The 126,314-nt window shown below is 29.7% G+C and overlaps 10 protein-coding genes and 2 long non-coding RNA genes across 17 annotated transcripts in view; 8 read left to right on the top strand and 4 right to left on the bottom strand.

Annotated features, from left to right (window-relative positions):
• The window catches only part of LOC111641937 (F-box only protein 28-like), a 46,993-nt gene extending 46,253 nt beyond the window's left edge, over positions 1 to 740 (top strand). The window contains exon 5 of the mRNA XM_023388190.1: positions 654 to 740. Within this exon, the coding sequence (XP_023243958.1) occupies positions 654 to 740 (87 nt within the window). The remainder of the gene's footprint in view (positions 1 to 653) is intronic.
• Positions 741 to 12,835: 12,095 nt separating this feature from the next.
• Positions 12,836 to 15,006, bottom strand: LOC111641952 (beta-galactosidase-1-like protein 2). Of its 2 annotated transcripts, none has more exons than XM_023388206.1 (2): positions 14,942 to 15,006; positions 12,836 to 14,867 (listed from the first exon to the last, which is right to left on the bottom strand). In XM_023388206.1, the coding sequence occupies exon 2, from the start codon at positions 14,825 to 14,827 to the stop codon at positions 12,944 to 12,946; it is 1,884 nt and encodes a 627-aa protein (XP_023243974.1). In that variant the 5' UTR covers positions 14,828 to 14,867; positions 14,942 to 15,006; the 3' UTR covers positions 12,836 to 12,943. The 2 variants fall into 2 exon arrangements, with proteins under 2 accessions (XP_023243974.1, XP_023243973.1); XM_023388205.1 differs by having other exon boundaries at positions 14,953 to 14,995.
• Positions 15,007 to 17,285: 2,279 nt separating this feature from the next.
• LOC111641943 (transcription termination factor 5, mitochondrial-like) lies at positions 17,286 to 39,770 on the bottom strand. Of its 3 annotated transcripts, none has more exons than XM_023388199.1 (4): positions 39,620 to 39,770; positions 22,688 to 23,148; positions 19,010 to 19,355; positions 17,286 to 18,641 (listed from the first exon to the last, which is right to left on the bottom strand). In XM_023388199.1, exons 2-4 carry the CDS (start codon positions 23,113 to 23,115, stop codon positions 17,784 to 17,786), a joined length of 1,632 nt encoding a protein of 543 aa, XP_023243967.1. In that variant the 5' UTR covers positions 23,116 to 23,148; positions 39,620 to 39,770; the 3' UTR covers positions 17,286 to 17,783. The 3 variants fall into 3 exon arrangements, with proteins under 3 accessions (XP_023243967.1, XP_023243965.1, XP_023243966.1); XM_023388197.1 differs by lacking the exon at positions 39,620 to 39,770 and adding an exon at positions 25,601 to 25,709; XM_023388198.1 differs by lacking the exon at positions 39,620 to 39,770 and adding an exon at positions 25,224 to 25,419.
• LOC111641936 (organic cation transporter protein-like) lies at positions 29,349 to 51,855 on the top strand. The gene is made up of 13 exons (XM_023388189.1): positions 29,349 to 29,425; positions 29,538 to 29,608; positions 39,179 to 39,409; positions 39,566 to 39,689; positions 42,099 to 42,465; positions 42,529 to 42,632; positions 45,609 to 45,763; positions 47,325 to 47,493; positions 47,625 to 47,772; positions 48,838 to 48,929; positions 51,095 to 51,309; positions 51,383 to 51,564; positions 51,676 to 51,855. Coding segments are annotated over exons 4-13 (1,614 nt in total). The 5' UTR covers positions 29,349 to 29,425; positions 29,538 to 29,608; positions 39,179 to 39,409; positions 39,566 to 39,687.
• Positions 51,856 to 52,328: 473 nt separating this feature from the next.
• Positions 52,329 to 62,878, top strand: LOC111641942 (organic cation transporter protein-like). Its single transcript, XM_023388196.1, has 9 exons — positions 52,329 to 52,690; positions 52,754 to 52,857; positions 55,834 to 55,988; positions 57,544 to 57,712; positions 57,844 to 57,991; positions 59,057 to 59,148; positions 61,314 to 61,528; positions 61,602 to 61,783; positions 62,180 to 62,878. The coding sequence occupies exons 1-9, from the start codon at positions 52,331 to 52,333 to the stop codon at positions 62,429 to 62,431; spliced, it is 1,677 nt and encodes a 558-aa protein (XP_023243964.1). The 5' UTR covers positions 52,329 to 52,330; the 3' UTR covers positions 62,432 to 62,878.
• Positions 62,879 to 65,662: 2,784 nt separating this feature from the next.
• LOC111641944 lies at positions 65,663 to 68,155 on the top strand. Of its 3 annotated transcripts, XR_002759496.1 has the most exons (5): positions 65,663 to 65,772; positions 66,919 to 67,331; positions 67,434 to 67,483; positions 67,722 to 67,826; positions 67,902 to 68,155. XR_002759496.1 is itself a non-coding variant. In XM_023388200.1 (4 exons), exons 1-4 carry the CDS (start codon positions 65,723 to 65,725, stop codon positions 67,923 to 67,925), a joined length of 537 nt encoding a protein of 178 aa, XP_023243968.1. In that variant the 5' UTR covers positions 65,663 to 65,722; the 3' UTR covers positions 67,926 to 68,155. The 3 variants fall into 3 exon arrangements, 1 of the variants encoding a protein (XP_023243968.1); XM_023388200.1 differs by lacking the exon at positions 67,722 to 67,826; XR_002759497.1 differs by lacking the exons at positions 66,919 to 67,331; positions 67,434 to 67,483 and having other exon boundaries at positions 65,665 to 65,772.
• A 3,342-nt stretch (positions 68,156 to 71,497) lies between these two features.
• LOC111641934 (cytochrome P450 2J6-like) lies at positions 71,498 to 76,456 on the top strand. The gene is made up of 8 exons (XM_023388188.1): positions 71,498 to 71,712; positions 71,787 to 71,845; positions 71,997 to 72,097; positions 72,163 to 72,464; positions 72,556 to 72,671; positions 73,837 to 74,092; positions 74,159 to 74,346; positions 76,362 to 76,456. Exons 1-8 carry the CDS (start codon positions 71,498 to 71,500, stop codon positions 76,454 to 76,456), a joined length of 1,332 nt encoding a protein of 443 aa, XP_023243956.1.
• A 918-nt stretch (positions 76,457 to 77,374) lies between these two features.
• LOC111641933 (cytochrome P450 18a1-like) lies at positions 77,375 to 78,729 on the top strand. The gene is made up of 5 exons (XM_023388187.1): positions 77,375 to 77,621; positions 77,696 to 77,832; positions 77,891 to 78,006; positions 78,072 to 78,224; positions 78,676 to 78,729. Exons 1-5 carry the CDS (start codon positions 77,407 to 77,409, stop codon positions 78,727 to 78,729), a joined length of 675 nt encoding a protein of 224 aa, XP_023243955.1. The 5' UTR covers positions 77,375 to 77,406.
• A 1,958-nt stretch (positions 78,730 to 80,687) lies between these two features.
• On the top strand, positions 80,688 to 91,971 carry LOC111641932. Its single transcript, XM_023388186.1, is given in 16 exon segments — positions 80,688 to 80,759; positions 81,760 to 82,002; positions 82,081 to 82,217; positions 82,287 to 82,387; positions 82,446 to 82,747; positions 82,831 to 82,946; positions 83,039 to 83,294; positions 83,363 to 83,550; positions 83,978 to 84,171; positions 89,375 to 89,601; positions 89,680 to 89,986; positions 90,045 to 90,346; positions 90,430 to 90,545; positions 90,638 to 90,893; positions 90,962 to 91,149; positions 91,577 to 91,971. Coding segments are annotated over 15 exon segments (3,111 nt in total). The 5' UTR covers positions 80,688 to 80,759; positions 81,760 to 81,778; the 3' UTR covers positions 91,774 to 91,971.
• A 3,952-nt stretch (positions 91,972 to 95,923) lies between these two features.
• On the bottom strand, positions 95,924 to 104,133 carry LOC111641947 (zinc finger protein 184-like). Its single transcript, XM_023388201.1, has 2 exons — positions 104,070 to 104,133; positions 95,924 to 97,421 (listed from the first exon to the last, which is right to left on the bottom strand). Exon 2 carries the CDS (start codon positions 97,395 to 97,397, stop codon positions 95,979 to 95,981), a length of 1,419 nt encoding a protein of 472 aa, XP_023243969.1. The 5' UTR covers positions 97,398 to 97,421; positions 104,070 to 104,133; the 3' UTR covers positions 95,924 to 95,978.
• Positions 104,134 to 111,458: 7,325 nt separating this feature from the next.
• LOC111641945 lies at positions 111,459 to 121,758 on the bottom strand. Its single transcript, XR_002759498.1, has 3 exons — positions 120,731 to 121,758; positions 119,132 to 119,217; positions 111,459 to 111,757 (listed from the first exon to the last, which is right to left on the bottom strand). It is a non-coding gene; the product is annotated as an uncharacterized LOC111641945 (long non-coding RNA).
• Positions 120,158 to 126,314, top strand: part of LOC111641946 — a 24,059-nt gene continuing 17,902 nt past the window's right edge. Inside the window, exon 1 of the long non-coding RNA XR_002759499.1 lies at positions 120,158 to 120,532. This is a non-coding gene — a long non-coding RNA (uncharacterized LOC111641946). The remainder of the gene's footprint in view (positions 120,533 to 126,314) is intronic.

The raw sequence follows: 126,314 nt of genomic DNA, 5'->3' as shown, positions 1-126,314 counted from the left end.
AAAAATTAAAATAATTAATTATAAAGTAGAGATTAAAATTAATTTTAAAACATACTTTTATACAAAATATTATCTCTTGTCAATGATTTAATGTATTTAATCGAAATATATGCAGCAATAATCATGTTGCAGACAGAGTGAGAAATAAGTAAACAACAATTCAAATCGGTGTGCATGCTCGCCTGTGCGGCACATAAATTCTCGTGCGCGGCAACAATTTGAGCAGTGCACAGCCGCACAGCTTAGAGGGAACATTGCCTGTAATACAATCAGTTTAAGCTGTTTAAGTTTAAAGATCAATATTAAGCAATTATAATAAAAAAGTATAATATATTATTGTACCTAAACATAAATGTCTGAAACAAGTAATGGATTCCAGCATACATCAAATATAATTTCCACAGGCTACTTATTTATAGCCTTTCAGAAAATTTCTCATACTTGATAACTTTGGTTAAGCCTGGTGATATGATTAGCCAACCTTTGGGCTTTACCAAGCAAGAATCATACCTGCCAGTAACAGGATTAATTAATAATAATTGTTTAATTAATAAATGCAAGTTTTTATAATACTGTAATTTGATTTTTAAGAATTTATTTAAATTTATTGATTTATTACTTACAAATTCTAAACAAAAATATTTGTTTTTCAGCACTTAAAGTGTACAGGATATCACTTGCCAGAATTAGCTTCCATATATGGACTAGCCACGAATGTCATCAAGAAGTATAATTTTTAGATACGTAAGTCAAGATAGAATTTATAAGAGAATAAATATTAAAATCTAGCTTCTATATTCATCTGTATTTAAAAGTTTTGTTGCTCTAATTTATATTTGAAATTCATGTATAAATGTGTAACGTGCTGGATGTTTTACTATGTATATGAGTATTGTACAGATGTACAAGTGATATCATTTTTTAATATTACCTTGTATATATGTATTAAGACATTAGTAAAGTTATTTTTACTAATTTTGAATGTGGTTAAGAAATGACTCCAATCTGAAGGAGTTGTATTACTCTCGTTAGAATTCAATTCAAGTCATTAAAATGTATGGAAATAAAATGATGTGTTCATTTAAATTTTATGTTTATTATCAGTTATTTTTAAGATTTGTTCAAAGTTTTGAAAGGATGCATTCTTTTTCTAAAAAATGTTAGATAGGTTTTTTTCTTTGGTTTGTTTTGTTTTTGATTATGTATTTCTTATTTAAATATAAGAAACTTTTTTGTAGATAATGTATAGAAGAAATGTATTTAACAATCATTATACATATATTTTAATAATGAGAAATTATGTTGTTAAAATTTAAGTTATAAAATTATGCATTTTAAGTTTCTTACCGACTCTAAAAGTATGTCATTTGTGATTATATGTTATACATTTAGTGATAGATAGACTTCATTTTGCTACGTTTTTGAAAATTAATAAAAGTAATATGTATATTATAATAAAAGAATAAAAGCCATTATCTCATTAACTGTAGAAAATGTTTGTGCTTCTTTTTATAAATAAATAAATAATTCAATTTGTCAAACATTTACTATACAGTATATTATAATTAATCTTGTACAGATTTAAATAACAAATATTACATATTGATCTTCTGGTGCCACTAATATAAAAAATTAGGTTATTTAATATTAAGGATTTGCGCTTTCAATTCCAGAATAATTAATCTGTGACAATAGCTTTGAGTCATTCAAAGCTGTTATATGATTTATTCTCGTTTGAGTTACCATGAAATAATTGATTATGACATGCTTCAGTCTTGAAAATGCATATACTGGGTGATCATAATTAAAGTATCTGTTCAACCTGTTGTCTAGAGGAATATTTAGCAGTCCAGAAGCAGCCAAATTTGGTATGGTGATTTTTTCTGTAAAAAAAAAAGTATGAAAAGTTGCTACTCTGGTACCTTTTGCACTGCAGGCGACAAACATTTGTGCAACATATCCATGCTGTACAGAGAACTTAGCAGTGTAGGAAATACTGCTCAATGTGGTCTCCATTCTGAAGATGTAAAACTGGTAATTTAGTATTTTCAATTGATTGATCTTGTATGATGTTTCTATGAGTTACCAAATTGCAACTTGTACTTGATAAAGCAGTTTTTAAGTATTTCCACAAATAAAATTGCCTTTTTTAGTTACTTGCAGCACTAAAAGTGCCATAATGGTATGTTTCAGTACTGATTATGTTATGAAATTGTCTTCATGTCCTGAAATGTTACCATACCAGATTTGGTTGCACTTTGACTACTAAATATCTCTCTAGACAGCCAATGCTGTCTACAGAGATATTTAGTAGTACAAGTACTTCAGTTAGAATCACCTGATATATTAAACTTAAATTTTATTATATATTTATTATTGAAAAAAATTTATTAAAAGTTAAATATTTTTAATTACATTTATTAAATGTATATAAAATATACTAAATAATAAAGTAACTTAGACATTATTATATAAGGTGGTGATGATTAGATAAAGATACTAAGACAATTATGTAGAAGTTAAGACTGTTTACAGTTTGATGTTTATTTCTGTACTTAATAGATTATTAGAGATATTTAATACATATATTATTTATATAATTCTATTAAATAGCAGAAAACAGTATTATTTCATCAATGACATTCATTTTACAGAGGTGCTATGACCAGAAACAGTACTAGGTGGGTTTTTAGAAAATTTAAATTTTGGTGTTTTAGGCAAAGCTGTGAGATTATATTATTTTCTCTTAAGGCATTACCAGAATAGAACCTAACCTGAACTCTTTATCATGAACTCTGGGGGAAAAATATTGTCTAAAGGGAATAATTGGTAAAGCTGTAAATGAAGAGTTGAGTGAAAGAGAAACATTCATTTTGTCTTATGTTGATAAGAAAGTAATTTTATTTTGATTTAAGAGCAGCAGTCATGCTTTTTAAATGTATAAAAAGTAAGTAAATGTGGAAGAAAACTTTTCTGAAGAACACTTCCTAATGCTAATTTTGATAATATTTTAAACCCAAAAGATGATGATCAAAAATGATTCTAAAAGATACAATTAATTTATTCTTTGTTAAACATCTCAGATGAGTAAAATTAAATCTTAAGATGTCTGTTACTAATAATAAAATTGATGGAATTTTCCTCACAATTAAAAGGAATAGCGCATAGGGTGGAGAGAGCTGAGATGATGATAGACACTAAATTTAAAAAGTCAAGCTTTGGAATTTGTTTTAAATAATAAAATTAATCAAATATGAATAAGTTAATAACATGGAACTTTTCATTGGCATATAGTTCCAAAATTAAAGAACTTTTTAATTTATTGAAAATGAATTAAAAATGGATTTTATATCTAATAATCAATTTTTTTTATCAGGAATATTGGGCTTAATTCAATAATTATTAAGATAACTTTTGAAAGTGTTATTTTGAGTTTGAATTCAAAGAATGTGGCTAAGAATCAATGAAATTTTCATTAGACATTTGACTACATTATCTCGGCAATTTAGACAAAAATTGCTGTTACATAAAGCTGCTGGAGATAAGAGAATACAGTAACAGTGTGTTGTATGCTGATTATGTAATATCTGAAAATAAATATACATTTTCTTTCAGTGTGAATAAAGTTTTGTGTGCAGTCTGTTTTTTTAGAGGATGATCAGATTCCCTGGAAGACTTAAAGGAAATTCTAAAAATCTTACTGTGAAATTCCAATAGAAGTTGGAATTGTCACAGTTTCAAATCTAAATTGTATGATAATTCTTTTATTGCATTAGTAAATAGCTCTGAAATTGGTCTTATTGAAATATGGCTAGATAAAGGTGACAGAGTACTAAGTAATAAAATAAAGGGAGAAAATAATGTAGTGATAGGAGATTCTCCAAAAAAAATTGGATGTAGGGTGACATAAAGAAGGCATTGTATTATTTGTTAAAAAGCTATGGAAGCTATACTTTATTCTTATTCTAGTTCAAATTTAGTATTTGTGCTGTTGGAGGTTATCCTAGAGTACCATACCAAGTGATGCTCTAGGATAACCTCCAATAGTTGCCATTCTATTGATATACTTGCCAAATAATAAGACAATGGATGTAACATTTAAAGAAATGGAATCTTAAGCAGGAATGGTCAACATAAAAGAGATCTGGATAATTTTGGGAGATTTAAATTCAAGAATAGCTGAAGAAACAAACTCCTTTTATCAAAGTATAATAATAATAAATATTCATAATAATAAACTGAGTAAAGATAAATAGAAATGGATGCAGTTTGTTAAACTTTGCATTGAATAACAAATTAATTATAAAAAAGGTAAAATATTAAGTGATATACTTTCTGAATATACAATATATGTGAGATTCTGGTGGATCTACAATCAATTTTATATTATGTTCAATGAACATTGTGTGTAGCTGTCAAAGCCTTAGTTTTACATTATGATGCTTTGACCATTTCTTATGTCATCAATTAAACAGCAAAACAAGATTGATAATAAATCTGAGTTAATAATGTTAAATAAAACTAAATATCAAATGATACCAAAAATTAAGTTTGATAAAGATAGCAGATTGAAACATTCATTCAAAATTGTTTAAAACCTATAAATTTTTCAAATGAATACTGTAATTTCAAAATATTTGATGAGAAAATGATGGAATCTATGTAGTCATTTTGTAGTATAGTTCCAAGGAGAGCTGCTCAGTAGCTCTCCTTGGGAATATACTACAAAATGACTTTATATCTTTCTATGTGACTACATGACACCATATAAAATGGCCTAAAATGGTGTAAACTCTGGCTTGATAGAAAATCTTTCTTTTGTAAACCTTACAAATTTGAGAATTTCAATATGGCACTTCTAGCATCCAAAGGTTTTTGAGGATGACTACTTTATTTGTTTAATTTATTGTTACAAATGCATTTCAGAACAATGTATATTTTTATTCCCTGTTTGGTGCCAATTAATTTAAAATATTTTTGACAATTTTTTAAATTCAAATATACAGATCGCATAATTTAAAAACTTGTTAAACGACCACTCCTGTATCCATATTAAATGTTACTCTGATATTTTACAGTTCTTCTTCTTCTTTAATGCTGCCGAATGGCGTTTGCGACTTCATTTTGATATTGTTCTCTGTCTAGCACTGTGTGTAGAACTTGTGCTGTTGTCATGTGAAACCAGGTGTTGATGTTATCTAGCCAGGCCGTTTTTGGTCTACCTGGACGTTTCTTGCCTTCAATCCTGCCCTCCAGGATGAGTGGCAGTAGATGGTATTTTTGGTAGTTCCTAGCAATGTGGCCTAGGTATTTGCATTTCCTGCTGATGATGGTTTTGATCAGGTCCCGGTCCGTGTGCATGTACTGCAAGACCTGTGCATTGGTTATCTTTTCCGTCCACGGAATTTTCAGCATTCTTCGGTAGAGCCACATTTCGAAGGCCTGGAGCTTTTTTGTAGTGGCTGCTGTTAGAGTCCAAGTTTCTACACCATAGAGTAGAATTGGCCAGATGTAGCATTTCAATGTGCGTAATTTGAGCATGATATTCAAGCTTCTGTCGGTAAGGAGTGTTTTCCATTTGGTAAATGCCTGCCTGGCTTGTTCGATTCTGCTCTTGATTTCGGTCTCGTGATTCAGCTGGTCATCAATTAGTACTCCAAGATACTTGAAGCGGTGTACCTGCTCCAACTTTTCGTTATTTAATTTGATCGTGATTTCGCTAGGAGTCCTGCTGACCTTCATCACCTTTGTTTTCTTTTTGTTGATTCGTAAACCCCATGCTTGACTTTTTGTGTTCACTTCATTCAAGATAGTCTGTAAATCTTGTTCGGAATCCGCTATTAATGCTGTGTCGTCGGCATATCTTAGGTTATTGATGTAGTGTCCATTAACTTTTATGCCGATCTCCCTGTCGGCCAGTGTTTGGTCAAAAATCATTTCCGAATAGATATTGAAAAGAATGGGAGATAATGGGCAGCCCTGCCGGACGCCTTTTTGTATTGGGATTGGGTCTGTCAGGTCGTTGTCATAGCGGAGCCGGGCTGTTTGATTCCAGTAGAGAGTGGTGATAAAGTTGATATCGTTAGTTTCAAGCCCAAGTTTTCTCAGTTGATTAATTAGGCGGCCGTGGTCCACTGAGTCAAAGGCTTTCTCATAGTCAATAAAACATATGTACACTTCTTTTTGATGTTCATAGCACCTCTGTAGCAGTATTTGTAAGCAGAAAATTGCCTCTCTGGTGCCCAGCCCCCTGCAGAAGCCAAACTGTGTGTTTCCTAGTGCACGTTCGCATTTACATCTTATTCTTTGCTGAATCACCTTGAGGAAGACTTTTAGCACCTGGCTCATTAAACTGATCAGCCTGAAGTCTTCGCATTTTCGGCTGGTAGCCTTTTTTGGTAGGGCCACAAAGATTGATTGGAGCCAGTCAGATGGAATAACATTGTTGTTGTAGATTTGATTGAACCATTTTGTTAGTTGTTGGATGTTGTTGTAGTCCAGCTGCTTCAGCAGTTCCACGTGAATCTGGTCAGGTCCACAGGCCTTGCCTGGCTTTGCTTTACTAATGGCATGTTCCACTTCAGATGTTAGTATGTGGAGATTGTCTTCCTGCACTTGTTGCAATTCTGCTGGTTTTCTATTGGCGCGAAACAGATTGTATATGTAGTTCTTCCAGGTGTCAAGTTTGGCTTGTTTGCTTAATATAAGTTGATTGTTGTCCGTATATAAGCTTGGGATAGGAGTCAGTTTGTAGATGCTTCCAGCTTCTTTGAGCTTCTTGTGCAGGTTAAAGTTATCATTTTTCTTGATTAGATTTTCAATTTCTGCACACTGCTCTTCCATCCATTTTTCCTTCGCCTTTCGTATTTCTTGTTTGATCTTTTGTTGTATTTCTTTGTATTTTTCCCGGTTGTTATCACTTTTGAGTGTTCTCCGATTGTCCATTAGATCTAGAATGTGCTGGGTCATCCACCGTTGTTTCTTTTTCGGTGCCTGATGTCCCAGCAGGGTTTCTGCTGTTTCGTTGATGCACTGTTTCAGTGAACTCCCGAACGCTTGTACGTCTGTTGTTGCTGCTTCGATCGATCTGATTGAATTGTTGAGATGCAACTGTAATTGTTGCCTGAAGGCATTATTCTTCAGCTTCTCCAGATCAAATCTTTTTGTTGCTCTTGTGTGTTTTGCTGATCGCAGTTTGAGGCGTAGTGTTACTGTCACTGGGTTATGGTCTGATGATATGTCAGCTCCAGGGTACGTTTTTGCCCTGAGGGCACTTGACTTATATCTGATGTTAATTAAGATGTAATCAATTTGGTTCCTGACGATATTGTTGTCAGCGTCTTGTGGCGAGGTCCAGGTGTACAGTCGTCGAGGAGGTAATTTAAACCAAGTATTTACGACGCTAAATTTTTCTTCTTGACAGAACTGTACAAGCCTGTCACCTCGTTCATTCCGTGTCCCCAAGCCATGTTCTCCGACTATGTTTTGTAGTTTTCCTTGACCGACTTTGGCATTAAAGTCACCGAGGATGACCGTAATGTCTTGCTTCTTCAACGGCTTTAAGGTGTTGCTTAGCTGGTCGTAGAACGATTCTATTTCTTGATCGTCTTTGTTCGCTGTAGGTGCGTAGACCTGGAGCACGTTCAGGTTGATCTTATTACCTGCTAACTGTATTAGTGCGATTCGTTCTGATATTGGGATGAAACTGGTGATTTTGTTGGCCAGTTGTTTGTGGACAACGAAAGCGACGCCGTACGTCTGCTTGGTGTTCTCTTCTCCTCCAGAACAGAAGACGTGGTGGTCGTTTGATATAAACTTCTTTGTTCCAGGCCATTTAGTTTCGCTTAGACCGAGTATGTTTATGTTGATGCGTTCCATTTCTTGTAAAACGTTGGCTAGTTTTCCTGGCTGTAGTAGGCTTCTGACGTTCCATGTAGCTATTTTTAGAGAATTCTTCGATGCAAGCTCGGAGATTCTTAGCACCCCTGTCCCATTTAAGGGACGCCGGAACTCGGGACCGTGGTTTATTTTGCTTGCCATCAATGAAGTTTACAAGGGAAGAATAATCCAAGTAGTTTCCCGTTGCTTTCTTGGATCACAATTTAGTTGAGAAGGTCGTGTGTGGACCTATTTAGATACACTAACAACTAAACAAAACAAAAACAAAACATTATATAACTAAGGCTATACTCACAAATAAAAAAACGTCAAAAAGTGTTTTCTATAATTATAATTTTTTCAGTATTAACCAAATAACTTTAGTAAATCGAAACATCGTTTAAATTTCCATTTTGACGTTCGAACCATCTTAACCGTTTTACAGTTCAAATAGTGTGAAACAGCAAATGTTTAAAATTGTTCATTTTAACATTATTGATACAGGAGTGGTCTTTTAACAAGTTTTTTTAATTATGCGATCTGGGTGTATTAGACATTATTCTGAAATGCATTTGTAAGAATAAATTAAATGAATAAAGTCATTGTTGTCAAAAACATTTGGATATTAGAAGTGCCTTATTGAAATTTACACCCAAAACTTAATCATTCTGGAAAATAGTTATTATGTTTAGAAATAAATGGAAGAAAGGGAAAAATCAAATTATTTCTTATAATGAATGGAGGGAATATTTTTCCAAGCTTTCTACAGAGTAAAAATGCTAGAACATAATAATGCCAATAGTGGATCCAGAAATCTTTAGAGGGGTGCAGAAAGAAGAGAATATGCTTCACAAAATTTATGCCCCAGAAGGGGAGGGTGCAGCTGAGCCCTGTGCATCCCCCAGATCCACCCCTGAAGAATGGAAATTGTAAATAAAATTTAAGCTGGACATTGTTGGCTCCACTTTTATGCGTGGCCACCATTGTGTCCAGCTCAGATTTCTACATAAATTTGGAACCACAAATGTCCAACTTGGATAGGTTTCTCTCTAACTTGTGAAAGCTTTCTTAATTGGGCACACAAACATGTCCAGTTTAGAGTGTTGTCTCAGAAAACTTGTCACTCCCAGCTGTTCCAATATTTTGTTGGGTCAGGATAGTTAAGGGCTAATCACAATACCAGGCTGCAATTTTTAATCATAGTTTTAATTTATTTAATTAATTTAAAATATGTGCTCTCCACCTTCAAATTAACAGTGTCTTGACTGTACATCATACTTTTCTTTTACCAACTGAGTTGTGCCAGTCATCTAATTCCTTTTGGGGAAAAATTTTTGAATTGAAATAATGTGACTTCCGGATTGCATTGGAAGTTCAAATATAGTTAATCTTGGCTTCCTGCCCAAAGGTTTCCATATCTGATCTCGTCTTTCATCTATCTAACTCTGTTCTTGAGATTAAGGAAGGACAGATGGACGGACGACAGTGGGGATTTATACAACTTCAAATTGCAGCTCAAAGAGTGAAGTTCGTACCGAATGAGATATGTTGGATTATGAAGTGTTAGTATGCCAGTGTCTGTCTTCCTGCTTTTTTTTTTGACACTATAAAAGGGTAGCACTATTTTGAAATTAGAAAAATGTGCACTGCTAAAGAAGAGAGAATTAGTATAACATGTAAATACACCTCTACAGCAGAAATAAGAATTGAAGTGAACAAGTAAAATGTACCTACACTGCAAGTATATACAAATGATTTATTTTCAAAGAAATCTGATATTAATTACTATTGCTTTTTTATGTTTGCTGATTTCATCAATAATATCAGTTACAGTATAAACATGGTACCTGCATTACATCAGGGTCAAAAGCATGCTTCTAGGAAGGCTTACTATTCTATTGCTCTCTTTTTCTTTAGCAGATAGTGGAGTTGCACTTCAGTCTCATCATCCAAATCAGAATATTCAGAGTAGTGTACAGCTTTAAGGTTCTCCTGTGTTTCTTTCTTCAAAAGTTGGGTAAATTGCCAAGTTTAAAAATTCTTCTAAAGTTAAGGGATGCTTCAATGATGCTGTTGCTTAAAATGTGGAAAATCATGTGGTAGAAGAGCTGACAGAAGTTTCAAAACATGTCAGCTCTTCTACCACATGGTTTTCCTGTCAGGACTGTGTGGCTCCAGCAATATGGACTGTTTCAGGTGTTACTCTATTCCAAGTCTCTATTTCAAAATAGTGCCACCCTTGGAACAGGATTTTTCCTGGTAATTGCTTTGTTCAGGAAACAGTGACCTATTCATTTACATTTATCATCATCATCAACTTTAAATTCAAGAATCATTGAGATATTTGTTTTTAAGAATTTGATCTTAATTAAAAAAAGAAATAAAGAAATAATCAAGTGCTAATAATACAAATATGTTACTGTAAACATTATAACACCAATGATTGTTAGATTGATTTGTTTATTTGTAAATATCATTGCTTTTTTTCAAATTGTTATAACTATAAATAAAATCAACAATTTTCATAATTTTTAATTTATCTTGTTACCAAAAGAATTATGGATTTAGTTTACTATTGATTAAGTAGGATTGTTTTATTGTATTCAATATAGTATGAATACAATAAAATATTATTTGGATGATTAACACTAAGAAAGTCTTTTTCTTGTGTCTGTTGTGGGTTCAAATTCTAAAATGAGTGGTTGAGTGGTAAGGGACAAAGCCCAAAATATCCAGGTTAAACTAAAAATTCCTAAAGTTCCAGCCCAATGTAGAGATGGTTTGCATAAAGAACATTATAACAATGAATATTCATGTTGTTTTCTGATATTATCCCATGTATAGTTTCCATGCATAACCTGAATAGGTAATGTACTGTACATAATGCACACATTTCTCAATCTCTGAGAGAAGTAATACTGGGTTTTTCTTCCACACCCAAGAGATTTGACCATTGGACATAAATTTTTTGAAAATTCTGTCTTACTTGCTGGAAACTAAATCTGATTACTCAGTTAAATGGATCATTCTCAAAAATCTTGTTTGCTTAATTTCTAAAAATAATGACTAAGTAATCTAAATTTTAATTGATTTGACAATGAAAGTTGTGGATTCCATTATCTCTATATCATTTCTTTCTAGGCCCATGGTTGACGAGAAACTACCAATTGCCAGTTGTCGGTTTGTGCCAACCAAAAGATTGACAATGGAACTTTCTTTACATATATAACACACAAATAGGGCCTAATTTCTTGTAGAAAGTCCTCCCAGGAGGCACTCAACCCCACGTCAGAATTCTCTTGTGTTACAATGCTTGTCCCATCATTCCATTTCTCTTTAGTTTTTTGTTGAATTATACAAAAGTTGAATGTAAATGTTTATACATACAACAGACTAACCTTTGAAATTCATTAAAAAAATTCATAATGTCATAAAGAAAAAAAAAGGGCTATATTAAATAATGGAAAGAACAACTTAATATCAGGTATGCAAAAGTTTTTGCCGTTAGAAGGAGAAATGAGACATACACTGTCAGGAAACCCGAACACATTTATTCGTTGTAATGTTGGCTGTTAGATGACATTTGTTTTGCCATTTTTCAGGCAACAAATGAATGCCTGTGATAGGACTCTGGGTTTGAGCTGAAGAACACAGATGAAATTTTCAACATATGCTAGTATGGTTAACTGCTATTAGGCAAGGCAATATTGCCTTGAGTGAAACAGTTGAAAGTCTGGGGAGCAACTTCCAGAGAATATGTCCCACTTTAACTGATCAAAGGGTTGTTTTCATGATGGCAATGACATAGTCTGGCATTCACAAGATGACTAGATGGTGTCCTTTTCCCATCCATGGGCATTTTCAATAAATTTCAGCATTTAGTTTCCTCAACTGATTGATGTACTGTTGTGCAGTGATTGTTTCACCTAGTTACAACAGTTTAAAATAAAGCACTCCATGCATATTTCACCATATACGTGATACCTTTTTCCTGTGGATATCCTGTTTTGCAGTGGATGTTGATGGCTGTCCTGGGTTGATTCAGGATTGTTTGTAAACTAAACTGTTGTAATAGATCCATTTTTCATCTCCAGTAACCACCTTCCATAAAAATTCTGTTGAAAGTACTGTAGCAACAACATGCATGTGGGCAATCATTGCCCAATGTGACAGTCTGTTAAGTATACAGGACCTACTGACTAATCTTCTGGATCTTCCCCTTGGCCATAGATACCACAAGACTGTTGATTGATCCAGTTTCAATTGTTTTGCCAGTCGTGTGGTTCATCGTGGGGCATCTTCCAAAAGTACTTTAAGTTCCTCATCTGCAAATTCCTTTGGTCTACAACTCTCAATAGGTCCACTTACCGATAATCAAATTGCTTCACTTGCACTTTTTCCCGAATTAAACACGAATGACAAACAATGGGATAAACAAATCTTATTGGCTGTTGAGCACTGAGTGCATGGGTCGCCTAGCAGGTTATTTCACAAGATAAAAAAGCAATAATGGAAATCTAAGTAATATAATGAAACAAATTTTTATAGAATACTGGCATAATCTAGTCTCATAAATTATCGAAAAGTCCATATTTAGAAAGTTAGATTCCTGATAATTATAATTTCTAATTGATGATAATCCAAGGTGAACGAACCAAATGTCAATCAATAACGACAATGCAACAAAAGACGACAAAAATGTGTCATTTTGATATAAGATAGGTGAATTTGCCAGGTATAGAGAATATATTCAGATTCAAATATATACAACCTGATTGCTGTTTTACAAAGAAATTCACTAAAATTATATAAATATCATCTATTTAAACTACATTAATTGAAGATGTTAAAATATACACAGTAACATTTTTAATTTTTTAATGAATTCGAATCCATTAAGTTCTAGAATTAAAACAGGAAATTTAATATACAAATTAATATTTTTATTAAAGCATTTTCCATTTGGCACTGTCTATAAAAAATTTATAAAAATATATTTTTCTTTTACACATAAGTCGAATTTATAAAACTTTATGCAAAATATTTCTAAACAAATTTATAAACATCAACAACTTTGATTCAAAATTGGTTTATCTAAGAAGTCAATACTTAAAATTTTATTGTGCATTTCAAAAATATATATAGTGTTTCTGCCCACTTTCAATAATGGTGCAGGCAAATAGAGTGTCTGCTGTGGTCCGACATTCCAGTATCGTCCCAAGTTAAATCCATTGACAAAGACCACCCCCTTCTTCCACGTTTTACTAAACAAAAAACTATCTCTGGGTTCGGAATCCAGATGAAGTTCGACTTTATACAAACAGGGAGGCGCACACTCTTTCTTCCAAATGGAACAACTTATCATATTTATAAATTTTTCATCAAATTGTAACGGATATACCGACCAGTTACGAAGTTCTTTTTCTTCTAGAAGCACAGGATTCCAAAGCCCTTTTCTTTGAGAATTTAATTTAAGGGGTACACCATAATTTACTCTTCCCATATTTTCTACCAAAATATCTAAACAGTGATCTCCATTTTCCAGATGAGGTATACGTATCTCTCTGGTGTTCTGTTTCCAATCCCACACCACAACCTTTCTATTATCCACTAATATAATGGCTCTGTCGGCCATTCCGTTAGGAAAAGACAGTTTACCACCCTCGGCAATTTTAGTTCTGTATAATGTCATTCCGAAATTTTGTCCCGATCCATCATAGACATCAAGAAATTCCATAGGTCTTACTTTTTTCATTTTTATACCTTTGATAAATTCTAGAATATCGCCAAGATGCAAAACTCCCGACAAACCCACGTCGAGAATTTTCATCTTTTGACTTTCCAGAGGCAACGGAGGAACGAAACAGGTAAAGTTTTTAATACTCATTTCGGAAATAATCTTCTTGGTGACATGGTATTTCGGCGTGTAATCGCCGGATTCCGTCAGAGGTGCATCGTAATCGTAAGAGGTGACCGTGGGAGAATAAGCACATTCGGGATTGGGAAACCCTTCGTTGGCACCGTTGTAGAAACCGAAATTGGTGCCGCCATGAAATACATATATATTCAGTGAGGCTTTATTTTCCAGAATAATTTTTAAATTTTTTTCATATTCCTCGACGGAAAAGGTATTGTGTTTTTCAGTCCAGTGATCGTACCATCCCGACCAGAACTCTGCCACGTATAGAGGTTTATTGGGTTGAAGTTTTTTCAGAGCAGATAATTCTTCTTCCACTCTAATCTGAAAATTTGCAGTCATCAAAACATCGGGTAGTGTGAAAGGAGAATTCATTTGAGAAACTGCATCAGAAGTGAAGAATAATTCTTTGAGTCCCAACTCTTCCAATGTATTTTTAAGAAATGACATATACTGCAAGTCATCTGGGTTTTCGTTGGCATTACCAAATTCGTTAAATTCATTTTCTATCTGTATGGCTATTATCGGTCCGAAATTCGCACCGAACAAGAAATCTCTGACGACTTCTGCCAGTCTGGTAAAATACCTTTTAACCGCGAGTTTATAAGGCGGGTAATTCGATCTAACTGCCATATTTTTGTCCTTCAAGAGCCATCCGGGCAATCCGCCGAAATCCCATTCAGCGCATATGTAGGGTCCGGGACGGAAGACGACAAACATGTCTGCGCTCTTAACCGCGGACAGAAAGGCAGGCAGGTCGCATATACCTCTTTCGAAATTAAATTTTCCCGGCAATTCTTCGTGAAGATTCCACGGAACATAAATGTCCACGCTATTCAATCCGCAGGCCTTCATCTTTCTCAGTCTATCGTCCCAGTATTCCGGCACCACTCTAAAATAATGCAGAGTGCCACTGATGATCTGAAATGGCTTGTCATTCAGAAAAAACGAATTCTCTCTGGCTTCCAAGCCCGAACGATATCCTCCGTGGCTGTAGATCTCGTAGAGAGTGGGGAGACGATCTCTAGACATTGTGGCAATACAAGCCGTGTTTTAAATACGTAAATTTGAGCTTTAATAAAATATTGATATCGAAGTTAGAAGTAAAATAATAATAATAATAGTATAAAGCATACAGTTACGTACAGACTACATACCACATGATGTGGCACACCCCTTTTAAATATTCTCCAAGTGTTGCCAACTTTTCAAACATCGTTAGCAATTTATTAGAAAAATCTTTAATTTCTACATCTAAAATCTTTTATGTATATTAATACATTTTTAAATATTATAATTAAAATAACAGACTTCGTATAAGTTTTTGTGACATTTACGAGATCGATAAAACAATTATTTTTATCCACGGCTTCAAAATGTATAAAATTATGAGAATCTTGCCACGGTTTAAATCGTCGATTAAAATCATTTATATTAATTAGGAACAATTTTTAACGCGCCGATCGCGAGTAATGGCGTAGAGAATTTTCCAACTTTATTTGCTTATTTTTTTTAAGATTGTCGGTGTTATAATTTACTTATAATTTTAAATACAATAGATCATTTAACGAGATACCGCTCGGGAATACGTTGGGTTCTATTAGAGAGCAAAAATTCGATTACAGAGAAACTAAGGTTTATGCGTATGAAATAAGTACGGTTTATAAAGAATGTGTTACATATTTGTTAATGTTTGGTACGTTTCTTCGTACAATTTCAATATATATTTTAAATTATGCCCATTCACAGCTTTTCACTAGAGCGTGTTCTAACGTGCAACCGGACACAAAATGCGTAATGGCAATTCGAATTGTGCAGTAATTTGTGTTGTTGTCCTTATTTTCTATTTGTGTCTTTAGAACAGCTTATTAGCTTATTAACGCTAAGATTTATCGGCTCGTCCAAAAGAAAATCGATATTTGTGCAGTAGGAAAAAACCTTAAAATAAGGCCTGTTTTGCACCATATATTATAAGGGAGAGTGGTAAAAACTTTATTGTAAAATGGGTTTTAAAATTTTAGGGAACCCATAATGGGCTTGCTAAAAGAGGCCTTCTTAGTGCCCACAGGGCGGAGAGTTAAAAAAAGAAAAAATCCCAACGTTAAGATTCAAAATGGCGGATTATTATGCTATAGAGGGCTGTGGCGCTACTGTGATAAAAACCGGTCATTTTTAAAATCAAAGTTGTAAATGTTGCTGGTGCATTATTATCCGAAATATTTTTCTTAGATTGCTTAACGTGGATAATTATTTGTCTCGTTTTACCTTTTGATTCTCAATTTATACATTCAAATAGATTTAGAAACATTAACATCGCCGGACACATTATCTTGGTGAACTTCGTTTGAAGCGCTATCGATATCGAGCATGCACACCGAGTGCAGTTCGTTTAACTCTGGTCACCAAACTTTTTTTCACGGTGGGCCAGATAACAGAGAACGACAAGCGCGGGCCGCATAACCATTTTGTTCAATACAGTACAGTGAAAACACAAAATAAAGACGACAACTTTATTTACCAATACACACACATGATCGCTGCAGCAAGCTCGTAATCGTTTTTCTTAGAAACTTCATTGCAAGTACTTAAAGCGCTCCGATATCCAAAGTCGCAAAAAGTGGCCGAATTTTTTATTTCACTGATTTTCCCTAAAAAATATATTACTGTCGGATGCAAAAATCAGATTGGACCACTTCCGGCAATTTTACTTACCCTTATTTTTATTTTTCTACATAGTAAGTTTATCTATAAACTATGATATTTCCATATAAATAATTACATTTTGCCTCACTTGTAGCATGGTGCGGCAGCGGGCCGTAGTTTGGTGACCCCTGTTTAACTCGTTCTTAAATGCGCACAAAGCTATCGACACATCGTCCGAAAATGTATCTTTTATAATTATCAACAATTATGGTTCATCCAAATTATTTTCGTTTTTAATTTAAAATTCCCGTAAAATCGTTTCATCGTAAAAAACAAAGAAAGAAATGTCCTCTGTTAATGATAAATTTTTCCGAACGGAACTAATCGCACGGAACACACCAGTAATGTAATATGCCAAATATATGCAAGGAAATGCATATTACTATTATTATTATGCTATATATAGTTAAGCATACTTTACTTCATATTATTCTATCACCTTGGCCTTATTCTACATTCTATAATAAGCAAAGCATAATTATTATGCTGTTAATAAATTCCAAAATTGCATACTTGTAATAATAGATTAAACTATCTATAATATTTATCAGAAGTTTATACAACTTTATCAAATAAATAGTGTTCCAGATTTTAAAATTTTATAACGTGACATATAATCTATCGAGTGCATTATTACATTTTATTTATAATGTCTTTAATTAAAGTAAAAAATAAAAATGCTCTTCTTGTTTTATATCGGAATAACGTTTTTGTGTCCTTTGTCCCGAAAATGTTACGAATAAAGTTTAAGAAAAGTGCTTGGCAAATTGTGCATTATTTTCTGAAATTCAGTAATACCTAAAGACAGAATTTTATTTATATAAAGTTTAACAAATATAACTTTCAACTAGAATTGTGAAAACAATAAAGTGCTGTATTTAATATAAAAATATACCGTCAAATGTCTGGCATCCTTCCCCATTTATATTTTGCCAGATCATGAAAATTTGCATAATAATAGCTCAATAATACACCTAGCCCATTATTGTACACTTGTGTTATAAAAACAAGAAATTAAAACTAAATGTTTGTATCTTATTAAACTGTGCATTCTTGGCGACATTCACGAAACTGACTTATCTGTTCGAGATCCAAGTGGCACACAAAACTTCTGTAGTAGCCCTAATTAATCTAGTCCAAGAGTCGTGGAATTTTGAGTGTGATCTGGTAATTTTATTCACATTGAAGAAAGTGCCAGATCACAAAATACGTACACTACCAATACTGTATTTTTCACTTTTCGTACAATAACACAAACAAATAAAATATATTCAAATAAGTATTCTTAATCATATATATTACAGTCTTTTTCACCGGAATGTTCGTCCGTAAAACTTTTCAGCATAAGTTTTTCATTTTTCTCCAGATTACAATTTTCTAAATTAATCCCCGATTCTTTTTCTATAAAATACAATAATAACTGAATATAATTTTTATGATTTTTCCAATCGCATTGTGGTTGAACTTTATAATGAGAAAGTTTATTAAAGTATTTTACCACGGAATCCAGTGAATAAAATACGATAGGTATTCCATTCCAAATCTGTTCTTTCGTTACTCCGTTACTTAAAAGATATTCGGTAACTTTCTTTGCATTAAGTAATGATGGCCATATGGTATTTGGATAAATTTCCAGTGTCTTTGTTATTTCCCTCTTGCTTTTATTTAGTTCTAAAGCTAAATATTCTGCTATTTCTATTACACATTGTCTCACATTAGGATCGGTTTTTTCCAGTTCGGTTTGATTATATAAGGCAGATAAGGAGATACAGAGTAAACCCTTCCTTTGTATATGGTAGAAGCGTTCTATCGCCGTGTCGTATTTATCCACGAGTTTTAATGAATTTGGATGAAATTTTCTCAATGCTAAATCGGCATTGTCATTAATGACTTTTAATATCTTCTGAATTTTATAAAAACTGTAATGATATACACTTAAATGATTTTGCAATTGCGTATCAGTGAAACCATTTTCTTTCAATATATTATTAACTTTTAGAATATTATCTGCTGGAACATTAACTAATGCTGGATATTTCTTAAAGCATTCTTTTATATCCAATCCTGCAAGCACCGGATGATTTTGCAAGATTTTTTTTAAGTTGTTGGGATTAGCTTTAATCAAAAATGCATTCCGGAGTATCTGAAATATAAGAAATTCTTATAAGTAACATTATATTTGAAAATGCATTCAATAAATATTTAGTTAACATATTTTTATTTCTAAAGGTGAGTTTCTAAAAGTAAATATATTTTCATGTTTAAAAATCTAATTAATAGCTGCTTTGTAAATTATAGTTAATGCTTCATAAATATTTAACAAAGTACTAAATAAAAAATTAATTGTTCATAGTTATACAGAGCTTGCAAAATATGTTTAGAAGATAGATTTACTGAACATTGAAAGATACTTATATTTAAATGAGTGTGTTCTTGCATTCTATGATTATTATTCCATAAATTATTAAATTAGAAGAAAAATATAAATTGAATTTTTAAATCATTACTCACTTCTCTCTCTGAGAACTTATAATCGTTAATGAGCACGTTTAAAGTCTTCCTTAAAGTATGACAACAACGAGAATAGAAAGATCTGTTTATTGTGCTTCTAATTTCATTTTTATTGCATTTTAGTTTCCAAACTAAATATTGATGTAATATACTCATTCGAATGTATCTGGGTGACATATTTTCAATCTTTTTCCATAATATTTTATGTATTCTGCTTTGCCATAAATCAGTTAATTCTACTGGAGCATCTAATTCTTTTATCATGTTCTTAATTATTTTTTCATGATTATTTATTATACCTTCCTTGATTAATGTTTTCACACTTGTACCCATTATAGACGGAAATCTGAAAAAATCATTATTAAAGTATTTTCATTACAATTTTTTATTAAATAAAACAAACATAAAAAAATATTAAGATATTTTCTTGTTAAATTTTTAATTTTTCTTATTTAATTAAAAATTTTATTGTTTTTAACATTTCAATTTCTAATATGTTATAAATTTATGAAAATTTGTCAAGGCAATATTCTTGCAAAAATTTTATGATAAAAGTTTAGAATACTGTAAATTCATGTGGATATATCAAAGGTTATCCACATGAAATTACATATCCACATCACTTTTCAAATGGCATAAATATGTAATTTTATACAGATAATCCACGAGTATTCCCTGCCGATCCATAATCCATAATCCCTGCCAAAAATTGTAAGAACAAATAACCTTCATACACCCCATGCCTCTGGGGCAATCATTGAAAACAAGAATGCAGTTTAGAAGTATGTGCTTTTCAAATTATCTTTCAATAATTTGGAAAGTGGTTTGGATTCAGTGTTGCCACGCCGATTTGCTTGCCATCGGTAGATTCATTAGGCAATTTTCGGTAGATTTCGGTAATTTTTCGGTAAATCGACTTTTTGTGGCAGAAAGCAGGTTGCACATAAACAATAACATTCTTTTTCGTCATTTTATTATACACTATAAAACAATAAAAAACAAAAACTAACACAGAACATTTACGTAAAAAAATAATAATTTACTAATTAAGTAGGTACATTTTGTTTTATTTTTCTAACAAAATACAGTATTACCTTTTATTTTTCGGATATTAATAATAATTATTATTATTCAATATCTTCCGTTTGTATGTTTTTAACACTGTTTCTTATTTTTGAAATTAAATTATCTTTTACAGGAAAATCGTAACAGTAATTTTTATCCAATTAATTGTTTAGTAAGAAGTAAGCCAGTGATTGTTTCAGAGCTCACAAGTCAGTTTATTTCCGTGTTTCGTGTTTAACAGATTTATTTACGAAAATATTCTTTCTATTCCATTAGCTGAAGAATGGGGCAGACACAAGATATTCTCAACAAAACGAGACAGAATCTTTGCAATAAAGTCTCTTACAATATATAAGAAATGAAGGTACAAAGAAATGTTTTATTGAGAATTTTTAGATACATTGAAAATAAAAATTTCTTTCTTGAATTATCGTAAACTTTTCGGTAGATTTGGTGCTTCAATCGGTAGATCGGTCCCAAAATCGGTAGATCTACCGAAAATTCGGTAGACGTGGCAACATTGTTTGGATTATGCAATGGGGTAGTTAATACTTAAATTTCAATCCCAAATTAAAGTTAATTCACACTATACAACTGGCTGATGCCCGGCAAGTAACTCACTGGAATGAGAATTATCTATTCATGCATTTGCAAGAAATGACATCAATGGTAAACTATATATCCATTGCTTTTACAACTTTGACCTATTTTAATGGATTTACATTTAATTTTCTAATAAACACTTGCAATTAAGACACACATTAATCTTCAGTCCCATACAAAATATGATTAAAAATGCTTCAGCTACCATTAATATAACATTGACATTATCACACAATCAATCATATAAATTTAATAATTATTAAATTTATATGATTATATGTAATTAAATTTATAAATTTATATGTATATCTACAATGATTTTTTTAATATAAATGGAACAGAAAGAGTATTTTAATATCTTAAGGCTTGAAATGACAACTTTTAAACTGCATTCTGGTAATTATCTTTCTTTCAATGACTGCCTTGGAAGCACAGAGTGTATGTAGGTTATTTGTTCTTACAATTTTCTGCAGGGATTGTCATGGATTCTCCACATAAAATTAATGTATATAGTATGTTTATTAAAGCATAATTATAGTCTTCATAATATTACAGAATTATTCTAAAACTAAATGCAATAAATTAATTTATAAAAAAATGTTAATTATATTATAAAATATTTCATAATTACTGAATGATATATTAAAAACAAATAGATTTCTTTACAGAAATAAAATCTCTTAGTTTATATCAAAAATTCTATCCTTTCCATTCATCTAGATCAGTGCTTCCTAAACTTTTTTTCATTCATGACCCCATTTTATTATGAGGATTTTTCACGACCACAGGCCACGTATTAAATATAAGATAAAAGACATACAAATATTGTCCATAACTATTTGATTTATTTGCAAGCAAAAAAATATACATACATACATACATATATAAAAAAAACCAGTTTTAGGATTTGCTTTAAGTTTACAAATATTAATAAAAGTAAATTACACTTTAACAATAATGAATAAAATCCAATTGTTTATTCAAATTCAACTGTTTCAATTTTGCTTTGCGACTCCATTTGGGGTCACAACCCACAGTTTAGGAAGCCCTGATCTAGATCATTATTGTTATCTCAAATTCTTCCACAGTCTCCATATAATAACAGAATAAATCCATTTACAATATCAGTGAAGTAAAATTCAGCTTTTTCAGTGTGAAAAGTTCAGAATAAATAACCAAAAGATATTCAAATAAGTATATAGTATATATATTGCTAATATTTTTGACCATACAAGGTTTCTTTTTCAAGACAAACAGTTTTAAATAGAACAAAAAGTGCACTGATAACTCTACTGACCTGTGGTGTGCACCTTTGCACATTTATTTACAATATCTTTTTTAATTAAAAATATTTTGAATATTTTCAAATATTATAGGTTCTTAATTTAAAACAAAGTTGAATCTTATTAATTAAAACTTAGTTCATTCAAATAATTGAATAATTCAAAGTTAGTATATTTTATATTTTAAATATGAAACCTCTAAAAGAGAAAATAGCTTGCGATCTTATGGGGTTATGTTACGGGAAGATCTGGCAACACCAGAGAGAGAGGGACGTGAAAAACAGACAGCCCTGACTAATGTATAAGAGTGAGATTGCCCGGTTCAAGTAAGACACTGAATAAAGCATTCAGAGTAACTGTCTGTATTCCTGTCTCATGGGGGGGGTCTTAAGTATGTCAGAAAGGGCATATAAACACTAAGTAAACCACATAAAACAGTTTACATAATAAATGCATTTCAGATGTTCTTCAAAATGTACATGAATTATGACAATTTAATCCACACTCCAGAAATTTGTGTGTTTCATAGTTTTAATGACATAGCTAAACAACTCTACATAGCTAATGGCTGCTTTGTGAAAAACAAAAACAAAAAAGAAAGTTATGAAATAAAAAATGGACTAGTAAAGTCATGCACTGAATATGAAAATTAAATTTAAATATCTATATAAATTAAAACATGATTTCTAAGTTATTACATCATAAGTATAAAATGAAAATAACTTACCTTACAATTTCATTTACAGTAATTTTTGACACTCCAATTTCTTCTAAAATTCGAATAAGTTCTTCAATTCTAAATGGTTTTAGAACAAGTACCGATGAGTTCTTAATAATGTCTAAATACTCAAAATGTTTTTTTAAAGTTTCTAATGAGTTTTGTAGATGGTCAGGTTTAGTAGTTATTATCCTTGGACAGTCAGCCATAATGTTAATTGCAGTCAGATGAGAACATCCCAAGAAACTAGCCAAATATCTTGAACATAATCCAGTTTTACCTTCTCTAACTATAAACTGATCAGATGACTGAGCACTACACACTCCTACTTGTCCACATTTATCACAGATGATATTTGCCGATGTCACAAATGTCAAATTATTATACAATGTCCGATTAATAAATTCGAAAACATTTCTATTCCTTATAATATGCATTTTCTGTTACTTTTTCTTAATATATTCAAAACACTGTAAAGAAAAAAGCAAATGAATTTTCATCATAAATTAACATAAAATTAATATTTATACAAAAACATTTATATATTTATATAAAACATTTCATAATAGTTTTATTACTCAATGAAGTTTTGTCAAATTTATTGCAAGAAAATGATATTCATTTTTATTGAATCATATATATATATAGTGTGTGTTCTGTATCATCTACGTGATATAAAGTTAACCATCTTATTTTCCACAGAAAGGTAAGTTTTTAGTTGAAAAAAATCTATTTAAACAATTAATGGTAAATAAAAATATATACATATACTGGTTTTTATTTCAATAATATCCATCCTTGAGGTCATTTTCTGTCTATAAGTTTTTGTTAACTAAAATTTGGTCGAAAATCTAAACTAGAAAATACGAGTACAGGTATCCCTTGTATAACATGGTAGTTACATTCTAAAAAAGTGCCATGTTATGCAAACCCATGCTATATGAAACAAATGACTAGTACAAAACACAGAGTTAGGTTCCAAAAGTTATACTCTTCTGATTCATTAATAAGAGAAATATATTTACTAAAGCAATCAATAATTTATTTCCAATCAACGATGAGCAATTATTTATCATGACATTGTCACAATGCCGGGCTGCAATTTTCATCACAATGTTCACAATTTTTTAGTGGTTTTTACTCCTGTAGATCATACTTTTCTTGTTAGCAATAAAGTTGTGCCAGTCATCTATCTAACTCCGTTCAGGGGAAAGTTTTTGAATTGAAATAACATGGTGTACAGTTAATTGGGGCTTCCTGCCCCTAAGCTTTCATCTATCTAACTTCATTCTCAAGATTAAGGAAGGACACACATCCAGACAGATGGACGGACAACAGTGAGAATTTATACATCTACAATTTTTTCAAATTTGCAGTGCAATTAACTAACAATCACAATTAAAAGTATTGTATGACGTGTTAATATTAATTTTAGTTAAATGAGGGCATTTTCTTTTTACAAAGTATCGTCATTTTTTGAGCATTTTTGTTGAAATATCAGCAACATCTGCATTTTTTAAATTTTTACCATAAAAAATTTTTTATGGAACAAAATAAAAATATGTTATTAATCAAAAATTTGTTCTAGCAAGTTGCATTTATTCAGTCAAGTAAAGATACCTCTGTATTTTGTTTGTCGTTTTTACGAATGATCATGCAACCTTACCTACAGTTAAAAAAGTTCAATAACATTTACCTAAACATGTTTAAATAAACTTTATTAAATCTGTCTGTAAAATCTGATCAATCTGTAAAAAAAAAAGTGACAGACTTAAAGACTAAAGTCTGAAAGCAACAATGACACCCAGCTGATAGGAAAGCTAGGACTAGAAAGAAAAAAAAATTGGATTATCAGTTTTCATTAAAGTAAACCTGACGAAAGGTACAAAATAAATTGAGAATTTCAACATCCTAAAATCTGGGAAAATTTGAGACAACACACATGCTTACTTGAATAAAAAAAACTATTGAATAATGGAGTTTGTACTAAAAAATTGTGAAATTTTATACAGAGGATTTCCAAAACCATGTTAGAGCAAAATCACATCAAATGAGGGATACCAATACTTCAATTTTTCTATTTTCATTGGATCTTCCCTCATGTGTAGACCAATAGAAAAAATGTTTATAATAGTACTAGTGACATTTTATGTTGTATTATATCAAAAAATAATGGAGACTATTTGAAAACTGAGAAAAAGCAAAGAATTAGAATTGTTTTTGAAGAGGTCAGGAAGCATTTTTTTTCTCTATAATAAAACAAACAAATAATAAAGATGTCAGTCTTAATTGGAGACTGTGCTATAATCAACTCTGCTTGTAAAATTCCAAAATGTTGGAAGCAGAACTAAACTGAAAACAGAATATAAATAGAACTAAACAGAAAATGGAAGGGAACATAATGTTATTTTTCTGTTTCCATTTTCTGGTAATGTGGAAATCAGCCTTGTTACCAGTATGGCTCCAGAGAATAAATTAGAATAGTATTAGAATAAAAATTGCAACGAATAATGTTGATTAATAAAATGGCAAATATAAAACTGACAGAATTTATTTGGTGGTTCTAAATATAGGACCAATTTGAGAAATCATCTTGAGAACTAATCTGTCATTAGACAGATGAAAATACAAATAGTTTTCTAAAGTTACTAGTGAAATAGTGTTTGAACAAGTTAACTGCAACCTTAAAGAATATAGAATTACATTCGGTTATATGGCACAGCAATATTAACTTTTGTATATGTACATTTGTATACAATGTGTACACAAATAAATATATAAATAACCTAAAGTTAACTGCAAAAATTAGTGTTTTATAAAATCAATTAGGAAACTGCAAGTAATAGTAATACATTGCTTTGACAATGAAATATTTTTTAAAAATGTATATGTTAGTCTTTTTATGGAATAAAATCAACTTACTATCACACGCTTTCGTCACGTGTAATGTTATTGATTTGTTTACTTATTACCGCTTGGGGCGCTGTCAAAATTTTCTTAAGAAGCTTAAAAATAAATAAATAAAATATATATATTTAATAATAATAAATAATTTACACATTAAAACATATACATTTATCCATATAGTCCTTTCAACATAAATTCAAAATTTTCAAACCAGACTAAACCACTTATAAACTATTCATAGGAGTGAAGGGTGTACCCCTGGTACGGCCCCACTCAATGACTTTCTTTATTCGCGTGGTATTGTCCCGTCCCCTAAATGTTTGTTCTGTGGGGAGGCAGAAACTACTGAACATTTCTGGCTAAGGTGTCCAGAGTATACTACGAGTCGCATGGACCTACTGAAACACTTACGACTGAATTTACAGACTGTGCGTACATTGTCTCCTCTGTATTGGCCACAGGCCGACATGTCCTCGAGGTATCATGTCTACCTTCTAGAACAGTATATTCATCGATCGGGTCGCTTTAACAACTAAGGTGGCGCTGCACGTCGGAGAAAAAGCGAATAGGCTGCAATCTCCATATAAACGAGAGAGAGAGAGAGAGAGAGAGAGGAGAAGAAGGGTGTACCCAATGTCATAGGACTTCAATAAACAATTTATTATTTGCAATTAATGAAGAAATCTCTCCCAAGCTGCCGGATTATGCGAAAGTTCCCAATTGAAGTACTTTTTATGGCGCTTCAGTGACCAAAAAAAGTGTTTTGGAGATAGTCGCCACTTAGGCGAATTTGTAAGGCCGAGACTCCACTAGCGTAAAAACTGGCGTAAAAACCCTCGCCGTAAAAGCTTTTAATCACGTGACCATGATATTTTACGTCTGAGCAGGTCGTAAAACCAGCGTAAAAGCAACTTTCGGCGCGAATACGGCCGTAAAACGGTACCATCCACCAATCAGAAGTCAGTGAAATCTAGGTCATTGTGACACGGTGCGAAAATGGCGGAAAACGAGCTTTTGTGTACGTTCCCTCGTGGCTACTCTAGAATAGATCTGGAAAGATTTATCGAAAACATCCGAAAGTATTCTTATATCTACGACAAGAGTTATCCTGATTATAATAATGGATGCCTAAAACACGCGATATGGACGGCCAAAGGAAAATCTTTCAATTTAGAGGAGTATATAATAAAGAGTTAAGCTTATATTATTTTAATAATATGATAATTAAAGTTAATATATGAAAGTAAAGATATTATTTTTACTACATTTGTAATTATAGTACAGAAAAAAACTCGTAGAATATAATCATTGTCTTTATATCGATATATCACGTATACAACCATCTTCCGTTTCCACCAATTCACGCGCGAAGTATTTACATTCGATACTTGGGGTAACACCGTCGCCGTAAAAACTTCGCTAGCCGGTCCTCCACCGCAATCCAGACGCAAACGCAAATAGGTCACGTGATTAAAAGTTTTTACGGCCAAGGTTTTTACCCTAGTGGAGTCTCCGCCTAACACTGTATAGTCGCCAACGAGCTAAAATATATTAGATAATGGCTGTGACCTATAGTGGTACTATGACCTTAGATACAGAACTCTTACTAGCAACGACGGGTACTATCGACCGCCATTTTACTTTAAGTCAAAACCAACGAGCTAGAATATACTAATATAGGACGCGTTTGGAAATTGTAACCGGTGTTACCGGTAACACCGGTTACAATTTCCAAACGCGCCCATAGAGTGGCTTTAGCGACGCCATGTTGGAAGAAAATTGAATACACGTCCGCCATTTTCCTTTTAGCCAAGAAATGAAAATATCCTTAGAATAAGGCCTGCAATGCAGTGCCTGGCATTGTGACGAAGTGACAATAAATATTTGCTCGTTTTCTTTTGCTTTCACATTTCTAATGATTTTTATTACTTTTCCGGCGTATGTACAGTACAATACAGTAGAGGAGAAGGTGGTATTATGGAACACTGCGGGTATTATGGAACCACCCCATTTCGAACTGATAATAAAGGCGAACTGTAGCGGAATGTGGCTGAACTGAACTAGGCAGACATCCATAGCGAGGGGAAAACTCGTTTTACTTCAGTTAAACAGTTGTCCGTATTTAATCAGCAAATTTGTTTTTTTCAAAATTCACAAGTTTTAAATGCTAAGTGAATTTAATTATTTTTAAAATATAAATCGTGTAGTTGTAGGTTCACTGGTGCATGTATTCCGTTCCAGAGACTTAGGGGTACACATTAATCTGGTGTGATGTTCACGTTTTTTAAATTTTGGTCTCGACAGACATAAGTTAATTCAAGATAGCGATGCGTGAAATACGGACCCCTTTGGTGTTTTTACAGTAATATGGAACTCAACTCCTCCGAACTTTCTATTTGCAAGCAGACATTCCTCCAGAGCAATTTGTGAAAAAGACACTAGGTAGAAAGTCAATTCTTCCCGAGAATATCGAAAAAGAGCTGCCGGAATATATATATTGTTGATGGAGGTCATATTTTTCTATTATAAAAGCATTTTTGCGATAAAATACATTGGAGTAAATAATTTGGTAATTATTTATCATTTTTTGTCCTTTCCTATTTTTTTTTTGGCTACATTAAAGCATTTTTTTGAAAATATACAGTAAGGTTCCATATTACCACCCGATTTTCTCTAAGCCTACTTTCTGACTTTTTGTACAAAACCCTTCAAAAACTATACTTATAATTACACTAGCGAAAAATCCAATTAGGAACATTTAGTTTAATAGTTACCAGTACTTTTCGCACGAAAAATGTGGGTGTAGTTATGATACCTTGTTTACAATTCACTAAAATGTAATTGGGGTTCCATAATACCATAAATACCATAATTCCATAAATGTGGGTGTAGTTATGATACCTTGTTTACAATTCACTAAAATGTAATTGGGGTTCCATAATACCACCTTCTCCTCTACAACTTTGGGAGGATTTTAACAATCACTGTACAGTCGACCCCCCTATAACACTGTTGGTTTTTCCGTTTTATATGAATTCCATGTTGTACGAGTCACTTAGATTTTACAAATACGTGAGCCGTTCACAGCCCGGCACATGTATTTGTAAAATCTAAGTGACTCGTACAACATGAAATTCATATAAAACGGAATTATCAACAACAATGTTATTATATACAGTCGATCCCATATAACAACAATGTTATAGGGGGTCGACTGTATATAAATCTATAAAACACTCATGTCAGTAAGTTTGATAAAATTAACAAATTACGATTTATCATTTGAAATTATAACATTGCGGTAAAGTACCGTTGACAGAATCAAATACGAAATTTTCATTGTTGGCACTATAAGAATATTTAGAGAATTAGTAACAAGATGAAAACAAATTGATCCGCATTCATAATGTTAAATCCTTTTTTCTTTCTTAATTTACTTAAAAATTTGATTTCGAATGCAATTTTTTTTCAAATTAGAAAATTTTATTTGTTGTATGAATAAAATCCGTATTTTATTAAAAAGGTAGGGTAACTAATTGTATCATATTTCGCCTTTGTACCAAATACCGCTTAAGATTGTGGAGGCCAAATAAGTAGCACGAGGTGCAAACTTCCGTCAGGGAGAGGTAGGACATGCTTGGATACCTTCCATATCGTTACAACACCAAATCCATTTGTTACTGTTTTCACATTTTTACCGCGGTACGCTTGCCTTTTAATGTCCACATTCACCTGCTTACGGTACATGCACTGGTGGTTAGTGATTTTTTCGGCTATGTTTGCTTTTCTTGTCCATCGCATTGTTCACGAGCTCGCAATAGTTAGGGTAGGTGGAATAAGGTATGGTGGAACAGTTACTCTATTATCCTTACTGATTTCTTTAAACGGTGTCAATAATTTTATACAAAATATATGCTTATTATATGTGAAGATTGAATTGCTATGTTTACAGGTGTATTTAGTATAGAACAATACGGGGGCAGATATACTCCAAAATCATCGTCTTAGAGAAGGTCGCCAATGGTAAGTAGCTTCGATATGCACAGTACTTTTCTGCTTTGTTTTCTTTAATCAGAATAAAGTTCATGGTGTACTTCGTCTTTCCGTCTAATATGCTCACATCTATAATTTACAACGTAGGAGGATGTTTTCTCTGTTGGCTCCGTCCTACTCATCAATGTCACTGCCAAAGTAGGCCTTATCCAAATAAAACAGAAAAGTTGTAGCTTCTTTTCTTTAAAGAAAGCAAACCAAGAATTATCGTTTATAATATGAAAAAATGGGGAATTTGATCACTTGTAGTGATTCACAAATTATATATTATAAACTATTTTAAATCAACTGAACTAAATAAAAATGATTGAACGCCAAGTGTTTGAATTTATTACACTAAATAGTGTTTAAGAATAAAAACAAAACTATTTTAAAGTAGAAAGAAGTAATTTAAGCATTTTTTTAACAAAAGACATTCTTTTAATGCTATTCATCAAAAATTTTGTCTATAAAACTTCATGCTATTCGAAGAATACTAAAATCTAACTTGTCTACGATTTTCATAATATGTGGTGGCAAAAATAATAGTAAGTGTATAATTAAAACAATTAAAAATAAATCCAGCAACGAGTTGTTTAACTTTTCCAGCAACATTTCGTTGCGCCATCTGTTATGATATTTTATTATTAAAAACTTTTTATATTTTTAACTATTATAAAATGGAAATTTTTAGGATGACTTTTATAAAACAAGTACAGAAATCTCCCTGCAAAATTTTAGGAATTTTCGACAAAAAGCACAGGAGTTATTAAGCTTCAAAGAGGGTGAACAAAATCGTGTCACCATACACTAACATCCATACATACAAAAAAAAAACACTTGATTTTTAGCATTTATCTACGTTTAAAGGTGTCCTGAGTCCAAAAATGTAAAAATTTTGGGGGTCTTTTTTTGACCGATCGCTATACTTTCCTATTATACATAACATCCAGAAAATTAATTACAAAATTATATTTTTTAAATATTCTAATTATATACTGGCGTAGACAAGATAGTTTATAAAAAATATATATATAAATAATACTAATTTGAATAATAAAAACATTTTAATTGAATTTACTTCTTTTTATTAATTTTCGTTTGTGTATAATATCAAACATTTTTGATATTTAGAATTCTTTGATGTTATTGTATTAATGAAATATAAAATACACCGGTATGTCTATTGTGATTTATCAGTTAAATAGGAATTAAGTTTGTATAGGTTATACCGTTAAAATGCAGAAATATTCAGTCCCATTCCTGAAAGAGCGATGCACTCGTTTGGCACAGGCTTTTAATTGGAAGTGCTTCAAATTTCTTGTAAATTTATACAGTAGACTTCGCTTGTTAGAAAACACTACAATTTATCCCGGTTACACTACTACACTCACTCGCATCACTCGTTTCCTCGTTGATGTGAGATGTTAGAATAGAAGAAGGTTTGTTGCTAAATAACAAAATGGCGCAATCAAAAAGTTACCAGAAAGATCTGAAACCTCAAAAAAGTAACATATTTTAGATACTATGACGTGTCAAGGGTCGACACTTGATGCTTGATAGAACCGAGTTGATTAATTTAAACTCTTTTCTCCTGTTTTTAAAAATGTTTATTCAATTTTCTCTTGTACAATACAGTTTTCTTATACAGTGCGTCAAAAAATTATAGGAAAAAAGTTTTATGTGATAATTATTTATTTATTTATTAACATGTATTAATCAAAATTTGGTCATTTATGTATCAAATAATATCACACACATAACAATTATCCAAATTAATAAATTAAATTGAGCAGAATAAATAAATCAACGATAGTTAACAATAATCAGAAGGTATGGTCAAATAATTATAGAAAAAATCCTAATGTTCTAAAAGACATATAATTATTTCATAATTAGTGTTTGGTTCTGCCACCATTTTTACTTATCAACTCGAATACTCGATTCTTCGTGGAATTGATAAGATTGTGGCGTGTTTCATCTCGAATATTCTCCTATGCTTCCAAGATGGCCATTTTAAGTTCATTAGCAGGTGTTAAACTGTTGTTCACCACTGTAAATCACTTCTTTCGCGCAAGAAGCCCCTTCAGAATCTCAATTGGATTGAAATCTGGACTGCACGCTGGCCAGTCAAGAACAATTATATCCTGGTTGAAACATTCAATTTTGTCAATTTGTCAACCAATAATTGGCCCAAATGGCGAAAGATGGTTTTGTAAAGTATCCTGATAGTCCTTAGCCTTTTTCCGTCCAGAAATAAATACGATTTTAGTCTGACCATTGAATCCGAATACGCCCCAAACTAACACAGAACTTTCACCTGACACACGATTGAAGAACGATTCTTGTTCTCTTTTTAAATCGTGCTATCCAAGTTGTTATATTTTCTTTGATATTTCTTCATATTTCTTTCCATACGACTGTAATTTAAGAATATGGCGCACTTCATCCTCACCGAGCTCGGTTCCTCGAAGCATACTGGCTATCGCCAACAGGACAATAAAAACTTGCTTAATAGTTTTAAATTTGGCGGTTAATTACTTTTAGTTTCGATATGCAGCCTTTGCCACTAGAGCGTGCAAGATTTAGGGAAAAACTCGATGTCAAATCCAAAGAGTATTGCTTTTTCTATAATTATTTGACACGTAAACTCTGATTATTGTTGCCTGTCTAAAACATTTTGAATGTAATTATTGAATGTACCCATTTAATCAATTCATAATACTGTAATGATCATTTGCTAAAAGTTTTGTTACAATAGATGCAAGTGTTTTTTAAATATCAACGATAAATTTTTCTCCCTATAATTTTTTGACGCACTGTATACATATTTATATTAGGCCAGTCCTTATTATGGTGTTAAAAGAAAAGTTGTAGTTTGTATAGGCACCTGCCTAACTTGCTACCAAAGTTAAAACATTAAATTTTCTTTATTTTAAGCAAAACATTACTAAACATTTAAAACTTACAGCTGATACTTTCCATGCTACAATACAAATCTAACCATACTTATACATTTATACAATCGAAAAAGAAAGTGTGGCATGGTCTCTCCAGGTTCACTATATCGATTGCAAATTAAAATAAGAATTCCTGGCGTATTTACATTATTCTCTCTGTACTGCTGTATCTAAAAAATGATAAAACGAGAGACGAGTATAAAATTTCATTCTCAAATCTTTAACATTATTGTTNTTAGGAATTTATTTTAATTTTAAGAAACTCAAAATCAATATTATAACCAGAGATGAGAAAACTGAATTTCATGACATTGTTGTGTGCCTAAGACATTTGACCTTAGATAGGAAAAGAGTCTTATTTAAGACCCTTATATCTATACTTATGCCTCAGAACATTTATACAATCGAAAAAGAAAGAGTGGCATGGTCTCTCCAGGTTCACTATATCGATTGCAAATTAAAATAAGAATTCCTGACGTATTTACATTATTCTCTCTGTACTGCTGTATCTAAAAAATGATAAAACGAGAGACGAGTATAAAATTTCATTCTCAAATCTTTAACATTATTGTTGTTAAGAACGTTAAATGAGAGAATTAATTCCTGATTTGATTTTCTCTCAGGCTATTGTATGCTATGACCATACCTGAGAGCCACTTCATTCAGAAAATTTTTTCTTGTTGTATTAAATAATATTAATATAAATTTAAATGTTTCGGTAATAATGATTAACTTCTAAGCGGTAATTTCTTAAAATAATTAAAAATTAATTCTGTGTGTATTTAAATGTATATATTTTGGGGGTGTTTTTTTGACCGATCGCTATACTTTCCTATTATACATAACATCCAGAAAATTAATTACAAAATTATATTTTTTAAATATTCTAATTATATACTGGCGTAGACAAGATAGTTTATAAAAAATATATATATAAATAATACTAATTTGAATAATAAAAACATTTTAATTGAATTTACTTCTTTTTATTAATTTTCGTTTGTGTATAATATCAAACATTTTTGATATTTAGAATTCTTTGATGTTATTGTATTAATGAAATATAAAATACACCGGTATGTCTATTGTGATTTATCAGTTAAATAGGAATTAAGTTTGTATAGGTTATACCGTTAAAATGCAGAAATATTCAGTCCCATTCCTGAAAGAGCGATGCACTCGTTTGGCACAGGCTTTTAATTGGAAGTGCTTCAAATTTCTTGTAAATTTATACAGTAGACTTCGCTTGTTAGAAAACACTACAATTTATCCCGGTTACACTACTACACTCACTCGCATCACTCGTTTCCTCGTTGATGTGAGATGTTAGAATAGAAGAAGGTTTGTTGCTAAATAACAAAATAGCGCAATCAAAAAGTTACCAGAAAGATCTGAAACCTCAAAAAAGTAACATATTTTAGATACTATGACGTGTCAAGGGTCGACACTTGATGCTTGATAGAACCGAGTTGATTAATTTAAACTCTTTTCTCCTGTTTTTAAAAATGTTTATTCAATTTTCTCTTGTACAATACAGTTTTCTTATACAGTGCGTCAAAAAATTATAGGAAAAAAGTTTTATGTGATAATTATTTATTTATTTATTAACATGTATTAATCAAAATTTGGTCATTTATGTATCAAATAATATCACACACATAACAATTATCCAAATTAATAAATTAAATTGAGCAGNGACATGACCTACGAGTAAAAGCCATTACTACTCTATTCTACTCTATACTTAATACAATTTCATACTTAGAAATACAATATATAGCTGTCTTATATCTTAGGCATAAACCAAGATCTATACGAGGTCCAGTTTTCGATGCTAATATAATAATTACAGGCATATAAAGTTTCGTATACTTTTAGTAATTGATCCATAAATATTGTTGTTTTCACAAGCTAATTAAAAATATCTGGCCATTGAAAATTTGGCCAACACTTTCATATCTTGTGAAAATGACCAAACCAGCAGTTTTTGTTTATTTTTCCACAGCTGTCAGATCTTTCAACAAAGACAATATATTCATTACAATATCTACAAATTCTAAGAAAATTAATCTAAATAAGGATTGAAAATATGTAAAGATGTAATGAGTGATAGTAAAGTTAAGCGATTCATCCTTCGACTATTTAAAATATATGCTCTCCACCTCAAATTAGTAGTGGCTTGCCCCTGTACATCATACTTTTCCTTTAACAATAGAGTCGTGCCGATCATCTATTAACTGCTTTCAGGGGAAAAGTTTGAATTGCAATAACATATTTTCTGGTTTGTATCATAACATCATATATAATTATTCGGGGCCTCCTGCCCGTATGTTTTCCATATCTGGTTTCAGCTTCCATCTATCTAACTCTGTTCTTCAGATTAAGGAAAGACAGACGGATGAAAGTAGGAATTCATAGGTGTACAATTTTTTTAAATTGCAGTCCAATAATTTGTCTCACTAAATAAGCTGTTCGCTACATGTAAAATCCAACTTGTTTTGGCATTTTGGTAATTATAGCTACTTCGATGTGTGATAATTCTGTTTTTATTATTCAACTATTTTTATCTAATTGTTGTAACTCCTTCCTTGTTGCCTCTTGAAACAGGATTCATTCCTTTTTACAATTATTATATGTAGTTACATTAAAATAACTTTGTATTTGTTGAAATAAAGTTGCACTTCATCTATTGGAAGAGTAAATAGCTTGTCCACTTTTAAGTTATAAATGCGTTTTTTTTTCCATAAAAGTAAATTAATACAATGGCAGTAATTATTGAAAATATCGATGCGATTGAAATTATAAGAAAAGCTTTTGGTGATTTTTAAATTTAAATAAAAGAGATTCTTTAGTATTACTAATTTCTAATATTTATTAAGTCGATAATTTCTAATATTTATTAAGTCGATAAATAGACTTTTCTATGGGACTGTGTACGTATTGGTGAGAGGATTGGATTGGATTGATGACATAAGACAATGCAACACATGCCATGGATGGGATACTCCCATGAGGACTTCTATGATAAAGTGGTCCCTATTTAGGTGTTTGAGACGTGAAGAAAACGCGGAAAATCTTCGCTACCAGTCTTTTGGTCGGGCGTTAACCCACGGTGTGTTTAGTAATGTTATTTATTCACTCGGACATCGGTCGGCCATATTGGTAAAAAGTTTTAAAATATTCAGATACACAGACGTTTCCTTCAAATATAAAAGTAAACATTAAATCAATTTTTCATGTATGTTTGTAGTTTTTACTTAAATATAGAGGAAGAAATTGAAAAATATTATATTTCAGATGTATCAAAATATTTCAAGTACTGTACATTTTAATATAAACCAAAGATTAAAAAAAAACAATTCAAATGATATATATCCATTTAATATATGTAATATATTAATAGTTTAAAAAACTTACGAAAAATACTTCAATATTAAATACAATTTAATAGTTTCCTGTTAGAATTATTTTATTTCGAATATTTTTATATTATAACATAGGCCATTCGTTTAATATAATCAATACCTTGTATTGATTATATTAAACGAATATTTATTTCGATTTGAGAATAATTTGATAATATTGATTTCTGCAGATTTGGAAGACGACCGGCGATACTTTTATGTATTCTCATTCACTCAATATTTGGAATTGCTTCTATTATTTCTCCATATTATTGGGCATTTGCATTGTTTCGATTTCTTTTGTCCATAGGGAGTTCGGGATGCTCTATTACCAGTTTCGTAATTGGTAAGGTTTTAATAAATATCTAGCTTTTAAATTAGGAAAAATTATATAAAATTAAAAAAATATATATATAAATAATACTAATTTGAATAATAAAAACATTTTAATTGAATTTACTTCTTTTTATTAATTTTCGTTTGTGTATAATATCAAACATTTTTGATATTTAGAATTCTTTGATGTTATTGTATTAATGAAATATAAAATACACCGGTATGTCTATTGTGATTTATCAGTTAAATAGGAATTAAGTTTGTATAGGTTATACCGTTAAAATGCAGAAATATTCAGTCCCATTCCTGAAAGAGCGATGCACTCGTTTGGCACAGGCTTTTAATTGGAAGTGCTTCAAATTTCTTGTAAATTTATACAGTAGACCTCGCTTGTTAGAAAACACTACAATTTATCCCGGTTACACTACTACACTCACTCGCATCACTCGTTTCCTCGTTGATGTGAGATGTTAGAATAGAAGAAGGTTTGTTGCTAAATAACAAAATGGCGCAATCAAAAAGTTACCAGAAAGATCTGAAACCTCAAAAAAGTAACATATTTTAGATACTATGACGTGTCAAGGGTCGACACTTGATGCTTGATAGAACCGAGTTGATTAATTTAAACTCTTTTCTCCTGTTTTTAAAAATGTTTATTCAATTTTCTCTTGTACAATACAGTTTTCTTATACAGTGCGTCAAAAAATTATAGGAAAAAAGTTTTATGTGATAATTATTTATTTATTTATTAACATGTATTAATCAAAATTTGGTCATTTATGTATCAAATAATATCACACACATAACAATTATCCAAATTAATAAATTAAATTGAGCAGAATAAATAAATCAACGATAGTTAACAATAATCAGAAGGTATGGTCAAATAATTATAGAAAAAATCCTAATGTTCTAAAAGACATATAATTATTTCATAATTAGTGTTTGGTTCTGCCACCATTTTTACTTATCAACTCGAATACTCGATTCTTCGTGGAATTGATAAGATTGTGGCGTGTTTCATCTCGAATATTCTCCTATGCTTCCAAGATGGCCATTTTAAGTTCATTAGCAGGTGTTAAACTGTTGTTCACCACTGTAAATCACTTCTTTCGCGCAAGAAGCCCCTTCAGAATCTCAATTGGATTGAAATCTGGACTGCACGCTGGCCAGTCAAGAACAATTATATCCTGGTTGAAACATTCAATTTTGTCAATTTGTCAACCAATAATTGGCCCAAATGGCGAAAGATGGTTTTGTAAAGTATCCTGATAGTCCTTAGCCTTTTTCCGTCCAGAAATAAATACGATTTTAGTCTGACCATTGAATCCGAATACGCCCCAAACTAACACAGAACTTTCACCTGACACACGATTGAAGAACGATTCTTGTTCTCTTTTTAAATCGTGCTATCCAAGTTGTTATATTTTCTTTGATATTTCTTCATATTTCTTTCCATACGACTGTAATTTAAGAATATGGCGCACTTCATCCTCACCGAGCTCGGTTCCTCGAAGCATACTGGCTATCGCCAACAGGACAATAAAAACTTGCTTAATAATTTTAAATTTGGCGGTTAATTACTTTTAGTTTCGATATGCAGCCTTTGCCACTAGAGCGTGCAAGATTTAGGGAAAAACTCGATGTCAAATCCAAAGAGTATTGCTTTTTCTATAATTATTTGACACGTAAACTCTGATTATTGTTGCCTGTCTAAAACATTTTGAATGTAATTATTGAATGTACCCATTTAATCAATTCATAATACTGTAATGATCATTTGCTAAAAGTTTTGTTACAATAGATGCAAGTGTTTTTTAAATATCAACGATAAATTTTTCTCCCTATAATTTTTTGACGCACTGTATACATATTTATATTAGGCCAGTCCTTATTATGGTATTAAAAGAAAAGTTGTAGTTTGTATAGGCACCTGACTAACTTGCTACCAAAGTCAAAACATTAAATTTTCTTTATTTTAAGCAAAACATTACTAAACATTTAAAACTTACAGCTGATACTTTCCATGCTACAATACAAATCTAACCATACTTATGCATTTATACAATCGAAAAAGAAAGAGTGGCATGGTCTCTCCAGGTTCACTATATCGATTGCAAATTAAAATAAGAATTCCTGGCGTATTTACATTATTCTCTCTGTACTGCTGTATCTAAAAAATGATAAAACGAGAGACGAGTATAAAATTTCATTCTCAAATCTTTAACATTATTGTTGTTAAGAACGTTAAATGAGAGAATTAATTCCTGATTTGATTTTCTCTCAGGCTATTGTATGCTATGACCATACCTGAGAGCCACTTCATTCAGAAAATTTTTTCTTGTTGTATTAAATAATATTAATATAAATTTAAATGTTTCGGTAATAATGATTAACTTCTAAGCGGTAATTTCTTAAAATAATTAAAAATTAATTCTGTGTGTATTTAAATGTATATAAATATTTATAACATTATTTATAAATTATTCACACATCAAAGAATTATATTATTATATTCAACTTATAAATTTATTACTTTTAATACGAAAACATTAAAGCTCACGTTGTAACTTGCTTTCGATATGTAAAAAAATTAATTATTAATTAAATATTAATTAAAAACTCATTAAATATTTTTATTTTAAAATCGAAATGAGTAAATTTAGCTTATTTAAAAGTCATATTTTAAAAATAATTTACTTATAAATTACTAAATATCAATTAATAGAAAATTGAAAAGCTATCAGATGGCAATATAATACAAATCTATTTTAGTAAACGAATAGCAAATATAAATAGTTTAATTACAATCAAATATAATGACAATATCAAATATAAATATTGTAATATTTTCTGATTAGATGAAGTCTCAAACCTGGAAACAATTGAACATACGTAAGAGAATTTGAGGATAAAAACCAAAAGGGGGAATTTATAGCGCTATACTCTACTGCGTATACGTTACAAAAGAGTTCTCTTATAAAACAAAATTATAAATTTCTACCGTTTTAAACCATTTGACGTACTCCTAACTGATTAGTTCAGTTGCTAGATGTTAACGATCCGTTTGAGAAGTTCAAGAGTCAATCAAGGTCAGCCCAATTTTATTATCCAATCTCTATTTTTTTTTATTGTTAATTTACATACAAAATAATAATCTATGAATATTAATCGTATCTAAATGTCAACTTAAAACTATCTTTAATTCACAAATTTAATGATAATTACCGAATATAATCTACATTTAGTTCGATAACCATTGATTCTGACATGCCATACAAAAAACTCTGAACGTACAGTACCTTTGTGTCTATGAAAATCCTTTTATATAAATTTATTAGAAGTGAAACGAAGAACGTGTGTTGATAATATGTAAGAATATAATTCATATTTTATTTAAATTAGTGTAATAAATAGCCTTAGTCTAAGCCATAATACAAAATGCCATTCTATTGAAAGAGATTTAAAAATATCAAGTTCACTTGAAGGTTCAACGACAGACAAAAATAGAATTAGGACTTTTTCAGATAGATGGAGCTAATTCGTCGTTTTGACCTAACTAATTTCAGTTTTAAATTTGAAAAACTAAGCTCAAGAAAAAATTTAAAATATTTTTATTTATACCCGAACACTTCTAGAGGATTAATCATTCAAAAATCATATATATTATCGTTGTTTTATTGCATTAAAATTATGCTGTAAAAATGCTCTAAAATAAATATAAACTACATCTATATATAATAGAGAGAAAGTATGGCGATTGGTCAAAAATGACCCCTAAGATTTTTACATTTTTCGACTCAAAGAACCTCGAAACATCAAGATATGTAAAAACATTCAGGTTTTTTCCTTTATGTATGGATGCTAGTGTGTGTACTGTACGTGTGTGTGTGGGGACACGATTTTATTCACCCCTTTGAAGCTTAATAACTCCTGTACTTTTTGTCGAAAATTTCTGAAAGTTTGTATGGAGATATGTGTACTGAAGGCATTGATGCAATTAAATTTTGGTGGTAAAAGGTCTACAGGTGAGAAGATAGAGGGTGGCCGCGTATCATATCTCGAGTGGGATCGGACTTAATGAAGATTTTTACTCGTTATTAGCATTTACAATTTTTAAAAATAAAACTCGTCCCTACCCTCGAAATTAAGCTATTCATTTAATCTATATCTTATATTAAAATTTTGTAACAGAAATTTTACATAAATTTAATAGTCACCACTTTAAATTATTAACAAAACTTATAAAGATTAATTCTATTTGCCGGCAGAAGGTATTAGAAGACATTAAAACGGCTTTGGTTGCATGCACACTTCGGTGGAAACAAATAAGAACAAAAATACAGTAATATGGCGGAAAATGTACACTTTCCATTTATATTTAATGGAAGTAGCTAGTGAAAGAGATTATGTTTTAAAAATAATATCAATAAAATTTTTAAAATATTCAAATAATAGCAAATTTTATGCTAATTTATTTTAATAAACGATTTGTAAGGAATATTTACTCTAAAATAAAATAAGAAGGAAATAAATAAATAAATTTATATTTAATAATCTAAACTTGAATTTTGTACAAGGTGAATTTGTTATTAATGATTAAAATGTTCTAATTTTAAAAGAACGGAGAGTAGAAATTAAATTTTTATTTGTTTCCCGCTTTCTATATCTATAATTATTATAAAATGGCTAAAATCTTAATTTAGATGGTAGAGACGGGCTTTATATAAAAAGAAAAAAAATGTAAATGTAAAAATTGTAAAATCAGTAATATCTTTATTAAATTCGACCCTCCTCCAGATATGACACAAGACCCATCTCTGTCAACTCATCCCCTCGACCGTTAACCACCAAAATTTAATAGTATCGATGTCGTTAATACACAAACCTCCCTACAAAATTTCAGAGATTTTCGTAAAGAAGAATAGGAGTTATTAAGCTTCAAATTGTCGTACTTCCCACACAATACTCCAACAATCATATATATAGGAAAACACCGAAATTTCTTTGCATTTCTCGGCATTTCAATGTGTAAATTGACTGATCACCGTACTTTCCCTCTATTATTTTCTGAATATAACAGAACCTGAGAGTAAAAACTGTTAGTGTAATTATGCTAGGTAGCAAAATTTAGGAATTTATTTTAATTTTAAGAAACTCAAAATCGATATTATAACCAGAGATGAGAAAACTGAATTTCATGACATTGTTGTGTGCCTAAGACATTTGACCTTAGATAGGAAAAGAGTCTTATTTAAGACCCTTATATCTATACTTATGCCTCAGAAACTTGTATATTCAAGAGAAAGATGAAATAATAATACAGTTAATAAATTATTAATAAGCAGTAAAACTATCGAGATTAATAAGATACGATATCAAACACAGAAAACGCAATTAGCACATAAATTTTATTTAAAGTTATAAATGATAGAATAGCAAATAGGGCAATTTTTAATTTGTTTTACTTATTACGTCTATACAAAGTATACACGATAGGAAATTTAAATATTAAATTACAGCTTTCAGTTTGGAATGATCTTTGATTTATCAAGATTATTTCTAGTCGATTAGCGAATCCTGTATTAAATCAATTTATAGACTAAAACTGGTATGAAAATATGAATTAATTTTAAAAATTAATATTCTTTAAGAAACAAAAAATAAAAAGAAAAGGAGTTAATCTAAACAAGGAGATAAATCAACTATATTTATTCAGTAGATGTTTACATAATATCAATTTATCGCTTAAATATAATAAATAAGATTTAATATTGATAGGGCAATTATGACAGAGATCGAAGACATCACCGACCTCATCGGAAAATTTGGAAAATGGCAGAAAATGTTATTTGCTTTTCTTTCGTACGTAACGGCGCTATTGGCTTTCAACAATCTCAATTTGCCATTTATTATACCAAAAATAGACCATTGGTGTGCCAGTCCCTACGAATATAGTAATGTATCTACCGAAATGTGGAAGAATCAGTCGATACCATTCGAAATCGTAGAAGGAGAATTAATATTTAGAAAATGCGAAATGTATGAAAAACATTTGGGGAGAAATGCTACTTGGAACCAATCCATTATTCCCTGTTCTACTTGGGAATTCGATCATTCAAAATATGGAGATACCATTACTGAAAAGGTATGTAAACGTTTTAATCGTAAATTTTTTATCAATTAATTGGTTTATTTTATTGGAAAATAGTGGAATTTAGTTTGTAATTATTCCTGGTTGGAATCGTTTGTCGGATCCGTTCATTTTTTCGGTTATTTCATAACTGCATTTGTCATTGGCCACATATCAGACAGGTAAGTAATATTATCAAATTACTTCTATTGTAAATTATCAATTAACTATAAGAAAATATTACAGTTATATTAAGAATGGATATATAAATATCGAATATCGATACGCTTGTAGTTCCTACACTATAAAAAATCAATTTTGCTTATTTTAATTGATTTATTGACGTAGCTACTTACGTAGTCTGCAGTGTTAAAGACTAGTGTTCTGTATGGGATAGTAGGGTTACAACATATCCGTCTTATTTAAACAGCCACGCGCATATTGAGGCATATCAATTCGACCTGGCGCAGAATTAAGACGAAGAGTTACGTTTTTGTAATTAAAATTTTTAAAATTAGTATTGGTAGATTGATAGCTTTCGCTCCATCTAACCCGACCGCTGACACGTGTTTGAATGTATGAGAGTGAGAGCGAAAGAGTGTGATTAGAAGAAAACGGTTAATACTCACAGGAGAATGCAACCCATACACTTATCGAGAGACGATCCTTGCACCTGCTGGGCATGGAAGAGGCCATCTTTACATTTCTAATAGTTGTAATGACACAAATATACTCTTATAAATAAATATTTTATTGATTCTTTGTGAAATTTGTAAAAACTTGCAGATTTTTCTATACCAGGGATACGCAATTAGTTTGTTTACACTTATAAAAATTGCTTAAAATTAAATCTGTATGGGCCCGTTACTTGGTTATAAAACTAGAAACTATATTTAGGCTAAATATAAATGGTATGGTTAAAAATCCAGCACGATATCTCTAAACAGAATGTTTAAATGATCTAAATCTTGTATATTAATCAAATATAAATAATTATTAATGATTAATACTGTTAATCTAATCTAAATATATAACTGATTAATTAAGGAAAAAAATTATACATGAATAGATTCACGCCAAGTTTTCCTAATGTTACATAAACAAAGCCAAATTTCTAATTACGTAATTTCATTTCTGTATGAAAAGAATGTAAAAATTTACACAATGGCTTATTTAATGATATATGTAATAACTTTTTGTGGAAAAGTTAAATTTACTTATCTCTTGCTGGCAGGTAGGGAAAAATGCATCTATGAACTGACATGACCTACGAGTAAAAGCCATTACTACTCTATTCTACTCTATACTTAATACAATTTCATACTTAGAAATACAATATATAGCTGTCTTATATCTTAGGCATAAACCAAGATCTATACGAGGTCCAGTTTTCGATGCTAATATAATAATTACAGGCATATAAAGTTTCGTATACTTTTAGTAATTGATCCATAAATATTGTTGTTTTCACAAGCTAATTAAAAATATCTGGCCATTGAAAATTTGGCCAACACTTTCATATCTTGTGAAAATGACCAAACCAGCAGTTTTTGTTTATTTTTCCACAGCTGTCAGATCTTTCAACAAAGACAATATATTCATTACAATATCTACAAATTCTAAGAAAATTAATCTAAATAAGGATTGAAAATATGTAAAGATGTAATGAGTGATAGTAAAGTTAAGCGATTCATCCTTCGACTATTTAAAATATATGCTCTCCACCTCAAATTAGTAGTGGCTTGCCCCTGTACATCATACTTTTCCTTTAACAATAGAGTCGTGCCGATCATCTATTAACTGCTTTCAGGGGAAAAGTTTGAATTGCAATAACATATTTTCTGGTTTGTATCATAACATCATATATAATTATTCGGGGCCTCCTGCCCGTATGTTTTCCATATCTGGTTTCAGCTTCCATCTATCTAACTCTGTTCTTCAGATTAAGGAAAGACAGACGGATGAAAGTAGGAATTCATAGGTGTACAATTTTTTTAAATTGCAGTCCAATAATTTGTCTCACTAAATAAGCTGTTCGCTACATGTAAAATCCAACTTGTTTTGGCATTTTGGTAATTATAGCTACTTCGATGTGTGATAATTCTGTTTTTATTATTCAACTATTTTTATCTAATTGTTGTAACTCCTTCCTTGTTGCCTCTTGAAACAGGATTCATTCCTTTTTACAATTATTATATGTAGTTACATTAAAATAACTTTGTATTTGTTGAAATAAAGTTGCACTTCATCTATTGGAAGAGTAAATAGCTTGTCCACTTTTAAGTTATAAATGCGTTTTTTTTTCCATAAAAGTAAATTAATACAATGGCAGTAATTATTGAAAATATCGATGCGATTGAAATTATAAGAAAAGCTTTTGGTGATTTTTAAATTTAAATAAAAGAGATTCTTTAGTATTACTAATTTCTAATATTTATTAAGTCGATAATTTCTAATATTTATTAAGTCGATAAATAGACTTTTCTATGGGACTGTGTACGTATTGGTGAGAGGATTGGATTGGATTGATGACATAAGACAATGCAACACATGCCATGGATGGGATACTCCCATGAGGACTTCTATGATAAAGTGGTCCCTATTTAGGTGTTTGAGACGTGAAGAAAACGCGGAAAATCTTCGCTACCAGTCTTTTGGTCGGGCGTTAACCCACGGTGTGTTTAGTAATGTTATTTATTCACTCGGACATCGGTCGGCCATATTGGTAAAAAGTTTTAAAATATTCAGATACACAGACGTTTCCTTCAAATATAAAAGTAAACATTAAATCAATTTTTCATGTATGTTTGTAGTTTTTACTTAAATATAGAGGAAGAAATTGAAAAATATTATATTTCAGATGTATCAAAATATTTCAAGTACTGTACATTTTAATATAAACCAAAGATTAAAAAAAAACAATTCAAATGATATATATCCATTTAATATATGTAATATATTAATAGTTTAAAAAACTTACGAAAAATACTTCAATATTAAATACAATTTAATAGTTTCCTGTTAGAATTATTTTATTTCGAATATTTTTATATTATAACATAGGCCATTCGTTTAATATAATCAATACAAGGTATTGATTATATTAAACGAATATTTATTTCGATTTGAGAATAATTTGATAATATTGATTTCTGCAGATTTGGAAGACGACCGGCGATACTTTTATGTATTCTCATTCACTCAATATTTGGAATTGCTTCTATTATTTCTCCATATTATTGGGCATTTGCATTGTTTCGATTTCTTTTGTCCATAGGGAGTTCGGGATGCTCTATTACCAGTTTCGTAATTGGTAAGGTTTTAATAAATATCTAGCTTTTAAATTAGGAAAAATTATATAAAATTAAAAAAATATATATATCTGTATTAAAATTAATACAAGTAATATAATGAATGATGTTTTGAATGAAAAGATGTAAGTTCTAAAATAAAATAAATTAGAAAATAATTCTTAAATTATTTTAATTAATTTAAAAAAATAGTTAAAAATTTTTTTCAAACTTTGAAATTTTATTTTAATTATTGTTTTTTTTTAATTTTAATTTTTTTAGTTAATTTTTTATTTTATTTTACGCTTTGTTTTAGATAGACGTTGTCTTTTTTTGTACATGAAAGCATTTTAAATAAAAATCACGAATGTTGAGCTAAAATTTCATATTTTTAATTATTATTTTTTTTCTTAATTGTTTCGTTTTAGTATTTATTGGTTTGTTTACTCTGCCACAGCACACTTTAAGCCGTACTAACAAGTACTATTGGCTCTGTGGATGTTTTGAATCGTGCATTCTCATTGCTCAATTTTGTATAGTTGTGATTTCTATGATGAAGTGCAAAATACTCTTCCAGTAATAGCACAATTCTTTCAAAATTTTGAAAAGTGTGGACTATTTCTTGCAAAATTTGCAATATTTTCAACAATCCTCCTCTTAAAGGATTATAATGTCTTAGTTGTCACTAGTTTAGTATTAATGAGCCTGCTGTTTTGGGCTGAAATTTGAAAAAATTTGTAGACAAATTTCCACTGTCGTCTGTCTGTTTGTCCGTCTTTAATCTCGACAATGGTGTTAGATAGATGAAAGTTGAGACAAGACGCGGAAAGCTTAGGGTCAGGAGGCTCCGATGAACTCTATAAGAACTTTTGGTCTAAACACAAGTCACGTGCTTTAATTCAAAAATTTCTCCCAGAACGTACAGTAGTTACATAAATGACTGGCATGACTGTTGTTATCAGGAAAAGTATGATGTACAGGGGCAAGCGGAGATCATACTTTAAATAAATTAAAAATATGCTTAAAAATAGCAGCCCGGTATTGTGATTACGTCACAATAAATAGTTGCTCGTTGTTATTTTGCTTTTATCTAAGGCAGTGATGAACTTATCTAGTCTAGATTAGGGCCTCAAGGGAACTTCGCAGGCTTTCCGGCAACGCTTTATAAAGTATGTTCTAACGGATTGTAGGTTTTAAACCATACATTATTATCGCCTGTACATTAGATACTGAAATAAGAATATAAAATTACGTTGCCAAAGCCTTGGGGACGGCGAGTTGCTCATGGCTGAACTAAACCTATAGATCGATCAGTCGTGGTATTGAGGACCTCTTTCTTGTCGTTTAGGACATTACATATCTTAATTAACAAATAAATACGAGTAAATGATGTCGAAACGATAAATTTGTTGTTCATTTGCATTTGTCTACTCTATTTTCCCTGACTCTCCTCAATGTTGTTCCTCAATCTGTCCAGTCATCATTGATACGGGTACCAGTCGGATCTTATATGCCGTAAAATACTGAAGGTGTGACATTTTCACTTTAATATTAATGAATTGATCAAATTTCATTAAATAATAGCAACAGAAGCACTTGGACCTGAATATCGAGAACGTGCAGGGTTATTTCTTCAGTTAGGATGGAGTATCGGGCACGTCGTTATTCCTGGCATTGCGTGGTTACTTAGAGATTGGCATTATCTACAACTTGCGTGTACACTTCCTTACTTACCACTACTATTCTTTTGGAGGTAAACTTTACATACTAAATAAAATTCTATCGATATAATATTTAAATTCTAATATATCAAAATTGGTAAACTTTATTATTAAATAATGTATAAAAATAATATATAATATATATAATAAAATTATTTAACAGAATTTTTCCGGAATCTCCGAGATGGTTGTTGACCCGTGGTAAAATATCAGTTGTAGAAAGTTTAGTGAAAAAAATAACAGAGATCAATGGTATTGACATAGATTCTTTAGATGTTCATATTAATAGATTAGCAAATAAAAAACAGAAGGTAAGTCTATAATGTTTGATATATTAAATTGAAAATTATTTATATTATTTTGCAAATCGATAATTAAATATTATAGAAATGTAATGAAAACAATAGCGAGCTATAATTAAGCTGTATATTAATATCCATTTCGAACTGTGCCGCCCGAGTGGCTTTACGCCAGACTAACGAGATGACCAACGGAACTAAAAATACACCTGGATCCAACAATATGTAAAGGAATCTCCCCATTTACGCCAATTCACTTTAATGTGATTGAAAAGCTTTTACTTTCTCGGCTGTTATAACTTATATAACAGAAAGTAGGGCGATCGGTTAGAAAAGATCCCCCCGAATTTTGGCATTTTTGGACTCAGGGGGGACATTGAAACATTGACAAATGTAAAAAAAATTTAGTTAGTGTGTGTGGGAAGGGCACGACTTTGTTCACCCTCTTTGAAGCTTCGTAACGCCTATGTTTTTGTCGAAAATATCTGAAATTTTACCGAAAGGTTCGTTTATTAGGGAGATTGATGCTGTTAAATTTTGGTGATTAACGGTCGAGGGTTTGGGGAGATAAAGGGGGTCGCGTGTATCGCTAGTAGGGCCAGACTTACTGACGATTTTACTGGTTATTAGCATTTACAATCTTTTAATAAAACCATTCTTATCTTCAAAATTAAGCTTTTTGCCATTTTATAATAGTTAAAAATATAAAATTTTTAAAAATAAAATATGATAAAAGATGGCACCATCAAACTTGCCGGGAAAGTTAAGTAACTCGCCGCCGCATTTTATTAAATTTTAAATAATCAACTTTATGGAGAAATAAATATACTTACATCAAAAAGTGTTTGTGTGTATGTGTTTTTTTTTGTTATCAGTAACCTCTTATGTAGACGTATATTTCATAAAAACACTTTTAATGGGGCAGAAAAGTTTTAACTAGAGTAAAATACTGTATGCGAGAATATGAAATAGATCCCTATTTTAAATAGCTTTCATGACTCCATTTATTAAATTACTGGTCTAAATGGAGGGATTACTGTACATTTTATTTTAATTAGGTTATATATTTATTTTTAGGAGGAAGAGAAAGTGATGCGAAATTATACATTTTTTGATCTATTTCGAAAGACTGATTTAAGAAAATTAACTGTCATACAATATTTTATTTGGTAAGATATCTTAATTTTAAATATATTTATTTTTATACGCTTCGTCTTATTTCCCATTTATGGATAAATAAGAACGTTTCTCTTTTATGAAATAATATCTAATCAATTTAAATAACATATATTAGACAATGAATTTAGAAATAATAGTTTAAGGATAATGTATAAAAGTACTCAAAAAGTACGAAATAGAGTTTGGGCAATACTGTAGTCTTTTTATAATTAAATTTCTTTCGTGTATGTTACCGTCATGCTCCAAATACTTGACAAGTAATTTCTAACAAGTATGCTCTTTCTTTAGTTTTTTGCTAGTTATAGCAGATCCGGTGTGCACCACCTCTTATTCCATGCTAGTCTATCCTGCGCTTTTGTCTTTAGCTCCTTATAACTACTCTCTTTTAAATCATCCACCATTTTAATTCTTCTCCTTCGTTTCTTTTCACCTGCAACCATTCCTTCCATAACCACATTCCACAAGCCTTCCTCTCGAATCGTGTCTTATCCAATTAGCTTTTCGCCCTTTTATTGTCTCTAATATGCTCTTTTTTTCACCCACTTTTCTTAGGACTTCTCGACCTGATCAAGATTACTGTTCGTTAAATACCTTCGAATTAAGCATTTCCTTTAATTTCCAAACAAATCAAACTTAACACGCAAAGGGACGAAGAAACGTTTCACATACAACCTAAAACCGACCATCACTATACATTGTTTCTACACGTAGCATCACAAGACTCAATTTACTTGCATATTATGGTTCTCTCATTATTTACCTACCTTCCATGAGACTATATTTTCAATTACTGCGAAACATTCAAAACTTACCTATCAAAATCTCCCCGAATATCTCAACGAAAATGGCATGAAAGACAATAATTTGGAGTACAGATGTCGAAATACACACGCTTGACACTGCGCTGTGCACCAATTGTAATGTATTATGAGTCTATATTCACGTAATTTTAGTTGAATTTTTTATTATCCGAGTAAAAATTTCAACATTTTAAAGATAAAACTTATCAATTCCAATTAGATTCCTAATTATAATAAGTAATTTCATCCTCTTGGATGTAGGCTATAAGTAGATATCTGTGTATTTTGACAAGTGCTACGTGTATAAAGTTCGTGTGTATATCCTACGTGTACATAATTTATCAACGAATAATATGTAATAAAACAGAATACTGGATTATTTTAATAACAGAAATGTGTAGAAAATAAATATAATTTACATTAACAGTTAAATGTATTGTAAGTAACTGTATGTTAATTGTCGGTAATGAATTTATTCACTACATGTGCTGATATAACACTGATTTATCCTAAAGGTGTATTACTTTTTTAATTTTATACGATTATCGGGTGAAACCGTACTACAAATAAAAATAATCTTTATTTATTCTAAGTTTAAATGATACGGTTATATATATATAGTCTATACTTAACAGCTTCGGGAATCGACCGTCTCGTCTCTCTCATTAGGCTGCAATTTGAAAAATTGTAGACCTATAAATTCATATTGTTGTACGTTTGCCTGTCTGTCTGTCTTTCTTTAATCTCGAGAATGATGTAATGTACATGGGCTTGTTACCAATATATTATTTGTATCTCACATTTTATAAAATACTAGCTACGTGTGCCCGACGTACGCTTTTGAAGGGGTAGGAATTGGTGAGGCTGGGTTGGGAAGGGGTAGTAAGAACTAAGACTAACAACAACAAGGATTACATAGGGTGATTTACTGGTGACATTTAGTAGTTTTTTCTCGGAAACCGTTAAAGATAGGAAAATGATCATCAAGTTTGTAGAGCAGGCGGGAACAATTTTGGTGACCTTGGACGACCTTCTTTGAAAATGGTGATTTTTGAGATACGGAACAAAATAAGTTTCTTTTTTTATAAGGGGCGCTTCCGAGCCATTATATGAATAGTAAGCGGCAAAATAGACACCTTTTATAATAGATCATATTTTCTTAAACTTAACTGTTTTCAAGATATAGGCCAGTTTCTTCTTGGTTATTAGTTTCATCTTCCTACCACTAATTGTTTCCGAGTAAAACACTACCGAATGCCACAAGTGAATCACCCCGTATATACCCTAGGCCTATATTTTTAAATATTGTGATATTAATTTTTTTATTTTTGCATATTTAATTTCTTTCTTTTTAGGATCGTCTCACTATTTACATTTTATGGATTTATATTGAATACTGGCAATTTGGGAACAAATGTCTATCTGTTACAATTCCTGTTCGGATTAATGGAGTTTGTCGCATTATTTTTACTACAAATTTTTTCGACTCGTGCCGGAAGAAAGACATTTTTGATAGTTATTTTCTCACTTACTGGAGTTCTATCGCTGCTAACCACGGCCGTTCCAAATGGCAAGTACATACATTCTTTAAATTAAACGGAAAAAAAAACAATTATACTAAAATATTTGAAATATTTATACAGATTTGAGTTGGCTAAAAGCAGCTTTGATAGTTACAGCTAAATTATTTAATACGACAATTATCGTAGTAATGTATATATTTACTTCTGAGTTATATCCGACTGTCGTTCGAAACGTCGGAATTGGTTCTTGCAGTATGGTAGGAGGAATCGGAGCCATTTTAGCACCTTTCTTGAACCAGGCTGTAAGTGACATTTCGTTTATTCTTTGAATATTATACAGAAGTACAGAAAAATAAATCTGTAATAAATACATGCGAATATGTTTAAAATGATAATTAATTCTTAATTTATAGTATATTATTTATTACAAGAAGATAATAAGGAATTTTAATTTTAAAAATTNTGAGAAAACTGAATTTCATGACATTGTTGTGTGCCTAAGACATTTGACCTTAGATAGGAAAAGAGTCTTATTTAAGACCCTTATATCTATACTTATGCCTCAGAAACTTGTATATTCAAGAGAAAGATGAAATAATAATACAGTTAATAAATTATTAATAAGCAGTAAAACTATCGAGATTAATAAGATACGATATCAAACACAGAAAACGCAATTAGCACATAAATTTTATTTAAAGTTATAAATGATAGAATAGCAAATAGGGCAATTTTTAATTTGTTTTACTTATTACGTCTATACAAAGTATACACGATAGGAAATTTAAATATTAAATTACAGCTTTCAGTTTGGAATGATCTTTGATTTATCAAGATTATTTCTAGTCGATTAGCGAATTCTGTATTAAATCAATTTATAGACTAAAACTGGTATGAAAATATGAATTAATTTTAAAAATTAATATTCTTTAAGAAACAAAAAATAAAAAGAAAAGGAGTTAATCTAAACAAGGAGATAAATCAACTATATTTATTCAGTAGATGTTTACATAATATCAATTTATCGCTTAAATATAATAAATAAGATTTAATATTGATAGGGCAATTATGACAGAGATCGAAGACATCACCGACCTCATCGGAAAATTTGGAAAATGGCAGAAAATGTTATTTGCTTTTCTTTCGTACGTAACGGCGCTATTGGCTTTCAACAATCTCAATTTGCCATTTATTATACCAAAAATAGACCATTGGTGTGCCAGTCCCTACGAATATAGTAATGTATCTACCGAAATGTGGAAGAATCAGTCGATACCATTCGAAATCGTAGAAGGAGAATTAATATTTAGAAAATGCGAAATGTATGAAAAACATTTGGGGAGAAATGCTACTTGGAACCAATCCATTATTCCCTGTTCTACTTGGGAATTCGATCATTCAAAATATGGAGATACCATTACTGAAAAGGTATGTAAACGTTTTAATCGTAAATTTTTTATCAATTAATTGGTTTATTTTATTGGAAAATAGTGGAATTTAGTTTGTAATTATTCCTGGTTGGAATCGTTTGTCGGATCCGTTCATTTTTTCGGTTATTTCATAACTGCATTTGTCATTGGCCACATATCAGACAGGTAAGTAATATTATCAAATTACTTCTATTGTAAATTATCAATTAACTATAAGAAAATATTACAGTTATATTAAGAATGGATATATAAATATCGAATATCGATACGCTTGTAGTTCCTACACTATAAAAAATCAATTTTGCTTATTTTAATTGATTTATTGACGTAGCTACTTACGTAGTCTGCAGTGTTAAAGACTAGTGTTCTGTATGGGATAGTAGGGTTACAACATATCCGTCTTATTTAAACAGCCACGCGCATATTGAGGCATATCAATTCGACCTGGCGCAGAATTAAGACGAAGAGTTACGTTTTTGTAATTAAAATTTTTAAAATTAGTATTGGTAGATTGATAGCTTTCGCTCCATCTAACCCGACCGCTGACACGTGTTTGAATGTATGAGAGTGAGAGCGAAAGAGTGTGATTAGAAGAAAACGGTTAATACTCACAGGAGAATGCAACCCATACACTTATCGAGAGACGATCCTTGCACCTGCTGGGCATGGAAGAGGCCATCTTTACATTTCTAATAGTTGTAATGACACAAATATACTCTTATAAATAAATATTTTATTGATTCTTTGTGAAATTTGTAAAAACTTGCAGATTTTTCTATACCAGGGATACGCAATTAGTTTGTTTACACTTATAAAAATTGCTTAAAATTAAATCTGTATGGGCCCGTTACTTGGTTATAAAACTAGAAACTATATTTAGGCTAAATATAAATGGTATGGTTAAAAATCCAGCACGATATCTCTAAACAGAATGTTTAAATGATCTAAATCTTGTATATTAATCAAATATAAATAATTATTAATGATTAATACTGTTAATCTAATCTAAATATATAACTGATTAATTAAGGAAAAAAATTATACATGAATAGATTCACGCCAAGTTTTCCTAATGTTACATAAACAAAGCCAAATTTCTAATTACGTAATTTCATTTCTGTATGAAAAGAATGTAAAAATTTACACAATGGCTTATTTAATGATATATGTAATAACTTTTTGTGGAAAAGTTAAATTTACTTATCTCTTGCTGGCAGGTAGGGAAAAATGCATCTATGAACTGACATGACCTACGAGTAAAAGCCATTACTACTCTATTCTACTCTATACTTAATACAATTTCATACTTAGAAATACAATATATAGCTGTCTTATATCTTAGGCATAAACCAAGATCTATACGAGGTCCAGTTTTCGATGCTAATATAATAATTACAGGCATATAAAGTTTCGTATACTTTTAGTAATTGATCCATAAATATTGTTGTTTTCACAAGCTAATTAAAAATATCTGGCCATTGAAAATTTGGCCAACACTTTCATATCTTGTGAAAATGACCAAACCAGCAGTTTTTGTTTATTTTTCCACAGCTGTCAGATCTTTCAACAAAGACAATATATTCATTACAATATCTACAAATTCTAAGAAAATTAATCTAAATAAGGATTGAAAATATGTAAAGATGTAATGAGTGATAGTAAAGTTAAGCGATTCATCCTTCGACTATTTAAAATATATGCTCTCCACCTCAAATTAGTAGTGGCTTGCCCCTGTACATCATACTTTTCCTTTAACAATAGAGTCGTGCCGATCATCTATTAACTGCTTTCAGGGGAAAAGTTTGAATTGCAATAACATATTTTCTGGTTTGTATCATAACATCATATATAATTATTCGGGGCCTCCTGCCCGTATGTTTTCCATATCTGGTTTCAGCTTCCATCTATCTAACTCTGTTCTTCAGATTAAGGAAAGACAGACGGATGAAAGTAGGAATTCATAGGTGTACAATTTTTTTAAATTGCAGTCCAATAATTTGTCTCACTAAATAAGCTGTTCGCTACATGTAAAATCCAACTTGTTTTGGCATTTTGGTAATTATAGCTACTTCGATGTGTGATAATTCTGTTTTTATTATTCAACTATTTTTATCTAATTGTTGTAACTCCTTCCTTGTTGCCTCTTGAAACAGGATTCATTCCTTTTTACAATTATTATATGTAGTTACATTAAAATAACTTTGTATTTGTTGAAATAAAGTTGCACTTCATCTATTGGAAGAGTAAATAGCTTGTCCACTTTTAAGTTATAAATGCGTTTTTTTTTCCATAAAAGTAAATTAATACAATGGCAGTAATTATTGAAAATATCGATGCGATTGAAATTATAAGAAAAGCTTTTGGTGATTTTTAAATTTAAATAAAAGAGATTCTTTAGTATTACTAATTTCTAATATTTATTAAGTCGATAATTTCTAATATTTATTAAGTCGATAAATAGACTTTTCTATGGGACTGTGTACGTATTGGTGAGAGGATTGGATTGGATTGATGACATAAGACAATGCAACACATGCCATGGATGGGATACTCCCATGAGGACTTCTATGATAAAGTGGTCCCTATTTAGGTGTTTGAGACGTGAAGAAAACGCGGAAAATCTTCGCTACCAGTCTTTTGGTCGGGCGTTAACCCACGGTGTGTTTAGTAATGTTATTTATTCACTCGGACATCGGTCGGCCATATTGGTAAAAAGTTTTAAAATATTCAGATACACAGACGTTTCCTTCAAATATAAAAGTAAACATTAAATCAATTTTTCATGTATGTTTGTAGTTTTTACTTAAATATAGAGGAAGAAATTGAAAAATATTATATTTCAGATGTATCAAAATATTTCAAGTACTGTACATTTTAATATAAACCAAAGATTAAAAAAAAACAATTCAAATGATATATATCCATTTAATATATGTAATATATTAATAGTTTAAAAAACTTACGAAAAATACTTCAATATTAAATACAATTTAATAGTTTCCTGTTAGAATTATTTTATTTCGAATATTTTTATATTATAACATAGGCCATTCGTTTAATATAATCAATACAAGGTATTGATTATATTAAACGAATATTTATTTCGATTTGAGAATAATTTGATAATATTGATTTCTGCAGATTTGGAAGACGACCGGCGATACTTTTATGTATTCTCATTCACTCAATATTTGGAATTGCTTCTATTATTTCTCCATATTATTGGGCATTTGCATTGTTTCGATTTCTTTTGTCCATAGGGAGTTCGGGATGCTCTATTACCAGTTTCGTAATTGGTAAGGTTTTAATAAATATCTAGCTTTTAAATTAGGAAAAATTATATAAAATTAAAAAAATATATATATCTGTATTAAAATTAATACAAGTAATATAATGAATGATGTTTTGAATGAAAAGATGTAAGTTCTAAAATAAAATAAATTAGAAAATAATTCTTAAATTATTTTAATTAATTTAAAAAAATAGTTAAAAATTTTTTTCAAACTTTGAAATTTTATTTTAATTATTGTTTTTTTTTAATTTTAATTTTTTTAGTTAATTTTTTATTTTATTTTACGCTTTGTTTTAGATAGACGTTGTCTTTTTTTGTACATGAAAGCATTTTAAATAAAAATCACGAATGTTGAGCTAAAATTTCATATTTTTAATTATTATTTTTTTTCTTAATTGTTTCGTTTTAGTATTTATTGGTTTGTTTACTCTGCCACAGCACACTTTAAGCCGTACTAACAAGTACTATTGGCTCTGTGGATGTTTTGAATCGTGCATTCTCATTGCTCAATTTTGTATAGTTGTGATTTCTATGATGAAGTGCAAAATACTCTTCCAGTAATAGCACAATTCTTTCAAAATTTTGAAAAGTGTGGACTATTTCTTGCAAAATTTGCAATATTTTCAACAATCCTCCTCTTAAAGGATTATAATGTCTTAGTTGTCACTAGTTTAGTATTAATGAGCCTGCTGTTTTGGGCTGAAATTTGAAAAAATTTGTAGACAAATTTCCACTGTCGTCTGTCTGTTTGTCCGTCTTTAATCTCGACAATGGTGTTAGATAGATGAAAGTTGAGACAAGACGCGGAAAGCTTAGGGTCAGGAGGCTCCGATGAACTCTATAAGAACTTTTGGTCTAAACACAAGTCACGTGCTTTAATTCAAAAATTTCTTCCAGAACGTACAGTAGTTACATAAATGACTGGCATGACTGTTGTTATCAGGAAAAGTATGATGTACAGGGGCAAGCGGAGATCATACCTTAAATAAATATGCTTAAAAATAGCAGCCCGGTATTGTGACTACGTCACAATAAATAGTTGCTCGTTGTTATTTTGCTTTTATCTAAGGCAGTGATGAACTTATCTAGTCTAGATTAGGGCCTCAAGGGAACTTCGCAGGCTTTCCGGCAGCCGCTTTATAAAGTATGTTCTAACGGATTGTAGGTTTTAAACCATACATTATTATCGCCTGTACATTAGATACTAAAATAAGAATATAAAATTACGTTGCCAAAGCCTTGGGGACGGCGAGTTGCTCATGGCTGAACTAAACCTATAGATCGATCAGTCGTGGTATTGAGGACCTCTTTCTTGTCGTTTAGGACATTACATATCTTAATTAACAAATAAATACGAGTAAATGATGTCGAAACGATAAATTTGTTGTTCATTTGCATTTGTCTACTCTATTTTCCCTGACTCTCCTCAATGTTGTTCCTCAATCTGTCCAGTCATCATTGATACGGGTACCAGTCGGACCTTACATGCCGTAAAATACTGAAGGTGTGACATTTTCACTTTAATATTAATGAATTGATCAAATTTCATTAAATAATAGCAACAGAAGCACTTGGACCTGAATATCGAGAACGTGCAGGGTTATTTCTTCAGTTAGGATGGAGTATCGGGCACGTCGTTATTCCTGGCATTGCGTGGTTACTTAGAGATTGGCATTATCTACAACTTGCGTGTACACTTCCTTACTTACCACTACTATTCTTTTGGAGGTAAACTTTACATACTAAATAAAATTCTATCGATATAATATTTAAATTCTAATATATCAAAATTGGTAAACTTTATTATTAAATAATGTATAAAAATAATATATAATATATATAATAAAATTATTTAACAGAATTTTTCCGGAATCTCCGAGATGGTTGTTGACCCGTGGTAAAATATCAGTTGTAGAAAGTTTAGTGAAAAAAATAACAGAGATCAATGGTATTGACATAGATTCTTTAGATGTTCATATTAATAGATTAGCAAATAAAAAACAGAAGGTAAGTCTATAATGTTTGATATATTAAATTGAAAATTATTTATATTATTTTGCAAATCGATAATTAAATATTATAGAAATGTAATGAAAACAATAGCGAGCTATAATTAAGCTGTATATTAATATCCATTTCGAACTGTGCCGCCCGAGTGGCTTTACGCCAGACTAACGAGATGACCAACGGAACTAAAAATACACCTGGATCCAACAATATGTAAAGGAATCTCCCCATTTACGCCAATTCACTTTAATGTGATTGAAAAGCTTTTACTTTCTCGGCTGTTATAACTTATATAACAGAAAGTAGGGCGATCGGTTAGAAAAGATCCCCCCGAATTTTGGCATTTTTGGACTCAGGGGGGACATTGAAACATTGACAAATGTAAAAAAAATTTAGTTAGTGTGTGTGGGAAGGGCACGACTTTGTTCACCCTCTTTGAAGCTTCGTAACGCCTATGTTTTTGTCGAAAATATCTGAAATTTTACCGAAAGGTTCGTTTATTAGGGAGATTGATGCTGTTAAATTTTGGTGATTAACGGTCGAGGGTTTGGGGAGATAAAGGGGGTCGCGTGTATCGCTAGTAGGGCCAGACTTACTGACGATTTTACTGGTTATTAGCATTTACAATCTTTTAATAAAACCATTCTTATCTTCAAAATTAAGCTTTTTGCCATTTTATAATAGTTAAAAATATAAAATTTTTAAAAATAAAATATGATAAAAGATGGCACCATCAAACTTGCCGGGAAAGTTAAGTAACTCGCCGCCGCATTTTATTAAATTTTAAATAATCAACTTTATGGAGAAATAAATATACTTACATCAAAAAGTGTTTGTGTGTATGTGTTTTTTTTTGTTATCAGTAACCTCTTATGTAGACGTATATTTCATAAAAACACTTTTAATGGGGCAGAAAAGTTTTAACTAGAGTAAAATACTGTATGCGAGAATATGAAATAGATCCCTATTTTAAATAGCTTTCATGACTCCATTTATTAAATTACTGGTCTAAATGGAGGGATTACTGTACATTTTATTTTAATTAGGTTATATATTTATTTTTAGGAGGAAGAGAAAGTGATGCGAAATTATACATTTTTTGATCTATTTCGAAAGACTGATTTAAGAAAATTAACTGTCATACAATATTTTATTTGGTAAGATATCTTAATTTTAAATATATTTATTTTTATACGCTTCGTCTTATTTCCCATTTATGGATAAATAAGAACGTTTCTCTTTTATGAAATAATATCTAATCAATTTAAATAACATATATTAGACAATGAATTTAGAAATAATAGTTTAAGGATAATGTATAAAAGTACTCAAAAAGTACGAAATAGAGTTTGGGCAATACTGTAGTCTTTTTATAATTAAATTTCTTTCGTGTATGTTACCGTCATGCTCCAAATACTTGACAAGTAATTTCTAACAAGTATGCTCTTTCTTTAGTTTTTTGCTAGTTATAGCAGATCCGGTGTGCACCACCTCTTATTCCATGCTAGTCTATCCTGCGCTTTTGTCTTTAGCTCCTTATAACTACTCTCTTTTAAATCATCCACCATTTTAATTCTTCTCCTTCGTTTCTTTTCACCTGCAACCATTCCTTCCATAACCACATTCCACAAGCCTTCCTCTCGAATCGTGTCTTATCCAATTAGCTTTTCGCCCTTTTATTGTCTCTAATATGCTCTTTTTTTCACCCACTTTTCTTAGGACTTCTCGACCTGATCAAGATTACTGTTCGTTAAATACCTTCGAATTAAGCATTTCCTTTAATTTCCAAACAAATCAAACTTAACACGCAAAGGGACGAAGAAACGTTTCACATACAACCTAAAACCGACCATCACTATACATTGTTTCTACACGTAGCATCACAAGACTCAATTTACTTGCATATTATGGTTCTCTCATTATTTACCTACCTTCCATGAGACTATATTTTCAATTACTGCGAAACATTCAAAACTTACCTATCAAAATCGCCCCGAATATCTCAGCGAAAATGGCATGAAAGACAATAATTTGGAGTACAGATGTCGAAATACACACGCTTGACACTGCGCTGTGCACCAATTGTAATGTATTATGAGTCTATATTCACGTAATTTTAGTTGAATTTTTTATTATCCGAGTAAAAATTTCAACATTTTAAAGATAAAACTTATCAATTTCAATTAGATTCCTAATTATAATAAGTAATTTCATCCTCTTGGATGTAGGCTATAAGTAGATATCTGTGTATTTTGACAAGTGCTACGTGTATAAAGTTCGTGTGTATATCCTACGTGTACATAATTTATCAACGAATAATATGTAATAAAACAGAATACTGGATTATTTTAATAACAGAAATGTGTAGAAAATAAATATAATTTACATTAACAGTTAAATGTATTGTAAGTAACTGTATGTTAATTGTCGGTAATGAATTTATTCACTACATGTGCTGATATAACACTGATTTATCCTAAAGGTGTATTACTTTTTTAATTTTATACGATTATCGGGTGAAACCGTACTACAAATAAAAATAATCTTTATTTATTCTAAGTTTAAATGATACGGTTATATATATATAGTCTATACTTAACAGCTTCGGGAATCGACCGTCTCGTCTCTCTCATTAGGCTGCAATTTGAAAAATTGTAGACCTATAAATTCATATTGTTGTACGTTTGCCTGTCTGTCTGTCTTTCTTTAATCTCGAGAATGATGTAATGTACATGGGCTTGTTACCAATATATTATTTGTATCTCACATTTTATAAAATACTAGCTACGTGTGCCCGACGTACGCTTTTGAAGGGGTAGGAATTGGTGAGGCTGGGTTGGGAAGGGGTAGTAAGAACTAAGACTAACAACAACAAGGATTACATAGGGTGATTTACTGGTGACATTTAGTAGTTTTTTCTCGGAAACCGTTAAAGATAGGAAAATGATCATCAAGTTTGTAGAGCAGGCGGGAACAATTTTGGTGACCTTGGACGACCTTCTTTGAAAATGGTGATTTTTGAGATACGGAACAAAATAAGTTTCTTTTTTTATAAGGGGCGCTTCCGAGCCATTATATGAATAGTAAGCGGCAAAATAGACACCTTTTATAATAGATCATATTTTCTTAAACTTAACTGTTTTCAAGATATAGGCCAGTTTCTTCTTGGTTATTAGTTTCATCTTCCTACCACTAATTGTTTCCGAGTAAAACACTACCGAATGCCACAAGTGAATCACCCCGTATATACCCTAGGCCTATATTTTTAAATATTGTGATATTAATTTTTTTATTTTTGCATATTTAATTTCTTTCTTTTTAGGATCGTCTCACTATTTACATTTTATGGATTTATATTGAATACTGGCAATTTGGGAACAAATGTCTATCTGTTACAATTCCTGTTCGGATTAATGGAGTTTGTCGCATTATTTTTACTACAAATTTTTTCGACTCGTGCCGGAAGAAAGACATTTTTGATAGTTATTTTCTCACTTACTGGAGTTCTATCGCTGCTAACCACGGCCGTTCCAAATGGCAAGTACATACATTCTTTAAATTAAACGGAAAAAAAAACAATTATACTAAAATATTTGAAATATTTATACAGATTTGAGTTGGCTAAAAGCAGCTTTGATAGTTACAGCTAAATTATTTAATACGACAATTATCGTAGTAATGTATATATTTACTTCTGAGTTATATCCGACTGTCGTTCGAAACGTCGGAATTGGTTCTTGCAGTATGGTAGGAGGAATCGGAGCCATTTTAGCACCTTTCTTGAACCAGGCTGTAAGTGACATTTCGTTTATTCTTTGAATATTGTACAGAAGTACAGAAAAATAAATCTGTAATAAATACATGCGAATATGTTTAAAATGATAATTAATTCTTAATTTATAGTATATTATTTATTACAAGAAGATAATAAGGAATTTTAATTTTAAAAATTCGTTTAATGGAGGAAAATTTAAATTTCTATTTATTGCACGGGTCCACATACATTTTGAATGAATGAATACTAAAACTTACAATAGAATATCCTTCAGCATTGGAGCATTGAAGAAACATAAATAAAGAGATGACTATATATATATATATATATATCAGCTATATATTTTTATATATACATAGGATATAATTATATTATATGCATTATGTTCTAATTATTGATTATAATTTTATTAGAATTCAAAAGGCCAATGGATAATACCTTTTGTGATATTGGGTATACTGAACATTGTTTGTGTTCCAATAATTTTATGCTTACCCGAAACAAAAAATAAAGTTTTGAAAGATTTTCCAACGAGTTATAAATCCAAGAAAAATATTGAAATGAAAAATGAAACCTTGAATGTTATTTTGTCTAAAAACGATGTCCTGAAAGCAATTCCATCGAATGATGAACGTCTAGAAGACATTTTAACGAAAGTGGAATGAAGAGAATTACTTTAGAAAATGTTCTTTAATAAGTTTATTGTATAAAAATCGAAATTAAAATTACATAAAATATTTTATTTTTAATATAAAAATTATTATATAGTTAATATACGTATACTGTATATATATGTGCGTGTGTTATGTGTATATGTGTATAAGTACTATTTATCTTTATGTTAACAAATTTCTATAAGATAGGATTTTTTTAATGAAAAAGTTAAATATTTAAGTTATATTTTACTATAACTTAATTTTAAGACTTATTTTTTAAAATAAACATTTGTTTTAGGAGTTTAAAATTCGATTACTGTTTCTAACTTGTAAAGTTTTCTGTTAATTAACGGAACTTAAAATATATGCTATTAATGAAAAAATATATGATTTAGAGTGTATCCTCTTTTATACAATATGCGTTGATGATTGTTTTCTTTTATATGACAATAATAAAATATCTATACAAAATATTGTGAGTTATGTAAATCATATCGACGAACAATTAAAATTTGATGTAGAGAAGGAGAAAGACAAAATTAAATGTATATATTCGTATAATCTAAAGAGAATTATTGGCTTTAGATTGTACCAGTATATACGTTAAACAAAATGAATTCCTGGCCCAGTAGATATAGGAATAAATAACTTCTGTATGTGCATTAAATCAAGTTTTCTTTTAGTTTTAGTATAAACGACATTTCGGACATTGTGGAGAACGATTGAAGAGAGAAAAAGTAATGTTTCGAAATGAATATTTTTACCAAAATTGTTAAATAACTGAATAAACTTATGAAAATATACAGAAGAAATCGTTATTTTTAGATAATATCCGAATTTCTAATCATTACAAAAACAATGCCCTAACAACAAAAAATAAAAATGTATTATTAAAACATTTCTAGTCAATTATTACAGGAGCTAAATTTGTTCACTAAGATTAATCTAATATGGGATTGAAATCGTGGTGGAATAGATTTAGCTCTAAATTTCATAAAAGGTTAGTACATTTATTATTTAGTTTTAGTTTCTCGGTTGTTATAGGCCTATATAACAGAGGAAACGTATGGCATCGATCAAAAATTGACCTCTTCCCAAGATTTTTATATCTTTGCACTCACGTGTCAGGGAACCTCGAAACGTCGTAAAATGCAAAAAAAAAAAAAAAAAATTAAGGGTTTTTGTTTTCTGTATGTATGGATGTTAGTGTGTACAGGCACGATTTTGCTCACCTAATTTAAAGATTAATGACTTCTGTGCTTTTTGCCGAAAATTTCTGAAATTTTGCAGCGAGGTTTGCGTATTATGTGGATTATATTTTGGTGGTTAAAAATAGAGGGGGTCACATGCTATATTTAAAGTGGGGTCGGACTTAATAAAAATTTTATTAGTTATTAGAATTTACATTAAAAAATAAAAAGTAAACTCGTCTCTACCTTCACAATTAAGCATTTTTCCATTAATTATATATAAAGTTCTTAAAATAAAATATTCTAACACATGGTTCCACACGCAATTTTGAAAATTGTAATCGGAAAAATTACTCTATTCGTTGTTGGATTTTACATCGTTTTTCTTGCAATAGTATTAAAAATCACACAAAGCTTTTAATACATTTTTAAAAAATTAGAAAAAAAATATATCCCTAATACGAATGAAAATCGATAATTTGGTTACAATCAGACATTTGCTGAAAAATGAAAAAAAAAAAAAAATTGTCATACAATGATTCTTTGAATATTATACAGAAGTACAGAAAAATAAATCTGTAATAAATACATGCAAATATGTTTAAAATGATAATTAATTCTTAATTTATAGTATATTATTTATTACAAGAAGATAATAAGGAATTTTAATTTTAAAAATTCGTTTAATGGAGGAACATTTAAATTTCTATTTATTGCACGGGTCCATATATAGTTTGAATGAATGAATCCTAAAACTTAAGTATATCTCACAATAGAATATCATTGAGCACTGGAGCATTGAAGAAACATAAATAAAGAGATGACTATATATAGGCTATATAATCAGCTATATATTTTTATAGGATATGATTATATTATATGCTTTATGTTCTAATTATTGATTATAATTTTATTAGAATTCAAAAGGCCAATGGATAATACCTTTTGTGATATTGGGTATACTGAACATTGTTTGTGTTCCAATAATTTTATGCTTACCCGAAACAAAAAATAAAGTTTTGAAAGATTTTCCAACGAGTTATAAATCCAAGAAAAATATTGAAATGAAAAATGAAACCTTGAATGTTATTTTGTCTAAAAACGATGTCCTGAAAGCAATTCCATCGAATGATGAACGTCTAGAAGACATTTTAACGAAAGTGGAATGAAGAGAATTACTTTAGAAAATGTTCTTTAATAAGTTTATTGTATAAAAATCGAAATTAAAATTACATAAAATATTTTATTTTTAATATAAAAATTATTATATAGTTAATATACGTATACTGTATATATATGTGCGTGTGTTATGTGTATATGTGTATAAGTACTATTTATCTTTATGTTAACAAATTTCTATAAGATAGGATTTTTTTAATGAAAAAGTTAAATATTTAAGTTATATTTTACTATAACTTAATTTTAAGACTTATTTTTTAAAATAAACATTTGTTTTAGGAGTTTAAAATTCGATTACTGTTTCTAACTTGTAAAGTTTTCTGTTAATTAACGGAACTTAAAATATATGCTATTAATGAAAAAATATATGATTTAGAGTGTATCCTCTTTTATACAATATGCGTTGATGATTGTTTTCTTTTATATGACAATAATAAAATATCTATACAAAATATTGTGAGTTATGTAAATCATATCGACGAACAATTAAAATTTGATGTAGAGAAGGAGAAAGACAAAATTAAATGTATATATTCGTATAATCTAAAGAGAATTATTGGCTTTAGATTGTACCAGTATATACGTTAAACAAAATGAATTCCTGGCCCAGTAGATATAGGAATAAATAACTTCTGTATGTGCATTAAATCAAGTTTTCTTTTAGTTTTAGTATAAACGACATTTCGGACATTGTGGAGAACGATTGAAGAGAGAAAAAGTAATGTTTCGAAATGAATATTTTTACCAAAATTGTTAAATAACTGAATAAACTTATGAAAATATACAGAAGAAATCGTTATTTTTAGATAATATCCGAATTTCTAATCATTACAAAAACAATGCCCTAACAACAAAAAATAAAAATGTATTATTAAAACATTTCTAGTCAATTATTACAGGAGCTAAATTTGTTCACTAAGATTAATCTAATATGGGATTGAAATCGTGGTGGAATAGATTTAGCTCTAAATTTCATAAAAGGTTAGTACATTTATTATTTAGTTTTAGTTTCTCGGTTGTTATAGGCCTATATAACAGAGGAAACGTATGGCATCGATCAAAAATTGACCTCTTCCCAAGATTTTTATATCTTTGCACTCACGTGTCAGGGAACCTCGAAACGTCGTAAAACGAAAAAAAAAAAAAAAAAAAAAAAAAAAAAATTAAGGGTTTTTGTTTTCTGTATGTATGGATGTTAGTGTGTACAGGCACGATTTTGCTCACCTAATTTAAAGATTAATGACTTCTGTGCTTTTTGCCGAAAATTTCTGAAATTTTGCAGCGAGGTTTGCGTATTATGTGGATTATATTTTGGTGGTTAAAAATAGAGGGGGTCACATGCTATATTTAAAGTGGGGTCGGACTTAATAAAAATTTTATTAGTTATTAGAATTTACATTAAAAAATAAAAAGTAAACTCGTCTCTACCTTCACAATTAAGCATTTTTCCATTAATTATATATAAAGTTCTTAAAATAAAATATTCTAACACATGGTTCCACACGCAATTTTGAAAATTGTAATCGGAAAAATTACTCTATTCGTTGTTGGATTTTACATCGTTTTTCTTGCAATAGTATTAAAAATCACACAAAGCTTTTAATACATTTTTAAAAAATTAGAAAAAAAATATATCCCTAATACGAATGAAAATCGATAATTTGGTTACAATCAGACATTTGCTGAAAAATGAAAAAAAAAAAAAAAATTGTAACATACAATGCTTATTTTTCACCAAAATCCCTATAAATATTTAGACAGTTGTCTGAAAGTTTATAGGGATTTTGACTTGCTAATTTCTAATTAACAGTCAAAATCCTAATTCACTTCACTTGCTAGTTTCTGAAAAATTGCTACATAAAAATCTTTTGATGCTATCAGAGTCACTGAAATAAATGTTTTTGAATGTCTTCATTAATTGAAATACGCTCTTTACGCAAGTTTTCTTTTAAACGTCCGTAAACGTGATCATTTAGCACATATTTGACATCCAGCGCAACCCAACAAAATAATTTAAACAATTCTAAATCAATACAATGATTCTGAATTATTTAATATATATAATTTTCATCAGCCATAAAATTCGAATATTTCTAAATATATATTACCGTAATTTAATTATTACAGTTCACAGTATGAAAGTTACAATATAAACAATGCGAATTCACAGTGTGAAAGTTACAATAAAAGCAATGAGGATTCACAGTGTGAAAGCTACAATAGAAACAATGCGGATGGTTCATCTTCAATAGATGGATTAAATTTCAGCAGTCTTTTAGAATCCATCAATGTAATATATAGTTCAAGTTGTTTGTATGATAAAGAATTTGAAAGTCATCTCCAACAAGGATCAGGTATTGAAGAAAACTATGCTAAAAACCACGGAGAATCAAGCAATGAACTCGTGACTCCTACAAGAGAGTTGGAAAATATAGATAAACAAACAAATGAAACTTATCCTATATTAAATAAAAACAAAATACGAACAGAAGTTATGAATATATGCGAGGAGGGAACAAAAACTCAAGAGTCTGTAGTAGGTAAAAGAATTTCAAGTGGAGATTTAGATTTAAATCTTTCAAAATATGCAAACAATGAAAAACCTGTTTGATAAATAATATTATTCTCTCAACAAACAAAAGAAAACACGTTAATCCCGGATGAAGAATTTGAATTGAAACTAAAGGAAAAAGTAATTAATTTAACGTATTTTAGTTATTTATAAATACAGCAGAATCTTATTTTATGCGAGGTTGATATACGAAAATTTTTGTTTTCGTGGATAACGAACGTTTAGAATAACATTTTGATGCATGAGAGTAATTCTGACTATTAATGCACAAGCTTACTATTTTTATTATGAAATTCATTGTATAGAAAAATTAATAGTTATATAAGTCAAAAGCATAGAAAATGTCTTGTGTTTACAGTATGCGAGTTGTATAAAAACAGAAACTCTTGACATTACCTAATGAAACCGAAACCACAACGTGAGAATGGCTTCTGATGGTCCCTCGCGTAAAACAGGATATAATGTAAATAATTATTATTTTTATAATTTCATAAAATAATATAAATAAATCAATAATAAATTAAAACATGTTTTTTAGTTCCATCTACAGCAGCAACAATGAACCATCATAATTATTCAAAGATGTACTTTATGAAGAATCGTCTAACTTTCAAAGGAATCTTTAAACACTAGCAATAAAAAATTTACATAAAATTAATATTTAGTTATGTTACGAAGTAACTTTCTTCATTACTTACACGAAATTTTAACTAGAAATTAAACAATTATAAACAGAATACGATTTTGATCTGATATTTTAATATATAATATTTAATTACACCACTTATTAATACTGAATACTGTCGTATAAAATAACATTTGAATTTAATTTTAATGTAACATTATCTGTGTTACGTTAACTGTAGAAACGAAATAATGAAAATATTAAATAATTTTTTTATTAAAGTTTAAAGTGTAACGGTGTAATTGGAATTGTACTTTTGTTATTTTAATCATTCTATGTTGTCTTATTGGGCTGCAATTTGAAAAACTTGTAGTTCTATAAATTTTTAAGACTTTTTTTGTATTTTAAATTCTTCCCGCTCTCTGAGGCCCATCCAGACTGACCAAGAGGGGCCCACCAGTGTTCACTGAACAACTGATTTTAAAACATTTTTGTAAATAACCCATAGAATGAACGTCAAAATTCTGTAATGATAAATGTTTAAATTGAATTATTTCCTGCTGTACTAATTTAAAAAAACAATACGTATTTTCCTTTAAATAAATGAGCATCATTGCCAAATTAAAAAATTAATAAGAAAAAAGAGGCAATATTTTGAATTGAATTTAAAGCAATTTTTACTTTTCCAACTGCTATATAGGCCTAACAGAGGAAAAATATGCAGACAAGTCAAAAAATGACGTCTGCAAAAGGGACCTCGAAACGTTAAGAAATGAAAAAAAAAAAAAAGGGTTTTCCTGTATGAATAGATGCTAGTATGTGGGGGGCACATTTTGTTCGCCCACTTTCAAGCTTAATAACTGCTGTGACTTTGCTGGGAAGTTTGTCTATTAGAGACACATATGTCGTATCTCGAAGTGGGGACAAACTTAATGAAGATTTTAAAGTCTTTCCCAATTATTAGCATTTAAATTTTTTTTTCTTTTTATAAACCTCATCTTTATCCTCAAAATTAAGATTTTTGCCATTTTATGTACAAATAATGTTATTTATGGTTAGAAATNTATAAAAATATTAGTGGAATCAGGTTAAAAAGAAAAATTCAGCGAAAACATTAAATAAAGGAATCTTTCAAAAGTAGTGGCATAAGAATACTGAAAGTAGATTCGACAGTAGGATTCAATATGTGAATACGGTTCACATTAGACACACTACAACTATAGAAAGTTTTGGTTGTAACCGTAATAATAAATCAAGAAAATAAGCATCGTCACAGAAAAATTCAGCAACGAGTTGCTTAACTTTTCCGGTCACATTTAGTGGCGACATCTGTTGTTATAAAATTATGTATAAAATGTAAAATATTTTATAATTTAATTAAAATATGATTTAAAAAGTAAAACAGAAAATCGAAAGATCAGAAATTTCTGTTGTACAGTAAAGGTGAAAAATAGATGAAAGATAAAGAAAGAAGCTCGGACAGTTTGACTATTAATACTACAAAATAAATTTCTTTACTTAAGATAAGTAAGCAAAATTTACTTAAGAGAGTAAAAAAGCAGAAAACAACGAGCAATTATTTATTGTGACATCTAATGTACTAGATGTCACATTATTTATTATGATTAGTATACTTGGACTAGAGGCTATCTGCGAACTTCTAGTTTCTTCGTGACTTTTCTGAATACAAATATTATCATTTTCAATATTTTGTACTTTAATGTGTGATTATAAACTTTGTTCCCCAGTCTTTTGTCCTCCTTGGCAAAATGGATCCCAATCGGACCCTGTATAGTCGCGTAGTCTAGATCTATGGTAGATACTGGAACGAAGACACGAGTTATGAGCTGTCTAATCGGAGCACTTGGAAATTTTAGTCTCGTTGCTCTCTTTATTACAACAATGTTTTGTAAAAGTCGGCAGGCGATCGTTACATCCAATATTTAGACTTGTAAATACGGGAAAAGAAAAAATGAAGAGGATCGTTGGATAGAATTCTCTTAGATCGGTCTGTCGCCTCTCTGTCGACATCGGCTTTTCGGGTGTCGTTTCGACCTCCACCAAAGCTTATCTGTGCTTGTCGACATACACCGGCGATTGTTCGAATGTATAATAATATAACCAAATATTCGGTCTTTCACCGACGTATTTTGTGTGTCGACATTCACCGGAGAATATCGACATTCTCTAATTTCGGTCTTTCACAGTAACACATACATTAAGAAATCAAATGTATTGATAGTTTGATAAATGTATACTGTATATGTAAATGGAGTTCTATTCCCTGAGAACTAATTATATCAGTTAAATTCACGTTTTAAACATATACAGTGAATGAATTTTCCGATCTAAGAGAATTCTGACTACCCACAAATCCTTTGTGGGTAGTCAGAGGTAAGACAGGATCATACCTCTTTTCCCGGCAACGGTTTGGTGGAAATCGCCCACTTTGTCACTAAATGGTGTTTTTGTTCTTTTGATCCCGTGAGGTGGGATCGGTTAGTCAGGTCGAGTAACGGAGGATGAGAGGGGGTCGTTGGTAAGGCGTCGTCAATATCTGAATAAAAGACACCATTAACAGATCAATTCGTAATTACGTAATAACGTAATCAGTTCGTAATTTGTAAAGAAAAGTTACTTTTCATAGATGAGGTTTCTACTCAAGAAATATCGCTGAGAGAAGCAGTTACAGCTAATTCGAAAAGTGGAGGGTAAGGCTATACAGTAGACCCCTCCTATAACACTGTAGATAATTCCGTGTTATACGAATTCCATGTTGTACGAGTCACTTAGATTTTACAAATACGTGTGCCGGGCTGTGAACAGCTCACGTATTTGTAAAATCTAAGTGACTCGTACAACATGGAATTCATATAACACGGAATTATCTACAGTGTTATAGGGTGGTCGACTGTACATGCTGTCATTGCAAAAAGAGGTGTTCCACGAATAAATGCAAGTGTAAAAGCAAGGGACTCAAAGTGCCATAACAGTTTAAGTTATAGCAATAAATATGATTGTACAACGTCAATCACATAATTTATGTGTAAGTTTATTATTGTATTATTTTCTTTAATGATTTAGAACGTACTGTTCATTTTAGGTTCAACAGTTTTTTACATGTGCTGTTACTTAAGCTTTCTCCTATTTTGACATATTAAAAAGTTGCATTTTTATCTTAATGAAATAAAAATATTTTTATTCAACATTCACCATCAGTGCATGCCGAATGTCGACATTTGCCGGTGTAAGTGAGAAATAATGATATTTAGCAAATATTTCGTACATACACGAAACGACTGTGTGAGTGCTGACATTCACCGGAGAACGTTGACATTCGCCAGATATCGGTCATTCACAGTAACATATGCACAATATTTTGTTTTTATCTCTCATAATCTAATCTTACTAAATTAAATATCTAATAAATTAAACTTTGAGCACAATGATAACAACACAATAGAATAAACCCGCTATTAAATCGTTGTTATAATTCCGTTTATTTAAGTATGGAAGTACCAAAAGAATGGACATTAAAAAATTCATTACATTCACTACTTATTGCAGTAATTCTTATCTATCTCATTCGTTGGCTATTAAGAAAAAATAAAAATTATCCTCCCGGTCCTATTGGATTGCCAATTGTTGGATACTTACCGTTTTTAAGTAAAGATGCTCATGAAAAATTATGTAAACTACAGAAAATATACGGAGGAATATTCGGGTGAGTTCCTATAATTATTGTACAGTACGTTTGCCTTTTTAAAAAAACATTTAGACACGTTTATTTTCTTTTAGTTTCTATTTAGGTAGTAAATATACGGTTGTTCTAAATGGTTATTCTTCTGTGAAAGAAGGTTTAAATAATCCAAATCTTCTCTCTCGACCCCCAAATTTACCACTCGACGTTTTAAATGAATTTGATTCAACGAAAAGTAAGTTAAATAATAAACTGCGTAATTTTTCTGTAACTCGAATAATTTTTAAGCGGGTGAAACGTTTTTATAGCTGGATTCGGTGGTAAGTATTGGATAGAGCAACGTCGGTTCATGTTACACGTATTACGTGATCTCGGATTCGGCAAAAACAAAATGGAGGGATATATTACGGTAAGAGATATATAGTAAATGTAAATTTTATTTCTTAAGAAATTGCTAACTGTGTAAATATCCAGGAAGAACTATCACACTTTATCAACGAGTTGAAAGCTTTAAACGGCAAACCTTGTATACCGAAAGAATTGACGATTCCGAGTGTATCCAATGTAATTTGTTCTTTGATATTCGGTAGAAGATTAGAATATAATTCACCGGAGAGGAAATTGCTTGATCAAAGCCTGAGTGACATTTCGAAAGTTCTAACTCAAACGTCAATCCAAGTGTATATGCCATGGTTAAAACCCATCGTAATGTCAACGAACTTCTTTAATTCCAAAAAGGGTTTCGAGGCAGCCAAGAAAATAAGTACTTTTGAAGAGTATGACTTTTAAAAATTATATTTTAATTCTCTGAATATTAAACTTTAAAATACCATTTTCTAATATTTTTCTGTGTTTTGATTTTCTCAGAATAGAAATTGATAATCACGAAAAGACTTTGGATGTTAATAATATTCGAGATTACATCGATGGATACTTAATCGAATTGAAGAAAAGAAAAGAAGATTCCAAGTCTTACTTTAACAGTAATATAATTATATTTATTTTATTAATACGATATAATATGAAGAAAAATTGCATAATAAACGACTTATCATAAATATTATAAACTATAATTTGCACATGTCGATAAAGAAATATTCCATTCAAAAAGTGTAGACCTATAAATTCCCATTGGCATTCGTCTGTTTTTCTCTCTGTATATCCTTCCTTGATCTCGAGAACGGAGTTAGATAGATGAAACTCGAGACAAGATATGGAAACCTTAGGGAAAGGAGGCCCCGATTAATTATATAAGATGTTAAGATTTAAACAGGTAGACACGTTATTTTAATTCGAAGTTTTCTCCTGAACGCAGTTAGATAGATAACCGCCATAACTTCATTGTTAAAATGTAAAGTGTGATGCACAGGGGCAAGACACTACTAAACTTAAGAGCATTGTAACAACATCACAATAAACACATCGATATTTTGTTCTTAAATTGAAAAGTGTGTTCGAAATTTTTTTCAAAAACAAAGAAAATATTTCTAGATAAGATCTATGAAATAAGTTTTTCAATTAGGAATAAACAAAATACCAGTCTGTTATCCTCAGATGTAGTTTATTACGACAATAAAGACTTTCGTAAATTGTTTTAGAACTTATTTTTACATTAGATCACTACAACTGGAAGGCTATTGAATTGCAGAAAACATTTTTCATTGTAATAAGATACACCTTAAGATAAAATTTTACGTTTTCGTTTATGAAAAAGTACATTATCATTCGCTTGTTGTAATTATTTTGAGAGTGTCCAGAAGTGGTCGAGTGGGTAAAACCACTAAACATTGGAAGTTAGCTGCGAGTTCACACGATGTTTCCTGGGTTTTCTTCACGAATGTAACACCTAAATAGGGGTCACTTTTCCATAGAAAGTTCTCCTGACAGACACCACCTTGATAGATAGCTCTTGTTTTATATTGCCTTATCCTATCAATACAATCTAATTGCTTTGTGGCTCATTTATATTAATTAATGACTAAATAAACAAGGTTTTTTCAAATGGAGAGGATAGGAAATTACGAGTCGTTATTCTCAGACAACTTGTCAAAAAAAGCATCGTGTCAATGCTTTTTCTATCTTCATTGAGTAAATTATCATTTTTTAATAATAATGGATGGAGTGCAATTTAAAATAATTTACTTCTAGGAAGTATGATGAAGCAAACTTTACAACTCCTGTTGGTTGCTGGGAGTAGAACAGTACACGAAACATTAAATTGGGCTTTTCTTATTATGGCTAAATACCAAGATGTTCAAAAACGCGTACAACAGGAAATCGATGACGTAATTGGAAGAATTCGACAACTAACATGGGCCGATCACGTAAATCTTCCCTACACGCAAGCTGTAATTTACGAAATTCAACGATGGAGAACACTTGTAGCACTTAATTTGATGAGACAGTAATATTTTTCTCTATAATATTTTAATGAAAATTAAATATTAAAATTAATATTAGGAAATTTTAGTTGTATAGAAGAAACTACAATACAAGGACTATCAATCCCTAAAGGAAGTATCGTGATTGCTAATATATGGTCTGTACATAACGATAAAGATTACTGGAAGGATCCCGAAATATTTCGTCCAGAAAGATTTCTAGATGCAACAGGAAAGAAAGTGATTCGTCATGAGTTATATATACCTTTTTCATTAGGTATGTTTACCCGTTTTTATTAGTTGATTGAAGCGAAACGTCGTAAAATGCAAAAAAAAAAAAAAAAAATTAAGGGTTTTTGTTTTCTGTATGTATGGATGTTAGTGTGTACAGGCACGATTTTGCTCACCTAATTTAAAGATTAATGACTTCTGTGCTTTTTGCCGAAAATTTCTGAAATTTTGCAGCGAGGTTTGCGTATTATGTGGATTATATTTTGGTGGTTAAAAATAGAGGGGGTCACATGCTATATTTAAAGTGGGGTCGGACTTAATAAAAATTTTATTAGTTATTAGAATTTACATTAAAAAATAAAAAGTAAACTCGTCTCTACCCTCACAATTAAGCATTTTTCCATTAATTATATATAAAGTTCTTAAAATAAAATATTCTAACACATGGTTCCACACGCAATTTTGAAAATTGTAATCGGAAAAATTACTCTATTCGTTGTTGGATTTTACATCGTTTTTCTTGCAATAGTATTAAAAATCACACAAAGCTTTTAATACATTTTTAAAAAATTAGAAAAAAAATATATCCCTAATACGAATGAAAATCGATAATTTGGTTACAATCAGACATTTGCTGAAAAATGAAAAAAAAAAAAAAATTGTAACATACAATGCTTATTTTTCACCAAAATCCCTATAAATATTTAGACAGTTGTCTGAAAGTTTATAGGGATTTTGACTTGCTAATTTCTAATTAACAGTCAAAATCCTAATTCACTTCACTTGCTAGTTTCTGAAAAATTGCTACATAAAAATCTTTTGATGCTATCAGAGTCACTGAAATAAATGTTTTTGAATGTCTTCATTAATTAAAATACGCTCTTTACGCAAGTTTTCTTTTAAACGTCCGTAAACGTGATCATTTAGCACATATTTGACATCCAGCGCAACCCAACAAAATAATTTAAACAATTCTAAATCAATACAATGATTCTGAATTATTTAATATATATAATTTTCATCAGCCATAAAATTCGAATATTTCTAAATATATATTACCGTAATTTAATTATTACAGTTCACAGTATGAAAGTTACAATATAAACAATGCGAATTCACAGTGTGAAAGTTACAATAAAAGCAATGAGGATTCACAGTGTGAAAGCTACAATAGAAACAATGCGGATGGTTCATCTTCAATAGATGGATTAAATTTCAGCAGTCTTTTAGAATCCATCAATGTAATATATAGTTCAAGTTGTTTGTATGATAAAGAATTTGAAAGTCATCTCCAACAAGGATCAGGTATTGAAGAAAACTATGCTAAAAACCACGGAGAATCAAGCAATGAACTCGTGACTCCTACAAGAGAGTTGGAAAATATAGATAAACAAACAAATGAAACTTATCCTATATTAAATAAAAACAAAATACGAACAGAAGTTATGAATATATGCGAGGAGGGAACAAAAACTCAAGAGTCTGTAGTAGGTAAAAGAATTTCAAGTGGAGATTTAGATTTAAATCTTTCAAAATATGCAAACAATGAAAAACCTGTTTGATAAATAATATTATTCTCTCAACAAACAAAAGAAAACACGTTAATCCCGGATGAAGAATTTGAATTGAAACTAAAGGAAAAAGTAATTAATTTAACGTATTTTAGTTATTTATAAATACAGCAGAATCTTATTTTATGCGAGGTTGATATACGAAAATTTTTGTTTTCGTGGATAACGAACGTTTAGAATAACATTTTGATGCATGAGAGTAATTCTGACTATTAATGCACAAGCTTACTATTTTTATTATGAAATTCATTGTATAGAAAAATTAATAGTTATATAAGTCAAAAGCATAGAAAATGTCTTGTGTTTACAGTATGCGAGTTGTATAAAAACAGAAACTCTTGACATTACCTAATGAAACCGAAACCACAACGTGAGAATGGCTTCTGATGGTCCCTCGCGTAAAACAGGATATAATGTAAATAATTATTATTTTTATAATTTCATAAAATAATATAAATAAATCAATAATAAATTAAAACATGTTTTTTAGTTCCATCTACAGCAGCAACAATGAACCATCATAATTATTCAAAGATGTACTTTATGAAGAATCGTCTAACTTTCAAAGGAATCTTTAAACACTAGCAATAAAAAATTTACATAAAATTAATATTTAGTTATGTTACGAAGTAACTTTCTTCATTACTTACACGAAATTTTAACTAGAAATTAAACAATTATAAACAGAATACGATTTTGATCTGATATTTTAATATATAATATTTAATTACACCACTTATTAATACTGAATACTGTCGTATAAAATAACATTTGAATTTAATTTTAATGTAACATTATCTGTGTTACGTTAACTGTAGAAACGAAATAATGAAAATATTAAATAATTTTTTTATTAAAGTTTAAAGTGTAACGGTGTAATTGGAATTGTACTTTTGTTATTTTAATCATTCTATGTTGTCTTATTGGGCTGCAATTTGAAAAACTTGTAGTTCTATAAATTTTTAAGACTTTTTTTGTATTTTAAATTCTTCCCGCTCTCTGAGGCCCATCCAGACTGACCAAGAGGGGCCCACCAGTGTTCACTGAACAACTGATTTTAAAACATTTTTGTAAATAACCCATAGAATGAACGTCAAAATTCTNATGATTTAGAACGTACTGTTCATTTTAGGTTCAACAGTTTTTTACATGTGCTGTTACTTAAGCTTTCTCCTATTTTGACATATTAAAAAGTTGCATTTTTATCTTAATGAAATAAAAATATTTTTATTCAACATTCACCATCAGTGCATGCCGAATGTCGACATTTGCCGGTGTAAGTGAGAAATGATATTTAGCAAATATTTCGTACATACACGAAACGACTGTGTGAATGCTGACATTCACCGGAGAACGTTGACATTCGCCAGATATCGGTCATTCACAGTAACATATGCACAATATTTTGTTTTTATCTCTCATAATCTAATCTTACTAAATTAAATATCTAATAAATTAAACTTTGAGCACAATGATAACAACACAATAGAATAAACCCGCTATTAAATCGTTGTTATAATTCCGTTTATTTAAGTATGGAAGTACCAAAAGAATGGACATTAAAAAATTCATTACATTCACTACTTATTGCAGTAATTCTTATCTATCTCATTCGTTGGCTATTAAGAAAAAATAAAAATTATCCTCCCGGTCCTATTGGATTGCCAATTGTTGGATACTTACCGTTTTTAAGTAAAGATGCTCATGAAAAATTATGTAAACTACAGAAAATATACGGAGGAATATTCGGGTGAGTTCCTATAATTATTGTACAGTACGTTTGCCTTTTTAAAAAAACATTTAGACACGTTTATTTTCTTTTAGTTTCTATTTAGGTAGTAAATATACGGTTGTTCTAAATGATTATTCTTCCGTGAAAGAAGGTTTAAATAATCCAAATCTTCTCTCTCGACCCCCAAATTTACCACTCGATGTTTTAAATGAATTTGATTCGACGAAAAGTAAGTTAATTAATAAACTGCGTATTTTTTCTGTTACTCGAATAATTTTTAAGCGGGTGAAACGTTTTTATAGCTGGATTCGGTGGTAAGTATTGGATAGAGCAACGTCGGTTCATGTTACACGTATTACGTGATCTCGGATTCGGCAAAAACAAAATGGAGGGATATATTACGGTAAGAGATATATAGTAAATGTAAATTTTATTTCTTAAGAAATTGCTAACTGTGTAAATATCCAGGAAGAACTATCACACTTTATCAACGAGTTGAAAGCTTTAAACGGCAAACCTTGTATATCGAAAGAATTGACGATTCCGAGTGTATCAAATGTAATTTGTTCTTTGATATTCGGTAGAAGATTAGAATATAATTCACCGGAAAGGAAATTGCTAGTATTTCTCTTTTTTTCTAGTGTAATGCAACAATTTTCGATTAAATCGTTTGAGGAAAACGTTGACTTGGAAGGAATATTAGAACTCCCTTACGTATCAAAAAATCAAAAATTATACTTTTTATCGAGATAAAAATAATACTGAATGAATAAACAGAAATAAAAATTTCTTATTAACATTTAATTTATTAGAAATATCTAATATTTCTAATTAGGTAAGATTTTTAGTTAAGATTCTTAGTATTTCGGCTTCTCTGAAGATAAATTAGAGAAACAAATATTAGAGATGNAGGAAAACGTTGACTTGGAAGGAATATTAGAACTCCCTTACGTATCAAAAAATCAAAAATTATACTTTTTATCGAGATAAAAATAATACTGAATGAATAAACAGAAATAAAAATTTCTTATTAACATTTAATTTATTACAAATATCTAATATTTCTAATTAGGTAAGATTTTTAGTTAAGATTCTTAGTATTTCGGCTTCTCTGAAGATAAATTAAAGAAACAAATACTAGAGATGAAGTGGGAATATTATATTTCTGAATAATAATAATTACGTTCATTCATATGTACTGTATAAAACCCGTTTTCTTAAAATCAACATTAAAATAAAGAAAGTATTTTCAGAAACTTAATTAATTAACTTTATGTTCTTAAATTTTCTAATTTTTTCTTTAATCACGTACAGTACTTATATTAACGGGTATTTGATAACTACAATAACATGAAATCCGTCAATTCGTAATTCTGAAAATTTAAAGAAATAAAATTTAAAATAAACGAGCACTTATTTAGTGTAATGTCGTCACAATACGGGGCTGCAATTTAATCATATTTTAAATTTATTTAATTTAAAACATACGCTCTCCACCTGAAATTAGTGTCTTTCCCCTGTACATTATACTTTCCTGCAATGAACGGAGTCGTGCCGGTCATCTATCTAAGTACTTTCAGGGGAAAATTTTTGAATTAAAATAACGTGATTTCCGGTTGGCAGCAGAAGTTTATAATTTCTAAATAATAATAAAAAAAATTAATAAAACCATTCAATATTGAAGTACCTTATATATCAAAATTCAATCGAAATAAACAAAAAATCGCTAAAATATTTGTTCACTTCAAGTGTATTAGAAAAAGAACGCATTCTTTTATTAGTTAACTAATCGAATCTTATTATTTACTTCATAAAAATATTAGTGGAATCAGGTTAAAATGAAAAATTCAGCGAAAACATTAAATAAAGGAATCTTTCAAAAGTAGTGGCATAAGAATACTGAAAGTAGATTCGACAGTAGGATTCAATATGTGAATACGGTTCACATTAGACACACTACAACTATAGAAAGTTTTGGTTGTAACCGTAATAATAAATCAAGAAAATAAGCATCGTCACAGAAAAATTCAGCAACGAGTTGCTTAACTTTTCCGGTCACATTTAGTGGCGACATCTGTTGTTATAAAATTATGTATAAAATGTAGTGGCATAAGAATACTGAAAGTAGATTCGACAGTAGGATTCAATATGTGAATACGGTTCACATTAGACACACCACAACTATAGCAAGTTTTGGTTGTCACCGTAATAATAAATCAAGAAAATAAGCATCGTCACAGAAAAATTCAGCAACGAGTTGCTTAACTTTTCCGGTCACATTTGGTGGCGAAATCTGTTGTTATATTTTAATTTAAAAAATTTTTATATTTATAACTATTATAAAATGGCAAAAAGTTTAATTTTGAGGGTAAGGGTAAATTTTATAAGAAAATTGTAAATGCTAATAATCAGTAAAATCGTCACCCTACTGGAGATACACACCACCCCCTTTATCTCCCCACCCTTTCGACCGTTAATCACCAAAATTTAATAGGATCGATTCCCCTTAATAAAAAACCTCCCTTCAAACTTTCAGAAATTTTCGACACAAAGCACAGGAGTTATTAGGCTTCAAACTGGGTGAACAAAATCGTGCTCCCCTACACACTAACATCCTTACATAGAAATAAAACCGCCGAATTTTTTTGCATTTGTTGACCTTTCAGTGTTCCTCAAGTCTTAAAATGTAAAAATCTGGGAGATCGTTTTTTTTAACTATACTTTACATGTTTACATATTAATTCCTATCATAGAGCTCTCTATGGTAGGAATTAATATGAGAGCTTTTACTTGAAATATTCAAATTCAATACAATGGCGACATAAAATAGATTCGTCCTTAATACTATTACATTGCATTTGAATATTGCAAGTAAATTTTAAGCTTCTGTATTTAACACTCCCAAAAATAAATCCCGCAATTTTAAATTCATCAGTTATTGTATATTATCTAATCTAATAATTATTAAATAGATATTATTAGATATATAACCTAATCTAATCTTATAACATACAGTTTCTTATCATATTATTAGATTACGACCTTAAAACGACTTTCAAAACAATTTAATTTATCAATGTAAGAGTACTCCCACTTACATAGTTAAAAGGTACGATCTAATAACAGAGTGGTAACGCTACTATATGTAACTGAGAGGTAAGTAATCGGAGAATGATTTACCCCATATCAAATGCTAAAAGTGTTAATCCTCTACTTTGAGACACATTTTCATGCGTTTTACCATGTTTGCTGATGTCTATCTCAACAAGCTCGTGTCGATATTGTTTATTTCGTCGTAAACTTTAGGTGGAGTGATTGAGTGGTTCGTGATCCGTTTTTGACCATAAACCTTCTGTTTAAGAATAGACACAGAAAAAGAAATGAGCTGGCGTCAAGTCTGGGACTCATCAACATCTTCGTGAACGATAAAGATGTTGATAACACCAGACTTGATGGTTTTTAGAGATAACATCTATCCCCAAAATCCCGTTAATGAGTGTCATTGGAGGTGTAGCAGGTGGCACCGTTAATAATTGCGTAATCTGGTAATTTGATACAACTTAAGAAAAAAGCGTCATTTTCGGTGATTTTTAAAAAATACACTGCAAATGAGTATATTACAATTTATTTTTAATTTCTTCTAATTTCGCCAGTTTAGAAAATGTTCATTGCATGCTACCTTTATCTAATACAGTAGTTTACGTTACTACGTATATCCCCGAGACCTCGTAAATTCCAATCACGCGAAGATAAGCAGTTAAATTCATATACAATAATAATATTTCTTTGATAACGTAAACTAAAAATTTAAACTGTTTTCCTTTTCTCATAAAATGTTGGAGTTTTTTTAATGCCGTTTTATAATAATGCGCATTTTCCAATTTATTTGATGTTAAACATCGTAAAATAACATTAAAAACAATATTAATCACTCTGGTGAAAGTTCGGGCTTTCGTTTATTAATGTAATCCCGAAACAATCTGATAAAACGGGAATATCGGTTCTTATCGGTAAAATTTTGTATGGTATTATTTCTGAAGAACTATAATTAATCCTCGCTTGATAATTATAATGAACTTTTAAGTAATACAGAATATCATGATGCATTCCATTTGTATTACTTAAAAGAAATTAAAACTTGGATAAAAATTTACAGGTTGCGACGTTGAATCACAATGGAAGCACTGACAGAATGGGCACAGAAGAATATTCTGATATCCACTCTGGTTTTAGCAGTAACTGTTGCCTACATTACTCATTATATTTTATATCGAAATCGGAAACGAAATTTTCCTCCCGGACCTATAGGATTACCAATTGTCGGTTATTTACCATTCATTCGAAAAGATGCGCCACAAAAGTTCAATCGGTTACGCGATAAATACGGTGGAATATTTAGGTATGACGAATGATCTTTCTTTTTAATTAATATATTAATTCTTGACCTGATTAACGAATAGGCTATTTTGTTATGTAGTGTTTATTTAGGTAGTCGATACACAATTGTTTTGACTAATTATTCTTCCATAAAAGAAGGTTTAAACAATTCGTTTATGCTTGCTCGTCCTCCCCAGATGGTATTTGATATATTTTTAAAAACAAAATATAACAAAGGCAAGTTATATTCGAAAATGCTAAATGTCATATATAGTGAAAATATTTGAAAATGTCTATTAATCATAGCTGGATTTGGAGGAAAACGATGGTTGGAACAACGTCGATTTGTATTTCATACACTTCGAGAGCTTGGATTTGGAAGAAGAGGAATGGAAGAATTTATTACGGTAAAAATCTATTTCAGTCCGTTAATTTTATTAATATTTATAAAATTAAAATTTTCAGGAAGAAATCTCTTTTGTCATCAAAAAAATTCAAACTCTAAAAGGAAAACCACTTCGAGCTGTTGATATACTAACTCCCAGTATATCAAATGTAGTATGTTTTTTGTTATTTGGAAAAAGATTGGAGTATGATTCTCCCGAAAGAAAATTACTCGACGAGAGCCTAAATGTTGTTACAAAGTTTTTCGGTCAATCTTCTATTCAAATGTTCATTCCTTGGTTGAAATCGTTTATGTATTATTCGGGTATCTTTAATTTTAACAAAGCAATTGCCGCTGCATCCAACATAACGACATTTATAAAGTATGTATTTTTTAATAATATAAAATTTTGCAACAATTAATTTATGCTCAATACACACTTAAGATATGATATATTGTTTTTAGGAAAGAAGTTAAAGAACACGAAAAGACTTTGGATATCAATTGTATTAGAGACTACATCGACGGATATTTAATTGAATTAAAGAAAGAAAAGGATAACATCAATTCTTATTTTGATAGTAAGTGTTTTTTTTTACTAAAGAGGTGTAGTCAATGCATACTGTATTATTACTGTTTATCCTAAAATCCTGACTGAAAATTTCTTGCTTAGCGGAAATGCTACTTCAAAGTGTAATAGGATTATTTGGTGCTGGAAGCGCAACTGTTCAAGAAAGCTTATCATGGGCATTTCTCATTATGGCAAAATATCAAAATATTCAGAATCGTGTTCAACAAGAAATAGATGATAACATAGGAGGACATCGTCGGCCCACCTGGGGAGACCGTCTTAAACTTCCTTTTACTCAAGCTGTTATTTATGAAATGCAACGATGGAGAACTATTATTCCGTTGAATATTCTTAGATGGTGTGTAATATATTTTCTTCTCTAGAAAAATCTCTGAATTTTCTTTCTAAAAGTGATTAATTATACAGTTGTCAAGAAGACACAACACTGAAAGGTTACATCATACCAAAGGGAAGTATTGTTCTGGCAAATATCTGGTCTGCTCACAACGATAAAGTTTATTGGAAAGATCCCGAAGTGTTTCGTCCAGAAAGATTTTTAGACGAAACAGGAAGTAAACTTATTCAACACGATTATTTTATCCCTTTTTCGTTGGGTATGTTATTATTGTTTGTATCATTATTTATATTTTTTCGATGTTTTATAACTCGGAATAATTACAATAATTTTAACATTGCTTTTTACCTTATTATTCTCCCGAGTGAAGCTGGGAAATGATATATTATGTAAAGGTAATATAATAAGAAAAAAGTCTATATATACTTGAAGTCATAGACATATTCTTATTTTATTGAATCTCAATTAGTATCAATTAGAAAATGTTGCATTTATAAAAGAGATAAATGTTAAGAATTAACTATAAACGGTAGTTATGCCGCATTATTGGAATAACGCAAATTTACTTTTTAAATATAGCAAAAAGTAGATTCTAAAAATTTTATTAAAATTTGAATCCAGTAATTTCAATTTTCATTTTATATACTTGGGATATAAAAATTAAAACATCAATTTTTATTCGATAGGTAAAATGTCTTGTCCGGGAGAAACCTTGGCCAAAACAGAACTGTTTTTGTATTTTACAAATATTTTGCAGAATTTTACGATCAAACCACCAGAAGGAGCAATTTTAGATATGGAAGGAACACTTGGAATCGCTTACGCATCGAAACCTCAAAAGTTGTGCTTTTTGGAAAGAGAACACAACGAATTAACAATATAAATTCTAAATTACAGTATACCTAAATCCTGAAAACATTTCATTCATTTTTCTTTTATAATTGATTCAAAATTAGATTTCATTAATCACTACGCGTAGTTATTGTAAAAGTGAATAACTCATTCGGTTTGCGCGAGTTTCTGAACAAATATATAAAAATCAATAAATACTTCTTAATTTGATAATGTAGCTTTTTATTACCGTCAGTTCTAAATTAATAATTTTCTTATCTTGCTATTTATTTGATTTTTATAGAATGTGAAATGCAGTTTTATAATCAGGATAGGTGAATTACATAGTTAAAAATTTATCTTAAAGATACATGATATACTTCTTAAATCTAAAATACTTATTAAATGAATACATATTTTTACTTGATATGAAAAAGTTTTAGGTGGAAAGTATCAATGTTAGGCTAACAGAAGAATTATCAAGTCACACATAATATTGTGCATGAATAAATTTACGTAATTTATAACATTCAAATTAAACACAACTGAAAACACGTACATTCAATTTTAATTATTACAGAATCAAATTAGCAGGAATAATGGAATGGAAAATAATTCCATAACACGAACAAATGATCCAGAACAATTTCCTAATACGAAATTTATCTACTCGATATCGAATCCGGGCCCTCCTGTTTGCTGTAGACTGTAGCCATAACAAAAGGGGGTGTTAAATATCCTTGAAATTCGTAGAAAAATAAACTTCAAATATGATCCTGCTCCATTTCTCTGTATGATTTCGAATATTAATTTTGTTTCCTTTAAGCTTTATACACTCACCACTTCCGAGGAAACCATTATAATTACAAATTCTGAGGTTTTGTAGCACCATATTGTTAATCGAGTTGTATTATAAGAGTTATTCATGTATCCAAATCCCAATTTTAATGAAGATGAACGATCCTTGCAATTCAAATTCATATAGTTGGATACCACAGTTAAAAACAAACACTGAAATTATTAGTTTTATAATAAAATGTATTAGAATGTTAAATCCAACAATATTTGGCCATTTTCATCGCAATTTTCCACACCACCTGAAGTTCTGATTAGAAGAAATGCAAGAGATTGTGTGACGTATTCAAAGATATACTAGAAAATTGATTTTAAAATATTTATGTCACGTTTATATTTATAAACTTAAAAATGTGCTTTATTGGAGGTGGCAGCTTATATCAAAGTGATACATCACTAACATACTAGAGGTAAGTTAGAGTTAGTTCAAGGTTATTAATGAACTCCAATAAAGCAAATTTTTGAGTTTTGCAGCTGAAATTTCATTTATTATGTATACAAAACGATAAATTTGAATTTACTTACACTTAAGATTGACTTCTTGCAGAAGAAAAAGAAATTTTTACTTTTGAATCCAATGTTTCTTTTCACAATATATAATAATATTAAAGACTACAAAACAGGAGAAAATCTTCATAAANAAGCAAAAAAAAAAAAAATAGCTTTAATGAGTGTTAAACACAACTATATCAGAGTTAACTGAAATTACAGAAGTGTAAAACTTCGTCCTGTACAGGGAAATCAACAGAAATCGAATGGCTAACGCTGTACAGATGGAAAAGAAAGTACAAATCACCCTTCTTGATCAGCGATTATAATTGGCTGGTTTTGCCAGAATTTCAAATAAAGTCAAACCTCGGTTTTCGAACATAATTCGTTCCTAAAAATTTGTTCTAAAACCGAAACAAACTTTCCCATAAGAAACAATATAAAATGGATTAATCCATTCCTAACCCCCAAAATAAAACCTTTTTTTTTACTTTTTAAAGCTGTATTTCATGTATAAAATGCTTCCAAATGCAAGGTAATATTGAATGTAATATAATACTGTATTATATATATATTAAATTTTTGTTATTCAATTTGACTTTAGCACCTTCAAACACGAATTCTTGGATACCATTTATATTAAGTGAATATGAATTAACGCGATTTTTATTATTTTAATTCTCAGTTGTAAAATATATACCTTAAATTTATAGTCTTACATGTTTGTTTATATATATATATTTAATCCATTATATAATTATTGTTTTACAGGTAAAATGTCTTGTGTAGGAGAAAGTATGGCAAAACAAGAAGTATTTCTCTTTTTTTCTAGTGTAATGCAAAAATTTTCGATTAAATCGTTTGAGGAAAACGTTGACTTGGAAGGAATATTAGAACTCCCTTACGTATCAAAAAATCAAAAATTATACTTTTTATCGAGATAAAAATAATACTGAATGAATAAACAGAAATAAAAATTTCTTATTAACATTTAATTTATTAGAAATATCTAATATTTCTAATTAGGTAAGATTTTTAGTTAAGATTCTTAGTATTTCGGCTTCTCTGAAGATAAATTAGAGAAACAAATATTAGAGATGAAGTGGGAATATTATATTTCTGAATAATAATAATTAAGTTCATTCATATGTACTGTATAAAACCAGTTTTCTTAAAATCAACATTAAAATAAAGAAAGTATTTTCAGAAACTTAATTAATTAACTTTATGTTCTTAAATTTTCTAATTTTTTCTTTAATCACGTACAGTACTTATATTAACGGGTATTTGATAACTACAATAACATGAAATCCGTCAATTCGTAATTCTGAAAATTTAAAGAAATAAAATTTAAAATAAACGAGCACTTATTTAGTGTAATGTCGTCACAATACGGGGCTGCAATTTAATCATATTTTAAATTTATTTAATTTAAAACATACGCTCTCCACCTGAAATTAGTGTCTTTCCCCTGTACATTATACTTTCCTGCAATGAACGGAGTCGTGCCGGTCATCTATCTAAGTACTTTCAGGGGAAAATTTTTGAATTAAAATAACGTGATTTCCGGTTGGCAGCAGAAGTTTATAATTTCTAAATAATAATAAAAAAAATTAATAAAACCATTCAATATTGAAGTACCTTATATATCAAAATTCAATCGAAATAAACAAAAAATCGCTAAAATATTTGTTCACTTCAAGTGTATTAGAAAAAGAACGCATTCTTTTATTAGTTAACTAATCGAATCTTATTATTTACTTCATAAAAATATTAGTGGAATCAGGTTAAAATGAAAAATTCAGCGAAAACATTAAATAAAGGAATCTTTCAAAAGTAGTGGCATAAGAATACTGAAAGTAGATTCGACAGTAGGATTCAATATGTGAATACGGTTCACATTAGACACACCACAACTATAGCAAGTTTTGGTTGTCACCGTAATAATAAATCAAGAAAATAAGCATCGTCACAGAAAAATTCAGCAACGAGTTGCTTAACTTTTCCGGTCACATTTGGTGGCGAAATCTGTTGTTATATTTTAATTTAAAAAATTTTTATATTTATAACTATTATAAAATGGCAAAAAGTTTAATTTTGAGGGTAAGGGTAAATTTTATAAGAAAATTGTAAATGCTAATAATCAGTAAAATCGTCACCCTACTGGAGATACACACCACCCCCTTTATCTCCCCACCCTTTCGACCGTTAATCACCAAAATTTAATAGGATCGATTCCCCTTAATAAAAAAAACCTCCCTTCAAACTTTCAGAAATTTTCGACACAAAGCACAGGAGTTATTAGGCTTCAAACTGGGTGAACAAAATCGTGCTCCCCTACACACTAACATCCTTACATAGAAATAAAACCGCCGAATTTTTTTGCATTTGTTGACCTTTCAGTGTTCCTCAAGTCTTAAAATGTAAAAATCTGGGAGATCGTTTTTTTAACTATACTTTACATGTTTACATATTAATTCCTATCATAGAGCTCTCTATGGTAGGAATTAATATGAGAGCTTTTACTTGAAATATTCAAATTCAATACAATGGCGACATAAAATAGATTCGTCCTTAATACTATTACATTGCATTTGAATATTGCAAGTAAATTTTAAGCTTCTGTATTTAACACTCCCAAAAATAAATCCCGCAATTTTAAATTCATCAGTTATTGTATATTATCTAATCTAATAATTATTAAATAGATATTATTAGATATATAACCTAATCTAATCTTATAACATACAGTTTCTTATCATATTATTAGATTACGACCTTAAAACGACTTTCAAAACAATTTAATTTATCAATATAAGAGTACTCCCACTTACATAGTTAAAAGGTACGATCTAATAACAGAGTGGTAACGCTACTATATGTAACTGAGAGGTAAGTAATCGGAGAATGATTTACCCCATATCAAATGCTAAAAGTGTTAATCCTCTACTTTGAGACACATTTTCATGCGTTTTACCATGTTTGCTGATGTCTATCTCAACAAGCTCGTGTCGATATTGTTTATTTCGTCGTAAACTTTAGGTGGAGTGATTGAGTGGTTCGTGATCCGTTTTTGACCATAAACCTTCTGTTTAAGAATAGACACAGAAAAAGAAATGAGCTGGCGTCAAGTCTGGGACTCATCAACATCTTCGTGAACGATAAAGATGTTGATAACACCAGACTTGATGGTTTTTAGAGATAACATCTATCCCCAAAATCCCGTTAATGAGTGTCATTGGAGGTGTAGCAGGTGGCACCGTTAATAATTGCGTAATCTGGTAATTTGATACAACTTAAGAAAAAAGCGTCATTTTCGGTGATTTTTAAAAAATACACTGCAAATGAGTATATTACAATTTATTTTTAATTTCTTCTAATTTCGCCAGTTTAGAAAATGTTCATTGCATGCTACCTTTATCTAATACAGTAGTTTACGTTACTACGTATATCCCCGAGACCTCGTAAATTCCAATCACGCGAAGATAAGCAGTTAAATTCATATACAATAATAATATTTCTTTGATAACGTAAACTAAAAATTTAAACTGTTTTCCTTTTCTCATAAAATGTTGGAGTTTTTTTAATGCCGTTTTATAATAATGCGCATTTTCCAATTTATTTGATGTTAAACATCGTAAAATAACATTAAAAACAATATTAATCACTCTGGTGAAAGTTCGGGCTTTCGTTTATTAATGTAATCCCGAAACAATCTGATAAAACGGGAATATCGGTTCTTATCGGTAAAATTTTGTATGGTATTATTTCTGAAGAACTATAATTAATCCTCGCTTGATAATTATAATGAACTTTTAAGTAATACAGAATATCATGATGCATTCCATTTGTATTACTTAAAAGAAATTAAAACTTGGATAAAAATTTACAGGTTGCGACGTTGAATCACAATGGAAGCACTGACAGAATGGGCACAGAAGAATATTCTGATATCCACTCTGGTTTTAGCAGTAACTGTTGCCTACATTACTCATTATATTTTATATCGAAATCGGAAACGAAATTTTCCTCCCGGACCTATAGGATTACCAATTGTCGGTTATTTACCATTCATTCGAAAAGATGCGCCACAAAAGTTCAATCGGTTACGCGATAAATACGGTGGAATATTTAGGTATGACGAATGATCTTTCTTTTTAATTAATATATTAATTCTTGACCTGATTAACGAATAGGCTATTTTGTTATGTAGTGTTTATTTAGGTAGTCGATACACAATTGTTTTGACTAATTATTCTTCCATAAAAGAAGGTTTAAACAATTCGTTTATGCTTGCTCGTCCTCCCCAGATGGTATTTGATATATTTTTAAAAACAAAATATAACAAAGGCAAGTTATATTCGAAAATGCTAAATGTCATATATAGTGAAAATATTTGAAAATGTCTATTAATCATAGCTGGATTTGGAGGAAAACGATGGTTGGAACAACGTCGATTTGTATTTCATACACTTCGAGAGCTTGGATTTGGAAGAAGAGGAATGGAAGAATTTATTACGGTAAAAATCTATTTCAGTCCGTTAATTTGATTAATATTTATAAAATTAAAATTTTCAGGAAGAAATCTCTTTTGTCATCAAAAAAATTCAAACTCTAAAAGGAAAACCACTTCGAGCTGTTGATATACTAACTCCCAGTATATCAAATGTAGTATGTTTTTTGTTATTTGGAAAAAGATTGGAGTATGATTCTCCCGAAAGAAAATTACTCGACGAGAGCCTAAATGTTGTTACAAAGTTTTTCGGTCAATCTTCTATTCAAATGTTCATTCCTTGGTTGAAATCGTTTATGTATTATTCGGGTATCTTTAATTTTAACAAAGCAATTGCCGCTGCATCCAACATAACGACATTTATAAAGTATGTATTTTTTAATAATATAAAATTTTGCAACAATTAATTTATGCTCAATACACACTTAAGATATGATATATTGTTTTTAGGAAAGAAGTTAAAGAACACGAAAAGACTTTGGATATCAATTGTATTAGAGACTACATCGACGGATATTTAATTGAATTAAAGAAAGAAAAGGATAACATCAATTCTTATTTTGATAGTAAGTGTTTTTTTTTACTAAAGAGGTGTAGTCAATGCATACTGTATTATTACTGTTTATCCTAAAATCCTGACTGAAAATTTCTTGCTTAGCGGAAATGCTACTTCAAAGTGTAATAGGATTATTTGGTGCTGGAAGCGCAACTGTTCAAGAAAGCTTATCATGGGCATTTCTCATTATGGCAAAATATCAAAATATTCAGAATCGTGTTCAACAAGAAATAGATGATAACATAGGAGGACATCGTCGGCCCACCTGGGGAGACCGTCTTAAACTTCCTTTTACTCAAGCTGTTATTTATGAAATGCAACGATGGAGAACTATTATTCCGTTGAATATTCTTAGATGGTGTGTAATATATTTTCTTCTCTAGAAAAATCTCTGAATTTTCTTTCTAAAAGTGATTAATTATACAGTTGTCAAGAAGACACAACACTGAAAGGTTACATCATACCAAAGGGAAGTATTGTTCTGGCAAATATCTGGTCTGCTCACAACGATAAAGTTTATTGGAAAGATCCCGAAGTGTTTCGTCCAGAAAGATTTTTAGACGAAACAGGAAGTAAACTTATTCAACACGATTATTTTATCCCTTTTTCGTTGGGTATGTTATTATTGTTTGTATCATTATTTATATTTTTTCGATGTTTTATAACTCGGAATAATTACAATAATTTTAACATTGCTTTTTACCTTATTATTCTCCCGAGTGAAGCTGGGAAATGATATATTATGTAAAGGTAATATAATAAGAAAAAAGTCTATATATACTTGAAGTCATAGACATATTCTTATTTTATTGAATCTCAATTAGTATCAATTAGAAAATGTTGCATTTATAAAAGAGATAAATGTTAAGAATTAACTATAAACGGTAGTTATGCCGCATTATTGGAATAACGCAAATTTACTTTTTAAATATAGCAAAAAGTAGATTCTAAAAATTTTATTAAAATTTGAATCCAGTAATTTCAATTTTCATTTTATATACTTGGGATATAAAAATTAAAACATCAATTTTTATTCGATAGGTAAAATGTCTTGTCCGGGAGAAACCTTGGCCAAAACAGAACTGTTTTTGTATTTTACAAATATTTTGCAGAATTTTACGATCAAACCACCAGAAGGAGCAATTTTAGATATGGAAGGAACACTTGGAATCGCTTACGCATCGAAACCTCAAAAGTTGTGCTTTTTGGAAAGAGAACACAACGAATTAACAATATAAATTCTAAATTACAGTATACCTAAATCCTGAAAACATTTCATTCATTTTTCTTTTATAATTGATTCAAAATTAGATTTCATTAATCACTACGCGTAGTTATTGTAAAAGTGAATAACTCATTCGGTTTGCGCGAGTTTCTGAACAAATATATAAAAATCAATAAATACTTCTTAATTTGATAATGTAGCTTTTTATTACCGTCAGTTATAAATTAATAATTTTCTTATCTTGCTATTTATTTGATTTTTATAGAATGTGAAATGCAGTTTTATAATCAGGATAGGTGAATTACATAGTTAAAAATTTATCTTAAAGATACATGATATACTTCTTAAATCTAAAATACTTATTAAATGAATACATATTTTTACTTGATATGAAAAAGTTTTAGGTGGAAAGTATCAATGTTAGGCTAACAGAAGAATTATCAAGTCACACATAATATTGTGCATGAATAAATTTACGTAATTTATAACATTCAAATTAAACACAACTGAAAACACGTACATTCAATTTTAATTATTACAGAATCAAATTAGCAGGAATAATGGAATGGAAAATAATTCCATAACACGAACAAATGATCCAGAACAATTTCCTAATACGAAATTTATCTACTCGATATCGAATCCGGGCCCTCCTGTTTGCTGTAGACTGTAGCCATAACAAAAGGGGGTGTTAAATATCCTTGAAATTCGTAGAAAAATAAACTTCAAATATGATCCTGCTCCATTTCTCTGTATGATTTCGAATATTAATTTTGTTTCCTTTAAGCTTTATACACTCACCACTTCCGAGGAAACCATTATAATTACAAATTCTGAGGTTTTGTAGCACCATATTGTTAATCGAGTCGTATTATAAGAGTTATTCATGTATCCAAATCCCAATTTTAATGAAGATGAACGATCCTTGCAATTCAAATTCATATAGTTGGATACCACAGTTAAAAACAAACACTGAAATTATTAGTTTTATAATAAAATTTATTAGAATGTTAAATCCAACAATATTTGGCCATTTTCATCGCAATTTTCCACACCACCTGAAGTTCTGATTAGAAGAAATGCAAGAGATTGTGTGACGTATTCAAAGATATACTAGAAAATTGATTTTAAAATATTTATGTCACGTTTATATTTATAAACTTAAAAATGTGCTTTATTGGAGGTGGCAGCTTATATCAAAGTGATACATCACTAACATACTAGAGGTAAGTTAGAGTTAGTTCAAGGTTATTAATGAACTCCAATAAAGCAAATTTTTGAGTTTTGCAGCTGAAATTTCATTTATTATGTATACAAAACGATAAATTTGAATTTACTTACACTTAAGATTGACTTCTTGCAGAAGAAAAAGAAATTTTTACTTTTGAATCCAATGTTTCTTTTCACAATATATAATAATATTAAAGACTACAAAACAGGAGAAAATCTTCATAAATATATTAAATGCATAATTTTAAAACAAGTTATAATTAATAATAATACATTCATATTGTACTGATCGTTCTGAAAATAAACGTCCATGATACAGAAATGAAATTCTTGAATCTAAGAAAAAAGGGACATTTCATTAGAAAACAATTATTATAATTGTTTAACAGATTTAAATTAATACAAACATTATTGTACTGCTAAAACATTTATGGCTCAAGAAGTAAAATAATAATATAAAATCGTTATGTAATTATTATTGCTTAACAATTCTTTTAAAAATTTTTATAAAATAATATTTAAGAAACTGATAAGGAAAATGCAACATACCTTTGATGGAATTCTTGTAATGTATAAAGCATATATCACTGTTACAATTCCAAACCAGGAGACAAAAAGTATTGTAAGAAACAGCTCGAAAGTTAAAGAATGAGCAATTAACACATAGAGAAAGATAATGCATGCCCCCGGAAATATAACAGTTATAGACATCACGTGTAAATTTTGGAAAATTTTATCTATTTCATTTATAAAAATGAAAACACGCGCAACTTCATTCAGTACAGTTGCGCTTTCCATTAGAATATGCCTTTTTATTTTCTTTTTTATATCTGCAACATACGTTTCTAACAAACGAACACTTAAATAGGTAAGTATCCATAGAAAACCGAAACCAAAACCGATTACATTACTTACAATGAGCGAACCTATAACAACATGAAACACGCAGAAACATTCCCTATAATGGTATACGTTATAACCATAATAATTTCTGTTAAAAATATAAACTGTAGGTATGCCAAGAGAACCTAATAGAACCAAGAAAGTAAAATAGGAAATAATAAAATCCTGATATCTTAATAAACTAGAAACCATTTGACGTGAGCATCTTATATTTTGACTGACGTTCTCTATAATTGTTTTGATCAAAGAAGCATTTACATTGTATAAAATGGAAAATATTGGCGATGTAAATAATAAAAGACTGCTGATGTAGCGTATATTCTTTCCAAACATGTTCCAAAATTCAGGAATGCCACAAAAATCGGAAAATTCATCAAATTTGATAAAGTAAACTGATATATCTTCCGGCAAGACAAATAAAATTAAGAACATTAAGAAAAAGTAAATATGAAAGAATAAGATTTTAATCCACAAGAAATCATTTCTTGTATTTAAAAATATTCCAAAAATCTGTAAAATATCAATGTAAGGCTGAAGTACATTGAAAAGAGAATGCTCCATATCTGTTCTTTCGGTATCTAATATGAGATTCATCTATCGTTGGTTATAAAACTCTAAGTTTCTGCTCTTCCGCTTTATATTACTTGATATACTTAAACGAATTCACTTAATACGAAAAATCAATTATTTATGTCAGTCCTACATATTAATAAGATTAGCTTGAAGGACAGAGAGGACATTCTTGTTATTTGCATATTAATTATGTTTACCTATTAGCAAATTTCATTCTTAATGGGTTTAACTTTAGTAATAAAATTCTTACATTTCCGTATAATTTTTGAGAGAGTATAATTTGACATTAAAAATTTGAAATGTTTTATCGATTTTTCGTATTGATATTCAATGTTAAATTTCGTCCAGTCTTTATTACTTCCACTTCTTAGGCCATATAGTCGAAATGGAAACAACATAAGTATTATGAAAGTATTAAAGCATAATAAAGTTTGTGTATCTGATGATTACAATTGCAGATTTTCTCGTACAAAAATGAAGGATTCGTCTGTAAAGGAAATTTTGGATGTTCGTATATCAGGGATATATTGCGATGTTCGAACACTTGTAATGTTCCTATGTAATACATTTGTAGAATTAATTGTAATGTTTTATTGGGCTGCAATTTGAAAATATTGTACTTATAAACTCCCACTGTCGTCCTTCTGTCTGTCTTTCCTTAATCTCGAGAACGGAGTTAGACAGATGAAAGGAGAGACCAGATATGGAAACGATAGACGCTGGAGAGACAGATTAACTGTATACAACTTCCGACACAATGATTAATTTCAGCCCAGATTTTACTCCTTTTTTTCAACAAAACTCTAAAACCCATGGCAGCAGTCATCTTATAAAAATTTACTAAATTCGCACAATTCAGGTTGGTCCCAAAACAGTACTTTTCGTCCTCAATAATAGATATCTCCAAAAGACAAAAATTTCATTTAGACCTTGTCAACCGCTATGCCATAACCCTCCGAAATTTGTGTTTATCGTAAGATTTATTTCCCAATCATGTCCAAACTTACCCGTTCAACACACTCACTTCTGCTAATTTGCTCGAAACTATCCGTAATCCTCGACATGTTCGAAGTGCCCACTAAGTTATCTACAAAGACATTAGCCAGGCCTTTGACTCCATCTTCCTAATTATTATTCTCTTCATATTCCATGATAATTTCGACATCGACCCCCTATATCATTCCCGGCTCAACTACTACGTACAGTACATATAAAAAGTGAAATTTAGGGATGACATTATGCAACACTTGGTAATAAGTCTAACATTGAGTTTAAAACTACTTATTGTCTATTTACTGTTTTATAATTTACTGTTAACAGATATTTATAACTAACTATTTTGTTATAAATGTCCTTCTTTTCTGTACAAGAAAGTTGGTCACCTATTTACAATAATTTAAATTGATAACATATATGTTGTGTAATGTAAAAAGGAACAAAGTGATTAAAAATATATATTTTTTAAAATTAGTTTTAATAATCAAATGAAAGTTCATCATTTCAAATAAATTTTCATTTACAATTGCTATGTATTTTTCTATGAGTTCTTAAAGAACTGTTATGTCGAAATGCTTTTCCACAAATAGGACACGAATATGGTCTCTCACCGGTATGTATTCTTCGATGTTCCAACAAACTACCATACTGAGTGAATTTTTTTCCACAAAAGTCACAGAGGAAAGGTTTCTCACCAGTATGAATACGCTGATGTTGGTGTAAAGAAGAGCTTTCAGTAAATCTTTTATTACAAACAGGACATTCGTGTGGTTTTTCTCCGGTGTGTGTCTTTCGATGGCGATGAAAATTTCCACTCAGAGCAAAACATCTACCACATAAATCGCAAGAATATGGCAGTTCACCGGTATGAATTCTTTGATGACCAAGTAATGTACCTCTTGTTCTAAATTTCTTACCGCAGTCATCACATGCATATGGTTTCTCCCCCGTGTGAATCCTTTTGTGGTTTCGTAAACTTGTGCTTGCAGGAAACTTCATGCCACATATTTCGCACAAGAATGGCTTTTCTCCTGTATGTGTTCTATGATGAGCCTTCAATAAATCATTTCTGGTAAATCTTTTATCACAAGAGTCACAGCAAAATCTCAATTCCTTTATTGGAATATAACGAGGACTATTGGAAACCATGGTTCTTTTGGTTACTACTTTTGTAGTATTAGTGGATGAATTATTATTTGTCTGTAGAGCTGGATTAGTATTTGTAGATGAATTATCATTAGTATCTATAGTTGTGTTAATATTTATAGATGAATTACTTTTTAGGGCTGCATTTTGAGTTGTAAGAACTCCTGTGATAGGGTCAAGTTGTGAACAATGTGTTTCAAAATCTTCCATCAAAGTATTATTAGAATTAAAATTTTTAGTTATTGAAGTTGGAGGAGCAAAACTTTCCACTGAATTAGATATACTGACATTTATATTTTGAGAAGTGTCTAATTGAGAATTAATATTAACAGATACTAAATTTGCTTCAACTGTGGTGTTTGCAGTAGAATTTATATTTAAAGTTATTGAAGAACTAAAATCATTAACAATTGTATCAGAAGTAGATTTAACAATATCTGAATCTGTTTCTAACACATTAGTTATTGCTGGAGAATTTTCTGTAACATAATCCATTATATTAGTTGAAGTATGCATTTCTGTATCGGCTACAGGACTTGATATTTCAATTTCACCTGCAAGTACAGTAGGAACTTCATTTTCTGTAGGCATTACTGTAGTAGGAACTTCAATTTCAGTTGCTATGGCTGTACTAAAGTCATTAACTTCTGATGTTATGATTGTTGTGGCGTCACTAATGAAAATATAATTATCATTACAGTTTGATGTTGAATGACTATAGTTGTGATCAGTTATTGCATCATTCTCTATTCTAAAGTAATCATCATTCGTCATAACTTCACAATCCATTTTCTTTGATAATACTGTATTTGCCTGAAAACAAAAAAATATGAATTAATTATCACAACCAATCAAGACCAACAATGTCTCAACAGTGATAAAATCTACTCATCTTAAAACTGAATTTACACAATTTTATATATTCATAATAAAATAGAGACTGGATTATAAGCATAATTTAGAATATCTGCATCTAACTTTTACATAATTTCTTTTAAAGGGGATAATGTTTTCTACAAAGGACTTTCCAATGTCTCCATTAGGCCTTAGATATAGCCAAGATAGATGTACTGTACATTATGTTATAACCCTTTCTTGAAAAGTACAAAAGCACATTATATCATCATCAAACATATGAACAATATTTTTACAATATAGTGTCATATTAAAAAATTTATTTCTGAAATTGATAACAACACTGTAGGAATTAAAGTATACCTGTATATTTCTCTCCTCAAGTTTCTAGAGCATGTTTTTGACTTCTACCTCATGGGGATATGTCTTGACATCCATTAAGTTACTAATAGTTGTTAGTGCAGGTCAGCAATTTTTAGATTATCATTGACAACATGACCAGTTCAGGTATATTGTGCAGTGGTTGGCTGCCATAAAAGCTAAGAGTTCTTTATAAGTGGTTTGAGGCTGTTTGCAATGCACATGAAAACATCATACATTGAGATTGTAACTGGAATAGTTGAATACATGGACATTTGTTTCCATGTGATGAAATTTAAGAAGAGAATAAGTGACTAACTTTGCATTAAACATTAAGTCTAATGCAAAGTTGGTTATTATAATATATTCTGTGAATATTTTGGACTACTTTATGAATTAAACAATGATGTAAATATTTCCTGAGAGACAATAACTGAGGAATATTAGTAAAATTATATAAGCCAATTTTACCAATTATTTTCCAGGAAACAAAAGAGAGGATTTAAATTTTCTTCATTTTACTTAAAATTTTTATTAGTTTTACAAGATATTTTCCCACAAAGCACGTATCAGAATTTTTTCTTTGATTTAGAAAAGATTTTTTTGTGTAAAGAAACTTGTGTAAAAATGATTTAATATAAAAACCCTTACGCATTACTAATGAAGTGATCATTATAAAGAAATTTCTATTAGTCATTTTAAAATTAATTGCATTGTCAATTCTATAGTTCCATAGTATGTTAATGGCTGTATGACAGTGGTGGTTCGTGTATTTTCCCATACTGTGTGACAGTATGGGAAAATACATGAACCTTCTGTACAAACCTATGGATGATAAGAGCTGGGCAAACATCAAAAAGAAGAATTTCAAATGTAGGTACAAAGAATCTATATTGTTTACTTGTTACTTGAATACTTGTTGTTTTTTTTAGTTGTTATCTGAAATACTTTTTTTGTTTTTGAAAAGTTTGAGTGTTTTAAACATTCATTATGAAGTTTCCAAATTAAGTTCTAAAATATAATTGTTACTTTGGTTTCAGAAAGTAAGGATGACTGTTTAAAGTTTATTTCTTTTCAGTTGTGTTTTAATTATTTTTTAATTCATGTTTAAATAAAGAAAAATTGCAAAATTGAAAAATTGATCAACTGTTTATAACAAAAAAAAACCAATCTACTATTTATTAACTAAAAAGTATTATCAGTAAGATTAGGCATTTTTGTTGCTGCACCAATTTTGTATGTATTTGAATTGAACATAAAAAATGTCATTAGTTAAGTTATAGGTCCCCTAAATAATTCCAAAATTTGCACCAAAATGCACAAATTTATACCCCAGCACCATTTTACTGGTGATTCAGTTTCAGTATTACTTTGTCAACTAATAAAGCAATAACAGCACATATATCTTAAATCTTGGATGAGGATTCAAACAGAAGCCACAAATTGCAACTATGTTGTTGCGAGATTAGGCAAAAAGTAACAGATTGGATTGGGCTAATAAATAAAGACTTTTCTGCTAAATTTTTATGTTGGATTATCTGCAAATTTTAGACCTATTAAAAATACTTTTTAAAAGGCTACAAGTATTATAAATTTGTTGTTTTTATAAATTTTCTTTTTAAAATTTTGTGCAGCTTTTGTAGCATGTGACATGGTAAAAACTGCACAAGCAGGTCATTCTCCTGAAGCTAAAAAATGGAGCTCAGCAATTCATCTTTAAAAAAATAAGTGAAGTAAAAAACCTTAGCCAGCAAGTTGAAGTTTTGTTCAATTGTTAAAGAATTTGAAAATCATGGCATCGCCATTGATGGTGTAATATTTAGGTGTAATTTTTGCAAAAAAAACAATTAAGGTTAATGAAAAGCTTCAATCATCAAGAATAAGGACACTTGCAGAATCTAAAATACAAAACAAATGAAATTTACAATAAAAACAGTGCAGCTATGTCAAAGTGTTTCTTGCTCAGTCATTTGATAGTAGTAGTGAAAAACAAATCCTAGAATATAGTTTAACCAGGACCTAACATCAGCTCTTTTGGAGCCTAATATGCCCATTAACAAAGTAAACCATCCTGCATCAAAGACATTTTAAAAAATGCACTTTGCATAATGTTTTTGAATGAAAGCACATTGTGACAGATTTATGTACGACCAAAGTACAAAGAAACAGATAAAAAAAATACTGGATGTAGTGTCAGACCATCCCAATCATGTTCATTTTAGACGAGACTATGGACTCTGCTAAACATTACTGTACATACTTAACATATTGTCTGGAGAAAACCAATACCACAAATGTGATGCAAAGTTTTAATGATGAATGATCAAAACTTTGGCTTTCAGGAATTGAATATAGCAAAGTCTGGTTGGTGCTTACAGATCAAGTTCCATATATGGTTTCTGCCTTTAAGAAACTGAAACCCCTGTACCTAAATCTCAAACATGATACCTGCCTCATCCATACTCTACAGTGTGTGCAAATGCAACCATCTCAAATACACCAAAGCAAATATTTTCATTTTAGAAATGAAGAGTTCTTCTAAAAGCACTGCACACATTCAGCTGTATCATGAAATTATAGGCCTTACATTGCCTACTGAACCTATTATAATCAGATGAAGGTATATGGATTCAGACAGTAATGTTTTACTGTGAGCATTTCAACAAAATTAAAGACTTTATTTTCGAACTCTATGATGATGATACAGATGCTGTGATTAAAGTGAAAGAGATCATATCAGATAAGGATCTGGAGAAAGAGTATTTGTCATGCAATCCTACAAAATGCTCATAGTGTACATAACAATGCTGAAAAAGAAAAATGTACCAATGGAAAAACACAGAAAAATATTTTGTGAGTCTAAAGAATTGCCAGATAGCTTTGCAAACGAAAAGTTGGAAATCAGGATAGAAGAAAGTCCAGATCTCCTCAGCATAGTTTCAGTAGATGCTGGCCTGAAGTTCTGAGCAAGAGCCAGGTTTACCCCATTGGTTTCAACTAACTGTATATGCTCTTTTTCAATGTACAGTACAAAGATATTTTGACTTGTAGAAGAAGAAAAACATTAACATTTTTCAAAAATAAAATAATTAAATGTTATAAAATATAATTCATTTTTGAGTGTAATTACGAAAGCTCAAAGAATGAAGATAAGTAGTTCGGTTACAGTGTAAATTCATTTTCTGGAAATATTTTTAGTAAATAATAAACGAACCAAGTAAAAATTTGTGTACTTTTTAATGTAAAATATTTGAGAAAATTAGTTGCTTATGAAACTATCATAATAATTATGAATCATACTACTAAATTAATAATGAATGACTTATGAGGCATGAATCATCTTATTTACACAAATTTACTCCGTTTTTAAAATTTACTGTACCATTTTGCCTTGCTTTTTCATCCTCAAATGTCTAACACTAATTATGAGACTTTATTACAGTATTTAACTTTTACTAGAACTTAAATGATTAAATGCATTCTAAGAGTAGAGATAAATTGCTTCAAAAATGTTATAAGCAAAGTATTCATTTTAAGAAAAGTGTTTTTTAATTAATTATATTATTATTAATACTTATAGCAAAAAACTACCTTAAAAGATATCTAATAATTTTCATCATACTCAATATAACTAACCATCAACACAGCATGTTTTAAAATCAATAATCTTGAAAAAAAAAAATTAGATTTTAGTAGTTCTTAAACATTGTTAATTGTTGTAAATTATAGGTGAAATTAATTCTGATGTTTGGTTTAATAGTTGAAATACTTTACAAATTTATTAATATTGCTGTTTATGATCATAATTAATTTCTACATATATACCTTAAATCAGAACACATATTATGTCTCTACTAAAAAGAAATGTATTCATATTTTTTAATTCAATCCAAAAAGTTAAAACAATGAACCATTATTATGGATATTTTGTTTATTAATATCTTTATATTAGAGTATAAAGAGTATAACTAATTGACACTGGAATATTGAGAGCTTGTATGGGACCTGGAGTAAAGTGAGCCACTTTTGCCTTTTCTTTTTTGAAAAAATAAAACATATAGAATGTTTCTTTATTAATAAAAAAAACAGTCTTAAAGATTCTATTTTCTGTTAATAAAAAATATCCAGCAATGAGTTGTTTAACTTTCCCAGCAACATTTCATGGTACCATCTGTAATCATATTTTATTATTATAAAATGACAAAAAGCTTAATTTTGAGGGTAGGGATGGGTTTTATAAAAAATTGTAAATGCTGATAAGAAATAAAATCATTATTAAGTATAACCCTACTGGAGATACACACAACCCCCTTGACCTTTAATCAAAATTTAATAACATCAATCTCTCTAATAAACAAACCTCCCTGCAAAATTCCAGAAATTTTCAACAATAAGCACAGGAGTTATTAAGCTTCAAACAGGGTGAACAAAATAGTTCCCCCACACACACACTAACATCTATACATATAGAAAGTACCCCCAAAATTTTTTGCATTTCTCGATGTTTCCAGTTTCTGAGTCCAAAAATGCAAAAATCTTGGGGAGTCATTTTATGACCGATTGCCATACATCCTTCTGTTATATATAACAGCCAAGAAAGTAATAATGTTAATTTTATAGTATTCGGAATCAATATAGATTCCAAAGATTTTTCTGCATCCAGGGAAAAATTCCAGTTTCCATGTTTGGACCACTCTGATGAGAGTTAGAAATACCAAAAGTAGTACATTCAAGATTTCACTTATAAGTGCAATTACATTTAAGTCTTAAGAAAGAGGAGCCATATTATATATATATATATATATCTACATACATAAACTTTTTATTAGGTTGCAATTTGAAAACATTCTAGACCTATAAATTCCCACTGTCGTTCATCCATCTGTCTTTCCTCAATCTTGAGAATAAAGTTAGAGAGATGAAAGACAAGATCAGATATAGAAACCTTAGTGACAGGAGGACCGATTAACTATATAAGAACTTCTGATGCAAACCAGAAGTCATGCTATTTCAATTCAAAACTTCCCCCAAAAGCAGTTAGTGACCAACAAGACTATTGTTAATTAATTAATTAAAGGAAAAGTATGATGTACAAGGGCAAGACACTAAAGTACTAATTTGAGGTGAAGAGCATATATTTTAAATTAAATGAATTAAAAATATGATTAAAAATTGCAGCCTGGCATTGTGACATGTCACAAATGCTCATTATAATATGTTTATTTATCCAAATAAAATCATGGATATTTAGTACATTACAAGTGGAAGGAAAAAGAAAAAAAAAGAGATTAGTACAGTTATTATTAAATTTACAATAAATAAAATTATATTCTCAATTTTTAATAAGCAATAATAAAAAGAAAACAATTCTGGTATAATCAATTTTATAAATAGGAATATCATACACCAACCTTTTCACTTTACAGCACTTACTTTCAAAACATCTCATCCAAACTTTTCAAAACTGAGATAATTCTTTTGGATTCATAAATGGTTTTTCCTTTTATTTCTGCTTTTCTTGTTTCAAAATGTATAAACCATGAAAAATTTCTTTCAAATATGAGTTTGCAATCATAGATATAATCCAGAGGACAAAAATGGAACACCCAAATAAATATATTAAAAATTACATACAATAGATAGTTATTACAGTACCATTTATTTTTTTGTGATAATTTGCAACCTTTTTGAATAACTACTATAACAACTTTTGTTTTTGATACATTTATCTCTAGTTATAATCATTATAATCCCTCAATAATTTGTTAAAGTATTTATTTTCTTCTTCAAGGAAACTGCAGCATCAACTAAAATAACTACATCATCTGAATATATCAACACGAGTTTCCTTATTCTCAGAACTTTGTAAGTTAGACAAACCAGACTTATTCAATCAATTTATAAGCTCATTAACATATAACAAAAAGAAAATAGGACTTAATACTTCAATTTTCAGCATTCCACTTTCTATGTAAAACATTTCTGTACTACTTTTCACAGTTTTTATTCTGGTAGAAATCTTCTTATAAACATCTACTAATAATCTCAACAAAATTTTTCTCTCAGATAATCAAGTGTCTACTGTATTCATTAATGAATAATTATCAATTAAATTGTACTATCATATTACATAAACTAAATTTATTTCAGAACTTTTTTTAAAACCTGAATTAAAGTTTCAACAATTTAAACCCAAAAATACATAAGTTGAAATATAAAAGAATGCAAATGCAGTATTTCACTTACCTGATTTACAATCTATTAATTTAAAATTTCATACTTCTGTTTTCTTATATATTATTGATATATGTACAGCTTTCACTTTTTTAATTAAACTGGAAAAAAATGAGAAGAATATATCAATTTGTAATTTAGCTTTAATTTTATATATATAATTAATGTACACATTTTATTTATTATACAGTAGGATTCAAAGGTCTCCTTTATAGGCAAAGACTTTGCCTTATTACAGTTATATAAAAGCCATTTAATCAAATGCATAAATGAATGCTTTCTTCCCAATCTTGACAAATAGGAATACAGGTTAACATGTCTAAATGTTGTGTCCTGACTTATAATCAAAAGATAGATACTTGTAATACATGTGCCATGTATCAATACTTTTGATCACTTCTTAATTATAAACTTATTATTTAATATAATCATTTAATTATTATTGAAGAATTCCAAACAAAAACATTGAAGAAATGACAAATATTTCATTTCACTTATCGATAAAAAATATTCATTGACCATTGTCAATGCAGAGTTAATGTTAAAAGAACGTTTACTTGGCTCTCCAATTTTAGGTGCATGAGCAAAGATTATGAGCATTCTCCTCTCATTTCAAAAACTAATATTTCCTTTAATATGATTACCATTATGCTTGCTTAAAGTAATAAATATATTAGTAGACATGAAACACAAATTTTATACTGTTTTGTGTTTTTATTTGTTTCTTAAAAAACTAAAAAAAAAAAAAAAAAACAAAACATAATAGAAAATTTAAAACATTTATAAATTTATAATTTATATTAAACACCTCTTATTTTAATTCCTTAATGAATTTGTAAGAAAAATAATGAATAAAAGTTTATGTTTTACAAAGTCAAATTAGAAAATTAAAGATAAATGTTTTTGAAACTTTCTTTGTTGTGCAATTAAATCAGAGCATAAACCTTTATAATAATATAAATATACAAATAATCAAGTTGATGTAATATATTTAGACCTATCAAAGTTTTTGATACAGTTCCTTATAGTCAATTAGTACAGAAATTGAGATATCTTGAACTACATGATTATACAGTTGCATGGTTTTCATCATATTTAAAGGATCAAATTGTAATTACACAAGTAAAATGGGAGAATTATCTTTTGAAAATATTTCAGCTTTGTAGAGGAATTATGCAAGATTCTCAGTTAGGACCACTTTTGTTTATTATATATGTATATAAATTATCTTTTCCAGGCTGTTAGGCAGGTATCTGTCTCAGCATGTGCAGATGACTTAAAGTTATATAAAGAAATTACAATGATGCAGGATGTAAAAGTTTTGCAGAGGGCTCTTGAAAGTGTAAATGACTAGCTGAAATTGTTTCAGTGTGAATTATAAGAAGTGTAATGCAATAGAAAGGTTGCGGCCAATGTTTTCATCAAGAAAAACATGAACATCAGATGTTCAGTGCCGCCTTCCTGTAAGCCTAGAAGTTTGAAACGTCAGTGGAATCATGCTCGATGTTCCAAATGCCATTGTCAAACTTCTAGGCTTACAGGAAGGCAGTCCGAATGTCCGATGTTCATGCTTTCATGATGAAAACATCAGCCACAACATCTGTATTGACACTGCCAAGTTATATTTTCAGATTTTTTGCAGTTTACTACATACAGGGATATAAGGTATCCAAAGTTGAGAATATTAGAGATCTAGGGATGTATTATGATACTAGATTTTCTTTTACAATGCATGTGGAAAAGATAACTACAACTGCTATTAGAACTTTAGGAATGAGTTTTAGATTTTTTAGACAGTGTCTGGAAATAAATGTATTAAAATCTTTGCATTCAGCTCTTGTTTGTTCAAAGATTTTATTTACAGTAGTGATCTGGAATACACAACTGATGACAATTGAACATAGAGTAGAAACAGTTAATAACCATATTACCAAGATATTATAGAAGAAAATTTCTATTAAATCAAGAAGAGGCTAAAATGTATTTTCCTCCTATAATGACACTTTGTTGTATCCAATGTATGCAGTTTTTAAGGTCTCTGTTACAATCTGAAATTGAAGGTCCTGCTTTGTTAAAACAATTACATCTGCAAATGCCTATCTACTAGAAACTATTGTAGATTTAAAATTCTTTTGAATAAATCTGATACTGCTCAAAATATATCTGTTCATAAACTTGCAATACTTGATAATCACTTTAAAAGGCAAGTAAATTTGTTCAGTTCTAAGTGACAGTTTGGGCAGTCACTGATCAAGATATTTAACATTGAACGTTAAAATTAATGTGCAAATTGTTCTTACATGTTCAGTATGTTTTACATTTTTCAATTTTTACATATTTTTTATGTTAAACAGACCCATAATTGGGATTCCTGTAGGTCGATTTCATAAATAAATAAATCTTTATGTTATAGGGGATGCATATGATTTTCCAAGGAAACATAGGGAATATATATTATGTATTTCCTGTATTTCATGGAATTTTTTTCTATTGATCAAGAAGTTTTGATAAATATGTGTTAGAAAAATTTTAAGTTATTAAATAGTTTGGAATATAATATAGTTTGTTTATTCTTTGTCCAAAAAAAAAAAATTAATAAAATAATTTGAATTACAGTAATTTCTAACAGCTTTTATATTTGTGTAATATTTATCTCAACAAGTCAAACTGTGAAAAGTTGTTTTTAAGTAATAGAATTTATTTTTATTAAATTTTTATATAGTAAAAAATGTCAAACATAATTTGGATGAGAAAATTATACTTATCATGCTTTCATTCCTATAGAAACCACCACTTGGTGTCCGTATGCAGCTTCAACTATAAGTAGATTGAGTAACAACACCAAACGATCGCCTAATTTATCGGGCTATAATATGGCTATTTTAAATGATTGGAACTAAGTAATTTGACATTAGAGGTAGGCGTTAGGCGCCATCTCTTAATTAAATTAATAATTAAATAAATAATAATTAAATAAATAAATTTAGAACATTCTGGAATAAAAGAACTGGCCCGGGGCGGGGCTTGAACCCGCAACCTGTGCTATGAGTTGATGTTTTTATATAGTAGACTGAGTGATGTTGGAATGTGCTAGAGCAGGGGGTCTCAAACTAAATGCAGCAAAGGGCCAGTCAAATACATGTATATCAAACATGGGCCATATTCAATATTACTCAGTAAACAAGAACATACTGTAATTAAACAAAAGGTTTTAACAAAGGCCCTTTTGTTGCCAGGCCATTACAACTTACGTAAACAGTTACATGTTTGAATTTTTTCTGTTTTAATCCCTGCAAGATGTTAGAAACATTGATTTTTAGAAAAGAAATCATTGTGGGCCAGATATAAAGCTTTAATGGGCTGTATTTGGCCTGCGGGCTGCCAGTTTGCAATCCTTGTGCTAGTGTAACAAGAGTCATCGCATGCAGTATCAGCATTCCTTCCTTTCATATTTTTCTTGGAAAAACTACATAAACAGCAAATGATTAGAATGCTAGGATGTTCAAAAGCATTTTCAGGAAAGGTACTGAAGTGCCTACAAAAATTCAAACACACATACATGTACAGTATGCATTAAAATATCACTGGATGACTCAGATGACCTGCACACCCAATCCTGGGCTAATGACATGGACAGGTGCACCAAAATCATTCATAAATTACTTGAAATGTTCAATAACAAATCACAAGGAGCATGATGAGGATTAAAGGCATACAAACTTCATAAATTTGTCTAAGAATACTAACAGTTCCTTATTATATTGTGAACTAACAATAAATGGACCATGCAAGTCTAAATTTCTTATAATATTTGAAAAAAAGATCAATTTAATATTCACAAAATTTTTATTATTTATTTTATGGATGGATTATAATTATGGAAAGATTGTCTAGAATTTTGCCTAAAATGCTCTGTATATTTTAATAAATGGTCCCTTTTTAANTATAGGCCTTACATTGCCTACTGAACCTATTATAATCAGATGAAGGTATATGGATTCAGACAGTAATGTTTTACTGTGAGCATTTCAACAAAATTAAAGACTTTATTTTCGAACTCTATGATGATGATACAGATGCTGTGATTAAAGTGAAAGAGATCATATCAGATAAGGATCTGGAGAAAGAGTATTTGTCATGCAATCCTACAAAATGCTCATAGTGTACATAACAATGCTGAAAAAGAAAAATGTACCAATGGAAAAACACAGAAAAATATTTTGTGAGTCTAAAGAATTGCCAGATAGCTTTGCAAACGAAAAGTTGGAAATCAGGATAGAAGAAAGTCCAGATCTCCTCAGCATAGTTTCAGTAGATGCTGGCCTGAAGTTCTGAGCAAGAGCCAGGTTTACCCCATTGGTTTCAACTAACTGTATATGCTCTTTTTCAATGTACAGTACAAAGATATTTTGACTTGTAGAAGAAGAAAAACATTAACATTTTTCAAAAATAAAATAATTAAATGTTATAAAATATAATTCATTTTTGAGTGTAATTACGAAAGCTCAAAGAATGAAGATAAGTAGTTCGGTTACAGTGTAAATTCATTTTCTGGAAATATTTTTAGTAAATAATAAACGAACCAAGTAAAAATTTGTGTACTTTTTAATGTAAAATATTTGAGAAAATTAGTTGCTTATGAAACTATCATAATAATTATGAATCATACTACTAAATTAATAATGAATGACTTATGAGGCATGAATCATCTTATTTACACAAATTTACTCCGTTTTTAAAATTTACTGTACCATTTTGCCTTGCTTTTTCATCCTCAAATGTCTAACACTAATTATGAGACTTTATTACAGTATTTAACTTTTACTAGAACTTAAATGATTAAATGCATTCTAAGAGTAGAGATAAATTGCTTCAAAAATGTTATAAGCAAAGTATTCATTTTAAGAAAAGTGTTTTTTAATTAATTATATTATTATTAATACTTACAGCAAAAAACTACCTTAAAAGATATCTAATAATTTTCATCATACTCAATATAACTAACCATCAACACAGCATGTTTTAAAATCAATAATCTTGAAAAAAAAAAATTAGATTTTAGTAGTTCTTAAACATTGTTAATTGTTGTAAATTATAGGTGAAATTAATTCTGATGTTTGGTTTAATAGTTGAAATACTTTACAAATTTATTAATATTGCTGTTTATGATCATAATTAATTTCTACATATATACCTTAAATCAGAACACATATTATGTCTCTACTAAAAAGAAATGTATTCATATTTTTTAATTCAATCCAAAAAGTTAAAACAATGAACCATTATTATGGATATTTTGTTTATTAATATCTTTATATTAGAGTATAAAGAGTATAACTAATTGACACTGGAATATTGAGAGCTTGTATGGGACCTGGAGTAAAGTGAGCCACTTTTGCCTTTTCTTTTTTGAAAAAATAAAACATATAGAATGTTTCTTTATTAATAAAAAAAACAGTCTTAAAGATTCTATTTTCTGTTAATAAAAAATATCCAGCAATGAGTTGTTTAACTTTCCCAGCAACATTTCATGGTACCATCTGTAATCATATTTTATTATTATAAAATGACAAAAAGCTTAATTTTGAGGGTAGGGATGGGTTTTATAAAAAATTGTAAATGCTGATAAGAAATAAAATCATTATTAAGTATAACCCTACTGGAGATACACACAACCCCCTTGACCTTTAATCAAAATTTAATAACATCAATCTCTCTAATAAACAAACCTCCCTGCAAAATTCCAGAAATTTTCAACAATAAGCACAGGAGTTATTAAGCTTCAAACAGGGTGAACAAAATAGTTCCCCCACACACACACTAACATCTATACATATAGAAAGTACCCCCAAAATTTTTTGCATTTCTCGATGTTTCCAGTTTCTGAGTCCAAAAATGCAAAAATCTTGGGGAGTCATTTTATGACCGATTGCCATACATCCTTCTGTTATATATAACAGCCAAGAAAGTAATAATGTTAATTTTATAGTATTCGGAATCAATATAGATTCCAAAGATTTTTCTGCATCCAGGGAAAAATTCCAGTTTCCATGTTTGGACCACTCTGATGAGAGTTAGAAATACCAAAAGTAGTACATTCAAGATTTCACTTATAAGTGCAATTACATTTAAGTCTTAAGAAAGAGGAGCCATATTATATATATATATATATATCTACATACATAAACTTTTTATTAGGTTGCAATTTGAAAACATTCTAGACCTATAAATTCCCACTGTCGTTCATCCATCTGTCTTTCCTCAATCTTGAGAATAAAGTTAGAGAGATGAAAGACAAGATCAGATATAGAAACCTTAGTGACAGGAGGACCGATTAACTATATAAGAACTTCTGATGCAAACCAGAAGTCATGCTATTTCAATTCAAAACTTCCCCCAAAAGCAGTTAGTGACCAACAAGACTATTGTTAATTAATTAATTAAAGGAAAAGTATGATGTACAAGGGCAAGACACTAAAGTACTAATTTGAGGTGAAGAGCATATATTTTAAATTAAATGAATTAAAAATATGATTAAAAATTGCAGCCTGGCATTGTGACATGTCACAAATGCTCATTATAATATGTTTATTTATCCAAATAAAATCATGGATATTTAGTACATTACAAGTGGAAGGAAAAAGAAAAAAAAAGAGATTAGTACAGTTATTATTAAATTTACAATAAATAAAATTATATTCTCAATTTTTAATAAGCAATAATAAAAAGAAAACAATTCTGGTATAATCAATTTTATAAATAGGAATATCATACACCAACCTTTTCACTTTACAGCACTTACTTTCAAAACATCTCATCCAAACTTTTCAAAACTGAGATAATTCTTTTGGATTCATAAATGGTTTTTCCTTTTATTTCTGCTTTTCTTGTTTCAAAATGTATAAACCATGAAAAATTTCTTTCAAATATGAGTTTGCAATCATAGATATAATCCAGAGGACAAAAATGGAACACCCAAATAAATATATTAAAAATTACATACAATAGATAGTTATTACAGTACCATTTATTTTTTTGTGATAATTTGCAACCTTTTTGAATAACTACTATAACAACTTTTGTTTTTGATACATTTATCTCTAGTTATAATCATTATAATCCCTCAATAATTTGTTAAAGTATTTATTTTCTTCTTCAAGGAAACTGCAGCATCAACTAAAATAACTACATCATCTGAATATATCAACACGAGTTTCCTTATTCTCAGAACTTTGTAAGTTAGACAAACCAGACTTATTCAATCAATTTATAAGCTCATTAACATATAACAAAAAGAAAATAGGACTTAATACTTCAATTTTCAGCATTCCACTATGTAAAACATTTCTGTACTACTTTTCACAGTTTTTATTCTGGTAGAAATCTTCTTATAAACATCTACTAATAATCTCAACAAAATTTTTCTCTCAGATAATCAAGTGTCTACTGTATTCATTAATGAATAATTATCAATTAAATTGTACTATCATATTACATAAACTAAATTTATTTCAGAACTTTTTTTAAAACCTGAATTAAAGTTTCAACAATTTAAACCCAAAAATACATAAGTTGAAATATAAAAGAATGCAAATGCAGTATTTCACTTACCTGATTTACAATCTATTAATTTAAAATTTCATACTTCTGTTTTCTTATATATTATTGATATATGTACAGCTTTCACTTTTTTAATTAAACTGGAAAAAAATGAGAAGAATATATCAATTTGTAATTTAGCTTTAATTTTATATATATAATTAATGTACACATTTTATTTATTATACAGTAGGATTCAAAGGTCTCCTTTATAGGCAAAGACTTTGCCTTATTACAGTTATATAAAAGCCATTTAATCAAATGCATAAATGAATGCTTTCTTCCCAATCTTGACAAATAGGAATACAGGTTAACATGTCTAAATGTTGTGTCCTGACTTATAATCAAAAGATAGATACTTGTAATACATGTGCCATGTATCAATACTTTTGATCACTTCTTAATTATAAACTTATTATTTAATATAATCATTTAATTATTATTGAAGAATTCCAAACAAAAACATTGAAGAAATGACAAATATTTCATTTCACTTATCGATAAAAAATATTCATTGACCATTGTCAATGCAGAGTTAATGTTAAAAGAACGTTTACTTGGCTCTCCAATTTTAGGTGCATGAGCAAAGATTATGAGCATTCTCCTCTCATTTCAAAAACTAATATTTCCTTTAATATGATTACCATTATGCTTGCTTAAAGTAATAAATATATTAGTAGACATGAAACACAAATTTTATACTGTTTTGTGTTTTTATTTGTTTCTTAAAAAACTAAAAAAAAAAAAAAAAAAAACAAAACATAATAGAAAATTTAAAACATTTATAAATTTATAATTTATATTAAACACCTCTTATTTTAATTCCTTAATGAATTTGTAAGAAAAATAATGAATAAAAGTTTATGTTTTACAAAGTCAAATTAGAAAATTAAAGATAAATGTTTTTGAAACTTTCTTTGTTGTGCAATTAAATCAGAGCATAAACCTTTATAATAATATAAATATACAAATAATCAAGTTGATGTAATATATTTAGACCTATCAAAGTTTTTGATACAGTTCCTTATAGTCAATTAGTACAGAAATTGAGATATCTTGAACTACATGATTATACAGTTGCATGGTTTTCATCATATTTAAAGGATCAAATTGTAATTACACAAGTAAAATGGGAGAATTATCTTTTGAAAATATTTCAGCTTTGTAGAGGAATTATGCAAGATTCTCAGTTAGGACCACTTTTGTTTATTATATATGTATATAAATTATCTTTTCCAGGCTGTTAGGCAGGTATCTGTCTCAGCATGTGCAGATGACTTAAAGTTATATAAAGAAATTACAATGATGCAGGATGTAAAAGTTTTGCAGAGGGCTCTTGAAAGTGTAAATGACTAGCTGAAATTGTTTCAGTGTGAATTATAAGAAGTGTAATGCAATAGAAAGGTTGCGGCCAATGTTTTCATCAAGAAAAACATGAACATCAGATGTTCAGTGCCGCCTTCCTGTAAGCCTAGAAGTTTGAAACGTCAGTGGAATCATGCTCGATGTTCCAAATGCCATTGTCAAACTTCTAGGCTTACAGGAAGGCAGTCCGAATGTCCGATGTTCATGCTTTCATGATGAAAACATCAGCCACAACATCTGTATTGACACTGCCAAGTTATATTTTCAGATTTTTTGCAGTTTACTACATACAGGGATATAAGGTATCCAAAGTTGAGAATATTAGAGATCTAGGGATGTATTATGATACTAGATTTTCTTTTACAATGCATGTGGAAAAGATAACTACAACTGCTATTAGAACTTTAGGAATGAGTTTTAGATTTTTTAGACAGTGTCTGGAAATAAATGTATTAAAATCTTTGCATTCAGCTCTTGTTTGTTCAAAGATTTTATTTACAGTAGTGATCTGGAATACACAACTGATGACAATTGAACATAGAGTAGAAACAGTTAATAACCATATTACCAAGATATTATAGAAGAAAATTTCTATTAAATCAAGAAGAGGCTAAAATGTATTTTCCTCCTATAATGACACTTTGTTGTATCCAATGTATGCAGTTTTTAAGGTCTCTGTTACAATCTGAAATTGAAGGTCCTGCTTTGTTAAAACAATTACATCTGCAAATGCCTATCTACTAGAAACTATTGTAGATTTAAAATTCTTTTGAATAAATCTGATACTGCTCAAAATATATCTGTTCATAAACTTGCAATACTTGATAATCACTTTAAAAGGCAAGTAAATTTGTTCAGTTCTAAGTGACAGTTTGGGCAGTCACTGATCAAGATATTTAACATTGAACGTTAAAATTAATGTGCAAATTGTTCTTACATGTTCAGTATGTTTTACATTTTTCAATTTTTACATATTTTTTATGTTAAACAGACCCATAATTGGGATTCCTGTAGGTCGATTTCATAAATAAATAAATCTTTATGTTATAGGGGATGCATATGATTTTCCAAGGAAACATAGGGAATATATATTATGTATTTCCTGTATTTCATGGAATTTTTTTCTATTGATCAAGAAGTTTTGATAAATATGTGTTAGAAAAATTTTAAGTTATTAAATAGTTTGGAATATAATATAGTTTGTTTATTCTTTGTCCAAAAAAAAAAAATTAATAAAATAATTTGAATTACAGTAATTTCTAACAGCTTTTATATTTGTGTAATATTTATCTCAACAAGTCAAACTGTGAAAAGTTGTTTTTAAGTAATAGAATTTATTTTTATTAAATTTTTATATAGTAAAAAATGTCAAACATAATTTGGATGAGAAAATTATACTTATCATGCTTTCATTCCTATAGAAACCACCACTTGGTGTCCGTATGCAGCTTCAACTATAAGTAGATTGAGTAACAACACCAAACGATCGCCTAATTTATCGGGCTATAATATGGCTATTTTAAATGATTGGAACTAAGTAATTTGACATTAGAGGTAGGCGTTAGGCGCCATCTCTTAATTAAATTAATAATTAAATAAATAATAATTAAATAAATAAATTTAGAACATTCTGGAATAAAAGAACTGGCCCGGGGCGGGGCTTGAACCCGCAACCTGTGCTATGAGTTGATGTTTTTATATAGTAGACTGAGTGATGTTGGAATGTGCTAGAGCAGGGGGTCTCAAACTAAATGCAGCAAAGGGCCAGTCAAATACATGTATATCAAACATGGGCCATATTCAATATTACTCAGTAAACAAGAACATACTGTAATTAAACAAAAGGTTTTAACAAAGGCCCTTTTGTTGCCAGGCCATTACAACTTACGTAAACAGTTACATGTTTGAATTTTTTCTGTTCTAATCCCTGCAAGATGTTAGAAACATTGATTTTTAGAAAAGAAATCATTGTGGGCCAGATATAAAGCTTTAATGGGCTGTATTTGGCCTGCGGGCTGCCAGTTTGCAATCCTTGTGCTAGTGTAACAAGAGTCATCGCATGCAGTATCAGCATTCCTTCCTTTCATATTTTTCTTGGAAAAACTACATAAACAGCAAATGATTAGAATGCTAGGATGTTCAAAAGCATTTTCAGGAAAGGTACTGAAGTGCCTACAAAAATTCAAACACACATACATGTACAGTATGCATTAAAATATCACTGGATGACTCAGATGACCTGCACACCCAATCCTGGGCTAATGACATGGACAGGTGCACCAAAATCATTCATAAATTACTTGAAATGTTCAATAACAAATCACAAGGAGCATGATGAGGATTAAAGGCATACAAACTTCATAAATTTGTCTAAGAATACTAACAGTTCCTTATTATATTGTGAACTAACAATAAATGGACCATGCAAGTCTAAATTTCTTATAATATTTGAAAAAAAGATCAATTTAATATTCACAAAATTTTTATTATTTATTTTATGGATGGATTATAATTATGGAAAGATTGTCTAGAATTTTGCCTAAAATGCTCTGTATATTTTAATAAATGGTCCCTTTTTAAATATCAAATCTTTAGTATGGATTATTGTCTTTAATTAAACCATATTTACGTCTTATTTCATCTGTTTTTGCTTGTCGTTCTTTTTTTTTCTTGTGCCCGAGCTTTTCGTTCTTCACGTTCCTTTTCCCATTTTGCTTGCTATCTTGCCCATTTATCTCTTCCTTGTTTCCGACAACAGCAGTAACAACAAACAATAATTCCAATAATTAAAACCCCACCAATGACACTCATTGTTATTATCAAAGTCTGAAAGTTAACCAAGCACGTTCCCCAGGCAATATCTCCCATTGAGCCACATTCATCATATCTAGGAACAAGGTATTTATATGGATAAACACTACACTTTTTTGTTTTTTGGCAATAATAACACTGCGAACCTCTTGATATGCATTCGCCACATGTAATATTACTTCCATCACAAACTTGCTTGATGCTCTTAATTGTTGTTTCGGGAGTGACTGAAGTTGTTATTACTGAAGATGTTGAACTTTCCGGCATTGTAATAGTATTGAGTGAAGTAGAATTTTTTTTCACTTCAGAATCCGATTGACATAAGGTAATGGTAAATAGAAACACGCTTAGCAAGAAATGCAGTACCCACTCATTCCATGTTTGGCATTGACTCTTAGTTTAATGTTAATCACAGATAGGCAATCACTGTTGGTTAATCTACTTAAACTAGCAACATATTTGAAGTGTGTCATTTGGATTTTGGAGGCTATCACACTGATTTGAAGACTGCCACATCACTTTCCTTTTCACAAAATTGGTCTAAACTAGCTGAAGTATCTGACATGTCTGAATTATTAGCATGGATACCATTGCATTTGCATGTTGCTGCAGGTAAAAATATACCATTTATGTTAATAAATAAAGTTATTTACTTTGAGAAACACTAGGTGGAAACAAAGTTACTGCTTTCTTCACTTGTCATTTTAAAATTGTTCTCACTTTCCTAGATAAATATATTCTCACTATAAAGTTTTCAGGAAAACAGCAAAAGATAAATCTTGCTCAAAGTGATTGTAACCACAACTATTTTTCTATGCAGAAATGTAAAATTTATCTGAGTTTCAAATCTTGCAAAACAAACTGATAATATTGATAAATTCAAGTTGATATATTATAATCTTTGAATATCCCACTTCTGAAATGTAATGCCACATATATTTTAGCTATATTCTTTGTTGTTTTTAAGTTAAATTTTCTACATTATATGCTTAATAATTTTTAAATATGTAAAAATTTTGTATTATTTACTACTTATGTTCTATATTTCCTCAAGGAAGTCAAAAATATTAGTATGTAATAAAATTACTTTTCTGGACATATAAAGATGTTGATTTAAGCATTTAAGCATTTTTTAAACAAAAAAATATAGAAATTAGTTATTCCCAATGTTAAACTATCTCAGTTTAATAAAGAAATGGAAGAAAAACAATTTATATTGAAACTTTATCTACTCATTTGTTGAAATTTGAAATTATCAGGGAATCTGTTTCAAGTGTAACATAGTCTATATTCTCACATAGATAATGTATTTAAGTAAAGGCCTTAATACATAACTAAAAAATAATTTTATTATTATAATTTAAAATAATTTTAGCAACATTTTTAATTATCCAATATTTAAACAGCAATATAGTTATGTCAACTTATTTTAAAAGTGCTATAATCACTACCTGAAAATCTTGAGATGCCTTACATTAGCAACTAACAGATCTAGATATTCATTTATTGGTACTTGAAACTTATTAGAAAATGGCATTTCTAAATAAATCAAACTTATTCAGTCTCATATTTCTAACATGTTTATATTTTAATTTTTAAAATACAAGACTTTTTATATTAATATTTGAAACAGTTATTTATAATTAAAAAGTGATTTTCATTTGATAGTAAAAAAATGTTTAATTTAACATATAAATTTGATAACTGATTAATAGTAAATGAAAAATTGAAGCTGTAAAGCAGATATTGAATAAAACCAGATAAAAAATTGATACTGATTTTAAGATATCTTTAGCTAAATGAAAACACTTACACCTTAAGTTATTAATCATGAAAATTTAATAAAAACAAATATTTTCAGCTTTAAAAGACTGAAAATATCTACTTGAATGTAATTCAAATATTTAAATCTTCTTTTTTGAATTAATCTTCTCTTTTGGAATACTCTATTTTAGATGTTATTCAAGTTGTTGTTTTGGTTAATCATTCCATCTTGTATTATAGCCAATGTTCTGAAATTTGTGGCAATAATCAGTTTTATGCCTATTGTTATTCAGAGAGTTTTGGTTGAGGCATTTTTGGGCACTTTTTATTAACTTTGGTTTTTGCTTGAATTTGAAGAAAGCCTTTAAATTTAGCCATAAACATTTGTTTTTATTAAATTTTCATGTGCTGAAAACTTAAATGAGTCAGTGTATATGTTTAACTACTGTTCTAGTTACTTATACTTAGCCATCTTTAGCATAGATGTAAATCAAATGCAGGATAATAAAATAGAATATTTACAAAGTTAGAGAGTAATTTTTAAAATATAGAAAACAGAAATAATAGCAGAACATGTAATTTAAATTCATAAAATAAAATAAAATTAAATTAAATTAAAATGAATTATAACTTGTCTGTCCAGATAAAATCTTTTAACTCAATTTTCACCATTTCCCAATTTAATGATAATTCAGTGTTCCATATATAAAACTAGAGTAGAAAATAAAAAAAAATATTTTTAGAAAATTTTAAAGAAATGCTTTTTATTCACATAAATGCACTAAAAAGATAAAAGGTTCCTATCTTATATATGTTTTAGATTTATAAGAATTTTGTAAATGTTACATTTCATTATTATGCGGTTGATTAAACCATGCTGAAGAACATATGCAATTGATTATTATGCTAAATATGGCTTGACAGAAGTAAAAATGTTTTATTAACAACTTGATTAATACATATTAATCAAGCAGTGTTTTTATTTTATTAATATATTTAATTTTCTTTTTAGTAGTTTTAGTTTGTAAAAGCATTGGCTACTAAATAATTGTTTATAATGATATGAAATTGTTTTACATTATCATTTGTTTCAATACATTCTATTTGGAAATATCTTTAGAATCTATTTCAATTTGTTATAAATATTATTTACAATAAATTATTGTTTCTTTAGATCATTTTTATGATTAACTGATATGACAGCTGTCTAAAGACAACTGTCATATCAGTTAATCATATGACAGTGTCATCAACTGTCATATATCATATATCAGTTAATCAACTGTCAAGTTGTCTAAAGACAGTCATCTAAGACAAATGTGATGTCAGTCATATTCATTAATCATTATGTTCTATGCTCACCTAAAGTTATGCTAAATAAATACTATTTTCTTTGATTGTAATTTGTTTTATGGTTACTAAGAGGACTAGATTATTTTCATTTACAACTTGGTAAGATTTTATCTCTACCATAAACTATCAGTACTCTAAAATTGTGTAGGACATCACTATATGAGCAAAAAGCTAAAAGGAACCTCAAATCCACGAGTCCAAGAGTAATCGATTAGAAAACACATCCTCCGAAACTTTCTTCTTCACTGCCAAATGACGATTGGAAAAACTGAAAAAGGAAAGCATAATAAAAATTAGAATAGTATCCTAAAGTATTCAAAATTAGTGTTTATAATATAAATGTATTACCAAGTTTAAGGTTATTTGCAGATATATTTGCACAAAGCACACACCGAACAGTTCACACTTAGGAAAATTAAACTGTTTACTAAATATACATAATATACAGATTATAAAGTTCTGTACCATCTATTGAACAGTAAAAGTAACTTAAAAACAGATTAATTTTTAAGTTTATCTGGCCAAAATGGGAAAAATATAAGAAAAACTTTTAAGTAGAGTATCTTATCAAATTGTTCCTGGACCTATTGTTCTTTTCAATCTCTTTTGTCCATACAGGGATGATATACAATAGTACTAGAACCATATTGCCAATCCAAAATGTACTGGAATATTTTGTACAAATGCAGTAATATCAATCTGTCAAAGTTATATACTGTATCTGTCTATAAGAGTAAAGTAAAAATACATTTCCAGCTAAGACCATTGAAATATAGCCTCTTTTATGAATACATGTAGTCTAACTGGAAACAGTTTAAGCAGAACATCTCGCAAAAGATCATTCTTGCACTTATTGTTTCTTATTCATATAAAAATGGTCTAAAACCCTCAACGAGTACTCTGAGGACTGTAGATCATTTTTATACAAACAAAAACCAGTCTATAGAAGAGCTAAAAATCTTATCTATAATTTCATATTAATTGGATGCTATTACTCAAATTCTCTTCTCTCAAATATTCCTAAATATTTTGTAACCAATATATTTTGGAAATTTTTCACATTTGACCCTATTATAGAAAAAAATTTTATTAAACAAACAAAAAAAACCTAATAATAATAAATATGAATGAATGATAAATCCTTTCATATTATATAATCAAAATAAGAATTTTCTTATAAAATTTCATATACATTCACTTTTCCACATATTAAACATATAAATATTGTGATTAATGATAACAAATTATGACGTAACACAATCTGCTTTGTATTATAATGAAACATATGTTATTGGTAAATGCGATCATTAATACATTCGTTCAATTATAACAATATCTATCAATTTAAAAAAAAATTAATTGCCATTTATTGGCTTATAATATACAGATGCGTTGTGTGACGTATTAGGATAAAATTATTTCGTTTTCACTGTTCACGAGGCACAGCGTGAAATGGGATTTAATGGACATTTTTTCAACATTTAACAAATAATAAGAACTTTAAAATATTATTTTCATATTCTATTTATTTAAAAAGTAATTTAAATTCTTAATTAGTTTATACAGCATTTCGAACGTGAAACGTAAGTAATTGTAAGGTGGTAATATCGATTTCTTTACCGAATTATATTTGTTTATAATAAAATTTTAAAGGATTCGAACTTATTCACGTAATAAAACATTCAAATAAATAGAACTTTACGTATTTAATGAATGTTTTATGTAAAAACTAAAATAAAATAAAAAAAAAATCTTAAAGGAAAATAAGCGTTAAAACTTACCTGATTACGTAAATGATTCATTGATAATTTTTATAATTTGTTTAGGCTTATTATTTAAAAGTTAATTATATCATTTATATCGTATATTAAGTTTTAACAATCCTCTAATTGATACTATCCTGCTATCTAATGGATGCTACCCTGCTGTATAATACAAAGATGGCTAAATTCGGACCGAACTTCTTCTTCGTGTTGTTGCGTTGTCGTCGTCAAATAAACCCCGACGCGTTTACTTTTCCGAAGAGAAAAAATATGTTATTTCCAAATTGTGAATTGTAATATTAATTAATATCTTATAATTATTAAAAATTGCTGACAGATAGGAATTTAAAATAAGCGATTATAATGTGTTTTAATCCAATGTATCCTAATCAGGAATGTAGGCGAGAAGAATGCCAACCGCAGTGCAACGTCATTTGTATTACTGCGCTCGATTAATGGCGGCCTTGTATCCCTTATAAATAAATCAATTAGGTTAAAAATAAATGGAGTGATCCGATACATTCACTAAATTTATTAAATTAAGAAGTTAATAAATAAATTTTTTTCCCTAATGTTTAATTTTACAAAAGTATATTAGATGAATAAAAATTATATATGAAGATTTCATTACAAGAAAAATAAATTCGTATTTGTATTTGCTAAATATGCTATAAGGTGCCCGTTTATTTTAAAAATATGAAAATAATAATAAATTTGAAATTAATACAGTCTAAAATAATGTGAAATTAGAAAACTCAATAATTTGATGTTGCAATAATGGCATGTTAATAAATATATTTAAATATTGTATATAAACCATTAGAATGGGTTCAATATTGGGCAAGTCATATTTTTCTATATTCGCACAGTTAAAATTAGATATTGAAGAATCTATATGTAATTTTGTGCATATTGTGCAATATACAGTATATTGAATGTGACTACTTTCTTTAATTCAAGAGAAACATTTGTGTTACAAATTATTTCAAACTGGGATTTATTTCAATTAAGTTAGTATAGAGCAGTGGTTCTCAGACTTTTTGAAGTCTGGGCGCATTTAAAAGCCTACTAATAATTGTAGGGCACTGTATACAAATTTATGAGAAATATGTTATAATAATTAAGTCAAGTATTAAAGAAAAAAAAATATATATATATATATAGCCTATATATTTTTGAAAGATCGNATATATATATAAAGTCTAAGTGTGCTTTTATGGTAATTAAACGAAATAAATATGACTAAATTAAATTTATTCTGACATTAAAAAACATTTTTATGTTATTACATTTTATTGAGTTATGCTTTTTAGAATTCGCAAAAAAAGGGGTTAAAAAATAAAAAAAAAAACGAAAAAAAGTTATCTTTATATATAGATACATTTTTAGTAAGATTTAGTAAATTCGGCAGAATGGCCCGAATGTGTTAAGTTTTTTCATATTTGTGTTTATGAGAAACATGAGCCTGATGTGTCCTAGCGATTTCTTCAATGTTTCGGCTTATATTTGAAAGGCAAACTCTCATTTCTTCGTCAGTACATTGATGAAAATTCCTCTTTTTTAGTCTTAATTGTGTTGAGGGTAGAAAATCCTAATTGACATAAATAGGATATTGAAAATTGTAGTAAAATGTTTAAAGCTTTTTTAGATATTGCCACATATTCTTCTTTTATAGAAATCTAAAAGGCTTCAAGAGACAATTCCTTATGTTTAATAATCAATCCACGATCAGTGGATGTAGCTGCCAGTTCTTCTGTTAATAGAGAGGTTGAGGCCGAAGTTTTCAACGCGAAAACGTAAACGTCGAATGTTGAGCGCCGCCATCTTGTAAGTTTGACAGTGGTATTTGGAACGTCATTGGAATCATGCTCAACATTATTACTGCATACATTTTTCTCGATATTAGAAGACATTTCTATAATACGCCTGTGAAATGTATCGTTGGACAGAGGAATCTTGCTTATTTTCATTGCTGCTTCATTTCCTAGCATTGTCATGATCATTTTTTGCATGCAGGCAAAATAAGTGACTCACCTAAACTATGAGTTTTAATATTTTTTGCTATCAGTTCTGAGACTTGATAAGAAGCGATTTGAGCTTTATCAGAAACAGTCATTATACTTTTAAAAGAATTTACTGCTTTTGTTTGCTGTTCAGAAAATCTCTTGAAAAAACTTACAGATTTATCTTATAAATTAGAGTGTATAGTTTTAAAATGTTAACTCAATTTACTAGGAAGCAATGATTCATTTGCCATTTTACATCCACATAGCGGTAAAGGATGATCTTCACTTCCGGTCCAAGTGAAACCAAAGCTTAAACTTTCATTATATTTATGAGTAGGTCGCGATTTTTCTTTCTTACTTGCATTTAACTTTTGCTCACTTCCAGAATCGGATTCTTCAATATTACGCTTCTTTTTGACAAATCTATCCATTTTACTTGGGTGTATTTATCTAAAAATAATATAATCATGCGTTAATAATAAATATAATAATGTGTTAACAAAAAGAGCGGTATTTCCGTAATGAAATGGTATAAAAGATTAACTATATTTACTTTTATATCTGTGCACATATTTCTCTAGAATACCACAGGGCACACCAGTGCGCCCTGGCGCACACTTTGAGAACCACTGGTATAGAGCAATGGTTTCCAAACTTATTATGCCCGCAGATCCCTTTTCATACCAAAAACCTGACCACGAATCTCTTAAGTGAAATAACTCTACAAAACTACATAATAGCAAAATTACAAATTTAATTTTGATGTCGTGAATGGTGATGGTAAAAATAAAGTATAAATAAAACATTTTGATATTTAAAGTAATATTTATTGAAATTACTAGCTAAAGCTTGCCCGTTCTTGAAAATCGGGTATAATATAGTGAAAAAAATGTATAATTTATTTCTAATTCGGTTATAAATTACATTACAAAAATATAAAATTTATTATTTATGTATCTATTCTTTGTGGTATGATATAGTTTAATAAAGACTACCAATTTATTTATTAAGTTACTATTTATTTTTAACTTTCATAATAATGAAAATAGGTCACAATTATTTTACTTTTTATTAAACCTTTTGCGGATCCCCTGACGTTATCCAAGCATCCACAAATTAATTTTATTTTTTCACGAACCCCATTGGCGGTTCCAAGGACACCCAGGGGTCCATAGGAACCATTTTGAGAAACATTGGTATAGAATAAATGATTACAAGTAAACAAATGTGATAATTCGCGGCTCATACTCGCATTTGACGAGTAAATCGCCGATTTTTTACTCAATTCGACTCGCTGTTTTCAACACTGAAAGTCAATTTCGACTCGTAGAACATTCCCAATAAAATTGACTTTTGTTTATTTGTATTATCTTCAATTTCGTTTTGACGAATTTTAAACCAACACGACTATCTCCAATTTTATCTCAATTTACCATTTTTTAGACATTACTTTCCAAATCTTCGTGTGAGAATTTCAAAAGGCGAGTTGACGTCACGAACTCTGTAACGTCGATTCCAGGAAAAGTCTTTTGCGAATAAAAATAAGTACAATATTACGAATTCAACATTACCAGCTTCTTATGATGCGGAAAAACAATAGAAGACTCGCACTTCTTTTTTATACTTTATAATTCTTCTGTTTTAGAAAGTAAGTGTTCACAAGATACTGATGTTGCTGTTACACACAAACGTTTTTTCCATGTGTTAATTAAGAAAAAGATACTAAATTATAAATTTTCTTCTATAAACAAGCATTCACTATTATCAGGACTTATTATACTGGATTAATAGACAATACAGAGTTTCACAGATAACAATTTTTATTTAATATACCTGTTTAATATTATTTAATAACAGGTATATTAAATAAAAATTGTTTTCTGTGAAACTCTGTATTGTCTGTTAAGCCAGTATAATAAGTCCTGATAATAGTGAATGCTTGTTTATAGAAGAAAATTTATAATTTAGTAAGAAAAAGACATTGAGGCATTTTAATTAAAAGAAAAAGATACGTTTGTTTTCTACTTTTCCATCATTCCATAGGATTTTGATTTTTTGGCAATAATGATTCTTGAATGTATCTATCTGTTTCAATTATTGATTTCGATACGGAATTCGAAGGTTGGACTTCTTTCACTCTGGCAGGGCCCGCTCTAGGGGCGCCATTTTGGCTGTGTGAGAAAAATATTGATGTGTTAAATACTCAATTAATAGAAAATTTCACGTATCGATTTTTTCGTTCTCTAAAAATTTACAGTGCGTATCGTATTTATATTGTTTATGTCTAAAAGCTAAAAATATTTACACTATTATTGAAAAATTAACGCAGAATTTGTAAAGGACGTTGCTTGAACTTATTTGAACATGCATATACTTCTCCGAACAGAATAGCATTAGCACGCGAGCAGAGCGCTGCTTCAGCTTGTATTTGAACCAGGGCTGTGGAGTCGGAGTCGTGGAGTTTTGGCGTTTTAGCCGGAGTCGTAGTCGTCAAAAAATCCGCCGACTCCGATTCCTTTTTACTTACCAACTTGTTATGTATATAAGACGGAAAAGTATTGGAATCGTGTCAAATTTGATCCTCTAAGTTTTTTGCAAATCTTTTTTTTTTTTTTTTGCAAATCTACACATTTGGAGACCTCCCGAACCCCTCAAAAAAGTCAATAAAGGGAAAAAATTGTGCGCGCGTGTGTGTTGGCGTCTAATTTGTTTAATTTCTTTATTTTCTGTTTTGAGATATTAAACAATATCTCAGAATGGGTAAAGTTTAAGAAACGAAATGTGGCACCGTGGCTCGCGTATAAAGGGTTATTAATACTATTAAATTTTGGTTCTTAATTAAAGATCGACAGGGTAAAGACATAAAAGTGGTCTTAATGAATATTTTACTCGTTATTAGCGTTCAAAATTTTAAAAAATAAAATAAAACTCGTCTCTATCCTCAAAGTAAGCTTTTTTGCCATTTTATAATAGAGTAGTACAGTAAAACCCGTTAAGATGTTCTCGCCTAAGACGTTAGAATATATATGGGGACACGATTTAGTTCAACCACTTTGACGCTTAATAACTAACTCCTGTGTTAAACCATCCAACTCCGATTCTGACCACCTGACCACAGAAATTATTAGGCTTCAAACAGGGTGAACAAAATCATGCCCCCTCACACACAGTCTAACATCCACACATATAGAAAAAACCTCGTATCTTTTGCATATCTCGAAATTTCAAGGTATCCCGAGTCCAAAAATGTAAAAATTTGGAAGAGGTCATTTTTTGAACGAGCGCTACACTTTCCATCTGTTATATATAACAGCCGGAAAAGTAAAAATTATCGAATACATATTTATATATTACTTAGAGAAGTCTTTTAACTTTGGAATAAAAAGTTTCTACGCTCTATCTTTATTACAACTCTATTTATTGAATCTTTTATTCTGAGGTCACGTGATTAGAGCAGGCCCTACCTTAGGGCAAACGGAGCAGCCGCTCCAGGCGGTAAGTCCTAGGGGGCGCTTCAGTGATAAAGAAAATTAAAGGGTATAAATTAGGGGCAACGAAGAGAGGCGCGATAATAAGATTTCGCTTCATCCTAAAAC

Source organism: Centruroides sculpturatus, unplaced genomic scaffold (assembly GCF_000671375.1).
Source record: "Centruroides sculpturatus isolate CEXI.00-Female unplaced genomic scaffold, Cexi_2.0 scaffold1126, whole genome shotgun sequence".
NCBI lineage: Eukaryota > Metazoa > Arthropoda > Arachnida > Scorpiones > Buthidae > Centruroides > Centruroides sculpturatus.
This window is presented reverse-complemented; position numbering and strand designations above follow the sequence as displayed.

Coding starts and splice junctions, on each gene's coding strand:
- LOC111641944 (XM_023388200.1), top strand. CDS start 65,723: ATGGGATTGAAATCGTGGTGGAATAGATTTAGCTCTAAATTTCATAAA. Junction 67,332..67,433: donor AACTCAAGAGTCTGTAGTAG/GTAAAAGAATTT, acceptor AACAAACAAAAG/AAAACACGTTAATCCCGGAT. Junction 67,484..67,901: donor AATTGAAACTAAAGGAAAAA/GTAATTAATTTA, acceptor CATGTTTTTTAG/TTCCATCTACAGCAGCAACA.
- LOC111641943 (XM_023388199.1), bottom strand. CDS start 23,115: ATGCATATTATAAGGAATAGAAATGTTTTCGAATTTATTAATCGGACA. Junction 19,356..22,687: donor ACTGTAAATGAAATTGTAAG/GTAAGTTATTTT, acceptor TGATTTTTTCAG/ATTTCCGTCTATAATGGGTA. Junction 18,642..19,009: donor ATAAGTTCTCAGAGAGAGAA/GTGAGTAATGAT, acceptor CTTATATTTCAG/ATACTCCGGAATGCATTTTT.
- LOC111641933 (XM_023388187.1), top strand. CDS start 77,407: ATGGAAGTACCAAAAGAATGGACATTAAAAAATTCATTACATTCACTA. Junction 77,622..77,695: donor ATATACGGAGGAATATTCGG/GTGAGTTCCTAT, acceptor ATTTTCTTTTAG/TTTCTATTTAGGTAGTAAAT. Junction 78,007..78,071: donor AAATGGAGGGATATATTACG/GTAAGAGATATA, acceptor GTAAATATCCAG/GAAGAACTATCACACTTTAT.
- LOC111641942 (XM_023388196.1), top strand. CDS start 52,331: ATGACAGAGATCGAAGACATCACCGACCTCATCGGAAAATTTGGAAAA. Junction 57,992..59,056: donor TAGCAAATAAAAAACAGAAG/GTAAGTCTATAA, acceptor ATTTATTTTTAG/GAGGAAGAGAAAGTGATGCG. Junction 61,529..61,601: donor AACCACGGCCGTTCCAAATG/GCAAGTACATAC, acceptor ATATTTATACAG/ATTTGAGTTGGCTAAAAGCA.
- LOC111641952 (XM_023388206.1), bottom strand. CDS start 14,827: ATGTCTAGAGATCGTCTCCCCACTCTCTACGAGATCTACAGCCACGGA.
- LOC111641934 (XM_023388188.1), top strand. CDS start 71,498: ATGGAAGTACCAAAAGAATGGACATTAAAAAATTCATTACATTCACTA. Junction 71,713..71,786: donor ATATACGGAGGAATATTCGG/GTGAGTTCCTAT, acceptor ATTTTCTTTTAG/TTTCTATTTAGGTAGTAAAT. Junction 71,846..71,996: donor TTATTCTTCTGTGAAAGAAG/GTTTAAATAATC, acceptor ACGTTTTTATAG/CTGGATTCGGTGGTAAGTAT.
- LOC111641947 (XM_023388201.1), bottom strand. CDS start 97,397: ATGGATTGTGAAGTTATGACGAATGATGATTACTTTAGAATAGAGAAT.